This window comes from Eretmochelys imbricata, chromosome 15, assembly GCF_965152235.1.
Source record: "Eretmochelys imbricata isolate rEreImb1 chromosome 15, rEreImb1.hap1, whole genome shotgun sequence".
NCBI classification, from domain to species: Eukaryota; Metazoa; Chordata; order Testudines; family Cheloniidae; genus Eretmochelys; species Eretmochelys imbricata.
Window position 1 is genome coordinate 10,138,863 of NC_135586.1, and position 121,896 is coordinate 10,260,758.

General features: G+C 41.8%; 2 protein-coding genes across 8 annotated transcripts; one reads left to right on the top strand and one right to left on the bottom strand.

Moving 5' to 3' along the window:
* Nucleotides 1–6,001: 6,001 nt before the first annotated feature.
* On the top strand, nt 6,002–27,473 carry PRKAB1 (protein kinase AMP-activated non-catalytic subunit beta 1). 6 transcript variants are annotated; one of them, XR_013348124.1, is made up of 11 exons: nt 6,073–6,192; nt 11,717–11,893; nt 12,886–13,052; nt 14,736–14,829; nt 15,150–15,264; nt 16,548–16,681; nt 17,071–17,139; nt 17,220–17,320; nt 19,200–19,278; nt 25,333–25,382; nt 27,342–27,450. XR_013348124.1 is itself a non-coding variant. In XM_077835504.1 (9 exons), exons 2-8 carry the CDS (start codon nt 11,726–11,728, stop codon nt 17,295–17,297), a joined length of 825 nt encoding a protein of 274 aa, XP_077691630.1. In that variant the 5' UTR covers nt 6,073–6,192; nt 11,717–11,725; the 3' UTR covers nt 17,298–17,320; nt 19,200–25,598. The 6 variants fall into 6 exon arrangements, 3 of the variants coding, with proteins under 3 accessions (XP_077691631.1, XP_077691630.1, XP_077691629.1); XR_013348123.1 differs by having other exon boundaries at nt 19,200–25,382; nt 27,342–27,473; XR_013348125.1 differs by lacking the exon at nt 27,342–27,450 and having other exon boundaries at nt 25,333–25,598.
* Nucleotides 26,795–119,438, bottom strand: CIT (citron rho-interacting serine/threonine kinase). Of its 2 annotated transcripts, XM_077835501.1 has the most exons (47): nt 119,342–119,438; nt 118,071–118,212; nt 114,026–114,201; nt 111,212–111,313; nt 110,404–110,546; nt 109,295–109,388; nt 104,370–104,573; nt 103,758–103,911; nt 95,225–95,405; nt 87,494–87,599; nt 86,465–86,608; nt 84,851–84,970; nt 81,210–81,380; nt 80,882–80,935; nt 80,299–80,352; nt 78,662–78,802; nt 78,152–78,277; nt 73,694–73,789; nt 64,977–65,093; nt 64,367–64,476; nt 61,360–61,534; nt 59,252–59,449; nt 56,863–56,916; nt 48,522–48,719; nt 47,873–48,066; nt 47,213–47,348; nt 46,664–46,768; nt 45,602–45,742; nt 45,277–45,384; nt 44,317–44,479; nt 43,907–44,071; nt 41,886–42,023; nt 41,088–41,268; nt 40,778–40,869; nt 40,343–40,447; nt 39,107–39,276; nt 37,919–37,999; nt 37,564–37,699; nt 35,766–35,905; nt 34,626–34,718; nt 33,474–33,582; nt 33,198–33,326; nt 31,088–31,168; nt 30,371–30,449; nt 30,065–30,244; nt 27,830–28,133; nt 26,795–27,399 (listed from the first exon to the last, which is right to left on the bottom strand). In XM_077835501.1, exons 1-47 carry the CDS (start codon nt 119,435–119,437, stop codon nt 27,376–27,378), a joined length of 6,210 nt encoding a protein of 2,069 aa, XP_077691627.1. In that variant the 5' UTR covers nt 119,438; the 3' UTR covers nt 26,795–27,375. The 2 variants fall into 2 exon arrangements, with proteins under 2 accessions (XP_077691627.1, XP_077691628.1); XM_077835502.1 differs by lacking the exon at nt 78,152–78,277.
* Nucleotides 119,439–121,896: the final 2,458 nt, after the last annotated feature.

A 121,896-nucleotide genomic window follows, 5' to 3' on the forward strand; every position in this document is an offset into this window, starting at 1 on the left:
ATGGGGAATTAAAATCTGCAGCAGCATATATTCAGCCAATCCCCATGTGATGACACTGTGTCTGGGTGTCTCTGGAGTTCGTCTGTCCCCATGTTCTCACACCGTGTCTGTGTGTGACCCCTGGAGGCAGCCTGTCTCCCCCACATGCTCTCGCTAGGTCTGTGTGTGCCTGGGTCTGCAACTTCATCATGCCTATGTGTTCTGGAGGCCACGTGCACTCATGCTCTGTTCTGGATGAGAAAGGGAGGATGTCCGCCTCTGTCCCTGGAAACAGCCTGTACTTGTATGCTGTCGCAGTGTCTGTCTGTCAACAGCCTGTGTCTGTGTTATAGTGTATCTATATGGCTGTATGCAGCCTGTTCTAATCTGTTGATCTGGGGCCTGATTCTGCTTTTCTTTATAGCCAGTGACTTGAATGACTTACTCCAGTTTTGCACTAGTAAGAGGAGAATCAAGCCTGTTGGCTGTGATCCCTAAAGGTGCTTAGGCACCCATCCACCCTTGAGGCTCCACGGCCATTCTCAAAACTGCTGCTCAGCTGCCACCTATCCCCATGGGTGCTGTGTTTCCACCCATCAGCATTTGCAAAGTCCCCCAAGCGCTGGTGCCAACACATAGCTGATGACTTGCTGAGAGCCCTGGGCACCCCAAAGCAGGATTCTCAGGAACATGCCTGTCTCACCAGCGGAGCCTGGGCCTATGGGCATACACAGAGCACACCTAACACCTGTTACCTGCCTCTGCCCTCAATCAGGTGGGCCAGAGGCAGGCCACTGATGGCTGGAAGGGCAGCAGAGCACCAGCACAAAAGACAGCTAGGGGCACTGGGAAAGGTCAGGCGAGTGTGAGAGAGGTATGGAGTGCGAACAGGAGATGGTTTTGGCTGCTAGAGTGTGGGCTGTTTAAGCAGCTGACGTGGCTTAAGTGCCTGGTTCCAGAAGAAGAGCTGCAGCTGAGGCTCCCAAGTGAAGGGAGGTCCGTGTCTCTGGCCCAGCAGCCAGAAGCTTAGATGCCTAAATCCCTTCTCCCTGCCCTGTCCTCAGCATGTCCTTCCTGGCCAGCTCAGGTGGCTTCCCATTCAGCTGACCAGTTTCTGAAAATCCCTTTGTTAGGTGCCTAACTCTTCCCATGCACTGTATGGGGAGCGTGGATGCATAGCTCAGGGCTGAGGATTCCACTAACGGCAGGCCACTTAGGGTGCATCTACACAGCAATGAAACACCCACGGCTGGCCCAGGTCAGCTGACTCCGGCTACAGGGCTATAAAATTGCTGTGTAGACATTCAGGAGCCTGAGCTCTGGGACCCCAGGAGGGTACTTCTACACTGCAGCTGGGAGTGAGCCTCCCAGCCCAGGGAGACAGACTCATGCTAGCTTGGCTCGAGCTAGTGCGCTAAAAATATCAATGTGGACATTGCAGCTTGGGCAGCTGCTTGGGTCTCAAGCCCAGTTCATGGGAACCAACAAAGGATGTTTCTGAAACAAAATATGCTTCCAGAGACCCCAGCAGCTGCTGACTGAAACTGATATTCTTGTCAGTTTCACTACTGCTGTTCTAGCTGGGAGCCTAGGGCCATGGATTCCAGGGCTGCCTGGCTTCTGGCTCTGTCGCATCAAGCTTGAAAGCTGTGAGAGCCCCCTAGGTTTCTAGGCTCCTGCTCCATGGCAGGGAACCTGGCAGCTCTAGAAACCCTAACATGGAGGGGCTACCCCAAAGCTGTAGACTCATGAAGCCCAGGGTCTCTGGCAGTGGCCATTCGCAGGATGGGCTGCTCAGACCTGGCGGCCCTAGGTTTGCATTGGAACCCTTCCTGAGGCTCAACAGAAGTTTGTCAAACCGGAGAGATTTCTGAACAACATCTCAGAGTGATAAATTGGCAATTTCTGACCAAAACTCTGTCCAGAAATTCCAAGCCAGCTCTAATTATGACATCATTATTCTGGACAATAAACAAAATCCTTTCTAAAATTAATTTCTGAGTATGACGTTGCTTATCAGTTTTAATAGTAGGGCCATGTCCTGCTTGCTTTACTGACCTGAGTATTCCCCTTGGACTTCAAACAGGCTACAGATGGTAGTAAAGGGAGACAGATTTGCCCCTTTCTTTTTGTTAATGATATAATAAAAAACATGTACCATGTAGAACGCTTTATCTTGCAAATTTTTTACAAACATTACCTAACTGAACCTCATGCACCACTTATGAGATGATAAAGAGCTGAGTGAATAATACTTAATATGTAACTTACTCAATTAATTTTGCTTTTTGCAGCTTGTGGAATGTCTGTAAGCGGATTGTGGTTTTTCTCAAATGGATCTGTTGTTCAAAATTATTCAATGAATTTTTTCAGCCATTTCTTTCACCTTGCGGATTCCCATTTGAAATGCAAGCTATGTTGCTTAATTGTGATTGGTCACCTAGGTCACATGGTATTGTTTCTGTTCCCTGACTGGACAAGTATAACCGTTACAGTAGAGTTTCTGGTGGGATCACTCATGGAAAGTTATTTAAAATTAGTTTTCTGTAAGCATTTGAATGTCCAAGCCTAACATTTGCTTTCTATAAGCATTTGGGAAACTCTAGTTCATACATGTTAATGGACAGTGAACACAAAGGGACTTGAACACACCTGGAGCAAATTCATTTAAAAATCTGAATTTATATTTAAAAAAAGTTTGTGCAATATTCACCTATCTTTACTATGTATCATTATCTGAAAAGGACAGCCTAGGTATACTTAATACTGCCTCAGTGCAGGGGATGGACTACATGACCTCTCGGTCCCTTCTTGCCCTACATTTCTATGATTTACAACTATCCCTATTTTACAGATGGGAAAACTAAGGGTGAGAGAGATTAAAATGCTTCCTCAAGGCAATATAGGGAGTTGGTGTCAGAGCCAGGATTAGAACTCAGGACATTTTTATCTCACTTTCTCTCTGCTAGGTATTTGTGCAGCTCTCACTGCCATGGCCATTACACCAGATTGTCCTATCAAATTATAGAGAGCATATGAGTGGTCCATAACTAGACTTCTCTTTTCACTGTGTACTATGTGCGTGCTCCTGCCATTTACTGGTGGTTCGTGGGTGCTGAGCACCCCCTATTTTTTTCTTCGGTGGGTGCGTGAGCCCCGGAGCACTCACAGAGTCAGCAGCTATGCCTGCTACCAGCAGGCCCCTTTCTCTCTGACACGGGACTGCTTTACGGTCACACAGTCCAAGGCATGGAGGCTTTGAATATCTTTAAAGCAGGTATGTGGAATAGATAGGAAGTCTCACTCAGACCCAGCCAGAACACATACAACATAGTGATATCACCCAAATGATGCTCTAGCTATCTGAGGCTTGGACAAGCACAGGATCAAATGTTTAATATGCTGTGGATTCCAGAAAGAGGTGGTTTTATTTTTTTAACTTGACAGAGAACAGGGGAGTTAAGTTGGACTGTGAAGGAGAAGAAGAATCTAGAGTAGGGGAACCTGACTAGTTAAGGAACATAAAAAGTCACAGGGAAGCAGTAGCTAGGGTTAAGAAAAGCAAAGAAGAAAGTGTGATGTACTAAGTAGCCTACAATTTTTTGGTAATGTTTTTATGGGGTGTTACGGCTGCTCTAAGAAACCCTGGAGACACCTGTTCTCAGTTTATGCTCAGAACAGACAGCAATAATGCAGGTTTCTCCACCTGTCCTCACCAATGAGCATAATCTTGACCTGGAGGGACTGGGTGAGAGGGGCAATTTAGTATCCAGGGCCTGTTCAGCCCTTGGTCTCTCTGCTGAGACTGTCAATGAAGGGGAGTAATTAATGCCAGTTGTTGTGGTTGGGCCTGAGCTAGAAAATTCAGATCTGGATCCAAACTCTGGGAGTGTTTGAGTATGGGGTTTTGGCTCAAGTATATGCCTAGAAAAAAAAAACTAACGGAGCGCTGGCCCTGGCAAGCTTCCACCCAGCTCCTGTGTCAGTAGGCCACAGCCCTGACCTGGAGGAACCTGACAGGTCATGAACCCAAGAAAGTAAAATTAAATAAAGCTCTCTTTCATATCACATGTTAATGTCAGTACATCCATTGACTTGGGTTTCGAATGACTCGTGTTTGTGAAATGTGTGGGCAGCGCCTCTCAGCTGACTTTCTCTTTGCTATGGTGACACTTCTCTCCATGTGAACCACTTCAGAAATCTCTAAGGATGCCTTAGCCATGTCCCTGTTTCACTGGCCACACCCCTGCCACCAACAGCCAAGAAAAGGCTATAAAAGCTGCTATGTAGCTCTGCACCACTCAGGGTTCCCCCAATGCTGGGGTTAAGCCTTCCACAGCCACAGAAACTGGTTTTAAAGCAGCTCTGCACCAGCAGAGCAGCACAAAGCTGCCGTCGTGCCCTGGAGAACTAGCTTCATAGCTTTTTTGGCCCTATAGAAACTACACCTGATCTTGCTCCCAATTAACTGAGTGCAAGTTATGCCATTTCCCTCAATGAGGGCAGGATTAAGCCCTACAGCCTTTGCAAAATTACCTGCCCCCATTTGACTCAGCCCAGACATCTGCCCATTTGGAAAGTGAGACACACTTCTCACCAGGAACATTTTTAATTACACTTGGCATTTTGGATCTTCTTGCTAATTAAATGTTTTAAAGAAACATATGTGCAACCCTACAAATATAGGAACCTGTTATGCAAGAATTTTAACTAATTCCCATTCTGCTTTAAGCCGGGTCTAGCACTGAGAAAATGAATGTTAAGGCAAGTGTGCTGAGGCGAGGGAGTGCTGGACAGGGTTGGAATACCCCCAGCTCGCTTTTGCACCAGCACAGGAGGCTGGCACTGGGGGATGGGGGACAGAGTTATATGCTGTGCCCAGTGCCAGGCAAGTTCTTTCCATCACTGCTGTAGAGAGTGGGGCAAATAGGAAAAATCACAGAGCGGGCCCCAGAGACTGTATTTAAAAGGAAAGGGAGGCATTCTATTGCTGTAATAAGCTAGTCCATGAAAAAGCTCTGCCAGACCCTTTCAGCACTATTTCAGATAATCTCCTGCTTCCCACGTCTCCAGCCTTAACTGCTGTAAGAGAACTGGGCTCCAAACACGGGATGTATGGGACAAAATTATACTTTGGCACATGGGAGAATCCTGGATGTGGACATGCTGGTCAGGAAATGGGATGATGATTTATAATGCACGGACAGCACTGTTATGGCCGTGCATAAAACAGGCCAGTCACTGGTGTAATGTCAGCCAGGCCTCGTAACTCACGGGGAACGCATTCCCCATAGCTCTGAGCACAACCTGAAGTGCTCCCACTCATCTCTAGGGCTGCATTAACCCTGAAGCCTAGTGCTGGCAATTTAAATGGCAACCTTATCACATAGCATATCAGGGTTGGAAGGGACCTGAGGAGGTCAGCTAGCCCAACCCCCTGCTCAAAGCAGGACCCATCCCCAATTTTTGCCCCAGGTCCCTACGTGGCCCCCTCAAGGATTGAACTCCTGGGTTTAGCAGGCCAAAGCTCAACCCACCGAGCTATCCCTCCTCCGCTTGTTAGCGGCTGCCCTGCTGATCAGAGCAGAGGCAGAAGAAGGAGACACCTGGCTATGAAAAGCGGTGCCATGGGGTGGGGGCGGCGCAGAGTCTTGGAGAGCACCCCCCTCCCCCACGTATCCTCTTCCACCTGCCCCCCGGCTACCCCACGGCACGTTTGCAACGCGACGTGGGATCCGTTGCACGGTCAGCGGCTGCTGCGGAGCCGGGGGCCCCTGAGGCGCCCAGGAAGGGGCATCCCCTGAACGGCAGAGCCTGCGGACGGGTCGCTTGGCGCCGCCCCCGCCCCGGGCTGTGCACCGCCCACGGGGCTGACGATGGTCCCGCCCCCCGAGGGGCGGGGCAGAAACGCCTGAGCCCCGCCCCGGAGTCCTGCCGAGCGCGGCGCCGACAGCCGGAAGTGCCGGGACGAGGGGCGCAGACTGACCGGAAGTTCAGGGGAAGGCGGCGCTAGTGACCGGAAGCGCAGCTGCCGGGGGGCAGGTTCGAGGGTGACTCCGCGGACGCGGGGAACGGTCGGAGCGGAAGCCCGCCGCTGGGGGCAGGGAGAAGGGTGCGCAGGAGTCGCCGGAAGCGGAAGCAGCCCGGGCGGGAGGACGGACGGGGCAGGCGTTTCCGAAGGGGTTTCTGAGGAAGACTCGGGGGCGGCAGCCGGTGAGATGCGGGTGGCGGGTCCCGTCGCTCCAGCCCCTGCCCGCTGGGTATCGCCGTGAAGCGGGGGGTCTGTGCCCGGGGCGGAGGTGCCAAGCGGCCCGGCGACCTTGAGGCGATGGGTGGCGAGGCCCGGCCCCGCCCCGCCCCGCCCCGGGGGCCCGTGGAAAGCGGCAGGGAGCAGGCTGGGGGTGGGGCTGAGGGGAAGGAGGAGCGGCCTGGGCCCCCCGGCGGTGCCGTGACCCGCGTGCGGGGCGGGCTCCCCGCGCTGCCGGAGAGGAGCCGGCGCTCGGGGCTGAGTTCCGGGCGAACCCGGGCCCGGGGGCTCTTGGAGCCTGAGGACGCTGCCCCCTTTGTCCGCGCTAAGTCGGGGAGTATCCGCGCCCCACCTAGCGGGTTCGGGGGTCTCATTTCTGATAGACACGTGACCGCACCCACCAGCGCTGACACGAAATCACCGCGGTCGAGGGGGGCCATGGCGCGAGAGCGAGCTCCCCCCCCACCCTTGGGAGCCGCCCGTGCGGGGCCCGGTGGCGGCCCACGGCAAGGGAGCCTTTTGCGGCCGCTGCCAGTGCAGCATCGGTTCTGGAGCGAGGTGGCGGGTTTCTGCTGCTCTCTGTAGTACAGCAAAGAACGAGACTCCGGCCTCAAAAGGGATCGTGGCACCGGCGGGCTCTTTCTGTAGAGTAAAAAGTCACGAGTCAGTTTCACGCTGCCCCTTTAGTCTTCTGGGATAGACTCGTAGAAACGTAGGGTTGGACGGGACCCCTAGAGGTCATCTGGTCAAGCCTCCTATGTTGAAGCTGAGCCATGTATACCTAAGTCATTGCTGACCAGTGGTTTTCTAACCTGTTCTTAAAAACTGCAGTGAGAGGGATTCTACAGCCTCCCGTGGTAATGGATGCTAATACTTAACTATCCATATAGTTTGAATGGTTTTCCTCCTATCTAATCTGAGCCTCTTTGCTGTAGATTAAGGTGATCACTTCTTGATCTAGTTTAAGTGGACATGGAGAACAATTGATCACATCCTCTCGATAACAGCCCTAATATATTAGGTCTCCGTTGGTCTTTCCTCAAGACTGAATATACCCTGCTGTTGGCTTTTTTTGTTTTGTTTTGTTTTTGTTTTGTTTTTTTTAAGAAAAACCTTTTAGCCTTTCTTCATAGGTTAGGTTTTCTAAACAGTTTATCATTTTGTTGCTCTCTTCTGGATTCTCTCCAATTTGTCCACATCTATTTTAGACCGTGGCACCCAAACTGAACACAGTACTCCAGCTGAGCCCTCACCAGCACTCAGTAGAGCAGTACATTTGTGACCCATGTTATACATACAACACTCCTATTAATACATCCACTCAGCCTGGTAATAATTTCTGCCTATAATTAGTGTCTTTATTAAATTAGGTCACGTAGATTAGGTCACGTAACTTTTGTATTTTCGCAGTAATAAATGGGTTTAGTAATTCTGGACTCCAGGTGTTAATGTTATATTAATAAAGTGACATGTCTGTCTGAGCAAATGAGGGAACTCTTGATCTAGATCTCAAACTAGGGTCCGTGGACCCATGGGGGTCTGCAAGGATATTCCAGGGGGTCTGTGAGTCATGTCGGGGGATACTGGCCCCACTGATCGGCCCCCCCCGCCCAGTGCCTCCTGCATGCTGCGGAACAGCTGTTCAGGAGGGGCAGGAATGGGGTGTACTCGGGGCAGGGGTGTAGCCACGGGTGGGCCTGGGTGGCCCACGGCCCACCCACTTAGGATCCAGCCCCACTCCCCAGTGCTTGCCCCGCTCCACCCGCCCAGCTGGTGCTCCAGCCGGAGAATGGCGTTGGGGCACCAAGGCTTGCTCTGTTCTGCCCACCTGGCACTCCTGCCAGTGCAAGCGCTCGCACCCCTGCTAGAGCGCCGGTGGGGCAGATGGAGCAGGATAAGCCCCTGCCGCCTGACTGGAGCACCAGGCAGGTGGAACGGGGCAAGCCCCCGCATCCCGACCCCAGTCTCAGGCTGGAGCTCCGGGCGGAGTGGGTAGGGCCTGGGAGCGCCCATTTTTCTGGGACCCTGGATTGGCCCAGTGGCTACTCTGCCACTGGGAGGAGAGCGAGCAGGAGCCTAACGGCGGTAGAGAACTTAAAAAAACGTAGGGGAGCCGGCCCCGGCGTGGGATGGTGGGACCTGGAAGGGAGCCATGCACGCTTGAGAGCAGCGTCTCCTCCCGGAGCTGGGTGAGTACCCGGGGAGCCCCTGGCCAGAGGCTCCATCCATCTGCAGAGGATGGGGGGAGGTGGACCCCCTGTAATTGCCTGCCCACCTGAAGTTGGGGCCCACCCAAATATCGCATGCTGGCTACACCACTGGCTCAGGGGAGGGGTGGGGGAAGAGGAGGGGCAGGGGTGGAAAGAGGTGGGGAGGGGCCTTGGGGGAACGGGTGGAGTGGAGGCAGGGCCTGGGGCTGAGCAGGGGACTTGGGAGCTTCGGAAAAATTTTAAATCAAAATGGGGGTCGTCAGGTTGCTAAAGTTTGAGAACTGCTGAGACTATGGGATAATTAATGGACATTTTCCAGGTGTGTTCTGCTGGGGTCTCATCAGAGTTTGTTCCTTGAGCTTTAGAAAAAATAAAACTATGAAAACTTAACATACAGAAATGATTGGTTATTGTGAAATAAAAGAAAAAGTAATTGAAACTTGAAATAATGAGTTAATTACTTAGAAAGTTTGACAACACTCATGTTTTAAACAGATTAATAGTAATTATCAAGTATTTAATTTTCTTATACAACTTCAGTGTTTGTTTCTGTATATTGATAGTTTGTGTATGGGATAGATGGGACGGGAAGGGTTCCTATCAGTATTACAATTAGTAATTGGATTGGTGAGTTGGCAGACTTTGGAATTTTTATCTGAGATACTTGAGTCTGAATATTGTAACTTCTTGGGATTGCTAAAAAGGGAGATTGGAAGAAGTTCTTGAAACAGTGCATCAGTGAATTGTTGATGCGTATTACAAAGACTTTCAGTTATAAATTTTCATAAGAGAAAACTGATTCAATAAATAACTCTTAGTGACTCTTAAATTGGGGGTTAAATCTAGACTCTCATACTTGTTACCAGTGATAGAAAAGGCTGCGCTTGTGCAGTATGCTGTTAGACATTTAACTTTATCATTCCAATATATATCTGAATATTGATACAAATTTGGCTGGCGAGCAGAAATAGGAGGCTCCCTGTAATCCAGACTTAGGTGGGGCTTTGGACACACCCCTCTCATCAGTATCTCCCATTTACTACCATAGGCGGCTCTCTCCCTTGCCTTTCTCTTTCCATTCATGGTAAAGGGAGTAAAGGTGCCTAATCCAGGATTTGTGGATTTCAGTTATTTTCTTCGTGCCTCAAAGGTAGGCGTTGCAATGCTTAAGACCCTTTGTGGATCTGGGCCTTAAGCACTTAGGGGCCTTAGGGCATGGCTACACTTGCAGATGCAGAGCACTGGGAGTTAAATCAGCCTTCGGAGACCGCAGCAGGGAAAACCTGCCGAGTGTTTACACTCTTAGCTGGAAGCGCACTGGCGTGGCCACATTAGCAACTCTTGCAATGCCACAAAGAGCAGTGCATTGTGGTAGCTATCCCAGCGTTCAAGTGGCTGTAACATGCTTTTCAGATGCGGGGGGTGGAGTATGACGGAGTGTGTTGTGTGTATGTTGGGGGAGAGAGAGTGGGTTTTTGGGGTGCTGAGAGTTTGTCAGCATTCTGTCTTGTAAATTCAGACCCCACTCTCCATGCCTCTCTCTCTCACACTCACAGCAAGCAACATTCCACACCAATGGCTTGCTTTGTCCTGGAGCCGATAAGTATGCCGGCTGTCAGAAAGGGGATATCCGCATTCCTACAGCCAATTCCAAAACAATGACAGGAGTGACCACTTGACTTAAGGGGATTATGGGACATTTCCAGAGGCCGATCAAAGCACAGTAATGCAACACCTCGTTCACACTGGCACTGGGGCATTTCAGCCGAGATGCAACAAGCGTTATGCTTCTTGTGGAGGTGGATTACCAGGAGTGCTCCAGCTGCAGAGTCCAGGCTCTCTAAGTGCCTTGCCAGTGTGGATGGGTCGGGAGTTAGGGCCCCTGGGGCTGCTTTAATGCACTCTAACTTGCACATGTAGCCAAGCCCTTAGTCTTGCTGAAAGCCAATGGAACTGAGAAATGGAAGTCCCAGAAGCCCTTATGAAAATTTTACCCCAGATCTGGGGCTGGCTTGATGTTGGTGGGATCCATGAAACCCTGACCTGAGGTTTAATGGACTTGACACCTGTTACACTTGGAATGAGACTTTTTAAAAAACAATCCAAGTAATTAATAAAACTGAGTACACTGAGGAAGAAATTATCCTCTTCCCTCTTTTTCACAGTTACTCTGGGTAAATTCATCAGCCTGGTTTTGTTCGTTTTAATAATAAACCTTGATTCGACAAATGCACCAACTTCAAACATCTGTCTCCCTGAATCTCAAAAAGAGCTTATCGCCCCTATAAACTTTCTTATAGTAGGTAGATCTTTCTGAAAACTACTGCACTGGCTATATTTGAAGAACATTTTATTTAAGTAAAATTATTGATATTTTTATGGGTAGTTTTGGGCCCGGACAAGTTCTTATTGACATCAATATTTGTGTGGGGTTGGTTTTTTTTTTTTTTTTGCCATTGACTGTAGTTGTTGCCATTATATATGTGTATGCCTATATTGGCTGGCTTCTGCATAGAAAAAACATAAGTCTTCGTTAACAGATAATGAAAGAAATCTTCCTTTAGCTCAAGTTGTAGAGATGTTGTTTTTGGGGCTCCAGGACTAAGCACTCTGATATTAGCTCCTGGTCATCTTTTGAGTGGTACAATAGAGGACCTTATCTTATGATGAGTATCTCTGAAGGGCCTCAGGAGAGACTGTGCTTTTGTGACAACCACCTGCATGCTGTGATTTCAAGGTTGCCAGGATTTACTTCGCAACACAAAATAAACAGGGCTATATGCAAGCTTTCCTTATAGTTATCCCTTTTGCCTTAGGAGCAAGCTTGTTGTTTTACGTACAATATAGTATATTTTAAAGATGTTTGTAGGGTAGAGTAATTGAATGATTTTCTATGACTCTGTAAATCAGAAGACCAGGTTTTTATTCCTAATTCCTTGCTTAGTGTCCTATCCACTGGTCCGTGCTAAGGGTGTGGAGTTGGGTCAGGGGGTATCTGTATGTTCCATTCCTCCAGTGTCGCTTATAAAATACAAGTCAAGCTGTTATGGTCTACTGATTACTATGCTTTCTGTCAGTACTGTGTGTGCATGAAAGGAGTAGGAATATCTTTCTGCTATTTTTTATGGCTGCCTTTGTGTTACTGTGCATGTCTAATTTATCACTGTCTGTTTTGCTGTGGGTTTATTTCTGTGGTCTCTTCTAAAAGCAAAGTGGCAGAGCTCAAATTTCACTAATATGTGTGTGTCTCAGTGGATAAGACTATTTCTTTTCTTTTCAGGGCCTTAAAATGGGGAACACAAGCAGCGAGCGAGCTGGTATGGAGCGTCATGGGGGCCATAAGACGCCCCGAAGAGACAATTGTGGTGGAGCCATTAGTACAAAAGAAGGTGATAGACCAAAAATCTTGATGGATAGTCCTGAAGATGCAGACTTGTTCCATTCTGAGGAAATAAAGGTATCATAAGTTATGGCTCCTCTTCCGTCATAACCCCTGATACTGGCACCTTGTAGCTTAGACATTCTATCAACTGTATTTTTGGAAGTCATAAATTTAGCCAATTTTCTGTATAAACTCAGTTTTAGAAACTTGAAGCATTGCTGACTTTCTCTTTTTTTAAGGGAAGAAAACCTTATTTCTTTGTTCTTCTAACCTTTGAGCAGATTTCTGCAAATGAAATACATTTTTCACAAAAATTGTAGAAAAACGAATAAGATAATAGGCTCTAATCCCTTGCCCAGTGTTGTCTATTAATGCACCACTTTCCTTAGCTGTATCTTTTTAGCTCCTTTTATGCTTTTTTTAATCACCTGACTCAGTAACATTCCAGGTGATGATTCTTTCCACTTTAAAAGTTCTGTCAGAGTTCCCTAGTTAGTTTCTAATAGTCCTAATTTTGGTCTGTCCCCATTGTTGGGTGTAATAAGAATGTTTAGCTCACTGTCTTTCAACTTAATTGATCATATGTTGCGTTAAGCTGTACCCTGCAGACAGCAATAGCCTTCCTGTGGTCCAGTTGCAAGTTCTCTCTGGAAGGCATTTTGCAGGGTCTAACAAATGCCTTATAAAAGAAATTCCTTTTTAATTATTTTTTACTCCTCAGTTTAAATATATGCAGCTACTTTGTGTGCTTCTCCCACTCAATGGTAGTTACTTCTCTGGTTTAATTGTTTTGCATTCTGTTTTAATATCTTCTGCCAATTTGGAAGGCTACTAATCTTTCAACTCATGGGTTATTTACAAACTGACTTGCAAACTGTTGAGATACCAACTTCTGTCTCTGACAGTGACTACCTGCATTTGTTTCCAATTTGTGGGAATGTTGAAGAACACGCATAGGGTTGAGGATGCCTTTGGTCAAATGTTACCTTTCTCTAAGCTTACCTCTCCTTTCACAGGGCAAAGGAGCCAACGTAGAACTTCTGTTGAGTAAAGTTTTGTGCTTCTAGGCTCCACAAGAGAGAGAGGAATTTCTAGCTTGGCAGCAAGATCTGGAAGTGAGTGAAAAAGCCCCTGTTCAAGATCGGCCAACAGTCTTTCGCTGGACTGGGGGAGGGAAAGAGGTTTACCTATCAGGTTCCTTCAACAACTGGAGTAAACTTCCTCTTACAAGAAGGTAACAAACTGGTTAGGTTGCATCACTGGCATTCTATCTAAAGTTGGAAACAATTAGGGTCATGCTATTGTTATGCTTAGATTACTGCATACCTCTGTTAGCTTTGAGAGTTCTTGAAGAGAGAAGTTATAGAAATCTTAGCGTATCATGCTGAATGGTGGGACTCTTTGACTGCCAGAGGTGAAAACTGTGCCATGGAAATAGTTATTTGCTTGGCACTATGGAAAAGACACACACGCAGTCCATTCTATGCAGGGTTTACTGTCTAAAGGTAGATGTAGAAGATGGGACACACTGGGAAATCCACAAGTGGAGATAATTTAGTGTGTTTTTAGCTACATTGCCCCAAAGTGTTTTAGGGACTTCAGTAAAGAGGGTGATGGCTTGGTGGTTTTGAGAAGGGCATTCCATGCATAAGCAGCATGGGAGAAATTATGGAAACAGGAGTGGGGAAAAGGGGACCAATGGAGCATCAATACTAGGATAATTTTCAGACTGGACAGATTGAGCGGGGAATGTAGTGGGAAGCAAGGCCCAAGACACATGCCAGGATGGAATTATCAGGAGCTTTGGAGGGACAACAAGAAGTTTAAACATGATGCAGTGCTTCAAGGGGGAGGCAATGGAAGGATTCAAAGAACTGGATGCCAGATCAATAAGTGAGGGAGGTAGTTTTGTCATGGTGGTCTGCAGAGTTTCAGTGTAGTCTCAGATCACAATTTAGACCTCTCCTAGCAAAGGTACAAAGAAATAATAATGGCGAGTGGGGGAGAAAAGTAGGTTTGTCTCCTACAGAGATAATGTTTAGAAAAAAGGGACATCTGTCCCCCTTTAATTTGCAATTGGCAGTCACTATAGTGAATAAGTAAACTCTGTTACAAAGTCCCTTTTGAATAGACACTCATTCCAAACTCAAATAGCAAAAACAGCTTCTCTGGGAACTTTAATCTGCAGACTTTGCCCCCTTCCCTGGGAAGAAGTGAGGAATGGAGGACTCTTAGCGTTGCATGACCCATTGGCATGTGTTCACATGGCATGACTTCTATTTATCTGAGCTACTGTGAAGACCTCAAAACAGGCAGGAAGCTCAAAGCACAGGAATGACAGTCTGATCAAACTGCATCTACTCAAAGCAGTTTTTCTGGCAGTAGTTCAGTTACTGCCTTCATTTTCACAGTTCTTGTTCATTTGATGGGTGAGATTTGTGATGGAAGATACTGAAAGTCAAGGATCTATTGTAGTGAACTTACCTTGTATGTGAAGCTCTGGCTGATGGGCCCAAACTAACGTGCTCTTACATTGTATTGAGTAACGAAGATGCGAGAAGAATGGCTTTTCAAAAACATAACATTAACCCTTTGACACCAGGAGCCTGGATTTTCAGGTGATCGGTGTTAATGTAAAACATGCAGTTGTGCATATGAAGAGATGGGACTCAGCTGTCACTGAGGGGGTACTCATTAGCTTTAGCTGGTTTCTGTACATTTAGATTATTGCATTGGATTGCCTCAAGTGCTCTCTTAAAAGGGTCAATACCTTCAGGAACTCTCTGAAAGATTCTGTTTGAGATCTTTGCATTCTTTTTATCTTTATTTGCATTCTTTGTAATTATAGCGAGTCTGTAGATGGACAGATTTTTCAGAATAAAATGTTAATTGTTTGTGTATTTATCTGAAATCACAGCCACAATAACTTTGTAGCAATCCTGGATCTGCCAGAAGGAGAGCACCAGTACAAATTCTACGTGGATGGTCAGTGGACGCATGATCCTTCGGAGGTAACATTTTTATTCGATCCTGCAGGTTTACAAGATGATTCATGCACATGAATGAGAGAAATTAGTTGGCTTCCACGCTAACCTAAAAGAAAGGGCCTTTGCTAACAATAGCAATTGGTGGTTTGATCTGGTGAAATGTTCCTGGCCCCAGCTGGCCTGTACCAATCTGAGGCTAGTAATGCTGTCTGTCTGTTAAATAACCAGAGGCTAAACAAGAAGTAGGTGATGAGGACTGTGGGACATTGGTTTTTCAAGTCTGTAGAATATTAATAACCTGCATACCTTCTGAATTGTGACTTTTTGCCTCTGTTTCTTCCCAGCCAGTAGTAACCAGTCAGCTTGGTACGGTTAACAACATCATTCAGGTGAAGAAAACTGACTTTGAAGTATTTGATGCTTTAATGGTGGACTCCCAAAAATGCTCAGATATGTCTGGTATGAATCCATTTGTAATCTTATACCATGTGCTTGAAGTTACATAAATACCCTCTACGTTTAATTCCTGGTCTTGAGTTAAATCCCCAAAGTAGAAGAATCTCGCTTTTTATACCCAATCTGTTGGGGATATGTGCAGGGACCATGAAATGTAAAAGGAGAGAAGCTGGAATTAGTGAGGAGATTGAAGCAGAGTACAGGTCACTGATCAAACCCCATCTAGATTAGTAGTGAGTCCTTGCCATTTGAATGTGTGACATGAAATGGTGATTTCAGACCACTCCCCGGTGAATCAGTAGCTAACTCAAAACAGATACTGAGGTTGACCGCTTTGACAGCAGTTTGAAGGTCATGGAGACTCACCTGTCTCTGACCCCTTTTTTCAGGATTGTTGTGTACTTGTGGGGAATGCCATGGCAGCATTCTGGGTACCTGGAGGATTTTGTTTCTATTTGCAAGCTTGGCCCCTTTCATATACACTAAATAATTTCAGTAATATTTTGTCACCAAGAAGGGGATTTTATTCCACTGTTTGCCAGGACTGCCAAAAACTAGCATAAAAACAAATAATCTGTGGTAGCACTTAGTAATGAATGTGTGCTACAGAAATACTGGGCCGGGAAATCTCTTCCCCCCACTCCCCTCCCACTCCCTCAAAAAAAAAAAAAGGGGGGAGTGGGGAAGAGGGGAGAACAGGACCAACCCTTGAAGTTCTGACTGTTGACCCTACCCAGCTGGTCTCCCGTAGGCAGACTCTGGAGTCTTTAAAATCATCTCTTGGGCTTCTTGCTAAAGATCTTTGTGCTTGAGCTTCACAAAACTTCCCAAATTCTGTAACCAGCTTCTGAAATTTGGGTTCTCTTTGCATTCTGTCAGCTAGTACTGGTCCCATATTTGTGTGCTGTTGGAGTAGAATCTTGCTGATGAGCAGACCAGTGTCAAGATTAACCCGGTATTATGAACAGGAACTACATACTGAAATGATGTGACAAAACTTCCTACTGTGCTATGTAGCTGCAGCTTGCAAGAGCCCTGTCCTGAGTGATGGTTGTATTTTTTAGTTTGTTTCTGGCCCAGCAGGAAATGTGTCCCAGGAAACCAAAGATTTCATCTAGAGTGTACAGGAAGTGTGGCATCTTTATAGTTTCTGGAGGATTTACTCTATAGCGCAATTAGCTTCTGTCATACACAGGTTTCTGGATGTGAAATTACTACTGCAGCTTAAAGAAGATAAACTCTTTACAGGTACATTAAGGTTAAATATTTTACCATCTCCCTAACAGAGCTATCAAGTTCACCCCCAGGACCCTACCACCAGGATCCCTATGTTTGTAAGCCAGAGGAACGTTTCAAGACTCCACCTATTCTTCCACCACACCTGCTGCAGGTGATCCTGAATAAGGACACTGGCATTTCTGTGAGTGGACAACCTTCTTCTTTGGGTCAGGGTCAAGTATTTAAGAGGTTAAACGTGCACTGGAGCTGCTTTTAACAATCCCAAACCTTGGAAATGTCCCCTAGTGGGTGAGATCTTTATTACCGAAGTCCAAACTGATCCATCATCTTAACTGATTCTTTTTCAAAACCAAAACAGTTTCCCCACCCATAAATCCTAATCTATACCCTGCAAAATTATCAGAACTTCTGAGAACATAGCAAACCTGGTCCCGCCTTAAGTGATCTTTGATCGTATTGGAATTTTGACGGGGAGCCAATACAAAGATTTGTTGAGTGGTTGCCTGGGAAAGACAATATGCCATAATTTAGTCTTCCACTCTCTATCTCCTCCCTTTATATGCTTTTCAGTGTGATCCAGCTCTACTTCCTGAGCCCAATCACGTCATGCTGAACCACCTCTATGCGCTTTCTATCAAGGTAAGGGAGTCCTACCTTATCACAGCAGTTGCATTTAGTTAACCATTACATTGTGCTAATTTGTTTTCCATCTTTCCTAGGATGGAGTGATGGTGCTCAGTGCCACTCATCGTTACAAGAAAAAATATGTGACTACATTGCTGTACAAGCCAATATGATTAGTCCTGCGGTTAGTGAGCAGGTATCCTGGGGTGATGAAGTGCCAGAGGGAACAAATTCTTCGTTAAACCAAAACATATGCATGGCCTATGCTATTGTAAACAGACTCTGATTTCATATGGTTTTAAAGACTTCACATTTGTTTCATATTTGCCTTGTTCTTCCAGTGCCATCTGGAAGTTTTCAGACTCAGCCAGGACCAAAGAGATGACTGGTGGTGCTGCCATTTTTTCAGCTCAATAACAATTGCCTGGGATCTACCAGTGAAATCAGGGTGGGAAATATGGGGATAGTGACCACTCAAATATCGTTCATGAGTGATACAGGCTGTGGAAAATAATATTCTAAGAAGTGCAGGATCCTTGCTGACTGAGTGGCTGTTTTTATCATAAAGCTCAAACATTCAACTATATTACCACCAAGCTCCCCAAGAGCCCATTCCCTGGCTCGACTGACTACACGTGAAAAATGGCATTCTTTCTGTTCGCAGCTTTTTTGGGCAAAGCCAGAGATGCTGCCGCCACTCGCTATTTCTTTGTTTGTTTGTTTAATCAGTAGACGGGGGTTGAGTATGTTTTCCAACGTGAGTGTCGCTCTTGCATTGTTTCTCTTGGGAGAACTTCGAAATAACTTTTCCCGAGTGGAATTGCTGATAAAGAAAATTGTTCTTAATTGCAGGGTTTTGTGTAGATCATGTAATGCACCCTGCGATAATCTGTTCCTGTAACAGACTTGTAGCTCTCTTGCCAGTAAGGACTGATTTAAACTGAGCTGGGTTCCTATAAGGAAATTGACCAATTTAGCATAAGGACTTTAATTCTTCAGCATCAGCTTTTATCAAGTTGATGGTAAGGTGATTCCAAGTTACTTTAAAAACTGGATAGTAAATGAGATATTGAGGGGACAAGCTCATCTGCTACCATAAGCAGCTGCAGCCCCTGGGAAGTAGCACTGCACCCCCTTATGTCAAGGGCTGGATTGGCCCTGAATCTATATTTGCATTTGACTCTGCCAACTTAGGCTCATGTGGTCTCTGCAGCAAGGACTCCCAACCATTTCTATCCCTTCGAGCTTTATTTATATTTTGTAAATGAACGTAGTTCTTACAAAAGGTGCCAGGATGCCTTTCTTAGAGACTGATGATTTATTTGATCTCAAAACGAATGCAGTAGGAGCAACACAAAATTCCCTGCCACTGTGCCTCAGGCCTGACCTGCAGGGACCAACTTGGGGAATGTGTAGTGCCCGTCCGTTCCTGGGCATCTCTGAGTGCCAGTAAGAGTGCTGAGAGTGACCTCAGTCCGTGACCTACTATACAGGGGTGCATATTACAAAAACCACCAGGTAGCTAATCAGATGGTGACGTAGATCATTGGTGACCACGATTAGATGTGATACAGTCAATGATAAGACTCATTTCCAGTCTTCTGAACTGTTCAATTGTCTTGTTACAATATTTTGAGTAGTTCAGGGCACATTGCTCTTGGGTTTTCTTTGAAAACACTACAACTCAGTGTTTTGAAAACATGGAATTCTTGTCACTGGCTGACCTCTTCAGAAACAAGTTCAAATATAAAGCATTTTAAGGAAAAATGGATAATGCGTTTGTTTCCTGTCAGCCCCACTGACCAAGACATTACTGGGTTGGCTGGCTGCATAATGCTTGGCTAATTATGCAGTTTCTCTCCCTGGTTAAATTGGTAGCTACTTTACTTTTATAAAACCGAGTTTGGACGCACATCTTCTCATCACACACTTGTAGAGAACAATACATTTTAAGATTGGTGAAGGGGGAGTAAACCAAGCTGTTAATGAGCTTTGGCCATTGGCAAACCCAAGGATTTCATTTCTGGAAAACTGACTGCTCTCTACCCCCGTTTTTGTTTTGTTTTTTGTTTAAGGCTGTCACATTTCAAGCAGCTTGAGCAATCTCCATTTGTTGGCCTCCGTGATGCTGGGTATACTTGACTGCTCGGAAAGGTCTGTTTTAAGTTTGTTACGGTTAATAACAACTGTGAGAATGTCTGAGAGATGATTATACCTGGCACAGCACACCCTGTAATGTTTGTGAACATGGGCCAAAAGGAAGTCTAGGCATGGGGAGGGCTCTGAACAGCGAGAAGAAAGCATTAAGTGCAGTTCCAGCCGTGCAGATTAGCTTAGCTGGAATCTCAGCCACAGTGGTGCCTCAAAGTATATCCATTGCTTTCACCTCATCTGCCCACATCAGGGCAATGAAGGGCTGTCTCAAAAGTAAGAAAATTCCCACACCAAAAACTTGATGCTCACGGTCATGTGGTAAAGACAGCATAAACTTACATTACAACGCAGTCCCGCTTTGTTTAAAAAAAAAAAAAAAAAAAAGAGTACTTTGTCATTTGAAACACCTAAATCCCTTAGTGTGGAAATACTAAATTATTAGGGCTGTCAATTAATCGCGATTAACTCAAAAAAAAATTGTGATTAATTTTTTTAATTGCACTGTTAAACAATAGAATACCAATTGAAATTTATTAAATATTTTGGATCTTTTTCTACATTTTCAGATACATTGATTTTCAGTTCCAACACAGATTACAGAGTGTACACTGCTCACTTTATTATTTTTATTACAAATATTTGCACTGTAAATATAAGAGTATTTCCAGTTCACCTCGTACAAGTACCGTAGTGCAATCTCTTTATCGTGAAAGCGCAACTTACAAATGTAGATTTTTTTTTTGTTACATAACTGCACTCAAAAACAAAACATTTACGGGAGATGATGATGCCTGCTTCTTATTTACAGTTTCACCTGAAAGTGAGAACAGGTGTTCACAGAGCACTTTTGTAGCTGGCATTGCAAGGTATTTACATGCCAGATACGCTAAACATGCATATGCCCCTTCATGCTTCTGCCACCATTCCAGAGGACGTGCTTCCATGCTGTTAAAAAAAAAAAAAAAAAAAAAAAAAGTGTTAATTAAATTTGTGACTGAACTCCCTGGGGGAGAATTGTATGTCTCCTGCCCCACATTCTGCCATATATTTCATGTTATGGCAGTCTCAGATGATGACCCAGCACATGTTGTTCATTTTAAGAACACTTTCACTGCAGGTTTGTCAGAATGCAAAGAGGGTACCAATGTGAGATATCTAAAGATAGCTACAGCACTCGATAGAAGATTTAAGAATCCGAAATGCCTTCCAAAATCTGAGAGGGATGAAGTGCGGAGCATGCTTTCAGAAGTCTTAGAAGAGCAACACTCTGATGTGGAAACCTCAGAACCCGAACCACCAGAAAAGGAAATCAGCCTTCTGCTGGTGACATCTGACTGAGATGATGAAAACGAATATGCGTTGGTCTGCTTGGTGAGCTTGATAGAGTTGGTCTGCTTTGAATCATTATTGAGCAGAACCTCTCATCACCATGGATGCATGTCCTCTGGAATAGGGGTTGAAGCATGAAGTGGCATGTGAATCTTTAGCACATCTGGCACATAAATATCTTGCGATGCCAGATCCAGTGCTGCCAGGTGAACACCTGTTCTCACTTTCAGGTGACATTGTAAACAAAAAGCAAGGGCAGCATTATCTTCCACAAATGTAAACAAACTCGTTTGTCTGAGCAATTGGCTGAACAAGAAGTAGGACTGAGTGGATTTGTAGGCTTTAAAGTTTTACATTTCTTTTTTTGCAGGTTTTTTTACATACTTCTACAGTTGTAAATTCAACTTTCATGATAAAGAGACTGCACTACCGTACTTGAAATGGGGGAATTGAAAAATACTGTTTCTTTTGTTTTTTACAGGGCAAATATTTGTAATAAAAAATAAAGTGAGGACTGTACACGTTGTAACAGAAATCAGTATATTTATATAAATGGTATTAATTATTGTTTAACATCATGACTAATGCAATTAATTTTTAATTGCACAGTTAATTGTGATTAATTTTTTAATCACTTGACAGCCCTAACACTTGGCCACCATTTCCCATGTTACTGTTGGCTATAAGCCACGGAGTCTCACTGTTACACAGAACCCTCTAGTTATTTATTTAAATGATCACCAGAGACATCGGCATGGCCTGGTAATACAATAGTTTGCCAAGGTGTACTGCAGAGTAAAAAAGCTATATACTAATCATAAATATTAGCTAATAGAGTATACTGACATTGAAGCCACCGACGGTCAGTTACATGCACTATTTAAAGTTTGGCAATAGATAACAAATGTAATTTCAAAATAATGTGAGAGTAATGATCTAGATTAGGACATGTGTAGTAAGTGCACTAGCCACCTAGCATGCTAATTGACACTCGGATGTGGAAGGGGATGGAATATTTAGTGGGAGATCCAATCAGATTTGGTTTTAAAGCAAACCTGTAATAGCAGATTTCAAGAAGTGATTATTCTCTAATAGTGTTTGTGCAAGCAGTGAAATTGATACCTAGATGCATGTTTTGAATACATAAGGGTTAATTCATACGAGAATAAAAAGGAATCCTTGAAGTGACCCAACAGAAATATAAATTGTTCATGAGTGAAAGGTTCAGGGAATGGGACAGGAAGGAAGAGCTGTGCTCAAATAAGTCATTAGCTTAAGCTAAGCTTCATGTATTTTCCAATTATGTCCACACCTGGATCACTTCTTTCAAAACTTTCCAGCAGCATTGCAGAGGAAGATGAGCACAAATATTTGTTGAAGATGGAGGCTGTCAGCCAACCATTTATAAATAACAGGCTGCTGCAGCTTTCTTTATATTGCATCACAGGCTGGCCCACCATGGGGCTGCAGAGCTCTTTTTGCTGGGCTCCAGAAAATCGGCACATCGGGAGAGCTGGTGCAGCATAAGCCTTTTCCCCACAGGAATTGCCAAATAGAAAAAGCCTCGTGCTGTGTTTTGAACTCACTCTGTTCAGAGAGTTGAAGCTCATCATTGTTTGAGGCCCTGCAGGGCAGCGCTCACACTGCTGGGGAAGACAGGGAAATGTTTGAGCCCATTGTGCCAATGGCTGACCTGTTACATATTCTGCTTTTGGAGGATGACTGAACATGAAAGTGCCCCTGGCAGCAATGGAAGAATGTGCCAATGGCTCCCAGAGTCTGTCCCGCACCCCCAAAGCTTCAGTGCATAAAGTCTCTGCCTTATTTCCCATGGCATCCAGTAGAACCCCTGCATGACAAGCTGCACGCCCAAACACAAAGGTTAATCTGCCTTTGAATGGCGCCTGCAAATTTCTGGCACATGGCCAACATTTAGTCATGGGTGATAAACAAAAATTCATGGCCCTTGACCTGGCCATGACTTAATACCCACAATGACTAAATCTCTGTTCCCCACTGCTCTGGAGCTCCCGGTGTTGCTGCTCCAGCCACACTGGCTACTTGGGGGCTGCCCAAGCCGTGGCTGGTGCAGCTAGCCACAGGGCACCCAAGCAGCTGTGGGAGTTATGGAGGTTGCAGAATGTCACAGAAAACCACAACCTCTAACAGAATCGCAGCCTTAGTTATAGCGGCTCGCTGTGCTTTGAGGGAGCTCAGAAAGGAGGGAATCTGGACCCCTGCTGAGGCCACACTGGGCACTAAACAAACATGCAGTTCCTGGGTGACCATGTTTTTAGGTGCTTGCTTTTAAGGCAGGTGGCCATACATCCATGTCAAAAACAAAGCCAGCCAGGCTCAAGAGCTGGCTGAAATTTTTGCAGCACACCCATTTTATGATAGGGCCTCACCTCAAAACCCATAAATCTGTTTCGTGTAGTTATTTGACAGTGGTTTGTCATCTGTTTAGTGGTCACACACACTTTTTGGCTGGGGAGGGGTTACATAGCTAACTTTGGAATCTTGAAAAAAATTTGTCCCCTGTTGAACGTTTCTTTTGCCAAACAGCAGTGCGTGTGGTAAATCTGGTGGTTTTAATTCAAGCAGGCAAAGATTCGGTCGTAATACAGCTCATAGGAGTGCTCTCTCTTACAGGCAGCCGGCCTGCGTAATCGCTGTTGAACTAGCCTCACAACGTGCCTTCTTGCACCTGCATTGAGTCGTATGCCGCACACAGGGCCAGCCCTTTGTGTTTAATTGAATAGCAGCCTCGGCATCCAGCCATGCCTAGGAATTAAATAGACACTCAGCCCTCATCTTTATATGTGGGCCTAAGTGTAGTATATCCCCAGCTTTACACATGCAGAAAGATCCTTTAATTACTTCTCACCTTTCTCCGACAAATGATGGAGAACAGTTAACGGTCGTCACTGTGACTCCACTTTCCTGGGCTGAAGCAGAATGAATCGCTGCTCCCACTGCTCTGGGGTCTCCCGCTGGTGCTAAAGGCTAATCCCCAGTCAGTGTCACACCACACTACACAACGGCAATAGGGCCGTAGGCCACCTCGATCTCAGCCACTCCAGTTTCCTCAGCCGGAGCTGATAGCAGGTGTCAACCGTAATACCCAGGGCCATATTCCAGTCCCACTCTTGGGGCAGGGGCTGTTTCTCTGGAACACACATTCTCTGAACTGAAGCAGTGACATGCTCGATTGTCAGTTTTGACCTTTTGTGAAATAGCAGCAGGCCACGGGCCACAGGGCAACACTTTGTTAAACCGTAGCCAGCCCTATGGGTTGGATTCTTGCCAGAAGTGAACATGAGTCCAATTCATTGTATTGAGCTCACTTTCTATACCTCAATGAATTAAATCCCTCCACAAGGAAAATCTGGGTGCAAAGGGGGATAGCGTAGCTGCTACTTTCTATGCCCGCTTGGATTTGGTGTGTCTTGGCTGTTGCTGGAAGGCTAGAGTTGGAGGTAGGTGCAGTATTTCTCCTTCCTGTGAGTAAACCTGAAGAATTTTGCAATAGACACGATGCTTTTTCTCCAGTAAATTTCACCAGTGCCGCTACAGTCAAGGTGACAGTGAGAATTTGTGCAGTGTTCATGGTAGTCAAAAGGCTTAATAAATATTTTACTTCACCAGTTGCTGAACTATTTTAGTTTTGTTACAATTCTGATCATGCACCATAGGACTGAAACAATGAGTTTTAAATATGTATTCTTAAAATAGAAATAAAGGAACATTTAACAAGTTAGCATTTCATCAGATACATCAGAGAGCAGGCACAATAGATAAATCAAGCAGTTTGGCTTTATGCAGAACATTTCCATGGAAAATGTCGTGTAGACCAAAGTGGAATAGTAGCTATTAGTCGTTCTCGCACACGCCCACCAAGAAAACCCTTCCTAGGGAGGGTGGGGGTATTTATGTGCACAAAACAATGACAGAAATGAAATAAGTCACCGCAGGCAGCAGAGTGAATATTAAAAACTCTTCCTGTGAAAGAATTCTTCAGACCCGGTAAAAATTGTTTCGTTAAAAATAGTTGTATTTACATTTAAGTCTGATTGAGAGAGTTTTCCCACCAGCTGTAAGTTATTAAGATGTACAGTAACTTGGCAGATTGAGTACAATCTGAATTATATTTGTGTAGGCTTTTAAAAAATTGCAGCTCTCAGGCATTACAGCACCAGAATATTAAGATGGTGGGATGACTAACTCACTGGTCCCCTTCCTATTAAAATACCGCTGCAGTAGAGCAGCAGCAGCATGAGACTATGCTGTTGGCAATTAAAGGGGTTTATTCCGAGCTGAAATTGTGTGTCTGGATTATTTGCCAAGGGCCAGATTCTTCTCCCAGATATTCACGTGTATCTCTACCACCATCAATGGGTGTGTATCTAAGGGCTCACCACTACTAGCTAAAAATCTGGTCAAATCCACCTCTGTTTCCGTCCAAGTCAATATGCTTTAATTTTCTGATAGCACATATGCTACTCGTTCAGGGGAAGATGTCTGCTAAACGGCAGAGTATTCCGAAGGTGAGCTCTTTGGTAAGCTTACACTCCTATCAATTACGTAGCTCCAAATATTGGCTGATCTGTTAGAATGGCTTAGTGGTACCTTACATGGAAGGAAAAGGTCATTTCACCATGCTAGTTAATATAGTTAATTGTTTTATTTGGTTATTGTTCAACAACAAAGTTCAATATTTTCCAGGTGGAGCTTGATCTGTACCTCTGATTCCCTCCCTTGTCAATAATAAAAAGGTAATGAAGAAAAATCCTGTACTTTTAGATACCTAAAACCTCATTTATGCTAACAAGCTTTCGATTGCAATTTAATGTTACAATATTTCTTCATGGGATCTGGGAGGATTAAGCTGAGGCCCCTCCAATGTCTGAAGATGGCTGTCCACAACCACCATTAAAACAAAAAGCTAGTGTTGAAAAATGCACAGTTTACAATAAAAAAGTAGAAACTGATTCAATTCCCTTTTGTTACGAATATAAAGTTTCTTGTAAATATGTACAGTCCTTTGAGCTATTTCTATAGCAGGAAGCATTTCACAAACAAGACACAAGATATACACTTTCAGGACTTGACAAGCCCATTTCTCAGGTCATGAAGATCTTCCATGAGATGCAAAGATTTAAAGACTGATCTCTGTGACCTTTCAAAATACTGAGACCAAGAGACACATTTCAGCACGTTTCCTGCCAAATCATCTGGTCTAAAATAACCCAACAGACAAGAGAACAGAACACAATATCCATGAAACTCGCCAAAGGGCACTGACAAGGCATTCGGAGGTTTATGGGTGTCTTGGACAGGTTAGCACTGGCTGGCAAGGGACAAGCAGAAGATAAAAGGCTTGGCCAACGAGAAAACTGGATGCAGTTTTGCTCTTTTGCATTTATAGAGAACATGGTTGTTTACTCAGCATGTCGCTGAAGCAGACTGAATGGTCAAAACCTGCCTTGAAAATCATTTGCTCTCTGGCTCAGTTACAAGGGATAATGTTCATGGCATTGGAGAATATGAAGCAATAAATGGCTTGAGGTTAGAGGCAAAAGCAAAGGTGAGGTGTTCGGTAACCGCCAAAGCTGTTTATTGCAAGTATCCTCTAGTGCCGTGACTATTAGGTCTTACTGTACAACAAGATACAATCAGAACAGGAAAGAAGAACTTTGTTTTGAGAGATGACAATTCTGTGCACTTGCTTTCGCATGCTTTCCTTTGAAGTTCTTGGGGAACCGGGGGGCAACTTGTCAACCACTGTGAGGAGCGGCCTCTGTGGAAAATGACGACTATAAGGATTTTGATACAATTTTTGAATGGGATTGTGTTTAACACTGGGGCGTGTGAAGGTGAGGGCTAGTGATTGTAGTTCTCTTGTCATATAATAAGGATTGTAACTCTCTTCTGTGCCAAATTCTCCAGGAAATCATGGCGGTTATTTTGCAGCGTAATGTAAAGGCTTCAATTAATTTACAAGTGAGGTACAATACAATACTTAGCACAGCAACCTAAAAGGAGAGAGCAGCCAGAGTGATGGTGCAGCAGCATGCAGTGAATTGCCATGCAGAAAACCTGGGTCAAGAGTCTTGTACCCCAGTACGTCAGAGACAATGCACTTTGTTTTAGGGCATGGAGGATTGTGACCATCTAATCAGGGGATCTGCCCTCCTTATCATCCAGCTGAACAAAGCTGCACTGGGGCAATTTTACTGAGAACAAAAGAGAATGAGCTTTGAAAGTGGCGGGGGAACAAACGGATCCAGATTAATTCTCTAGAGCTCTGTAGATAATATCCAGTGATGCTGTCTATTGCAACCGAGTCACCATTGCCTTTCAGTTTACAAGGCCATGACAAATTCCAGCATCTTTTTCAAAACTATGATTTATTATCTGGTAAATGGTGCTAACCACATTAAGATTTGGGTTGGGATCTTCATCCCAATTTGATTTCCTTGATGAACTGTTAAGGACTAAAGCTAGAGTACAAAAAGTTTATGAACTGCTTGAAAGAGTAACAGTAGTACAAAGTGCAAAAAGTATGACTGCAGGAAGGTGCAGGGAAATAAACTGAGAGGCAGACAATCCTTGTTAGAGTCACGTGTCTCCTGACATGGAGCCCGTTCTGGCCCAAGAAGGTTGATTTGGCGACTGGGCAGCAGAAGCATAGAGTGCATACACTCAGTACATTTCCTTTGTTTTTCCTGCAGATCACGATGAGGAGTAAGTTTGTCTAGCTGAGACTTATACTGAAGATTGGTCCCAGACCTAGCAGGGAAATAAAATGACAAGTTATACAAGATGCAGTAAAACATTCCTGTTCTCCTATATGTAGTCCCAGGTCACATAAGCAGCACTGCTTCCAGCAGGAGGCGGAAGCAGAGTTTTACTGAGTATCATTTGACTCCTTGTCTAGGTGAAAAATGCTATGTGGCATGAATCTTCCCCCTACCAATGATGAAGGCCACCATCTTCCCATGGCATGAAAGTAGTGCTGCGGGGAAATATTCTCTTTGGAAGAGATTTTCACACAGCCCATGCATATCATATGTTTCGATGTACTGTGATGGCACACGTATTTTAAAGCGGGTTTAGGTTGAAGCCCCTCACCCACATAGGCTTCTCGCAGTACGAACAGCCACTCCCCACTGGGAGACTTTCCTGAGATGAGAAGACATTTGACAGAGCTCCAGCTTACCTTATTGACTTGTGAGAGTGGAGTTCTTGCACCTCCCACAGGCGTTCGCCCCCTGCTGGTCTCTTCAAACAATCTTCCAGGGGACCTTTCTCGGCGGGTGCTCAGAAGTCTGCCTGGAGATTTCTCTCTCTCCAGTGGTCGCCCAGGAGACTTGTCCCTGCGCAGCTCTGTCCTTCCCTCTCGGTACCGATGTGGTGTGCTTGGTTCTCGAGGGTGGCTTGGACCTTCTGGTGGTCCTGGGCTTGACGCTACCCGCTTGGTTATGTGCTCATTATATGTTGGGGGACCTCTCTTATTAGGGCTGCTGTCATTCAAAAACAATGGGCGCGGACAGCTGAGTGACAAAAACCTTAAAGTTACATTTTTATTAAAGCGGACATCTCTTCCCCCCAATCACTCCACAGTGTTCAAATGAAAGCGCATCCAGAGCTAAGTCAGCCTTACTCAACAATGCGAACCACTTCCATGTTCAGAAAAGCCACACTCCTAGGCTCCCAGCTGTGTGCTCTGTGGGTATAACAGCACCAACGTGCAAAGGGTTGTTACCACCCACCAAACCAGTCCTGGTTGGATGGACTGTTATTATTACAGAGATTACCAGCACTTCTTCTTTACCGTGGTGTCCTAGAGAGGCCTAAATGACTAGTCATGAAAGGAGAGAGAGAAGTGTTGCTTTAAATAGGCTACAGCCAGAAATCAAGTATGACGGAAGAGAGGGTTACCCTCCTTCTGAAGATAAATATAAGTATTTATGCAGAAATCTCTGCTTTAGGGGGGTCTCTACTAAATCAGACATTTCAGCTCCTGAAGGAATATTCAACACAGATCACGTCTATAGAACAGCTACGAAAACTACTTATTTTCCTAGGGAGAGAGCCAGAGACTTTTCCTGTATGAAAGTGCATTAAAAATTAATTTACACCTCATAGGATTTGTTCAAGAAGCACAAGTTACAAGACGTCTAGGTAAACATTCTGATTAAGAGGATAGGATGAAAGGTTACAAATTTGCCAAGCTTTAGATTTCGCTCTCACTTTATAGGTAACACTTTTCACTCTTCAACAGGGCACTATCAGTCACAATATTCGCTGCCCAATTCATCCCCGCTCTGCTTAACAGAAAAAGATCATGTCACTTATCTGAGTCTCCTACACAGTCATGTTCAGACATACAAGTGGCCTGAAATGGTCTTTAAAAGCCACAATTCCAACCCTTTAAATATTGTATTTTATTTTCATGGCAATAATGAATGTTAGCACTAGACTTTCAAGCTATGGCCACATCAGCAAGACATTAAAATATCATTTCTGGTCCAAATCCTGTTCTGTCAGTCCCAGCTGTTGTAGCTAAGGAATAATTAATTCCATGAGTAGGGACAAGCAATTTATTTCAAGAATATTTTATTCAAAAACATTTGATTTAGTGTATAGATGTTTAAACATCTAATTTTATTACTGTTCTAAAACAGAACATTGGTACAGGTTTTCTTAGTTACATTAAGAGAACAAAGCATCCAGATTACTTGTGGCAAAAACTCATCTCTGATTCATCCAGTACTAATCTAGGGATCAACTGTGGATCTCTGAACAACTGACTATAACCCATTTCTATGCAAAATATTCTTCAATGAGGAAGGCAGTCACCCTAGACTTCAACGCAGAAGGCCTTCCCATGGTCTTGACGGAAATCATCACAGCCTAATTATCTACTGGTTCTAAAGTAAATTCTTTTAATTCCAAAAAGTTCAGGACATTCCTGTTCTATGGGACTTTGGATATCTGAAAGTAGACTCAGTGGGATACATCTCTGTCTAGAACCATTAGGAAATGTACCTCCCTAGCAAGATTTGTTTTGGACACACAAGTTAAAATAATTTCAGAAAGAATCTCAATACAGATGCGTGCAGAGATTCATCACCACCTGGGGCCATCTCTTCTTTCACAACAGTATTATTAACATCACAAAACACTCCTGTTTTGTTTTGAAAGTATATGTGGAGGAAGTTATCCAGGTACGGCCACAGAGTTCAGGTTTCCAGAAGGGAAACACTGGAACTCTGGATTTTAAAAGAGCTGTTAAACCAGCAGGATTTCCTGATGCTTCTGAGAGAAGCTGAGTTTCTCCCACTAGAACAAAATGAGGTTGTCATGCAATAAGATTGGAGAAAGGGGTCTAGAACTAATGCTGCATACATAGCATGAGGAATGGCACTGAATGTAGAACAGTAACGCATACCTGCGTGTAGCGGAGGATCCTCTGTGGTGTTCATTGTTGGACTCCTTCACTAGATTTCCCTTACAGCAGATCACTCTTAATTTGTCCTGATAGGAGGAGGCCAGGTAAATTGCTCCAGATGAAATTGCTGGCCCTAGATACCGGGGATTTGGGATATCCAAGTGGGCTCGTGCAGGAGTGCTGAGTGAAGGGGAGAGAAAAAAAAATCTTTATAATCTGCTTGTTGTATGTTATTCTTGGAAAGCCTCCACCCCTGCAGCAAATCATAGTTCTTCTCTTCAAAGCGCTGAGCAGAGCATGACTTACCCTAGAGAAGCACGAGCCTGAATCTCAACCACTTCAAGGGAATTGAAATGAGTCACAAACAGGTAGGGTTCTCTGTAGGCTGCAGCAGAGAAAGAACACCATGCACAGATTCTACATTAGTAAAAATTAGTCAGGAAACTTGCGGGATGAAGATAACATTTTCTTGCCCTCCTGCAATCTGTAGGGAAGACTAAGGATGTGGGTTTTCTGTGCAGCGCTATATACTATATGGCTAAATGGGAAGAAACAAGCATAGAGAAGCCTTGTCTTGTGCCTGTCTGCTCCAATACCATTATATCAATCATAACATCACACAAAAGGGATTTAAAAATGGACTATTAACCGGAAAAAATCTGTTAGGAACTGCAAAAGCCCCTGTGGTTTCATTTTGATAAGCCAGACTCTTGACTATTTAGAGACATCCAAGCATCCATCATTAAAAATTCCAGTGGCCAATTTAGTCACTGTCAGGCTGGGAATATTAATCAAATACATCACTTTGATTTCATTTTCCTCTTATTCTTCATGCTTCAGAAAGGCTGCTACATCCATTTAGGTTTATAATTATTTGTAACCACTAGAAACCACTGAGTCTGAAGGGGGTCCTTCCCACTGGGCTGTTTCTGGAATGTGACAACCCCCAGAATGCTGAATATTTTGGAACACTGGAACTGGGTGGAACCAGTACAAAACTGGTAAACGTTGTTCAATACCTACCAAAAGCCAAAGGCAAGCGACTCCATTTCAGGTCCTCTGTCCTACTGCGCCTTCCATAGGAATCCACAAAGACACCAAACTCTGCAGAGAACAATCACCAGTGTCATTTGCTTGTGGCTGGATTTTTTTTTTTTAAAGGGAGGAAGGCAAGCAAAGGTGGGTTTTTACAACAGAAATAGGAGGGCCATCTTTTGCAGCTGGTGAGTTCTACAGTAGCCAGAATTAAGTTACCCTCATTGACATAATGCTTGCAAACACTGCTGGTTTAGGAATAATTTCAATAGTTCAGTTGTTGCAGTCCAAGTCCTCTTTATACCAAGTAAGGTAAAATTGTTATTCCTTACCCTTCTAGGAACTCAGCATCTCCAAATAGGAGAAACACAGAAATAGGAGTCATAAAAGTGTGTCTCCTCCCCAAGCAGACAGTTATAGTAAATACCGGAAGGATTACTACTGTTGGAATTAAAGGTGCTTTGTGAACTTCTAGGACATTGGATTAAAAGATCAACAAAAACAATTACATCAAAAAGTAGCTTGTAACCCTTTGTTTCTCCACTGAGATGAAAGGAGCAATCTTTCTATGGAATTCATTGCATCACATAAGGAATCCTCTAGTTTAAGTTAGAAAGCCAGGAATGTTTAATCAGAGTGATTAAACATCTATTTGCACTGAACATTCATTTAAAAGATCACATTGTATTCTCTTCATCACTGGCATAGAAATGAAAGTTATTTACCTATAATGAGTTCTTCAAAATGGATTCTAAGTTCGCACTCCTGGGATGCTCTGACGGATGCAGCTTGAACAGGTAGAATTCTAGCAAGTTCATGCAGTACCCTCCCTCTCCCCTCAGTGAACAAATGGTTCCAAGGCGAGGGTATAAAAGTGGGCGTGGCACTCATTTAGATCCAATACCACAGCGTCTGAAGAAGAATGTTTTTCCCCAGGGTAGGTTCCCTGAATACCCTCTGGTCAGATGGGTCTCTCTGGGGATTTGCTCTTTGCAAAGAGGCTGACAGACAGGGCTGGGGTGCTCATGCTCGCCAGAACAGCTGTAGCCTTTTGTTGTGGATCGACTCTGGAAACAGGGACTGGCACCTCAGTAGTTTCCTCTTCAGATGCGTCCCACTTCCAGATCCTTTCGTACGACATACTGAGGTGGATGGTTTGTCCTTCTTCCCTCCAGATTCACTCAGAGCCAACACTGGCCTCATACTTGTTCAAACCTTTTACTTGCCCAATTCCAGGTGGTTTTGCTGACAGTGCTTCTTGTAATAAAATCGTCTGAAGCCTGTTCTGTCTGCTCTTTTTCGCTCATGTTGTATAAGTCAAGCAAACCAGCATTTTGAAGGTGAGTGTCTCTCAACCAGAGATGCCAAGTATCCAGCATGAGTGCCAGATGCCACAAATATTGCCGGATGTGACACACGTCTTTTCAAACAGGGCTTTTTCTTTTTCAGTTCTGCCATTTCTGAACTGCAGACTTATAACTAACTTCACCTAATACTCAACTAGTTAACGATCTAACAAACTGCTAACGAAATCTAACTATAAAATTGTTAACTAGCTAATAAGCTATGGATCCAGGAGCACCCCAAAGCAGTTCCTCATGCATTCAGCTGCTTGCAGCTGGATATAATTTAGGCGGCTGGAGTGCCACGCCCCTTTTTATACTTTTGCCCTGGAATGTTCAATGTTCACTGAGGGGATTGGCCAGGGAGGTGCAGGAGTGCTCCAGTGACCATTGCTAGTTACAGTCCTACTGGTTCACGCTGCGCTGGTTGGACCATCACACGAGCGGGAATATGCAGAGGACGCTCAAAGAAAAACTGACTGACAGGCACAGAGATTTTAACATAACCCAGAAGGAATCTGACCAATGTATTTTAACAGATGGGATCAGTGTCTTGCCCTTTTAGGGTCTACATCCTTTATATTTTACAATGAACAATATGACCTACAGTCTAACATGCCATTTCCAGCAATAATGTTACCTATATGATCATGCACACCCAATGGCTAGCCTCCCATCAGTACAGTTCCCAGGTATCTTGTGACAAATGCTGTGCAGATGATCAAGCTAGTCCAGCAGCCACATGATACACTTACCATGGAAACAAAGCAGGTACTCCTCCCTCTGTCCTGTAGGGTTCACCTGTATGATACTGATTGGGAAGCTATTGGTGGAAGAAGCAAACACAGCAGAGGCTAAGGAGTGGTCATTCTTATCGAGAAACTCTGTAAAGGGGTAGAAAGGAACAGCAACGTCAGCACCAGCTTTTCTGTAAATTCATACCCCTTGTTCCCATTTAGGTAGTAGACAAGTATCTACCCCAAAGGGACATTCACAGAGCTGTTTAATGTACGACAGGAAAGGTCTCCTACCCTCCAGGGTATACTGCTTCATCTCAATTTCATAGAACTTGTTGGTTCCGATGATGATGCTGTAATTGGTCAAATGGACACAGCTACAGGGCTCTGAAGTTTCAATCTCCTGGAAGAGAAGGACAAGGCACATTGCATGAGCCTAGATGATCCTTATTCAACTTTTCTGTTCCATTAGCTCCCCTGTATTTGTTTAAACATTTCTCTTATTACATAGGATTCTGAGCGGCAATATTTCCCTCTATAAAAGGTGTTTAACAACTGCCGACTGCAAGCCTGCAGTCTCCAGCAGGTGGAACAGTTCTCTTGCTGGCAGAACTAGTATTAATTTTCCATGAGTTTCCTCCTGGAGGAGATTTTACTGGCTATTTAGGAGGCAGGTGCGCACGCTATGAGTCTGGTTGAACTCCAGCTACCATTAGAAGTGGTAGAACAGTTACAGCCAGATCCGCTTTTGCATCTGTAAAAAGCCAAAAGATTGTATTGGTTTCTTTCAGACAGACCAGGCAACTGTCAGCTACACCTCTGTCAGCTACAAATTAGACTAATACTCTAAATAGCATGCTGTGGTGTTCACTGTACGGCCCCATTATGGGAGTAGGGGGGGATGTAGGAGAGATTTGAGAAGCAGAGTCAGAATAAAGCAATGATCCTTAGTTATACACAGTGTTACATATTAATAGTCAACTAGGTTGAGGCACTATAAAACTGGGCACCTCCAGGCCTTAAAGGCAAGAGTTGCATGGGGGGGGGCTGATGGAGGGGGGCTGCCAATCAAATTTATTTTTTTAACATACTTTAAATGAGAGAATGAAGAATTTTTATTTTTAACAAAGTTGGTTAAAAAAAAAACCAGTTAGGTTCTCTCAAGACTCAAGTGGATTGGACACTTGCAATTAAACAGCCCCTTAGCCTGAGCCCGATTCAGCTGGCATAGGCTAGCCACAGGTTTTCAATTGCAGCGTAGACATACCCAAAATTGCCAGCAGCTCTGATTTTAACTGGAGCAGGTTACAATTTACTGTCACTTTAGCTAGCAAGCAAAATCTGTATGAGCAACATAGGTTTTAGGCACTTGCTCCTCAGCAGAGTGGAGTCTCGCACTGGATTGTTATGAACATGTGAACTACTGAGAGAAATCAATAAACTTGCCTTCCTGATGCAGAACTTGCTGAGGCTCTCATTATAGCGCAAAACCACCACTTTGTTGGGCATCGCTGCACAGATGCAGAGTCCGTTCTCAACCTACAGGGAGGGTTAAAAATATGGTTAGAGATAGCAATACGGACGTTCACACTAAAGCCGTGGAAAACATTTTGAACACGTGAAACAGTTCTTTGGTGAAAGGTACCCAGATGTTGGCAGAGATGAGTGGGTAATATTTGTAATAGGACAATGTGGCATAACTGCAGATTAGTGAAACAATGAAAAGCCTTTTCACACTCCTAAGGGACAGCACACATCCAGACTGCTTCTGTGATTTCTTTTGTAGTTGAAGCAAGTTAATTAAAAGAACAGGAAGCTTTTAATAGAATGATGTTTCTATTAAGAGCGATAATTAACCCAAATTAACCCAGGCAGGTTAGATCTTTAACCTCTTGAACCTGTATCTGAAACAATGCTTTGAAATGAATGATGTTCAACTTGTCAAAGATATGAGTAATCTGCATAAGCAGTTCCTGCTGAAAACTTCTGCAGTGGACAAGTGTTTCACACTGAAATTGGCAAACACTCTGAACATTGTTGAATAATGATACAACTGTATGAGCAAATTTACTACCTTGGTAAGAATCACCCTGTGTTCAAGAGCAAAGACAGAGGAATAAGAAATGTATTAATCATAGGAGTCTAAAAATGGAGAGCAAAAGTCTACAGCCAGAGAGACAAGGGGGAGGAAGTAATATTTTTTATTAGACCAACTTCTGTTGGTGAAAGACAATAGCTTTCAACTCATACAAAGCTCTTCTTCAGTCAGTTATGTTAGATTTATCTCACAGTATGCATCATATAACAGGTTAGCATATTCCACTGATTGGTTGTCTGTGCTTGTTTATATTTGTGAGAGACCCTTCAAGCTCCTTCCCCTCCCCACTCCTCCCCCTTTACTCATTTTATTTGGAGACAAATACAGAAAACCAAGGATGTAGCTCCTGGATGTGCTGATTATGACAAGAAATAAAGATGCTGATTTGATGAAGATTAAACCTGGCAATCCCTTCTACTGTCTCACTGTGCGTGTGATCAACAGATAAACTAAAGTACAGCCCAGGGCACAAAGGAGCTATATCCTACCTTGCCAGCAGCAAAAAGGTGACATCCCTTGACAGCCTCAAAGATGTTTGGTGAGATATCAGGCTGGGCTGGGAGGTGAGACTGGGCTAGAGATTGCTTCACTTTCTTTACATCAGCAAGACACAGAGCTCTCTCTTCTCCTAAGGACAGGAATGGTTACATTTTTTCCGTGTAAGATAGTCAAGCAAGGGCAGAATTTCACTCTTCACTGCAAGAGCCTATTCTGTTACATAAGCAGCAGCTTTTCATTATGGGTTGTTACTGTGGTAACAGCTACAGAACACTGTACATGTAAAAAATAATTCCATGTGAAAGAGGACTTTAAAAAAGGATTAATAAATACACCCTGGAGAACAAGCAGTGTCTCTTGGGATTGTTATAGTTGCTAGTTCTAGCTGAACAACAGTAGTACATGGCCCCCCATGAAGGCACTGCCTAGATTACCAGGAAGACCGCTCCTTTCCAAGGGAAAGGTGCTTTCTCATTTCTGCCCATACAAATCTGTAGTAGAGCCTCATGGGGCTACAGTTAAGGATCACTTTGACCCATGTTGGAACCCTGAGGTTTCAGAAATATCACCTTTCAAAATCACATTGGGTGTAACGTTTGTCTACAATTATTTTCTTTCCTACAAACTTGAAATACTGTTTAAAAAGCTAGGGCATCTTAACATTATACAGCAAATTTGTGAAGCTTTTTTGTTAATTCCCTCCAAACATTATACAGGAGGTTTCGATATTAAATTGTGCTATCTATCTAGTCCGTCTAGTCAAAGAGCAGGACGGAGAGCTAAGCACCATTGGGAAAGTATATTGTTCCAGTTAGCATGCAGACCTAGAGACATAAAAAGCAGAAGATGACAGCAGCCCTAGTTATATTACATGGGCTAGTGTTGTGGGACCCCCCTTTGGTAGAGCATTAGAGGGTCATGGTGCTGCACTGGTGCCCAATCTGGGGCCCTTCAGGGAGACTGTTAAAAACAAAGAAAATGGAGTGCAGTTGATTAAAAATTGAAAATGTATTCCGAGTTAGGCCTTGAAACTTTTAAATGGTGTTTGCATCAGCCCCACTACTTCAGGGAGGCAAAAAGGGACACACACACCACCCCCAATCATCACCTACCACTTCCCTGGCAGCCTCAAGAGCAACTCCATTGTGCAAGGGGGCAGGGTGGTCAGCAAATCTCTGCTACTGCATGGGAGGGGAAGGAAAAGAGAGCTGCTCTCACTGTTGCATTGCCTGCTTCCCTGCTAACCCGTGGGAATAATACAGAAACAGCAGGACAAGATCTTGACTGGCTCTGCCTGAGAGAGCTCCTAGCAAAGAACAGCTCCTCTCCCCGATACAGCCAGCCAGAGTAGTCCAGGAGAGGTGTGGGAATCAGCAAATGTTTATGGCTGACTTCAATGACAGACCTAAGTGTTCAGCACCTCTGATAACCAGAACACTTTTATTTAGGTGCTAAATATATAGATTAAGAAGCCTAACTTGTGAAACTCAGGTTTGAACATTTTGGCCTCTGTTATTCAATCCCCCATCTGTAAAAAACAGAGACCTCACTCCCTTTGTGCAGGGATATTGTGAGCATTACTTCATTCGTTAGTGTACATGAGAATCTGAGATTATTCTGTGATAAGCACCACAGAAAAGCTGTACATAAAAAGTAGAGAGAAACCCAGGGAAAGCAAGTTCCACTGACATTGTACTGTGGGAAGTTTCCCCTTAACCTTCACAAACTAGAACATTTATCATAACACTTCCATAAAAGTGAAAATTTGCCATCTTCCTACCATCATACCTGCTATCATGAGCAGTTTATCCAGATCCTTTATGAGGTGAATTTGGAAAACAGCACCAAGTCCTGGAATGTGTGTTAAAGAATTTTTCAACACATTCAGGGCATAGAGACCCTCCTCTGTACCAACGAGTACTACCTATAAAGACAAAAATTGAATAGTCAGCACTATATAAGAAGATCACAGCAATGCTCCAAGACTAACTTTCACTCACGCGTAACACCAGCCAATGGAAAATGGAATCCAAACCCAAGGTACAAAAGGAAACATGTTCCTATTTACAAGTCTGGATACGCATACTCCATTCATGCAAGGTATACAGTGATTAGGTTGAGTGTTGTCCATGATTGTCATCACCTGGTCACTGAAAGGCATTGTGCAATTTATATCCAGACGGTCTTCCCCCTCAAGCTTCAACAGAGAGTTTCCAAGCAGCTTCTGTAAGTGACAAAAAGAAAATACAGTGTGATTAAGTAGGCAAACACAAATCAAACACTTAGATAACACTTAGCACTGACTCACAGCAATTTTCCTTATTCCCCTCATCCAGAACAGCTAGCATGTACAATCATGTACATTATTGCCTCCAGACTCATGCTACACTGGTTGTAACTACCACTAAACAATGTATCGCTATCTGAACTGCAACCGTCTGCTTATGCACAGCATTCAGCAGTGGAAAAGCAAATTCTTCTGCAACACGAAATGTGTGTCAAAGCTGTAGGGACCCTATCTGCAAAGGGTTCATAAGCTGCCACTTAACAAGGCACAACTATTAGGGAAGTGAGGAAACAAGCATGCATGTCTCTCCCTTTGAGCCCAAGCAGAAAGGAGGCTCTAAAACAGTCACATCAGTCTATTAATAACACAGAAGTTAGCAGAAGGCTCATATGCTAGTTTATTACAGAGTGGGACCTCGCTTCAAGACACATACACATCCCAACACTTACTTGAACAGGGAACGTTTGTGAAGTGATACAACTTAAAAAATCCTGGTGTGTCTCAACACCCACAAATTGGTCAGAAAAACTAAACAGAAACTTTCAAAAGAGAGACTGCCGAACAGTGTAATATTTGGGAAGAAAATCAAGAGAGTTCTAATTAACATCCTGGACTACTCCTGCTAGTCAGATTTCCATTGTCTCAGTAGCCAAAATTTGAATATGTGATGCCAAAAAGCACAATCTCCCTGTATCAGGAAAGTTCTAGTAATGAAAAGGGCTGTTCTGAATGAAACAGCAGTGAGACCACTTAACTTGCCATTTTTGTCAGGAATAAACAGCTAACAAATCACAAAAGAGGGGAAAAAATAAGACTTTTTCTGAGATTTGCTATTTTTCAGATCTGAAAGGAGGTGTGATACCGTGAGGCATCAAAGTCGTAAACCATGGCTCATGGTATTCCTATTAAATGATATTAATGACAGAAATAATATTAACTAGTTTAACTTCCTTTCAAACTCAGCATGTCAGATACTAAGAAAGAAAATTTCAAAATTGTTCCCTCCAAGAATATTTTATTATTAGATAATCTATTTGTACTTACAGCATCAGCCTCAGCTTTTTCCCTGGAAACTCTCCCTCCTGCCACTATTGACTCCAAAGCAGTGACCCAGCGCTGCTTATCAGGGAAAGTAGGTGGTAGTAAGTAGAGTGTCCTACCAGGCCAGCATGTGGTGTGTGGATGAGACTCCACCTTTAGTATATATGGCACATCTAAGGTGTTACACAGAGAGAACAAAATCGGGATTAGCACTTGGAACAACTTCACTTGGCTTAAATTAGCATCCTTCATCTTTGCAGAGAGGATGTCACCATAACAGGATGTTTACTGCTACAATTTATACCATCAGTAAAGATGGGCTTTTCCATTCCAGGTGCCGCAAACTAGCTATTAAAGCTAAAATAAATAGATAGCAGATAGAAAGATGGAAACCATACACACAAAGCTAAGTAAAGATTAACTATCAGCCTTTATTCAGACAGGAAGAGAAGTGTCAGCTATAACAGAGAAGTTCCTTTTTCTATAAGTCCTATGACTGAAGCGATGCCTGATAGTTTTCTCTGCACTGCTACACAGTGTACAATTTCTAACAGCAAGTCACTGAGTAATCTCTTCCAGGTCTGTAACATTGGCTTATGCAACACAAGACGACAGTTTCCTTTTTTTAATTGTAATTCAATAACCTGTTTTAAGAAAAATAATGTTCCTACTTTTGATAGCTGAACAGTATAAAATATAGCCCTACAATATAAAAACCAAGAGATATATTATCTTTAAATCAGTTCAATTCCATATATACACACAATCAGTACAGTACAAATATTACTTCTTCTTAGAAAATAACTGATTCCATATGCCTCATATTATTTCTAGTTAATGGCTTACTGCTAGAACATGCACTTTGAAAATTCAGATTGGCAGAGGGCACTGAAGGAGGGAGTTTATATGAACTATGTTTAAACGTGCTTTATAATAACTTTATAAAGCCACTCTAAGGTTTACCTCTATTTGAATGAAAGAGTATCTCATTCACAGTTCAACCATCGGGAGAGAAGCAATCAACTTTGTGGGTCCAATGCTAGATGTCTGAACTATTCACAAGGCATACCTAATTGAAATAGAGGTAACCTCAGAAAGATTTATGATATTACAGAACAGCAGTTTAAAAGGTTAACTGCAGAATGAGATCTGTTCTACCACAGTTAACTGCTGGTGGATGCCAAGCCATATTCATGGATCAGTTGAAATCCATTCTACCTCAGATGCACTGATTCTCACCTGTCTTTGCTGTATTGGCAAGTTCAGTAGCTCCTACAGCCCCATGAACAGTTACATCTCCATCAGGAAGGCACAACTCAAACTCCTCCACAGGCCGCTGTCCAGCTTTCAGGAGTAGGGGAAGGGACAAGAAGAATGAATGAGAACAAGACACAAAGAAACAAGAAAGCAGTGAGAAAATAATGAAGAACTGGAGGAAGAAAGTAAGTAGCACATTGGATTTTTCATAGCTGGAGCACAAGGTTACTTCCAATATTTAAAGCATATAAGGTTAATAAAATCCTAAAGGGGGGGAAAAAACAATTCTGCCTTATTAGACACATCAGTTCAAATTAGCAATAGTTAATGTTAACGTATTCATTAGACCCTTCAATTCAGTGAATAATGTCAGAAAACAGAAAAGACAAGTCTTGTTTATTGATCGTGTGAAGTTACCTTCTCTTGCTTCCGCATCATAAATTAGCACTTTAGTTCCTTCCAGGACAATGAATTTCCTATCCCAGCCCTGCTGTCCACGCTTATTATTCCTGAAAACACAGCAAGCAAAATAGAACATCAGAATTTCCACCAAGATTCTGAATTGGAGTGGCAAGCAAATCCCTGGGGGGTAAATTTCATTGGTAACACAAGAGCGGAAAGGCAAATATCGAGAGAATTCAGAGAATTGCCTCACGATCTGCGATAATTTACAGCACGGCTCCATATGTGCCGCCACCTGCTCTGGCACAAAGACTCATGTTTATACCTTGGCACTTTCATCCACCCTTCCAGATGTAAACTGCTGCTTGGCTCCTTCAGCTGCAGTCCTGGAGAGTTCAACTTGTCCCGACAGAAAGCTTCAGAAAAGTGTGTGGCATATTCTGCAGGCAGTCCACACGTAGCCGGCAAGCATGTTGAGCACTTTGGGTGACACATCACTTGGCATTCTGAGAGAGTAAAACTTTATAAGGACATACACCAGAAAACATGGCCCAGTCCATTCAGCTTCCAACCAGTCACCCAGAGACCCCCCCTCTCCCATTCAATCTAGCCACCTGATGTTTTCAAATATGGAGTATACCCTCCAGTTACTCTTCAGGTCTTCATAATTGGACGCTGTCAATCTTTGTTTGCAAGGAGAAAGAACTGGATGGTGAAGTCTCTGACGGTGCAGACTATGTTATCAAATACTCTCATGGAGCAAGAAAAAAGTTGGAATTCTCCAGTTCTCACAGGCAGTGCTGGTCCAGAAAACAACATACTTTCCCTGATGAGGAGTTCCTGGTAGTCACACTCTATCCCAATTCCCAGCTGCTTTTAGCAAGGCAATATGGGCAAAATAACCATGTGGTAGCTAGGAGAGGGAATCAGTCACCTGCCTTCCCAAATAAAGAGAACAGTCTCTTTCCACTGACACCTAGAAAATGTAATCAAGGCTGCTGGTGGAGAAGCTCACCGTCTTCACTGAACAAGGACATGAGAATCTATTCTGAATGACTTGAAGTGTTAACCCTCCAGTCTAGCATTCAATTGCCCTCCATTCACTCACACGCCCTGCTCTTACCAAGACATTTAGATGCTTGACGTCCAAAGTGCACAGTATCCAGACACACTGCACATTTTGTTGCCCTCATATTTAGCCCCACATTGAAACGGTGAGGGATATTGTGATGCATTCTCTCTTTCAGACGCCGACTGAACTCTGGAAGGGGGAAAAACGTCATAGGGATAGACAAAAGGTATAACATGATCCAATGGCTGGAGGTTGAAGCTAAACAATTTTGGAAATTGGTGGAAATAGAGTGGACATTTTGAACAGTGAGGGTAATGAACCATTGGAACAACTTACCACAGTCATGGGGATTCTACATCACTCGCCGTTTTTAAATCAAGACTGGATTTTTTTCTAAGAGATATAGGAATTAATTTTGGGAAAGTTCTATGGCCTATGTTATAGAGGAGGTCAGACTGGATGGTCATAAAGGACCGCGCTGCCAACAAACAAGCCTTTCACCAAAGCTTCTCTCACTTTACCTATGCTAGATACTGAGCATGCTTTCCGCATACCGACTTCATACCACCGAAAACAGATTTCCCCAACTTTCAGTGCTGACCAACGAGCACATCTCAGCACCTGCCAGTACATTTGATTGGCAGTGAACAAATCTTACCTCTCATGTCAAATCCTTTCCCTGCTGCATATGTCTTCCCGCGCTACCCATACCCATCCCTTACCCATGATTGAGAACATCTCTCCTTATGTCTATGTAATCCATGCTTACAAAGCATGGCTCTCTTTCCACCTCCTGTGGAAACCTGTGAGTTTCTGAGTGTATGACAACCATTGGGCTAACAGACCTGGATTTTTCAGCTCAGGCAGTAGAGGCTTATGGTTTTAGATTAGAGCGTTCAATCCCCATTGTTATGACCCACCCAGGGACCATCCAGACACCTAATACCAATTCTCTCATATACAAGTGAGTATAACCCCTTAAATTTTCAATTGCATCCTTCTTGCTGATGAGCCTCGCCCCACACTTTCAACAGCATGCATCTCTTCCTTCATTCCTTACTAATAAGGATCCAACTTCTCCTCTCACCCAGTACCTACCCTTTCCATGCACAATTCATGTGTCTCCTCATGCCTATTGCCATTCCTTTCCTTTATAGCGATTTCTCGGCTCAGCTGAATGATGTTGCAGCTTAGACAAATAAAGATATGCCAACCATGGAGGAAACATTCATACATCCTTTTGATCAATGCAGAATTGTAGTTGAAAAAATAAAGTGTAGTCTGAAGAGCAAAAGCCTACAATGGCACTGTTTTGTGCTGATGTAGGGCAGCATATCCTCTGTATGATTCCCTATTTCACAAAGAACATTGTGACTTTGAAGCGGCACACAATGGAACAACAATAAGACTGGAATGGATTTTGTTTGCACTTTTCATTGTCAGTCTTTACTGAGATTTAAGACACACAGATGTTAGCAAAAAAACGTTTTTTCCCCCAGTATGTTTACTTTGTGCATTTCACAGCTCTTTGAGACTAGCCAGCTTCACTATTTCCCAGAGAATTTATTCTTTGCTGAGAAAGACCTACTAAACATCAACAAGGGAGCAGAAAACCCATTTTAAAAAAGTGTAATTTCAGACACACTATTTAAAGGATTCTCTATCAAAAACTAGATATCTTTTAATCAATCAATAAAAAAAACCTCAAGTGGACGGAAAGCCTTTAACTGAAGTTTTATAAAATAAGTAGTGTTGAAATGTCATTCAAGCAGAGATTTAGACTGTAGAACAAGAGCAAGAAGGGATGATCCAAGACTTCTATGATGACAGGAGTTTTTACAAAAATTCATCTCTCACAAAAATAGGTAACAGAACCCCTTTCCCTCATACAAACTAGGCTCCAATTCCCCTCACATTACTATCCAAGTCTGCTACCTAGAGCTCATCAATACTTGTGCACATGTCATTATACACACCTGCATAAAAAGAGAAAAGATGGTTTTGAAAATGGGGGGGGGGGGATGAGTATTCTGAATAGGAACAGGCAACTTCATATTCCCCTTGAGACTTACCCTCTGGTGTGGAGGACTCCTTTCTGCGACTTGAGGGTGGAGCAAGCAGGCTGATGGGAGTTGGCTGATGCTCTGGGGAGCGGACTATGGCAGACATGATGATCTGCTGTCTGGCTGTGGCCGGAGTGGATGGATGACCGTGGTCTGTTATTTTCCGATGGGCAGCTACAGAGACAAATACAACTTGTTAACTCATCCAGTAGGCGGCTAATTTCCAGCCGTGGGTTCTATGTAACCATTCAAGGGTTACAACGTGCAGAAAACATGTAGCCCTAATGCATCTTCAAAGCAGCAGACAAAGTAGGAATTAGACAGTAATTTTACTGTTACAGAGACGCACAATTTAAGGCAAGTTTTGGGGCCAAAATGTCTCTCTTCTCCAGATTCAACTTTTCTGTTACCCCCCCTACCTTCTTCTCGAGCAGATCTGAGTTCAATGCGTGTTTTCTGTAAAGCCTCCTCCAGCTCAGCAGAACGAGCCTTCTCCTTCTCCAATGCCACTTTCAGCTCATTGTATTGCAGGGGAACCTGTGTGGGTAAAGAAGGGTCCTCTTTCCGCCGACTAAACAGGCCCTAGCAACAGAAACACACAGACAACTCCTAACTCCTAGTAAGAGATGATTTAAACTAGGCAAAGGGAAAACTAACTAACTGCAGGCCAGAGGGCCTAGTGGTAATTATGATGTACAAAAGGATGGGCTTTTAATTGGAGTTGAAGAGAAAAAAGTGTTGAGAACTTTGCTTATTTGAATTTAAAAAAGCAATGTACATTGCTTGTATATCACCACCAATACCTTGTATTTCCTATAGCACCTAACAGAGGATCTCGATGTGTGTTAACACTAGTGAATTGAGCTTCAACACCCTTGACATAGATCAACATTATATCCATTTCACAAACTGGTATAGATTAAATTGCTTAATTCAGGGTCACACAGAGGTCTGTGGCGAAGCTGGGAATAGGACTCCTGACTACCTATCCTGTCCTTTAACTAAAAGTTCAACCCTTCCTGATTCTAATACATTCACATATACTTACCATTTTAAAAACTTGTTCGTACATTTTCATTAAAAAATGGGGAAGATTCATATTTCCCCAGCTGCTGCAGAGGCGTTTTTACTGGGCTGCAACTTGACTCATTGTGGAAACAGAAATACTGACAGGCCACAAGGAGGACAAGTTGCCTGATAAAGCTTTTTTCAGTCATTTATAATGTTCCTTAAACTGGAATGTGTTTGTGTTATGCAGTAAGGATAAAAATAAAAAAAATATTTCAAATACACAGTAAATAACTAAATCATGAAGACTTCAGTCATTTAACTCCATGGCTAGTTTCCTGAATTCTGCCTCCCAAACCTTTATAACCCACCTTTTTCTTTTTGGCTGGCTGGTCCATCTTCGCTTGCAGGAAGTCAATGAGTTTGGTTTGCTGAGAAATAGTGCCCTCCATTTTCACCTTTTCATGGGAATAGAGAACCTGTGAACCACACACAAAAAAAAGAAAATTAAACCTCAGCAATAGAGAAACAGCAGCATAACAATCAGAGATGTGATAGTATGGAAGACCAAGCAGGAAGTCAAACACTCAAGCACAGCTGACTTCATCCAGTAGTAGGAAATGGCACATAACAATGACAGGCCATGTACTGAAAACCTCTCATTTGATATTTGCTTTTTCCCTTACTGACCCTCACCTGAATGTTTTCCAGTTGGTACTCAAGGTCACTCCTTTCAGTCTTCAAAAGATCTGCTCGATCCAGAGCTTCTTGCAGGCCTTGAGTCAGGCGGAAGATGTGGTTTTTTTGCAGATCCATTTGCTGCTGCAACTTTGCTTGCTATTAGTGGGAAAACAGAGGCCAAAGGTTTTTTAAACAAGCTTTTAAATGTTAATGTTTCGTGCAGCACAAGCATCTTCCTAGAACTTAAAATTAAACATCCGTTTATTTTATAGCTCAAATATTAATTTCCCCTATTTATAAAATCCCAGAATCTTTCCTTCTTCCCAAAATGCCATATTATCATCTTCAATATCAGTGATTTGCATGAGTTCATAGCAATGCTGCCTTTTTAAATATATTTTTACACACACACACAAATAAAGAAGGCAGTAATTTGCTTTGTTTGGGTTTTGGAAATCCTATATCTGCTAGCTAAACTAGTGAGGGAGACAGCAACATCAAGAATTTCTGCATGCCAGTTTTCCAAGCCTTTCACACAGACACCAAAAGCTACCTCAACATTTCTCTGTAAGAAAGACTTTTCTTAGAAACAAGGGCAAGCATCTGCATATTTGGTTGATCTGGGAGATTAAATTTAATACAAAGTGCTCAGGTCTCTGCCCCCGACCTGTGGCAGAAGGAGCTAGGTGTGAATCACCTCTGCTTCTCTTCTTCTGGCACCTTAAAAACCTCAAGCCCTCTTTTTGCACAACCAACCAAAGCACACAGAGCCACCAAAACGCCAAGGCTATGATGAGGCAAAACCAAAACCACCGTAAATGCGATAGGTGATGAGTCATCTGGGATGACTCTGGGATAACCCTTCTGCGAAGTGAAAACTAACACACCATTTTGATTTACTTTCTATTCTCTACAGCAACATTAAGGAAGGATAGAGTAGCAACCTGGATCTTTGGCACTAACTCTGAATTTTCTAGCTTCATTTAAACCTAGTAGAACTATTTTTGTGGGTTTGCATTGTGGATCCTTCCATCGAAATTTTTATAACATGAAATCCCCTCACAGGGTAGCCCTTACCTCTTCCAGAAGCCTCTGTTTGAGCTCACGTTCTGTCTCAAGCTTCTGTTGTAAACTGCGTGCATTCATCTCCAGCATTGCATGCTTCTTCTCCAAGTCATTGAGCTAGGCAGTTGGCACAGACATATATATATATAAATAGTCATAGATGCTAACAAATATTATAAGACCCAAAGATCTTAAAATCCAAATTCACCAGTCAAACATAAAAGGCTAGAATGAAAAATATTACCTATTGCTTTTTTTAAAAACCCAGAAAACTGGGTTTTGGCTGTTGCTGCTCAAATGTGGATGTCACATCAGCTCTTAGAGATTTCATTAACACCCATGATGTCAGGATGTTTGTGTTAGATTTAACTGATGGGAAAGCTAGGCTCCTGGCCTTCAGAATTGCATCCTCAACAAGAGAGGCCTCAGCCTTTTTGTAAAATTTATCCCTCCAACTGAAAACGACTGTTCAGCTCAAAACAACATTTTTATCATGAACACCTGAGTTGACACATTTTTCTTTAGCGTATATATAGAAGATTAAGGTAAAAAGACACTGACCTTGTCAGAAAGACTCTCAGCTTTGAGTTTTTGCTCTTTCAGTGCTTGCTGAAGAGCAAGAATCTCCGCTTTGTGTTCTTTAACAGCTAGTTCTACCACCTGGCGGGATTCAGTAATACGCTGATCTGCTCGCACTCTGTATTAAAAATGGAAAAAATGTTGTTACCTGATGATTTCCTCTCTGGGACTGACCTCTTCCTAGGATGCTAGGACATCAGTAGACACTTTCAGAGTTTTGCCTCAAATTCACAGTGTTGGTTTATATAGCCAGTCATCTTATTGTGATGCTTCCACATTATACAATCCTGTTCTCAGCCCCTGCTGAAACTACTGCTTGGGAATTCAAAGTCACCAGAACAAGGAATGAGAATCAAAAATGAGTTTACCATATCATGGTACAGTCCAGATTTAGTTTGAAAGATAGTTTGCAAGTTACAGTTAGAAATACTATTTTCTGAATTCAGTGCCCTTGCACAGGAAAAAAAGGGAACAGATATCACTGGAGAGTCACGTGTATCAGTTTAAATAGCCATCTTCCAGATTTAGGCTCATATAAATAAATATTGGGTGCAGATTCATGTCTCACATTCTATATGTATATATTGAACTATATTCCACAGAGCACTTTTACACAAAGATTAATGAAGAGAAAAGCCATACCGGCTCTGTTTCTCTGTGTCCAACATTCTCTGTAACTCTCGCACCCGACATTCAAACTGGGACTTCTCATCCCCTAGAATGCTTCTCCATGCTTCCCACTGACGTTCCTTCTCTAGCAGTTCATCATTCAGGGCCTCCAAGTCCATCACCTGCTCTTCTAGCATTGTGCATGTTGTCTTCAAGGCCTCCATTGTCTAAAAATAAATCTTCCCATTAATTCTCACTTCCCACATCAAACATGCACTTTTTCAGTTACGGCTTCACCATTTCAATTACAGTACATGCAAATCCTCACCATCAACTGGTAAGTCACATCTCATTTATTTCTAGGCCTGCATCTTTATGTATTTAACCCTAGTTGCCTTTAATGTCAGCAATGCCTCATCATGGCTTTAGCCACAAGCAAAAATGAACAACTAGGAAGCACCATTCTTTGCCAATGTTGCAGTGAGCCACGAAGGGACATACTAAAGATCTCAATGCATTTTTACACTCCCTCCCAGAGCGATCATTGTAGGATCAAGTTGCTATAAAAGTTATAAACGCCCTCCATTATTTCTCCAAATCAGAAAGAATTTCTAGCTAGTCAGAGTCTTGCAAGTGGATAAGTGTCCTGAAGAGATTTCAAACAGAATTTCTAAACTCTCACTTGTTTCTGACTGGTGAGCTGCATCTCCCTCTCAGTGATCTCTCGACGGAGGTGGTCAACCTCACTTCGCAGCTGTACTATCTCATCATCGGCCCCAGAGGCCTCATCAAGCTGCTTTGACAGGAAGAAATTCTGATTGTTCAGTTCTGCATTGTCCTCACTCAGCTGGTTCAGCTGTTCTTCCAAGTCTGTAATCACCTAAAAAGAGCAAAAGAAGTTTGGGTTACATGTCAGTGAGTAGAGTTCTGTGAAAGAACGTTCTTCACTCCTACAGCCACACCTTGCCGAGCAAATAGACAGATCGTAGCATTTTTGTCCCATTCAAACATGATTTTAATTGCAGATCTTATGAATGGGCATGAGCTTAGCATGGGCAGTCTTTCTTGCTTCTTATAAAAAGCATCTTGAGATACTTTAATTCTGATTTAGCCTAAAAAGGTATAAATATGTTGCAATACAATTTATGATTAATTTGGTGGCACACCCTAGGGGTTAGAACATCAGCTTGAGAGCCAGGAGAGGAGTTCTGGTTCTCTTCCCAGGTCTTCCACTGACTTGCTGTGTCCCTTATGCAAGGCACTTCACCTTGATACCGCAGTTTCCCCATCTCTGAAATGAGGATAATACTTCTCAGAGGTTTTGTAAAATGTAATCTTTAAAATCATTAAATGAGAGGTGCTACAGGTGATACTATCTGGAAAGCTGCTGCCTAGAAATTGCTTAATTTACTGTAACTAAAATCATAAGTAGCCAAGTTATAACTTATGAAGGAACAGGTAGTATCAAGACAAGAGAGTTATGGATGGCAACATGACGAATATGACAACAGAAAAAGCTTGGCAGCACCACAGATTATAGTAGAAAATTCAGTATTACCATCAATGAAAAGCAAGGATTCAACCAGGTTGACAAAGCCTTGCCTTTATGAACCAGGATTGCCCATTTATTAAACTAGATTGACATCTCATTATGCAAAGTTTGGTTTTTAAAACTATCCCTAAGGTTTAAAAAATATTAATAAACATTGAGTATTTTCACACAACCCTCCAGTGTCTGTGAGTGGAAACCCGTATGAAAAACTCAAGGGGAGATTCTGCAACTACCTGTACTACAAGACCAATGCAATTGGGGGGAAGAGAAATACCTCATACATCTAAGCTGAAACCAGTTTAACAAAAAGAACCACAGATCATCACTTAGCACAGTCTGTGTTAAAATGCCCCAAATAGGTTCAAGAGGCATTTCAGCCCATATGTAAAATGCTAGTGTACGTCAAGGTAATAAAACACCTTATTAAAAGCAAAAATTAAGATTCCAGAATATCATCTGATTACATGTTTAGACTTATATGTTCTGGTTTCCCATGCAACAGTCAAGGACTTCAGTATCTGTAGTAGAGAGTACAGCTCCTTTTGGCTTTTCTGAGGGGAATGCAACCATTTCTTTTCGACTACAGGCTCTAAAGCATACTCATGGCAGCCTTTCACCATGATCCTAGATCTAAACCAACAGTACTTGCCTTTTAAACTGTTGGCAAAAAAGACAGACTTAAACTACTCCCTACAGGGTGAAAGGGGGGTTCTGTCAACCATTTGTTTAGGGCCAACTCATAAGGTGATTCATACCCTAAAATGCAACATCACTGTTTTCAGTAGTGTGGCCGTTACTGGAACACTTCTACTGCTCTACCGAAATTAAACATTCTGTCCTGGTATCACTTATATATCATACAAGTTATTTAGGTACCATGATTGCACCACGAGAATATGTCAGTCTCTACATTGTTCAAATGGACACCAACTTAGAAATAAAAAAATAAAAACACTTCTATCTGAAAATGTAATAACTGAGATTTCTGTTACGTTTCAGACCAGAGAAATATTTCTTCTATTTCCAGTTTGCTTTCTTTATACATTTGACAGCACCACCAGTCTTGTCAGTTTCATCACCTCCCTTATACAATCAGTCTCACTTACAGTTTGTAAAATACAGGAAAGAGCAAGTGTAAAACTGCAAAACTTGGCAGGACGACTCAGTGGTTGGCGTAGCACTTGAAACAACTTAATTCATTTTCATTCAAACTGACTAAATTTCAAGATGATAGCGTCGTCCCTTCAGGGCGAAATCTAACCTTCCATTATAAGCATGATTTTTCTCACTTCTCTCAACCTCACCAGAACTAAACCAATCTGCCTGAACTTGGTGATCTTACTCCAAAGCAGAACATTTCTAGAAAGTTTGAGGCAAATCAGACAAAGTACTTGAGAGATGAAGGGTTCAAAAATGGAAGAAATGAGGTGATCTCATTTCTTGAACATTATTTTGGCTCATCCTAACTCCAAAATGGCTTGGCCTACAAATTTCAAATGTATTTTAATCGGTTAGCTTTGGCAAGGAACGCTCTCTCAGACTAGGGTTTTTCTTTCCGCAGATGATATAGAGGAAGCGGAGTTTTGCTGACAGATTTAATTATTAAAATCAGCTTCCATGTACATTATGGGCCCAATACAGAGTTTATAAATTCTACATAGCCGAGAGAGTCACAATGGGAGCAGCAGCCTGAGGGCAACCACATGGGGCAGAGCCCAGATTTGGAATAGTAGATGAGAGACAGCGACACAGGAAGGTGGGAGCCAGTTGTGAGGGAGCTGTCTAGCCTGAAAACCAGGAAGAAGGAAATCATGCAGCAAGGGCAGTTTAGGTTGGACATTAGGAAAAACTTGCTGTCAAGGTGGTTAAGCACTGGAATACATTGTTCAGGGAAGTTGTGGAATCTACATCATTGGAGATTTTTAAGAGCGGGTTAGACAACACCTGTCAGGAATGGTCTAGATAATACTTAGTGCTGCTGTTAAGTGCAGGGGACTTGACTATATGACCTCTCGAGGTCCCTTCCAGTAGTACAATTCTATAATTCTACGTGAGGAGACACTGGAGGCACAGTCTGATAAAAAGGGAGGTCCAAGTCCATGAAAATTGCAACCTCCACTGAAGTCTTGTAACTGAGAAAATTCTTGAAGTGATTGTAAAATTAAGGAAATTCCCAGGCAAAAAACTATGTTACACTGGAATTAAATTTGCAAACAGCAATTAAGGGAAGCGCTCTTAAGAGTACATAGTAGTGTCCTTTAAAAACCCAAATGCAATAGAAAACTTCAACATTCAAAGTTAACATTTATCTATTTCATTAAGTAATAGTAGAAAGCATGAAAATGCACTTTCAGGACATCAAGGAAACTTAGCTGTGCCACTCTATCACCAGCCACAGAACACCTGGAAGCAAAGAAACAATTCTATCCTCAAACAATGCACATCATCACCACATCTGTAATTCTGAAAATTAAGACATGATTTAACTGGACCATGTTAATCTTGTTGAGACAGGCTGTACACTACTGCAGTATTTAAACTGAATGCCTCATTGTCTTTACATTGCTACAATGAACTGCACCTACCTTTATAATACCATACAGATTAGCCAGAAAATGACATCTCTTCTATGTAAGTGACCACATTCAGGACAATTCCCACCAAAACATACAATTTAAAATGCAAAGTGCTGCCGTGCTGTGATATTTCACATAGACTCGTAACTGCCATAAATTTCTTCAGGGATTGATCAAAAATTAGGTAGCTCAGATGTCAGGGGCTCAGGGTAGTGGTGTTTAGATTTACATATTTGACAGCCATACATAACTCAAGCCACGTTCTCCACAGTTCAACGCTACAGGCAAAGTATGCCAAGAAAGCAGATTTAGGATGTTCTTCACTGCAGACAGCAAACTTCTTCAAACCTCCAACAAGATGTCTCAGACATTCACAGATGCTCTAAACAGATGTGCAGGGAAGAGGTTTGATGCAGAAAGAAAGAATTAAGATTTTTCGGGTGACCTCAGCAGCACATCAATACAGCTACTTTTTGGGGGTGGAAAAGGTTTTAAGTGCAATCTTAACTTGGAATTTCCAGACTAATGTGTGTGGTTTTTCCCCTTAAAGTTCTGCTCTACTCATCTTTCTCCTTACAATCACCTTGTAGCTAGCAAGAAAGGGTACATGGAAGGAGAAGAAAGCATTCCCCCAAATCCTAGATTAATGGGGAGGCAAGACAAGCACCAGGATCACCATTACTCAGGCATACTTTAGGAGCAGAGGTTGTTTGCCCCACATCCTGGAAACTCACCTACTGCTTACCTTGGGGTTGGGATAATGCCATGGGTCTGAGGCAGTGTGACATGCCAGTGCCTGTGTTTCTCTCTGGCACATATTAAGCAAACTTTTTTTTCCCCTCTCTCTCTCTTTTTTTTTTTTTTTTTTTTTGGAGTGGGGGGCCCAGGGGATCATGCTTGATAACTCCCCTCTTTGCGTTATTTGTATAGAGTGTTCCTTGTGCTTATCCAATCCCTAGCAATTGGGCTGCCTCCCCCAACCACGAGCCTCATCCTCTACAGATGATGTCCGAGAAGGAGCCTTCTCCTTCGAGGCAGCAGCTCCTGGAGACTCTAAAAAGTCCTCCAAACATGTTCTTACAAAACTGTAAAGGTCCAACTTGGGCTACAACTGACCTTTATCCATAAGTTTCTACAAAATGAGGATTGGGTTACAACATAGCCAAGCAACTGACAGATTTTTTTATGCATTTAACTCAGTCATACCAAAGTTTTTGCCTGGGCATTAGCCTCATGTTACAGTCTATCATCTTTTGACAGGCAAGATTTCCTTGCTACAGAATGAAGGTTACTGTATATACACCAAAGAGGTAACTTCACTCAAGTGCATAGTCTCACTGAAGTCAGTTCAGAAACAGGACATCTGGTTGAAGTCAACAGGACTACACACGTGAGTAAAGTTACACATGTGCCTAAAGGGTTTGCACGATCTGTGTCTCAGAGTCCAATCCATTCACATGTGTTTACAGGATCAAGCCCTGATAAGGCTAAAGATAACAATAGGAGGTGATGACAAAAAAGTGTAGGTACCATTTTGAAGGTGCATCTGGTTTTATTGGATTATTCTCTGGATAAATGGAGACAATGCACCCAATTACTATATCAAGATCTTCCATTCTGCTTGCCAAAGTAATAAATAAGAATAGCTTGTAATTGAAAGAGCCTGAAGATTCAGATGTTGATTTATATGAAGAATGTACAGGATTTTATGAACTTCACAGTAATTTATATAAGGGGGTCTAATTTTTCTCTAAGTTTTCACAGATATTTTTACTGTCTCTTTACTGAAATATATATTTATGAAATGCTTACATTACTGCTGAGGCCAACGTAACTGTTTTTGTTGTCCAAAATTATTAAACCCATCAGTAAGCCATAATTAAGAGCAAGGTGGTAAAAATACAAACTTCCCTATTTAGTTAAACGCATTTTATTAGTAGAATCCTTCTTACGGTCTTGAAAATATTTGTTATGGAATATGATTTCAAAAGTCACGTTATGCATTTTTGATGTATTGAATCTTTGGAAGCACAGAATTAGACTTTCCCTCTCAGCAGACTTGCTGGGTAAGCTACGGATATGATAAGGTATGACAGAAGTAAAGCAATTTTCGCTGTAATTATGTTATTTCTTATAAGACTGAGAGCAAAGGCTAAGGGAATAGATGGGAGTAGAAAGAGATATACTGAAGTAAACTGATTAACTCAAGCCTGAATCTATCAGAGAGCAATTGAATATGTTGTCCATGCACACAGCAGGGGCACTTCCAGCAAGCACAAAAGGCCTGCAATACAGTCACACGACAACATTCTCTATGCATGAATCCCAAACCATAGTAAATTTTAAAGTACACAATCACAAGAGTCTGATAGTAACCTGACTTGGTTGGAGGCACATAAGTGGACTGAAGGCATAAATAAAGCAGAACATACATTAGAAGTGTAAGCTTGCTTTGTGTTCAGAAGCTCGGACCTCCAAAGAGTTAAACAACTAGGAGATATCAAAAAAAGTAGATTGTAAGTATCTTTACCTATCATTCTGTACAGCAACTTTTCACTCTACATTATCAAAATCATTCAGTCTTCAGTAATGCATTTTCTCTATAATTCATTTTATTTTCATACTTATATTGCTTTGAACTTGTAAATAATGTAAAACAAATGCAATGGCCATTATAAAGTTTGACACCACAGTGCTTCAAGGAAATTCACTCTTGATGTTCATTCTGAAGGAACATCCCTTATGAGTAGAACCACTAATCCTTACTAGGCTGACTAAAAAGGAATGTGTTTGAATTACAACCCTGATGGATCTTCTTGTTTTTAGTTCAGCACAAATTCTGAACCACTGCATAGGTGCTGGAATTAGGAGTGCTGCCGCACCCCCAGGTTTGAAGTGGTTTACAGTTTGGTTCAATGGCTCTCAGCACCCCCACCATAAAAATTGTTCCAGCACCCCTGAACCACTGTGACATAGCCTTGGATGTCTACTAAAAAGTTACGGCTGCATCATAACGGTCATTACTGCAGAACATGGAGTTGAAGCATCAGAAAGAGAAGAATGATAAGAATTCACTGATCTCTCCTTGGTCAATACAAGATTGTGCTGTCATTTCCTCAATTCTTATGAAGAAAAGAGGATAGGGCTGTTAGACATCTTATGACATGAAATGAGAGCTTACGTCTATGGACTATTGAGAGAAGTCTTGAGAACTATACTTTTCATTCTCTTGGGTTGAGAACTGAATGTGGTGGTGGAATTTCTCATTCATTCACTATTCATTCAGTTGCTGTTTGACTAATTTCTTATTGATGGCGATTGGCTGCTGCACGAACCATCCTTCTAAAGGACCTAAGATGAACATTACACTTGCAAATCTTTTAATGTGGCAACTCCGAAGTTCACACTGTTCTTGAAACCACCTGGCACGTTTGGCATCTCCTTGTGCCAGTCCTCACTGTTGGAGATTATTGCCCATTCTTACAAGTCATAGATCAGCCAAATAATGAATTTTGACTTCTTTAAGTTAGCTTACTGTGCAGAAGAGAGAATTTATGGGAATATCCACAGATTATATGATCTTTGAAGCTGGCCAAATTCAATCATCTGTATCAGTCACTTGCACAGAAAGCTGCTAATTCTGTGCTGACAGCAAGACAGAGAACAAGGGAATGAGAAAAGGAGTATCTAACACTGAAGTAGAAAAAGCAACTGTGGGAATAAGCACTGATAGATAGAAGTGCACATGTGGACCCTCTAGCTCCTTGACGGAGAGAACAGAAGGTATAGATAGTCTGAATTTCTTTTGGAAGAGGTTAAGCCACAGCAAATTAAGACTAGGCCTTACTTAATTACTCATTTCTTCAAATCAGTGTACACCGGAAACAGAGTAAAAAAATTTCCTGGCCCTGAGGAACAAGGACTACAGATTTGGGAGGTTACAAAAAAAAAGAAAATTCTGAAAGATGTTCTTGAAAAAAGGCATTTTCTTTCTGTCTTGGGTTTTCCTACAACACCTATGACTATGCAATCAAAGCATGGTGGAAAATTAACTTTGTGGAGAGGCCACTGAGTATGAAAGAGGAACACACATGACAGAGGTAAGGAGCAATTAGGTCCAGCTAATGGAGGAGGGATTAAAAAGACTGAAGAGACCTGCCTCCAATTATTACACACAAGGTGGTGGTCAGTGTTGACACTTCTAGAATTTGTGTGTCATTGAAAGATCAATGTCATCATGGTCCACATAGCACCATAAAGAAATAAGCAAAAAGAGTGGAGATCTGGGAAAACATTTAACAATAAGGAACACATAATCTAGGACATCTGTCCCGTATGAATGAAATGAATGAAAAAACATATCAAAAGATCTCTCAGGTAACAGAATGTGCAAGTTAAGAACCTAAATGAGTTCTCTTTGAACAAGAGATTATGTAACAATGTATTGTTCAGAAGCACAGGACTTCTTTTCCCTTCAGACAGAGTTAAAGCCCTCCTTAAAACCCAGATTGGCAAGATAGCGCCTTCACTCTGGCCTAGATCTATAATACAGCTCAGGATTTGGACAGGGAGACTTTTCCCTTCCCTTATAAAAGGAAAAAATCTATATCCCACAATTTTTGCAGCTGCTACACCATTCTTACTAGCTGCACTGCAATGAGATATTTGAATGGACTTCCTTCTCCAAAAAGATGAAGGACAGTTTCAATTTTAAATCAGAATAAAACCTCTAAATTGAGGCCTAAAAGAAATCAGATCCAATCAGGCTATCTCCTGCTAACTCCTTGAAGCCAGAAGCCAATGTCAGGAACAATTGTCATCAAGGAGTAAATGAGTTTGTTTCCTTCCTTATCCTTAATTTCAAAATAATTCAATGATCTGTATTTAATACTCACTGTGCAGCTATTACGAAGGGCTTCAAATTTACGCTGGATTTCATCTCTATGTGCCTAAAGGAGGTAAGAAGTTAATCATCAATTTTTCATACATTAGAATTAGAATCCAACAGCTGTTGCTAAATAAACTGCAGAACAATCTATCAGCAAGCAAAGTTTGGAAGACAGATGTTGCAGGCTATGAAAGCACTCTGTAGTGGCAAAGAATTGATTAAGTCACATCCTACTTAATCAAAGCACGCACATGCTCCCAATTCTGAGCTACTTTAGCAAAATGTACAACAAACTGGATGATGCAAAACATTCCATCTTAAGTGGTCTCCAAGGTAAGTGACCATTTAATGTTAAGTGTGTACCGTCTTCACTTAATATCTTAAGTATTTGAGTAGTTTGTTTTTACTTCCACATTTGGATTAATACTGCATGTAACATGTTTTTAATACTACATATATTTTAATGATCGCAAAGACAAGTCTACAATGAAGCACTACGTACGCTTCCGCAAACTGCTCTGCCAATCTACCTCTACCCTACCCCGAGGAACTCCTGTTTAGTCCTAAGACTCTCCCAAACTGTGACTAAACTAAATAATTATTTCTTTGGAAGACGGAATCCGAAGTATAAAAAGCTGCAAAGCATTTTTAAAGAGTGAAATAATGCATGCATCGTTTTACTTCCTTATTAACAAGCAAAGCATGATAAAGCAAAGTTCATGTTTCAGCCTCAGGGCCTCTCTCAAGATTCACTCAGACTGTCAAACTGATTGAAGTTGTGACTAATATCATATGCAAATTCAGGCCTTAACAGATGAAAGGCTAGTGCACTAGCACATCCGATCACCTTTCAAGACATTTTCCTTATAGCCAAGAGACTCAATAGGAAAAGTTGTTCAGCAGAAGTCCAATGTGATAACTAAAACGTTATCTTACCAGAACAGGCAATGCAAAAAAGACCCTCAAAACAAAATATCTCCCAATCCATTAAACTGGAGTCAAGTGACATGGAGGTGCCAGATTGGAATCTTATGACATCTGGTACAAAAGCACTACCATTTCACCAGAACAGCTGTGGTAATATCTGCCTGAGCAAGCACAGATCACACACATGCATCTGTTTCGTTGGTGTGGTAGGAAGACCTAGCAAACCATTTGTTCGCATGGCAGCTAACAACTCTGCCAAATTTTCAAATTTCAGTGGGACCATCTCATTTTTGAGCAAAAAGAACTGCTTTGTATTTGAGATGAACTGCTGCCGTGACCTATTCAGTTACTGTAAGTCATTCATGTTGCTGTTGCATTTTCCCAGCATCTATGACCCAGCATCTACCAGTTTAGAACAATTCTGAGTGAATGACCTCCCTTCTCACTCCTGGGATATCCAACAGCACCGGTGCACAAACACACACACACACACAAACACACACACACGCACACACCAGTCTTCAGCTGAACCCCAATCCCATCTGAATAGTGGTAATGGCAGGAATAAGGACTCAATGAGATTCCCTTTTATCAGATTCCATTGGGGAAACAGACTATTTCCAGTACTCTAAAATAACTGGATTTGAAGGTCATTGAAGACTGATACTTCGATGAGTGATAGCCGGCAGCTCAAGTAGGAGGTCAGTTATTTCTTTGCCTCCCACAGCATTAGCAAGCCTTTGCAAAGCAAACATTATTTAAAATCCAACAGTTTAAAAGCATCTTTTTGTACTCAAAGTAGCAACCAGCAGCATATAATTTAATGTTCCGTTCACTGGGCAGGGAAAATCTTTCCCCTACACCAACCGCTGCTGAAGTTTGTGTCATTCACACACCTCACAAGAGACTGCAAGATCTAAAAGTAGCAATTCTTTATGGAACAGCCTTTGGAATAAAATTAGAGAAGCAACAACAGTATTTGTCTGATTTTTTTAAAAGGATAGCAGAGTTGGCTAACTTATTATAGAGAAAATACCAGAACATTTGCAATCACATTCCTTTTGAAACAGCACTACTTTCAAAGGTCATACATGAATTTAGAATTAAAAAAAAACAGCACAAAGTCAAAGTCCTACAGTAGGAATAATTTAGTGTGGAGCTTTTAGCTTATCAAGTAAACTGATGATATTTTCACTAATAGCCAATCAGTTTTTGCACAAGTGGACAACAAACAACAAGCATATGTATGTTTTGAGAGACAAAGAACTCTGACATTTTAGCCATCCCTGTGCCTTCCTCAATCCAAGGCACATTTCATGTGTTGCACTGCAAAATTAAAAACATAAAAAATTTAAATTAGGACAACCTCAAAGCTAATAACTTAAGACACTTATTATGAAGCATGCATCAATGTTCTGTCAGATCTGCAGGTACAGTTCGTAATACCAATCCAGAAGTATAGGACTCACCGTGAGAGCCTGAATCTCCTCCTCTGCCTCAGCTGTAGTCTCCTCTAGTTCAGTTTTAGCCTCACGGAGCTGATTCTCTAGGGCTGATCGTGCAGCTTGAAGCCCTGAAATCTGAGATTCTCTTTCCTGGAGAGTCAGCTGCAATTCTGTTAATTGTCGTTTCAATTCCAGCTTTTGTTCTTCATGCTCTAAGCTAACCTGGAGAGAAACAACTGCAGCTGAATAGGAGTTACCAATAAGGAAATAGAGAGTACAGCTGCTATATTTGTTCATTTCAAACTAGAGACCTGCCCTAGAATTGCACTCTGGGATTGCATGGCAACACTCCAGTCTAATGTCAGATTTGGATGGATTGGTTAAAAATCAGACCTGAAGGTAACTATCCCTAGGATGCTGCTTCATCCATCACTTGAAAAACACTCATTGGGTTTGAAATGGTTCAAAAATAAAACTATATTGTGTTCTGAAATGAAAACTGGGATTTAAGAGTAATGCCAGCTATGTTGTAAATACGTATCAAATGTTGATATAGATAATTGTGACAATATGAAAGTTAAAGTATAATTTGTGTGATTATCTTCCATCGTTGCAAGTTAATATACTGCATTTGAGGCTCTGTAAGAAGAAACTATCAATATTACTTTGACTCTATAAGAAATGTCTTTATATACTGTTCAATTACTTTCATATTTAAACTTCCCTTCAGATTCTTGTTACAGACAGATCGATCTCCTACACTGATGCAACATCTTGGCAGATCCCATTTACCATGACAGAGTGGAGAAAATAGTTTAAAGAAAAAGTTCCAATTTAGCTTTCTGATGCCTGACTCCTCATGTTATTGCAAGTGAATCTGCCCATAATATTGCAGATGTGTGAAAAATAGGCCTGCCAGAAGACCTTGCACTGATGTCTAGCAATTTCTGGCTAATTAAAGGAATGACATTGGACATCCCAAATGTCTTAGCCAGAGTAGAGATTTTGGTTTTTATTGAGAATTAGAGGAGGGACAGCAAGGAAGGAAAAAGGATATTATCCAGGAAATCACAGAACTTGAAGGGAGCTCAATAGGTCATCTAGTCCAGTCCCCTGCACTCATGGCAGGACTAAGTATTATCTAGACCATCCCTGACAGGTGTTTGTCCAACGTGCTCTTAAAAATCCCCAATGATGAGATTCCACAGCCTCCCTAGGCAATTTATTCCAGTGCTTAACCACCCTGACAGGAAGTTTTTCTTAATGTCCAACCTAAACCTCCCTTGCTGCAATTTAAGCCCATTGCTTCTTGTCCTAGCTTCAGAGGTTAAGAAGAAAAATTTTTCTCCCTCCTCCTTAGAACAACCTTTTGTGTACTTGAAAACTGTTGTCTCCTCTTCTCTTCTCCAGACTAAACAAACCCCATTTTTTTTCAATCTTCCCTCATAGGTCATGTTTTCTAGACCTTTCATCATTTTTCAAAAAGAAAAGGAGGACTTGTGGCACCTTAGAGACTAACAAATTTATTTGAGCATAAGCTACAGCTCACGAAAGCTTACACTCAGATAAATTTGTTAGTCTCTAAGGTGCCACAAGTCCTCCTTTTCTTTTTGCGAATACAGACTAACACGGCTGTTACTCTGAAATTAATCATTTTTGTTACTCTTCTCTGGAACTAGGTGGAACTCTGGAAATAGGTGGTTCCAACCTATTTCTGCCTGTCTGCCCTTTTTATTTCAAAATAATATAAAAACCTGATTCTTCTAGTCTGCAACTAAAAATAAATGAATTATCCAGCTAAGTATATATACTGTGCCCATCACCATTACATCTGGGCACTATTAAAGGATGTTGTACAAAAGGATGAAAATAAATATAGTTCTAAGAAAGCAAGCTGATCTAGAAACTCAGACTCTACCACTATAACAAAAACCCAAAATAGTCATGCTCAACTCCTTCCAGCAAGCAATACATTTCCACTGTTACAGAAATGGAGCAAAAATTGGGTCATTCAGCTCAAGTCATGATCCTGCAGTGCTGAACAGTAAAACTACTTAATTTTAATTCTCACTGTACTCCTTGAAATGGGATACACCCAAGTACATCAGCCTGCAAAAGGATTAAATTTTCACCTCTCGCAGTCTAGTCTCTAACTCCAACAGACGGTTCTTGTCAGTATGGTCCTGAAGACTGATCTTCTCCAATTGCTCTTCTAGTTTTCGGTTCTGGGCCTCTAACTTCCCAGCCTGTGTTTCCAGGTAGAACTTCTGCTGTCTGAGCTCTGAGATCATCTCCTCCTGGGCTTTCCTGATAGGAAAATACATAACGAGAGAAGACATAATCAAGCTATATTTTGATCATGTAGTTTCATTGGTATAAAAGTTTCCTGGTAAGCAGAATGTGATCACATCAAAATTAGCTCTTCCTATTTTAAATTTCACAGCCCCTTTATGGAAAAAATAAGGTCTCTTATGTTGGCTTCCACACAGATTCCCACATCGGTGATTAAACCAAGTACGTGCTTCGAGTAGCTCAGATATCATGGTTTTGTAGGCTGTGCATCTGTTTGTACATGGAGAAAGATGAACACCAAACCTTGGAAACCTACAGGAATGTCTGATCTACAGCTCATTCTGAGCTGTCACCCTTTTCCTTGTCATTTGTTTTTCCGTTTGGAAAAAAAATGGTTCAATGAATGCTGGGAGCAGGAACTTCCATATGAAAGATCAGAGGAACTGCAACTGGCTTCCTTGCATACAGATTAGTTCTGGATTTTGGAAACTTGCTAGGAGCCCAATCTGGCCGACACTTTAGCAAACTTTTGCCCTAACTGAAACCCTGATGTATGCACTGAACACACAATTACTTATTCACAGAGCTTACAAATATTAATGAACTCATATGCAGAAAAATACGGTGAGATAGGTATTATTATCTCTCTCCCAGAGACAATACGTGGGATCACATAGCAGAGCTAGAAATAGAACCCAGGTCTTCTGAGTCACAGTCCTGTGCTTTGATAAGAACAAAATCATCCTTCCCCTTTTTTAACCTCCTTCAACTGATTACTGGCAGCCAGAACTATCCAAATAGCCTGGGCAACAGTAGAACAAATGACTCCACCTTCTTCAGAACCAATCATTCATTTTTTTAGTTTCTGATAGAACAAAGGCTAGTTGGATTCCACAGTTCCTTGAAGGCTCTAATTGCTAACTGTCCACATCAATAATGCTCAGTTTAGTAATAGCTTTTGTGAATTCAAATATGGTTCAATTATAGATTTACATGCCTTTCCACAGATCAGAGTAATGCAGTAGGGTTTGCTAGTTATATCTATAAGATCTACAGGCACTGGTCAGAAAGAACTCACTTCTCTTAATGACTAAGATGACTCACTCCAAACATGGGGCATGATTACTGACTTGCCAAAGCAATTTGTTTGCCACTCCCTCCCGACATATGAATATTTAACATAAGTCACAATGGGTACAACTCTTTTTTTTAGGCATCATTATATTTCTTCCTCCGCCTTTTGACTTTAGTCTGGTGTCCTCCTTCCAGAGGATGCATCTAGTCCAGCTTAATGGTGCTTTCAGTAGTAGACTTTCAAAGCTGTTTATGCAACCTCTTTTCAGAATTGCATTATTTGTAATTTTATTATTAAATTATTACAATGCCCATCCTTATAGCATCCAGCCACCAGTATATCTTATGATTTAATATCCATAAAAGTTCCAAAGTGTCTTGATTAAGTTTCTCCAACTCTTATATGTTGGCAAATGTCTCCATTTTTCATAGCCATAGAGCAAGGAAGAAATCATTACAGCATGGCAGACATGAAACTTTGGTCTCACATATGACAACCATGCTGGTTCCAAAGTTAATATTTCAGTTGGTAAAATACCCTTTTTGATTCTGGTAAACATTTCTTTAGTCAGCAAGAACAGCATTTCAAGAGAAGCGAAAGCTATTACCACACTGAGTTCAAGACCACTGAATGATGCTAGGTCTTACATATGCTTTTCCATGTATGACCTGGTAGATTACTTCTGTATTCTTCAGATTAACGATGTTATGGTTTTAGCAGCCTCTACAAACTTTTTGGATGATTAACTAGAGTGCATATAACAAGAGTATAATCATCTGCATAAAGCAACTCATATAACTTTAACAATTACTTTTGTGGAAGATTTCAGTCTGCTCAGGTTGAAGAGCTTGACAGAAGTTTGAAATGTAATAAAAATTCCTGGTTTTACATCTCTGTTGGTACAATCAATCACCGCTAAGAGTTCAGAGATTCTATGCCAAAACCCATCCTTGCTTGACTTCACAAATGGATCTAACCAACTGCTGTCCACTGAGATTATACCCAGCATTCCACTATGCAGCTGACAGTCTGCACATATTTCTCCAGACAGCCAAACTGTGATATGTCTAATATCTCACTGATAGGCACCAGGATCAGAAATAAGCAATCAGGATTAAAAAATCACTTCGATCTTAAGGATAGGGCCCCTCTACCTTTTTTTTTTTTTTAAACTGAAACAGGCAGAGATAACACCAATACCTCATATTTATAATCAACATTTAAAAACATGAAGGAAAATTCCTAAACCAATATTCACTTTTCTTAGATGTCTTGACAGCTGTTGGGAGCAGGATGGAAGCTTTTGTGAAGAAAGGATATTTAACATTTTCTTCTCATCTTTGAGTGTCAAATAATTATAATAAGGCTTTGAATTTCAATGAATAATGGCCACCAGAAGCAGATGTGATCAAGTCCTAAACACCAGAAGCAAAAGGAATACTAATTTTTATATATCTCCACAACTGGAACAGCATTGGAATTACTGCTTCTCCAGAACTGTTTCAGACATTTTAAAATGTTAGAATTTTTCTACAGAACCTATATATTTTGAAAAATTGCATGCAGCAAAAAAAGGGACAGCAACAGCCTCATGAAATGATCCAAAACAAATGCAACAATACGGACCAACAAAACTTAACAGATATGATAGGGGAAATATTGAGCAAACTATAGTTTCTTGTTAGAGAAATAATATGTTTGGAGAATAGGTCTTATTGAGCTCACACCGGGGCTTGTAAATGCAAGAATGCTATAGCAGTTCCTTTACTTACATGTTTCTCTGTGTAAAAAGGCTGCTATTTGCTGCCAGTTTATTAGCCTCAGACAATTCCACTATTCTCTGCTCCAGTGACCTTATCTTCGAATCCATGGCATTGATCATCTGAAACAGAGCAGTCTGCCTTTGAGATCATGGGATGAAAGTTAGTGACTACAGCAAGGGGGCATTTAAAAATCACTTCTAGAAACTTCATTCAGAAACAAGATATCGGACTGAGTGGACAAGACAACAAAGAAGCAACCACATATTCAGATGTTACATCTGTTACATCAATCTATAACTGCTTTCCAGTCTCTTCCAGACCAAGAGCAAGCAGCTCCCACGTGAACCATGTACTGGACTGCCAGGTAGTAACATACTAGGCATGGATGACTTTCTTGAAAGGGAATGTTCTTGGAGACATCATGAATTAAAAGGACAGCTATCAAAACAAAACAAAACAAAACAAAACAAAACACCACACGCACACCTCTCCCACCCCCAAGAAGCCTCCAGCAACAAGACCCAGCAGCAACAGATCTTTATTTTAGGAACATCCCTGGGTAAGAGACTTAAAATGGCTACTCTTAAAATGTTTCAGTTTCTGATTCAGTTACACCTACCGCCTTCTGCTCAGCCAGAATTTTGCATTTCTCATGTGCTTCTTCTTCATGTCTTCGCAGCATATTCTCAAGTGCTTCCTTATCGGCAAGATCTTTCTTCATCTGAGCATCCAGCACCTGAAGTAAACAAAACAAATTTCCTCACTTTGAACCTGTTTCATTAGTCAAAGGGCAGTCAGAAAGAAAGCCACCAGGGAAGGGTTACGTTCGATGAAGAGGCTTGACCACTTCCTAAGGAAAACTAGATGAGATGGCAGGAAATGCTGGGGACAGCAAGCTTTGAGAGGACTACTCAGGTGTAAGAAATGGTTGAGTTTAATGAGTAAAAGGAGTTATGGAAAGGCTATGGGCTGTTATTGTTTTTTAAACAGTCTTTCATTATTAGTGCTCATGAAATACGCCAGTTTGACATACATGGAAAATTAATTCCTCTATTCACAGAGGAAGTATGGCACAGAAAAGTAGCAATGTAAGCTCCTTTTCATTACCTCACTGATGTGCCTCAACATTGACCTGTAAGAACCACACGTAGGTATGAGAGAGTAATTCAGCCTCCATGACTACTTTAATCCTTTGCCTCTCTGCCAAGACATATAACAAGGGTACCAAGTAAGGTGGTAACCTGAGAGATACCAACACTTGTTCACTAGGAAGTGGACTGAAACAACTCCTTTTGGCTGTTGTAGATTTTTTTTTTAATTAATACTGCAGATATGTCCACAGCTTTGGATTTTAAATAAACTGAAATAATAAAATAAATTAGGGCTGTCGATTAATCGCGGTTAACTCATGCGATTAACTTGAAAAAATTAATCGTGATTAATCACACTGTTAAACAGAATACCAATTGAAAATTTTAAAATATATTTGGATGTTTTTCAACATTTTCAAATATATTGATTTCTATTACAACACAGAATACGAAGTGTACAGTGCTCACTTTATATTATTTTTGATTACAAATATTTGCACTCTAAAATGATAGCAAAAGAAATACTGTTTTTCAATTCATCTCAGGCAAGTACTGTAGTGCAATCTCTTTATCCTGAAAGTGTAACTTACAAATGTGGATTTTTTTTTATATATAACTGCACTCAAAAACAAAACAATGTAAAACTTTAGAGCCTACAAGTCCACTCAATCCTACTTCTTGTTCAGCCAAGTTTGTTTACATTTACGGGAGATAATGATGCATGCTGCTTATTTACGATGTTACCTGAAAGCGAGAACAGGCATTCGCATAGCACTTTTGCAGCCAGTGTTGCAAGGTATTTACGTGCCAGATATGATAAACATTCGTATGCCCCTTCATGCTTCTGCCACCATTCCAGAGGACATGCTTCCATGCTGATGATGCTTGTTAAAAAAACCAATGCGTTAATTAAATTTCTGACTGAACTCCTTGGGGACGAATTGCATGTCTCCTGTTCTGTTTTACCCGCATTCTTTCATATATTTCATGTTATAGCAGTCTCGGATGATGACCCAGCACATGTTCATTTTAAGAACACTTCCACAGCAGATTTGACAAAATGCAAAGAGGGTACCAAGGTGAAATTTCTAAAAATTGCTACAGCACTCGAACCAAGGTTTAAGAATCTGAAGTGCCATCCAAAATTTGAGAGGGACAAGGTGTGGAGCATACTTTCAGAAGTCTTAAAAGACCAACACTCAGATGCAGAAACTACAGAACCCGAACCACCAAAAAAGAAAATCAACCTTCTGCTGATGGCATCTGACTCATATGATGAAAATGAACATGCGTCCGTCCGCTCTGCTTTGGATCGTTATCAAGCAGAACCCGTCATCAGCATGGATGCATGTTCTCTGGAATGGTGGTTGAAGCATAAAGGGAAATATGAATCTTTAGCGCATCTGGCACATAAATATCTTGCAACGCCGGCTACAACAATGACATGTGAACGCCTTTTCTCACTTTCACATGACACTGTAAACAAGAAGTGGGCAGCATTATCTCCTGCAAACTGTAACCAAACTTGTTGTCTGAGCAATTTGCTGAAGTAGGACTGAGTGGACTTGTCAGCTCTAAAGTTTTACATCGTTTTATTTTTGAATGAAGGTTTTTTTTGTACATAATTCTATATTTGTAAGTTCAACTTTCATGATAAAGAGATTGCACTACAGTACTTCCAATAGCGGAATTGAAAAATACTATTTATTTTGTTATTTACAGAGCAAATATTTGTCATAAAAATATAAAGTATTTATTTGTATTCTGTGTTGTAATTGAAATAAATTTTTGAAAATGTAGAAAACATCCAAAAATATTTAAATAAATGGTATTCTATTAGTTTAACAGTACAATTATTTTTTTAAAATTGCTTGACAGCCCTAAACTAAATATGTAAAAGGAACTTAAGAGCTTTCATAGTACTATGAGTTTCAGTGACTACAGATCTGAATTCAAATCAGTAACGTAGCCATGAAAGGACTAGGAGGACTGGACTTGATGGACTACTGTTGCAGCAATGGTTGGACTCAAAGAACCAACTGATATTTTGATCCCGTTCTAATTCTTCTGTCCTGTCACAACTCCAGTGTTTCTCAGATATCTCCTCTTGGAAGAACCACCATTTCAAACTCACTCTCCCCCTCTCCAAAACTGAATTTGTCCCTCCGTCTAGTCCCTTCCCTACATCTTCCTTCCTAATCTTACTCCATTCACTAGCTCCACTGTTAACTCCACTATCTTTAGTGCCTCCCATGCTCATAATCTTCAACCTTTCTCTCTCTTCCTCTCCCAAGTCCAGGTTCTCATTATAGCTTTTCCTCCCATTACTATTATTTCTGCTCCAAATACATGCTTCCCACACCTCCTAAATCCCTTCACTGGCATCCCAACTCATTTACCAAAGCCCACATAATCTTGCCCCATTTATACCTTGGCTCATTTCCCTTCACTGCTCCCTCCCATTCTTTGCACTCTTTCCAATCCTTTCACCTTACCACTTCTTTGGTCTCCTTTCTAACATCCAACTCTTGGTTTCATGCCTTGAAAAGTATGCTTGTTCCAATTTGCCATGCACCCTCCACTACTCAGTGTTTTCTTTCAAGAAATTCCTCCTCTCTTTTTAACAGCATCATAGCCTCTCTCTCCGGGACAGTTATTTAAAGTCTAATCTTGTTCAGACTAAGCTCTTTGGGCCCGTGAACACGTCTTTACATTTGTAAATGCTGTGTAAATTTATAGTGCTAATTAAATTTAATAAATCATAATGACAAAGCCCTGTCTACACAAGGACTTTAGGTCGAATTTAGCAGCGTTAAATCGATGTAAACCTGCACCTGTCCACACGATGAAGCCCTTTTTTTCGACTTAAAGGGCTCTTAAAAATCGATTTCCTTACTCCACCCCTGACAAGAGGATTAGCGCTTAAATCGGCCTTGCCGGCTCGAATTTGGGGTATTGTGGACACAATTCGACGGTACTGGCCTCCGGAAGCTATCCCAGAGTGCTCCATTGTGACAGCTCTGGACAGCACTCTCAACTCAGATAGAGTGACCGCACTGGCCAGGTAGACAGGAAAAGAACCGCGAACTTTTGAATCTCATTTCCTGTTTGGCCAGCGTGGCAAGCTGCAGGTGACCATGCAGAGCTCATCAGCACAGGTGACCATGATGGAGTCCCAGAATCACAAAAGAGCTCCAGCATGGACTGAACGGGAGGTACGGGATCTGATCGCTGTATGGGGAGAGAAATCCGTGCTACCAGAACTCCGTTCCAGTTTTCGAAATGCCAAAACCTTTGTCAAAATCTTCCAGGGCATGAAGGACAGAGGCCATAACAGGGACCCGAAGCAGTGCCACGTGAAACTTAAGGAGCTGAGGCAAGCCTACCAGAAAACCAGAGAGGCGAACGGCCGCGCCGGGTCAGAGCCCCAAAACATGCCGCTTCTATGATGAGCTGCATGCCATTTTAGGTGGTTCAGCCACCACTACCCCAGCCGTGTTGTTTGACTCCTTCAATGGAGATAGAGGCAACACGGAAGCAAGTTTTGGGGACGAAGAAGATGATGATGATGATGATGAGGTTATAGATAGCTCACAGCAAGCAAGCGGAGAAACCGGTTTTCCCGACAGCCAGGAACTGTTTCTCACCCTGGACCTGGAGCCAGTACCCCCCGAACCCACCCAAGGCTGCCTTCTGGACCCAGCAGGCGGAGAAGGGACCTCCGGTGAGTGTACCTTTTAAAATACTATACATGGTTTAAAAGCAAGCATGTGAAAGGATTACTTTGCCCTGGCATTCGCGGCTCTCCTGGATGTACTCCCAAAGCCTTTGCAAAAGGTTTCTGGGGAGGGCAGCCTTATTGCATCCTTCATGGTAGGACACTTTACCACTCCAGGCCAGTAACATGTACTCGGGAATCATTGTACAACAAAACATTGCAGAGTATGTTTGCTGGCGTTCAAACAACATCCATTCTTTATCTCTCTGGGTTATCCTCAGGAGAGTGAGATATCATTCATGGTCACCTGGTTGAAATAGGGTGCTTTTCTTCAGGGGACACTCAGAGGTGCCCGTTCCTGCTGGGCTCTTTGCCTGTGGCTGAACAGAAATGTTCCCCGCTGTTAGCCACGGGGAGGGGGGAGGGTTGAGGGGGTAGCCATGCGGTGGGGGGAGGCAAAATGTGACCTTGTAACGAAAGCACATGTGCTATGTATGTAATGTTAACAACAAGGTTTACCCTGAAAGAGTGTAGCCACTGTTTTATAAAATGTGTCTTTTTAAATACCGCTGTCCCTTTTTTTTTCTGCACCAGCTGCATGTGTTTCAATGATCACAGGATCTTCTCCCTCCCAGAGGCTAGTGAAGATTAGAAAGAAAAAAAAAAACGCACTCGTGATGAAATGTTCTCTGAGCTCATGCTGTCCTCCCACACTGACAGAGCACAGACGAATGCGTGGAGGCAAATAATGTCAGAGTGCAGGAAAGCACAAAATGACCGGGAGGAGAGGTGGCGGGCTGAAGACAGGGCTGAAGCTCAAATGAGGCAGCAGCGTGATGAGAGGAGGCAGGATTCAATGCTGAGGCTGCTGGAGGATCAAACCAGTATGCTCCAGTGTATGGTTGAGCTGCAGCAAAGGCAGCTGGAGCACAGACTGCCACTACAGCCCCTGTGTAACCAACCGCCCTCCTCCCCAAGTTACATAACCTCCACACCCAGACTCCCAAGAACGCAGTGGGGGAGCCTCTGGCCAACCAGCCACTCCACCACAGAGGATTGCCCAAAAAACAGAAGGCTGGCATTCAATAAACTTTAAAGTTGTAAATTTTTAAAGTGCTGTGTGGCAAATTCCTTCCCTCCTCCACCACCCCTCCTGGAGTCATCCCCCTATTTGTGTGATGTATGAATAAAGAATGCATGAATGTGAAGCAACAATGACTTTATTGCCTCTGCAAGCGGTGATCAAAGGGAGGAGGGGAGGGTGATTAGCTTACAGGGAAGTAGAGTGAACCAAGGGGCGGGGGGTTTCATCAAGGAGAAACAAACAGAACTTTCACACCGTAGCCTGTCCAGTCATGAAACTGGTTTTCAAAGCTTCTCTGATGCGTACTGCGCCCTCCTGTGCTCTTCTAACCGCCCTGGTGTCTGGCTACGCGTAACCAGCAGCCAGGCGATTTGCCTCAACCTCCCACCCTGCCATAAACGTCTCCCCCTTACTCTCACAGATATTGTGGAGCGCACAGCAAGCAGTAATAACAGTGGGAATATTGGTTTTGCTGAGGTCTAAGGGAGTCAGTAAACTGCGCCAGCGCGCCTTTAAATGTCCAAATGCACATTCTACCACCATTCTGCACTTGCTCAGCCTGTAGTTGAACAGCTCCTGACTGCTGTCCAGGCTGCCTGTGTACGGCTTCACGAGCCATGGCATTAAGGGGTAGGCTGGGTCCCCAAGGATAACTTTAAGCATTTCAACATCCCCAACAGTTATTTTCTGGTCTGGGAATAAAGTCCCTTCCTGCAGCTTTTGAAACAGACCAGAGTTCCTGAAGATGCGAGCGTCATGTATCTTTCCCAGCCATCCCACGTTGATGTTGGTGAAACATCCCTTGCGATCTACCAGAGCTTGCAGCACTATCGAAAAGTACCCCTTGCGGTTTATGTACTCGCCGGCTTGGTGCTCCGGTGCCAAGATAGGGATATGGGTTCCATCTATGGCCCCACCACAGTTAGGGAATCCCATTGCAGCAAAGCCATCCACTATGACCTGCACATTTCCCAAGGTCACTACCCTTGATATCAGCAGATCTTTGATTGCATGGGCTACTTGCATCACAGCAGCCCCCACAGTAGATTTGCCCGCTCCAAATTGATTCCCAACTGACCGGTAGCTGTCGGGCGTTGCAAGCTTCCACAGGGCTATCGCCACTCGCTTCTCAACTGTGAGGGCTGCTCTCATCTTGGTATTCATGCGCTTCAGGGCAGGGGAAAGCGAGTCACAAAGTTCCATGAAAGTGCCCTTACACATGCGAAAGTTTCGCAGCCACTGGGAACCGTCCCAGACCTGCAACACTATGCGGTCCCACCAGTCTGTGCTTGTTTCCCGAGCCCAGAATCGGCGTTCCACAGCATGAACCTGCCCCATTAGCACCATGATGCATGCGTTGGCAGGGCCCATGCTTTCAGAGAAATCTGTGTCCATGTCCTGATCACTCACGTGACCGCGCTGACGTCGCCTCCTCGCCCGGTATCGCTCTGCCAGGTTCTGGTGCTGCATATACTGCTGGATAATGCGTGTGGTGGTTAATGTGCTCCTAATTGCCAAAGTGAGCTGAGCGGCCTCCATGCTTGCCTTGGTATGGCGTCCGCACAGAAAAAAGGCGCGGAACGATTGTCTGCCGTTGCTCTGACGGAGGGAGGGCGACTGACGACATGGCTTACAGGGTTGGCTTACAGGGAATTAAAATCAACAAAGGGGGTGGCTTTACATCAAGGAGTATTTCAGGCAGGACTTCAGGGAGGGTTCCAATAAGAAATGGTGCACCTAAGTTATTGTTCTTATTGGAACAAGCAGGTTGGTCTGGCCTCTGATTGATACATGGCTAGATTTACCTTGCTGCACCTTCTCTGTGAGTGACTGCAGTGTGACCTAGAGGAATGAGTCCCCTAGATGGGGGAGGGGAGAAGCAAATGAGTACAAAACAAATCTGGTCTATTTCTTGTTTTGATCCACTCCATCTATCTTTTACATCTTTGGCTGGCAGCAGACGGTGCAGAAGGACTGCAAACCATCCACATCTCATGGCTGCTCGGCAGAAGATGGTGCAGTAGGACTGCTAGCCATCCTCATCTCTTGCCTGCCTGGCAGAAGATGGTACAGTAGGACTGCTAGCCATCCGTATCGCCTGCCTGCTCACCATAAGATGGTTCAATAGGACTGACTGCAGGACTAAAGAGAATGACCTGGTCAAGTCACTTCTAATGTAGTCCCTGCACCCATGTCTGCCCAGGCGCTCCTGGCTGACGTGGCCAGGAGCACCTCGGTCATGATGATGACAGCCACCAATCTTACTGCACCATCTGCTGCCACAAGGCAAGGGGTTGCTGCTGCTGTGTAGCAATGCCGTACCGCGTCTGCCAGCACCCAGGAGACATACGGTGACTGTTATCTGAGCGGGCTCCATGCTTGCTGTGGTATGGTGTCTGCACAGGTAACTCAAGAAAAAAGGCGCGAAACGATTGTCTGCTGCTGCTTTCACAGAGGGACGGAGGGAACGGAGGCCTGACAATATGTACCCAGAACCACCCGCGACAATGTTTTAGCCACATCAGGCATTGGGATCTCAACTCAGAATTCCAATGGGCAGCGGAGACTGCAGGAACTGTGGGATAGCTACCCACAGTGCAACGCTCCGGAAGTCGACTCTAGCCTCGGTACTGTGGAAGCACTCCGCCGAGTTAATGCACTTAATGCACTTAGAGCATTTTCTGTGGGGACACACACACTCGAATATATAAAAACGATTTCTAAAAAACCGACTTCTATAAATTCGACCTAATTTCGTAGTGTAGGCATACCTAAAGAGTGGGAAAAGATCACACTTGGAAGGCACAGAGATCCTTAAAGAATACTTTTGCTGAATGACAAACTGTAGGTTTTTTTAGATAAATTCTGAAGTCTATTACATAATCCTGTCTCTCTCTCTATGGTTTTCCTAATTTTAGGTGGTGTCTATAATCATGTTTTCAACTGTTTGTTATAAATCTTAAAATATCCTAGAGAAGAGAAAAAAATTCAGAGTGGGTGGATCCCTGGACTCACTGGCGGATGTTACAGCTCCAAGGAGATGGAATTTCAAAAGTGCTTTTGTGTTTACTAAATGTAAAGCTTCTACGGCTGCTCATGTTAATGCTCTTCAGATCAAAGCAAGATCATCAGAAATAATTAAAAACCTTTTTGAAAGACTGATTTCCCACAAGCACCTGTTCTAAAGGAATGGTCTGTTAACAGTTAGATTCATCTAGCTCTCACAAAGCCTACATGGATAACGCAACCTCACACAAAAGGTGAGAGCGTGATGGGAACGGGTTAGACAGGCAGAATTATTCAGTTTTCATTCAACTCTCAGAAGTGGTGAAGAAGGAAGCACAGGACAAGGGATCAGAGTCCAAAACCAGCTGTTTGGGGACTATCCAGAGCCCAATGCACCTCTAAAAGAGAGTATGAAGGTAATGAAAAGGGATATTTACTTTGATTTTTTCATCATAGAACTGCTCTTTCTGTTTCAGCTGCAATTCCAGATGCTGTGCTGACAGCTGAGCCTCACGATGCTTCTCCTCCAGCTCCTGAACACAGCAAAGATTTATGTCAGACAGATACAGAAATATAATACATGGAATTTATAAATACATATACAGGACATGTACAAAACACTCATTCTCTTTGGTTTTAAGGTTTTCTAAAATATATCTCTGAGGCCTGGGATCTCAGCTGCATGAGATACCATTATGAAAGTACATATCACAAGCATTAAACCTTATAAACAGACAGATAGATACATCAGTTGTCCTATTTTAGGGTTAGGTAGTATAATAAAAAGGGTAAAGAGATGTTTAAAAAAGAAGTAGCTTCCACCTCCACCAAGAGCTGCCTCCTGAGCCAGTACTGCCCCTTCCAACCTGCTTCCAAAAAAAAATTAAGGTATTCCCCAAAATGAAGCCAGAATGGTTTGTGATAATGAGCAGTTATGAACAGCTCATAGATGTGTGATGGGATTCTGAAACCCTAGACAAAAAAACCCCAATCATTTTGCAGTTAACTTTAAATTCCTTTGCATCAGATTGGCTGGTGAAGGTTTCAAATATATGCCTGGATATCTCATAACAAGGGAAAGACATGTGGTAGAGTGATTTGAATACAGGACAGGGAATTCCTGAGAGTTAGTCTCATTTCTGATAATGTCCCTCCCTCTCTTTCTAGCCTTGGGCAAATCACTTAGAACATAAGAGCAGTCATACTGGGTCAGACCAAAGGTCCATCTAACCCAGTATCCTGTCTTCCGACAGTGGCCAATGCCAGGTGCCCCAGAGGGAATGAACAGAACAGGTAATCAAGTGATCCATCCACTTAGACCTTGATTCTGCACTGAGGATCATGCAGGTAAACCTCTGGGTCAGTGTAGTTCTCAGTGCAGTGGTGCCTTAGTTTCTATGCTTCAGATTCTCCATTGTAGAGAGGGGATAATCCTTTCTGTCCTCCCTACATGGTTGTTGCCAGGATGGATGAAAAGTGCTTTATAAGTTTTACATTAGGTGCAAAAAAATATTTTTATCCTCAGTGGCTCACAAGGGTGAAGGAACATAAGTCACACAAAATACAGCCCTGAATAAGTTAAATACTCCTGTCTCTCACAGGTAAACCAGTTTGGCAGAGGGGGGCATTTTTGTTCTTTGAAGTTGGTCTTTAAGGTAGAGCTAGAGAGTCTCCTTTCTTGAGGCTTGCTCTCAATAGTTGAGACTTCAGAGAACGTTCTTCTCCTTCATAGCCAGGTTTGCCATTCCAACAGTTTCTGCAGCACAGGAGGCAGATCCAGACCTGTCAAGCCTTGGAAAGTGGGTTGATTGCCACTTAGCCAAGCTCCAGTTTTGTGATCCCTTCAGGTCTCCTGCCTGCCTTCCTATCTACACAGCACAGGACAATTCCCTGACATTTCTCTAGTTGACACACACACATTTTCTATCCCCTGATCTTCCTTTTCGCTTATCTCAGGAAACCACCTTGGGAGCACACAAAGGTTCCTTTGATCCAGTCACAGCATCAACCCTCCACCACACGGGCTACAAAAATGGAATGAAAGCCAGCCAAAAAGCAGTCATCTAGAAGGAGACTGCAGCATTTTGTACCCTGGAAGGGGCACTATTGTTTTCTTCAGTTGGAAAATGGCTTCTAGTACCAAGAACCCAATTCAGCTTTCACACGGACCCACACAGTATAGGTCCAAATAGTGAATCACACAACCAGGTCAGCAGCAGCTTCAGAGTTACCACCACATGGCTGCTCATGCTAGAGTAGAAGCTCTGCCAACTCCTGAAGTGGCCCTCTGCAGTGTGGACATAGAAATGTAGTCTCTTATTTCAGATAATCTTCTCCAGCAATTCATATTCAGCTCCCTCCACCCAACCCCTGCCTTTTATTCACTCTAGCCACTGAGAACAGCCATCTATCCTCCCAAACAGCAAAGAATAAAATGCCCTTTATTTTTTATGATTCAGAACTTGGCATTTCCTTCCTGTGGCTCTCCTCATCTATAGACAGGCCAGCAGGGCTCATCAAGTACAACTGGAAGAGTTCATTCCTTCGCAGAAAGACATCATCCATTTCTTCTGAAGGCTCACCACCTGACTCCCTTCCTCTCTTCCCTCAAAGAGAAGAAGAAGAAACAGAGGCCATACCTGTTCCTACATCTCCACCCATTCTCTTCTCCCCATCACTACCAAGAACAGTTCATCAGAGTCCCTGTAAAAAATGCCCAACACCAGCTGCTTCATGGGATTAAGGAGTCTTCAGACAGAGGTATGTATATCTGACTCAGCCCACCACCCCACATACTCTGCCACCGTAGCAGAAATCACAGAAAAGGTCCTCTTCGCTACAGGGACATGCCAACAGAACAAAAGTCCAAATCTGACCTATCTTCAGACTTTTGCCAGTTGTCTGGTCACCAGGAGAAAAATAAGGCATTTATGGTTAAAGAAAAAAAAAAGAAAAAAATCCACTTCCTCAGAAAAGTCCAGATCTCACCAAATTGTAGAGAAAAAACTCTAGATACCATAAAAAGAAACCTTCTAACTGCAATCAGAAAAAGACAACTTTATTTTCTCTTTTGCCCTCCAAAGAGGGCTAATTCTCCAAGTCAGAACTGGCGGGACCTAAGGAAGAGACCCCTGAAGCCCCAGACCTGCTTGTCTTAGTGTTATATAAGGGCATTATGGTCCCCAACATTCTATGTAAACTTGGAGAAAACTGCAGCTCCAAAACAAGGCCCCTGGAACAGTGAAATGATATTTCTGCATTCCCTTCCGTTTTTTATGAAGAATAATAAAACAAACAAAAATGCCCAAATACACGCAAGAGGCTTATGCAACAAGTCACAATATATTACATGGTCTGTGAATACAAAGCTGGCTTTGTACCCGTGCAAGCAGCGGTCTTTCACTTATCACGCCCCGATATCGAAAGACAGAACAATGCCAAGAGACTTCTTCTACCTTCTTTATGGTGCCTCAAGGGTTCTGATCTTGAAATCTATTTATGCAGCTATTTCTCAGAACAATTATGGATCACCTATCAACCTCAGGTAAGGCTATTTATACATTCCCATTGGGCCTTCACACAGGGTATGTCTCCGGTTCTCCTACAGTCAGGACTACGACCACCTGTCCAAGGGTGTTTAACATATTAGTTTTCCTGGTAGTAACCCCAAGAGAAAAAGCATAGGGGAGGGGCAGAGAATCCATATCTATCCCTTTTCTATATTACAGGCTCATCAGATCTCCATTCAAGCTAAAAGCAACAAACACCACCAAATATGTGACCTTTTTCCTTCAACACCACATTTTTAATTAGCCCTCCTTCAGAGCAGCACTGCTGGAACGATAAACTTAGCTATTAAGGGGAGGCTAAATATGTGCTATCCTGATCTCTCGTCTTCAAAAATGAGTCAGGGTTGCTATTCCACCCCTCCTTTGGTAGGGGATCATTTTTAATTTTCAACATATCTTTTGGGTCTCCTTCAGGCACTGTAGAAAGGTAATTTAATGAAAGATAGATAGTTGATACACATATCTTTCCTGGTAGTTGAGTTTAACATATATTTTGTCTCTGGAAGCAGTCTCACTGGGGGGTGGGAAGTGTTCCCAAGGGCACAGTAAACCAGTTCCCTGTGACTGACAGGTCTGGGTCCTATATCCTATGCTTCAGAAGGAAACCCACTGTTTGAATGGGTATTGGTAGAAGAGAACTCATCAGAGCAGCACACATTTATTTATCTGCCTCATCACAAGACAATGGTTTCTTCCCCCAGGGAGGTATAAGTACCAGCAGTACCCTCTGTTTGGTTCACTTTAGACTAAATTAACCAAAAAGACTTAACAGATCTAACAATGAGAAAAACAAGAAATTGCCAACTATAGTGGGGAAGGTATGTGGGTGAGAATGGATCTCTGACAAAAATTTAAGAGAAAAACAGTTTTGATGATTAATTTTGTTCTTCTGCAAAATGTAAGCATTTGGGATAGATTAGAAGTCAGACTAAATTGCAAGGGATTTCAAAGTTAAATACTGAAGATGTCATTGTTACACAACCCAGCACTGACCATTAAGAAGGTTATGCTTTTGAAATAGACATTAGGAAATGAATTGCATACTAGTGAGTTAATACAACTGAGTTGGAAAATTTCCTACTGGGGCAACTGGGATTTTTAAACAGTCATTTGGTAAGAGATCATAAATGCTTCGGACTTAGTTTATAACTAACACTGCAGGCAGCAGAATTTGTGCACTGAAGTTATTTCCAACATAAAATTTAGATAACATCCAATTCCCTTATTCAACAACCCCCACCCAATTTTATGTAGTTCTGTGTCCTTTCTTCCCACTCCACTGTGGCATACTCTTTCCCTTTATCTTTCATTTTCATCCCTGCTCACCAAAATTTTGTCTGCCATCTGTTGAATCTGCTGAGATTTAGTCTGAATATCTTCCTTTAGTCGGTTTTCTCTGCGTTCCACAGTCTCTAATCTCTTCACTTGATTCTCCAGAGAATGGCGCCGTTCCTGCAGAGCAATTATGAACTGCCATTTAAACTAAACAAGTTTTGATGATCAAACAGCAGTAAGCAGGCACTAGGAAAAGTCAGCTGAAGCCATCAGTATGTGGTCCTCTTCTACATCCAAAATCATCCCCACTCCCAAAGACTTACCCTAGTCACATGTTCATGTTGAATCCAGATGAAAAACAACACCGAAAAGCCTCCCAGTAAGTATTCTTCAGAGAAATACATTTATAAAAGAATGAATAATCATCTGCTATTTTCTAATCTCTCGCCTCTGACAAGCTGTTACAGGGATCCTGGCCATTCACTGTGCCATAAGGAGCAGTTTCTAAGCCCAGTGACATCCTATTGACTAGTCCAGTGCAGCCAGAAATTCTCTGCTCACCTCTGCTTCAAGCAGTTTCTTTTTCATGCCTTCATTAGAGTCTTCCCGATTCTGCAATTTCTCCAACTCTTTCTCTGCTCTCTCCTTTGCCTGACGGATATTCTGAAGAAGTTCAGTTGCCTCAGAGCTGGCTTTCACAGCCTAAACCAAGAGGGGGAAAAAATATCAGTAAATGTTAGTACAAAGTCACACACACAAAAAGTTTTCACAGTAACAGATGCAAGTACAGTATGATGGCAACCTCAGATGTTCAGCATTCTGAATAAAACATTTATAAAAGCCTGGCCTGGCAGCCTAGAATTAGCACAACATCCAACCGTGTGAAGGAATATTTCATTTAGTCTCCTGAGGGCTGTAATATTTTGGTCTAATTCTGGTTGACGTCTAGTGTTAGGCTGGCTGGTTGGTGTTTAGTGGCCTGTGATGATGGTCAGACTAGATGATATGGTAGTCCCTTCTGGCCTTAAACTCTATGAATCCAAGTTCAAACCTCTACTCCAAACTGCACTTCTGCTGTTGCAAATGTTGGAAAAAGTACAAGGGAAGGAGAACTACAGGTCTGTCTTGTTGTACCAGTAACTTCTACTGCTCTACTTGCACTGGAGTTCAAGCCTAGTCCACAAACTCAGCCTAATCCCTTGAGACAAGATTTATAGATATATTTCTGTACAAGTGCTGAGAGAACATTGTGTTGAGCCACATCAATTCTTGAAAAGAATGAAATAGTAATGGTGAAAACTGGTGGCCTGCTTGAAGGACTGAGATGAAAGTGACACCCTCATGCTGTTTTGACCTCAAAAGGGTGTTCACACTACAGAGTCATTATCCTTAAGGAAGCCCCATTTCTGGAAAGCCAAAACAGCCAGCAGACTAGTTGCGTGGAGGGGTTTGAGATGCTTGCAGACGGATATGAAGCGGCTAGCTCTCTCCTCTCCCCGAAAAGAACCACCATTAGCAATGTATTAGCTGGTATAGTGTTTTCTCACATGTAGCCCTTTTGGGTGCACTGGAATTTCAGTGCCCATTAAAGTGAGACTGATAGCGCTGATTGCAGCAAAGTAGGTACTGTGTATACTTCCTCCAGATGCTAATGTATCCTAATCCTGTCATGAACCCTTATCATAGAATCATAGGGCTGGAAGGGGCCTCAATGGGTCAGTCTAGTCCAGTCCCCTGCATTCTACTGTTTGACCTATCGACAGAGTAGAAATTGCTAATTGAGAAGTGATTTTATGATTAATACCAAAGTATGCTGGGAGAGTAAGCCAAGACCAAAATACATTTCACTAGAACTAGCAAGACATGAACCCAGGTCTCCAGAAATAAAAGGTTAGGATAGTGTGTTAGATGCTGTACGCCCATGCTGGCCTTTTAAATTAGAATTTCTATGCACTATTCCTGTTGTGACTCAGCTTCATTTGTAAAAATAAACACTGTTAACACATTTCAAGGGCAGAAAGCATATTGAGAATTCTGATTTCAGATACCAGCTCCCACCCCCACTTTCTCCCTCTGACATCCCCTCTTGCCATGACTAATTCTATTTTTGACTATGAAACACAGTGCACATCTCCCCTGCATTAGGGTTTTACTGGAAAGCCTTGTGAAAAATTCACCAACCCCATCCCTGACTTTACCTTTGCCAGCTTGTCCTGCAGTTCCTGGATTTTGGTTTGCTGCTCTGTATTGATCTACAGTTAAACGCAAGGGAGAAAAAATGAATGCCCGCCGTACTTGTGATTTATTTATTTTAGTCTTGCTTCCCAGAATCTTTGTTTCTCCCTATAATTCCAACCTGCCAAATGATCCAATGCATTCCTGCTCCTGATTTCCTCTCGACCATTTGCCATATTTCTGTCACTAAATAAATCACTTTGACAAAGCATGCAGAACTAAAATTTATTTTTCAGAATAATCGTATTTTCTACGTGCCATTCTTCATTCATAATGATACATACAGGGTTTTTCTTTTAACTCACCTCCAGCACAGATTGCACACAATAGCTTTGTCTTGGCATAGCTACTCTATAAGTTCAGTTGACAACAGACTGACCAAGCCCAGCTTTAAATCAAATCACACAGAACAGTCAGTCCCACAAAGAAAGAGGATGGAAGTCTGTTCATGCCACTGACTATCCATGGATGTTCTGGGTTTCTGACAGTGATAATATACTTGGACAGAATCAGGCAGTAAACTCCACTGACACTAAGGAAGCATACCTTCTCCAGTTTGGAATACAGCTCTCCTACTTCAGTTTTCCCATGGTCTTTAGCCTGTAATTTAAAAATATAAAATGTATAATTCTGAAGAAAAGTTTTAGGATCTTGGACTTCACCCAGAATCATAACCTCAGGCAGTTTAAATGTAAACAGCTTTACAGGGAATAAATGAAATTGTTCCAACTATACTGGTAATACAAAATGGCTTCCAACTGCACAACCCATACCAAGTTTCCAAGGACTTGAATGCAACTCATTTATAAATCCCAGCCAACACAAACTAGAAACTAGGAGTGTAACAACACCTCTCCCAGGGAGCCTTCACTACCTTCTGTAGTTTGTTGTGACATTCAGTAGCTTTACGTTTGAATTCTTCAGCTGCCAATCGTGACTCTCTCAACTCCGATTCATAGAGATCACTACGTCTACGAGCTGAAATAAGATCCTCTTCTAACTGATTCATCATCAACCTCATCTCTTCCACCTGGGCTTGATACTCCTGTGCAATGAAAAGGGATGTTACATTTTGGAAAGCAAAGAGGAAAGACAGAGAGTGGCAAACAGTATGATAGTACCTATACGGAATAGGCAGAAAGCAGACAAAGTATGTAACGAGAGGACAAAAACATAAAATAAGAGGGTGAGAGCCAGGCAGAATACAATATCCATTCCTTTCTGGCTTGTGTCTTTCATGACAAAGAGCCAATAAGTCATTTCCAAGCCATTACCTCAGAGAAGATATGAAATGTAACCAAAAAAACTATTTTGAGGGGATTCCACTGCAGAAACACATCCATAGTTTTTGAAACAAATGGTAAAGTACTTACATGTTATTTCTCTCCCTGAAGGTTAGTGGTCTATATAGACATATGCTTCTGAGTTTTGTGCCTCTGTCAAACACCCAGATATATTCTCTCCGAGTTATTCAGCCTGACAACATGAGAATTACTACAAACCTGGGTGGTCGGGGTGGGTGAAAAGGAGAAAAAAAAAATATGTGTTGTGGCCTCCAACCATCAGTTTACTGGTTTCTTTTGATAGCTCAGGAAATAAACATATTAACCCTAAGTAAAGTCCTCTATCATTCTTGATGGGAGTAGCGGTAATCTAGTATCAAATGCTACCTTTGGAGGATAACCCTCGAGGAGTCACATTTTCCCCCGAAAGGCCAATATTCTACGTAATTCACGCCTCTATTAAACTACAATAAAGGATTTGGAATAAAAATTCTGGAGAAGTGCAACGCCTAAAAATCAAAGAACAAAAAGAACATTTGGACTGATTGTTCCAATTAGGCAAGCATCCAAGATGAGAAGTGGTGTAGATAGATCCTGAGGTGACCAATGAAGTCTTCAGTAGAGGCATTGATTGTTATTACATAGTAAGCATTTGTATAGTCCTTTAAATATACAAGGGCTTACAAGAAAACAAATCTTGTCTCTTTCCTAAAGAGCTTGCTTTTATATCTATCTATCTGGTGGGTGGGGAGCATGCACACCCAGGAGTATGCTAGGCAAGTACACAACACAGACAAAGGAATGGGAGAAAGGACATAACAGATCCTGCTTTCCATGTTATTTTCTTAGAGTCCATATATACACATTATTAGTCATTTCTCCCTACCAAACCTTGCCCATTCACCCACTGCTTTTACTTTCTCCTGTGTTCAAATTCATATTTATCAGTTAATTCTCTGCTCTCTCCACTTCCTGCCACATATGGCTGGAGGTTGCCACTAGCAGCCGTCTGCCTTAGAGTGACTCTCTGGTTCATAATACCAACAGTGGACTTAGCTGGCCCATCTTCCCACCAAGTCCAACTGTTGCAGTCCAACTATTTTCTCCCTGGATGGGGCTGGAGCTTTTATACCATAGGTGACGTAAACATCCATTGATGTGAAAGGATATTTTGCACTAATGTATTTGTGCAAAGAAAGATGCAGAATGCTTGGAAGAAGTGTGTTCTGCTCAGAGATCACAATTTGGACCAGCACTTCCAAGAATGCTCAATTTCTAGAGCAACAATCACTTGACAAAGGAATTATAAACAAGGCCTCACATGGCATTGAGAAAGTTAATGAATTTGGGGGGCAGTTAAATAAAATTTCAGTTTTTCTTGCTTCTTGATACTATCCAGGCTGTATCTTTAAGCACATCATGTACTAAGGTCAGAAGAACATGTCACACAACTCAAACACACACACACACACACACACAACACTTCCACTTGCACATCTTAACCTAAGGCATCCAACATTGGGCACCTGAACACAGAAAAGCTGAAGCGAAAACTAACCAGAGATTAAAAACTGTTATATAAAAATATACTATATAGTCAAATAATGTTTAGAATCCAAGTCTGAAATAATAATGCTCTCTTATACACTGTACCCAAATTGATGTTGAATTTATGACATTACCCTGAAATATCAATACTTGAACTTTATTCTCCTTGTGGGATTTGCCATTGTTGGTATCTTAAATATCACCACCTCAACAGGATTCTCCCCAAGGATGGCTTTTCTTAGGGTTTTCCCCGCAGGATCTCCATCCTCTCTCTCAGACCCTAATTTCATTTTCCTGAAAGAAATGCTCCAAGCCCTCTTATTTGCCAAGACTGACCAGCTTATATGAATGAGCAGCAACTACACATTCTAGCACCTGAGCTTAAGATAACTCAGAGGAACCCTGTAGTAGGTTCTTTTAGACAATTTCCTCTGGTGACCTAAACAGCACCTTAACATTCTCATGAATCTTAGCCATAACCTATGTTAAAAGATATGGAGTTCAAATTGTGTTGGGATGCAAGTTTTATTAAAATTCTTATTTTTCCTCTCTGACAAATAAGTTTGTATATTTTCAAAACCTAATCATCATCCCAAAACATTCTATATATAACAAATATTTAAAACAACTCTACTAAAGCAGCAACAGCTCTCAAAGTAGCTAGCCTTAGAACACTGTCATTTTCCAAAACAACCAGCAAAACGAATATTTAAGCTGTATATATGGTTCTGCCACATCTTGAGGGTTTTATCTGCACTTCATTAAATTTTGCATAAGGTAAGTCTCCAGACAAGAGCTATTACCAAGGGTTCTGTGCATACAGGTCTCACACACAAAAACATTAGTCAGTTAATATTTGTAAAGTGCTTTAAAGATGAAAAGCAGTAGATGATTGTCAACTATTGTTTGAACTCCACGGAAATTTCAATTTCTTTTTTCTCAATATAATGTGTTTCCATTACACCATAGAATATAATGGGTTCTGTGTGGTAGACTATTTTTAATCTTAAAATTACCCAACATTATTTGTTGTATTTTTCATTTAAGCTCTCTTTCTCCACCCCCAGTAAAACAAAGTTCACACTTTTCTGAAGGAAAAAAATTATCTGAACAAACATCTTCTCTTCAAAAAAATCTAAGTTAGAAAAAGAACAGTTCAGCGACAAAGGCAGTATTTTGAAAAACAGCCATATTCAAAGCTGAGTAGACATTGAAAATGGTTAAAATAAAACAAGATATGGGTTAATGTGGTTTCCCCCCAATTCAGAATTCCCATGTGAGGATTCATGAGCTCTAGTTGAGAGCAATATTAATCCTTGCTAACTTGTGTAACGTGATTGCTTAAAATGGATTTTTCCAACATGTCAGTTTCACAAAATATTGCAACTCTCTTCTAATTTGTTTTTTTAGGCAAAGATTTCATTTGATCAGCTTGATGGACTGCAAAAAAATGTAGGAAGGCTCGAGACCATGCATGTTTGCAAACAGACACATGTCCAAGTTTGTTCTTAGTTACTTTAAGAAACTCTTCCCTCCTGCCGCCCCCGACACACACACACACACACACACACACACGCAGCCTTGGCATCCCACCAATATAAAAACACATTCCTGGCATTAGAACCGGGCAATACAAGCAGTGAGTTCTACTGTCAGCTATTCTGCTCCCAAGAAGCAGTTGTACCTGTTCTTTGATCTCCTGCAGTTTTCGGCTCTGCTCTCTGATATCATGAAGAAGCTGTAGCGCCTTGTCATCCTCCTGAGACACCTCCAACCGCGCCTGTTCCAGACTTCGCTTTAAGCTCTGCAGAAAGCAAAACGTTCAATGCATAGACCCTTTGCATGCTCCTCTATAAGAAACATCCTCAGTCAAAGGAACACAAAGCTTCTCCTCAAATACGGTGAGACAACATAAATTAAGACACCAATTACGGAAACTTGCAAATTCACTGCTACTGAACTTCAATTTTTCCAGCTAGAGAAAAGCAATACACTTACAAATACAATCTACTGCGCAGAGATCTTAGTTCAAACCCTACTCTTGTAGACCAGGTGTGGAGTCAAAGAACACGCACAGTGAGTGAGACTTCTTAGCGACATTAATTATCCATCTTTTACCACTAGCACTCATCTGATGCTATATTACTACCATGACTTGCTATTTTTCTCCCCATTATTGAACTCAGTTATGTCCTTTACTCTTTTTTAAACTTTAAAGAGAAAAGGGCAGACTATTATTTCAAGGTTTGGGCAAAACCTTTGCTTACAAACTTCAAAATTAGACAAATGGTCCTGTCACCTATTTAATGTGTATATCATTTTTCATCCAGAAGGATCCAAAACTTTTTAAATGTTGTTTATACAATAGAAAATAGTATATCCAGATGGTTCAACCCAGCTTCAGATGCACCTCCTGCTGTGCACTATTGCATTGAAAGCCCCCCCATTTATCAAATAAATTCATGTTTCCCATTCCATTTAGATAAATAAAGTTACACTCTATAGGAAATGCTTCACACTCCACTGAAAAGCAGCCACTGATAGAGTGTTGTCTTGGCATGCTACATAGACAACGTTTTGGGTTTTGGTAAGAGAGGGGAAGGAGGACAGAAAAATACCAAATCCAATGGAAAATATAAACACTATTTAAGTGGGCAGAGTGTAAACACCCTCACTGAAATTTTGCCAAGACAACAGGGCAGACATCTCTACTCCTGTAAAAATGACAAAGGATCTTAAATACATATCTTTAAGGGCCTCGTTTTTATATCCCATCTAAAAAGCAGCAGTTGCCACAGACACATTGCTATCACTACACTTGGGAATAGGAGCAGTACAAAGTCAGAATGTCACATTATTGAGTCAACACCACCATATCCTGAAACATCTTTGTTGTCCTTTGAGGTTTTCCATTAGGTATTGAATAGGCCCCACCCTGCTTTCATTCTGAAGTCTATCAAGATCAGAACCCAAAAGCGGTACAGTATTGCTACTAGGACAAGAAGAGAACCAGAGTGTAGTTCCCTGTGAGCAAGACAACAGTTGTAGCTCCTCTACCATTACTACTGAATGATGTTGTAAGCACAAAGGCCAAGGAATAAAGTTTGAACAAACCCATATCTAACAGGCCTTCAATACTCTACAAACTGCTCCGATTTCAATAGACAACTATTCCTCTTCCACATTATCTTCTTTCTTTATTGTATATGCACCACCGAGACCATCATGGAACAGAAAGCTAAAGACCTAAAACAGAAATTGCACCTTCAGAGGCAAAAGGACTAGGGTAAAGGCTCACACTGCATTCTGTGATATAGGTTGCCAGGTCCTGCTCCAGGAGGGATCGCTGGGTCTCAGAGGCTTTCAGTTCCACCTCCTTTTGGCTAAGTACAGCCTCCACCTCTGACACCCTCCGGTGCAATCGCGTCATTTCCTGCTCCATCTGCAACAAACATTGAAAGGTTTAAAAGCATTGCCAAAGCTCTGTCAGTTGCTAATTTCAACACACCACATGTGATGAATTTCAGTCTCTAAGAGACTCCTAGTTATAATTCTCCAGATGCTATTTAAATTCCAATACCATTGTCTCTGCTCCTGGGAATGCACAGTTCTTCACAAGGACAGGTAGTAAGTCTAAGTCACCCCATTCATTCAAGCTGCTTGTTCATATTCAGTCATTCTTCGAACCCCAGTTAGCAAAGAAGCCACAATCATTTTTCACTTGGTTTTGCAGAGATGGGTCACTTTAGCTTTATCCCAAATCCATGTTGGACCAGAGGATGGGTCTCCCCCATCTCTTTGCAGGAAAAAATGGTCAAATCCAGCACAATGCAGGGAGACAAATAATTGCACTCTCATAAAAGTCTCGAGCAACACTTGAGTTTTTATAGACTCCAATGAGTTCTCTTTACTCAGAAACAGCAACTGTTAAAAGATGTTCACCATAATCAATGAAATGGTAACAGTTACACAAGTAGAAGCAGAAGGACTAGGAAGAGAGACTTTGTATCACTCAGAACAGAAATGCAGCAACTCTGCAACCGATGAAGAGTAAATGGCTCATGCTGGAAGAAGCAGTCATCTGTGTCATGGTGAGTAAAGGGCTATTTAAAATCCAGAGCCTCCTCTTGTTAAGTTTAACATATCTACAACAAAGGCATGGCCTAAATTCATCTTCTTCTGTACTGATCAGGAAGCCACCTCGCTGAAGGAAAAGAACTTTGCCCACCACAGATCTGGACGGTCAGCAGCATCTGAGAGATCCCTTGGCATACACTGGTTGTAGATTCCTGGAGCAATGAGGGAGGCCACTCACATAAATAAATACCTTGTGACACTTGTCCTGGGTGTCCTGCAGCTCTTTGCTCTTTAGAAGGAGTTTCTTTTCCATGGAGCTGATCTTAGCTGGAGAGTCCAACACCGAGACAACAGACCTAAAAGAACAAAGCCAAATAATACATAAATATAGACAAAACAGTACAGGACTCTCCACTTAAACAACTTTGGTCAGATCATTGGGTAGTTATCCTGGGCTAAACTAGGAGGAAAGATGAGGCAAACTTTACGGAGTAACAGCTACTAGATTAGGTCAATCAACATTGTGTGTCATTAGTAACCACCATGTCAGCTCCTCTACTGGTTACAAGATTAGTACTTTCATTTACACAATAAGTTTTAAATTCATAACATCAGACAATGTGACACAGAAAGCATTTCCAGGTGCTTCTTACACATATCTGCAGGCATTACAAAGCCAAATGTCAAATTGGTTTTAACCACTCAAGAAGTTAAATAATTCACTGAAAATTCACTGCCTGTTATATTTTGTTACTGTTAAACAGGTTTCAAAAACAAAAGCAGACAGTACTAGAAAAGCAACTGAAAACCCAAATGTGCCAAACTCTGAACCACAGTGAGCTGAAGCACCTGCTCGTTAACTTGTTCTATGCTATCCCAGTCCAGCTCTCTACACCCCTTCTCTATTTCATCCACACGGACACGATTAGCCCCATGTCTAGATCTCAAAGTTCCACCAATAAGCTGGGTCTCCTGAGAAAAATCTACTTAACTGTAGCATTCATTGAAATTTGACTCCAGGAAATTGAGGAACGTATTTACATTTTTTTAGTCACTCTCTCTGATGTGGCTCTTTACCCTCTTAAAGTTAACCATTCGTGTCTCAACCCCAAAGGGGACCGCAAGCCTCTTGTAGGGGGGGGTCATGGTATTGCCACCTTTACTTCTGCGCTGCTTTCAGAGCTGGGCAGCTGGAAAGTGGCGGCTATTTGCTGCACTCCCAGCTCTGGAGGCATTGGTGCCGCCAGCAGCAGTGAAGAAGTAAAGGGGGCAATACCATGACCAATGGTACAACCAATACCATGACCCTTACTTCTGCACTGCTGCTGGCGACAGTGCTGCCTTCAGACTCAGACACCCAGCTCTGAAGGCAGTGCCGCTGCCAGCAGCAGCACAGAAGTAATGGTGGCATGATAAGGGGGGAGTGTCATCACTTTTTTGGGGGGTGGTCATCAAAGCCTGAAATATTTACAAAGGGAGTCCCAGCAAAAAAAAAAAAGTTTGAGAACCCTTGGCTTAAACTGATTGTAGAAAAGCCTTAGAAGGGACTATTTGTGATTTGGAGCATATGTTCGTGTTTTGTACTCTTAAACCAGATGTTTTAACTATTACCTGCTTAAATATGCATCTCAAATTATTAAAAAAAAAAAATTAAAAAACAAAAATCACATTCCACAGAAACAATTCCCTGTAGCAAAATGCGATTCCAACTAGGTAGTTAAGCAGTTAATAAGGGAACCAGTTTTAACAGAAGAAGCCTAGAGCTCATTGTTAGTTGAGATTTTAAAAGTACAATGAAGATGCTAATAAAAGAACATGCAGTCTGCCCACACATTGCTTGCCGGCTTCTCCTGGCCACAGCTTTGGTATGCAGCCAGTTATCCCCATGGAGAGAAATGAGCTTCGAGCAGCCCTTTGCACATAGCTACACACCCACACACAACAGCACTGTCTCTTCTTACACCAAGGAAAGTTTGATTTTACCACCACCATTTTCTGAGAATATGTACTCCCAAGTCCAGACAGACACAGAGGGTATTAGTCACATACATGAAAAGAAATGGACTTTATAAAACTGTTCTGCAGCAGCATGTATGGAACAACAGATTTTAATGAGTGCCACCTTCTAAAGCCATTTGGAATGCAATCCTGAAATTAACCTAAGTATAGCAGAGCCCACCACTCCCAACCTGCGTAGAAATGTCTAATATAATTAAATCATTTAAAAAAAAAACCTAACAAAGAAACAAGCCTGTTAGAAGAATGAAACCCACATATCAAATGACAAGATATAATGAGGATTTATTAGAAGAATAAATCTTAGAAGTGAACGCACTGGTTAAACACTCAAATTGGTTAACTTGTCTAATCAACCCTGTCCCCCAGATTATCACCTTTAAAAGTCAATATACCAAAACATCGCTATACTCCTCCAGAGAAAAATACTTATTAAATCCCATCACAGGCAGGCGTACAAACAAGGCTAAAAATGGATAGGTGAGAAAAAACAGTCCTAGAAATAAAAATTAAAAGATCACACTAGCTAAAAAAGATGCAAAGGAATCTGCTTCAAAATTCTTATAAATATAAAAATAACTGCAAATGTGTAATGATAATTTGGACAAGTTTTTTATATTAAAATGTTAACTTTTGAGATCTCTAAATTGTCTCAGCAAAAGCCATTTTTTAAAAATAATCATAGTTCCACAACATTTATCATCGCCCGTTAGTTTTCTGCTCATACTACAGGCACTGCTCAGCAGATTCTAGCTAGTTCTGATAGAGAAGAGGACACTTGCACCACTGGTTCATTATAAACGTTCCTGTTTCATCCTGGTGTGTGTTTTTTGTTTTTTAAGGAACATGCTCATAATACTGTACACACCATTTTGCAATTCAAACATTTTGCCTGGAGAGCCAACTAAACCATCTAGCTGCACTGCAACACAGGGAACAACAGGTATGGGATCCAGGGAGAAAGCACACCACGCAGCAATGGAGTGGTGGGATGGAAAGGGGTGTATTGCTACTCTTAAATGTCCCGCAGCCAAAGTTTGGAATGTCATTAATTGGCTCTGGAGATCGCTGCTCCTCAGGTGTGATGTGTGGGACTTAGGAAGAAATAGACTGCAATCTATCTCTCCCATTCAAAATAAAAAAGATCCCTTAAGAAATATATGTGCTGACTGTGACAATTTTTTTCTTACTACAAAAATCAGTACATCTCAACCCCAAAGCAAGCTGGCCACCATATACTGGATTTGCATTAGGCATACAAGAGTTTAGCTGTGTCCACTTCAGCTAATTCCTCCTTTCATGCAAACGCTACTAAGACTGCTTCATAAGTACCCCTACCACCCTTTTAAGTATCAAGAAAGAGTAATCAAGAGAAATGGGATGCTTAAAATCTAACAGAAGCCTTATCACGGAGATCCAAACTCCCAAAGGATTTTATGACAAGATGTGAGATGTGTTCTGTAGTGTCATTGTTACATACCCCCTCATTCAGAGTTATCTCAGAAGTTAAACACATTCAATCTGACAGCAAAAGCCACCATGCAAACATATCACTCAACTGGTACCATTTCAGAATATTTAATTAAATTAACCATTAAACCAAGGGTCACTTTTCTCAGCACAACAGTGTCTGCAATTTCCTCTAAGGCGTGAAGAAACAAACAACAACAAAAGGGAATCAACTGTTGTAAATAAAAAACAGGAATGAAGGGGAATAGAAAAAACTCAAGTCTTGGTCAAATCTACAATAGAAAACGCTAACCACACTAGCTGTGCTAATCTATTTTCAAGAGGAAAATTATCTCCTTGAGTTATCATTTAAATGAATTGGCTTAATGCTGATTACCTAATAGTTCATAGATGATAGAGCCACAGCCTCTCCCAGAAGGACTGTAGGGAATGGTGCAGATGTGCTGGATGTCAGAGGGCTCCTCCTATCCTAATCTTTCCAAGTAAGAATTGCTACAGAAAAAGCAAGAGGTTAACCAAAAGGGAATGGCAAGTTCACAGCTCACCCTCTATCATACACTGTATCGTTCCTACCTTTTTATCCCAATCTCATAAGCCTCCAACTCACCTGTGCCTCTTCCTTCTCATAGCTGTTGGTACCATCTGTCCTGTACATATCCATACTCCCCCTTCCAATCCTTCATGCTTAAGGCTAAGATTGTGTCACAGGCATTTTTAGTAAAAAATAATGGACAGGACGCAGGCAATAAACAATACATCACGGAAGCCCAAGTCCTGCTATGCACAGGCTGAAGCTGAAGAAGTCATAGAGATCAATTAAAATCACAGAATCTATGACCAAATCATATCCTTACTCATGCTCTATTCTCTAACTTCATTTCCATCTCTGCCCTTCCACTCCTCCAGCCTTTCCATTTTCTGCTCCCTCTCAAATGCCTCCTCCATCCTAAAACACAGCAAAAACCAAACAATGATACCATCAAGATGTGAATGCAGTGAACTGAAACAGCAGAATATTATTGAAACCTTGTTCTCCCTTTCCTCCCTTCACAAGGGCTGGAACAGAAACCGACCAGCTGTTAGATTAAACCTACCAGCCAGAGAGGTCAATACAAAAAATAACAGGGGAAGAAATCCTCACCAGCAAAGTATCAGGTAAAATACTGGTGACAAGGTCAGCCCCTCTCCCAACATCAGCTACTGGGGAGGGGGAAGGTGCTTAGATATCTACCTGCACCAAACATGAGAATTCCACATTTTGTATCAGCCTTACCTCTAGCTAGTAAGAGTCTGATAAATGTGAAGAACCAGTCCTCTTCACACTTCTCCAGAGTCTCTTATTGGCTTAAGGAGGGTAAGAGTTGGGGCAAAAGAGAATGAAGAGAGGTCTGCTCTACCCCCTCTTCCATCCTTTTTCGAGAGTCCTCCTTACCCATGAATCATGCAAATGCCTATCTACACTGTTGCTTCTCAAGGCTTTGCCAGCCAGTGGCAGCAATGTGAAAGTAACATGATTCTTGACAGTTTGGCTATGGCCCACTAGATTCTGACTGAACATAGGACTGGAAGGGACCTCCTGGGTCATCAAGCCCAGTCCCTGCTACTGCATATAATCCCATTCATAAACTTATCACGCTCCATATTAAAACTAGCTATACTGTTTGCTCCCATTACTCCTATTGGAAAGGTGTGCCAGAATCTCTCCTCTGATGTTTAGAAACTTTCTTCTAAATTGCCAGCCTAAATTTATCCATGGCGAGTTTATACACATTTGTTCTTGTGTCCTTTTGGTTAAATAGTTCTACTCCCTGCCTGGCATTTACCTCCCAATGTATTTACAGAGAGCAAACATATCCCCTCTCAGCCTCCATTTTGCTAGTCTAAAACCAGCTCTCCATTCTCCTAACTGTCCTAGCAGTCCTTCTACGTACCCATTCCCATTTAAATTCATCTGTCTTGAATGTGAGTGACCAGATCGGTGCACAATATTGCAGATGAGGCCTTACCAGTGCCTGGTACAATGGAATTAATACTTCCCCGTGTCTACTGGAAATACCTCACCTGAGACATCCCAGACGTAGTGAAAGCAACAGGGACCTTGTTAAACACAATCTACTGCTGCTGCACAAAACCGGGAGCAGCAATAAAGGCACTGGCACTATCAGTCTGCAAAGACAGGAAACCAGCCCGGCATCACTTAGCAACCATGAGCATCATAATTCATTTTTAAATGAAAGTTTAAGCTCTGAATTGATGAGTTAGTACCTCACATTTGCTAGAGAAAGCTAGTAGTAAGGGGGGCGCAAGTACACAAATGATTCCTTCAGCCTTACCCTCTGTTGGTTGTTCTCATTCACTGCCTCCTGTCTAAAATTAGATTGTTAAGATTCCTAGGGCAGGTAATAGGTCTGATTCGTTCAGTAAAGTACCTAGCACATAGTGGACACTTTATAAATTATAAAGAAGAAATCCTCCTCATCCCCCAACCTGGCAGTGGCACTGAGATCATTAGTTACTGCACTAGGTCAACACGAGTTTAAATACTGATGTATCCTCATCTCCCTACATTTCTTGCAATCTTTAGCAGCTGCTCCTCAAAACAAAATGCAGTTCTTTACTCCCAAAAGGTAAATCCAGGAATGAGTTTATGAAAATCTAGTTCTAAAATAAAGTTCAGCCTATAAAATAAGCAGAATCTTCTTATAATTCCTTTCTTCCAAAAGGAATCTAATATATGACCAATTTTGTGCATCAACATACAGGAAACCAGGCTGCATCAGGCAGTTCTACACAACTTTACCCATAATTCCCCCAATGCATATTAATCTTGACCCTCTTTTGCGGTATCCTCGCTATTCTACTACTAGAACCCAAACAAAATTTCAACCATTATCCTTAACAGTTATATGCACCACCTCCCACTAATCAGTTCCAACATAGCTTTGACAATCCATACCTATATCAATCTGCAACACCCCCATTATGATCAGCCTCTAACCAATATCAGCCAGATATGCCAGTGCACCTGAGACTTAACCATAAACCCTCTCCACACTTCCAGTACCACCCCAATACATACAGAGTTGTACAGAGTTCTAGCAATACACCTAGACCAAGTTCTGGGTCTCTACTGACAGTTACACAAATGGCATTCTGGTTTTGTTATGTGGAGAACAGTCCACTAGGGAGTAGGATGACACCATAAGTCATTTCACTTATAATTCAAGGTAGATTTTAACCCCAAGTATCCACAGTTGAAATTTACCAACTCCAAAACTACTTCCACTGACATATCACTAAAAGCCAACATCTCATCTTTCAACCATTATTATATCCTCCTCCTTCTCCCTCCCAACCATGAAGGCAACACCTGTGAGGAGGGACAGTCACTAAAGACAGTCGGAGTCTCCCCTTGTGATCACCGACCTACACATCATATAACCTTGACTCAAAATATAGGCAACAGCCAAGAATGCCACCAAATTTGGTTCCACACTTCTCTCTCAAGCAACTTACTCAGCACCAAAAGCAACTATCACAGCCAATATGACAAAGACATGAAACCTGGTTCAAGTCCCTGACAGGGACTAACAATCAGCGATGAAAGAAAACAGTTGAAACTAAAAGATAGTACCTTAGCATGTTGAATCACCAAGCCAGCCAAAGGAATTGCATTTCTGAGTGGCCTTCTGATACTGGAATAAGGATTCCTCAATTTGATGTGCTGCACTAATTCTTTTCTCATTAGCTCTAACACCAGGAACCAAGGACTCACCAGGTCAAAGAGGTTGACACCATGCCATTTACACTCTTCCTTTTCCTGTCTCAGTTGTCTCTCTGAAATCCTAATTCCTTCCCAAATGAAGACCAATTTTTATGTTCCTCACCCCCTGCACTGTCTGTGGCTCTCTGACCCCATAACACGTCCACAATACAGCAATGCCCAATCTCAGTGTTTAACTTGACCGAGCAGTACGCACTGCCAGCTCAGTGAAGTTCTATCTCTGATTCACTGACCCATCAACACACACTTCTGGATTAGTGGAGCTCCATCTCTGTGGATCACTGATTCAGCCTCACATCCACCCCTAGTTCTGTGACAACCAGTCTCTGCATCTCTGACCTAGCGGAACATACCCCCAACTTCAGCCTCTGAACTCCATAGGATTTTCCTTCTTCCAGAGACCTGTAAAAACAGAAATCAAACTGCCCACTCCTCTCCAGGGAACAGCAAACACAACTAATCCAAAGTAACCAAATCACAATTTTAGCAATGTCAGTTTCAGAACCAGCCTTATTTTCCACACAAAACCAGAGAACAATATTAAATATACAAAACCACAGCAGCAACAGATCGAGCCTAAAGCGGTCAGCTTCCATAAAGCAGAGAGCAGGCCAGTTAAAAACAGCTTTCCCCCTCCCCCATCCCCTCCCCAGTACAAGCCTTGATTTTCTTGTACTGATCCTGTTCACTTTGACAGTAATTCCCACTTACTCTGATCTGAGGATCCCCAGAGCCTTGATGAAGGAAAACCCCACAAACGGCAAATCTTCACCCGAGAAGCCGGCTGGGTTCAACTGCCGCGGAGAGGATAAAACCCGCGAATTCTTCTCTGGTTCATCAAAATTTGAGGTGTCATCATCAGACCTGAGGGTAGGAACGAAGGGGGGAGGAGCTGGGGGAAAAGACAAGGAGAAAAGACAAATTTCAGCTACAGTTTGCTCTGCAACGGTCCCATTCATTCAATGCTTGCAATGGCACTGCAGCTCCTGCTTTTAATCTTGCTAACACAAGCAGACTGAGCTGCTGCTCTCAAATCGTATTACAGCAACAAGAGATTAACCCTTCAGCTACCAACATGGCTACCATTCTGCAGGCACAATGTCTCCCATGCTGGTTAAACTGGTATTTTGAGTCAAAGGCACCAGGCTAAGAAAAGCTTTGGTCTAATATTTACAGGTTCTTAGTCCCTGATTTTTCTAGAAAAACAAAGATGTCTCTAAACCACCCAATTAGTGGAGTAAACTACTTCATGAGAATAGAGTTAGCTACCTTGCTAGCCAGCTAAGGACTAATTTCTGCCTATCACCTCTACCAGCAGCCTCCCCAGTCCAGATTTCTGGTTCTTGTTACTATCAGTAAACATATCTCGTTCCTGGAAGATTTCAACATGCTGCAGCTACTAAACCCCAATAGTTCTTGGAGGAGGGAGAAAAAGAAATAAAGATTTGCTTCCCCAAGACAGCTTGCTTAGGATTTGGAACTCTTGGTGGGACACCACTGCAGTCTGGCTCCGATACAATCAGCTTTGAATACAGGTATCAATGGCAGGAATTATAATCTATTTCTTACTCAAATTTTTAAATCAAAATCTCTTAACTTCTTAACCAGTTGCTTAATTTCAGCCCATCTTCTAACATTTGCTGCAGTTTAATTAATGCAACGAAACAAAAGGATGTTATTCTAAATGATGTGCAGCACCCCAGGTCCCTGCTGGTTTGGCTGCATGTGAGAAAAGAATGAATGTAAAAGCTTGCTGTGCAATTCCTACCTCATAAAAGCATGTTTCCTCCCAAGATTTTTTTTTTTTTTAATTTCATCATTCAGGTCCTCACTCCCTGCAAATCTACTAAACTCTTTTTTGATCTATGAAGCAGACAGCTCTTCAGTCCACAACTAGAATACAGCCCATTGTTACAAACTGATGGAAGTGTTGTGTGCTAAAACCGTTACCATGGATCCAGTATAGATCTCCTGTAGCTGAAGGGCTGATGAGAATTGAAGAACCAGGAACAAACATTACAGCCCCTGCAGTGCAGGCTCCCTGCTCCTCACTCTGTGCATGCTCTGAGTTTAACCCTACCTGCCTGCATTCGTGACAGATGCTGATTCTTATCTGACTGACACAAGCAGAATGAGTCACTGCTGGAGCTTGCTAGCTCCCTCTAGGTTGCCAAATCCTTTCACAGCTCAATTTTTAACTCTTAATTTTCTACACTAAATTTGTGTATAAGCTAACAGCAGACCAACACCAATCTACCACACCACCAGCATTCATTGGCAAAAATCTGCCTGTTTAAATCAGTAAATTGCAACAGTACATACATGCATGCTCTATTAGTGGCTCTCCAGGGAGCCATGCTGACACAGCTTCCAAATAGGGGAAAGGAAGGAAGCTCCACCAGGCTGGCAAGATACTGCTCACATACCATAGCTTCAAGTACATTGGAGTAGGATGAATGAAAAACTCAAAGATAAAAATATGCATTAATAAAGAAATTATATTACCTCTCAAACAGTCTCTGGAGCATTCAAATCTTCTTTGTCAATATCAAACAAATAGATTTATTGGTTTAAAAAAATTGCAAAGGTTTAATAGGATGGGAACTGTATTACAGAGTAAATTCTCTTAATATGACATCCAGTTATAGCTCTTCTGTCCAGTGCTCTCACTCACACAAACACAGGAGCAATAGATAATAATACAACTTCACTAGCTATAACATTTTTCATACAAATGGCATCCCAAAATGCTTTGCAAAGTTAAGAGTTAAAGAGGGCAGAGGGAAAGAAATACAGGTAATACAATACATTTCATTTTCAGCATCCAGAACTAAAAGGCCTTTGGGCACCCTTTAAAAGGTTTATTCTCCACACCCCCATCTAAGATTTAAAAAGAGATTGGATTGATGAGACAGAGTAATATAGGAAGGAGAAGACTATCTAGTTGATATGGTAAAGTCTAGAACCCCTCTTGTAAGAGTAGCCAAAAACATACCTTGACAGAAAAGGAAGCGGTATATTATAACTCTATATATGACCATATCATTTAATATTTAACAGATTTGTTCAAGTTAGAAATACAGAGTGAGCTAGAATGTCACCTTTCATCAGAAAGTAGTGGGAATCTACGCAGGAACCATCCTCAGGCAACTACAATTAAAGGCAAGAAACTTTCCTCTCAAAAAAGTCCCCACTCAGACTACTGCTGCTAACGGAAGCAAGGAGGAACAAGATACACCACAATACCCAATAGCAACATCTTCATATGGTTGAAGAGGGCTAAAGATGGAAAGTAAATAGGACTTTTAGAAAGAGAAAGCTAATTTTAATATCACATCATTTTCTACTGCAATTTCTTCTGATGTTTAATAAAAGCTCTGCACAAAGGAGAGACACAGAGAAAGCTAGCTGAAAGGGAAGAAACCTGAATTTGCCCTTTGCTCTGCATCTCCTGAAGAGGCATTAGTGTGAGAAGAACTATTACCAACCTAACACAGTTGAGAAGCACTTCTTTCTAACCTTGCTACAATGTTAATATCAAGGGGAAAAAAACAGTCATTCAACAAACACACCTCTGGCTGCAAGTGGATCAGAACTGCTGACAGTGACAGAGAGGAAAAATGAATTTCTTCGGAGGTAGGTTTCAGACCACTTTGGATGAGAACAAACTCACAAGAGTGAGAAGGGACACAACTGGAAAGAGATATGCTAGATCCGCTTTGCTTGGTTGGTTTTGCTAATTACTTGGTAATGTCTTTAGATTCCTTTATTCCTGAGATTAAGGCATTCCCCTGCTTGTCTCTTGAAACTGCCTGTAAAATAATTGGTGCAGCTTATAAAACAGGCTGAGAAAAGGGAGCAATTTGGTTGGTTAACAAGGGTTTAAATGCATGTCTATGAAAGGGTCCTTGGGTAACCAGAACTGGCCAATTATTTCTTGTTTAAAACCAGAGAATTCTCATTCCTCTATAATTATGGTATCCTAAAAATAACAAGATGAAGACTAGCAAATACAAAGGTGTAAGCCTGCTCATATCAAGGCTATTCTCAAGTGTTTCTTTAAAAAGAAGAACCGCTTAAAAGAGGTCATAGAAAGACTCTGGGAACTGAATAGCAAATACATGCCATTGTATCTGGCAAGACTAAAGATTTGTTCAGGAGATTCACACTTTCTCCCTCTCCAGGTTTATTCAAAAGGAGACAAAACTATGCTACAAACAGGATATTCTAATCCTGATACTTCAATCTTATAAAAACTGATTGACACATGGATCATTTTCTGCCTGTGATATGCCGCAAGTGACCACATGTGCTGTTTATTATTTAAATGCCTTCTAGAGAACTGCACATTACATAAGAATCAATTGCTTACTCAGATACCCCTCTTATGGAGGAAGGATATAACCCTCATCCATCTGTTCCCTAAGAATGACTTCTGGAGGTAAGGGGGTGTCATATGTTGATAAATTTAAAAAATAGCACTGCAGTAATTACCCAGTTTATCATCATCTTTATGATCACACTAAATGAAAAACAGTTTTTGAACTGTGTTAGTATGTGTATTTATGTCTAGTTCAAGGAATAATACAATCAGCTCCATCATTTCAAATTATTTCCATGTAACTTTAGAGATTAGATACTGCATTTCCCTGGGATTCCACTCTTCTAGGCCAACCCTTACTGGACTAGGGAATTTGAAGGAACTACAGAATAGAAATGTATCTTGTCTTGTTCTGTGATACAATCTATTCTTCCTGGTGTCAAAATGTATACTGCCTTTCCAATGGCAAGTAGATTAAGCATTAGTATCTTGTGCTTTCAGTAATATTTATGGAAAACCCAACAAAGGACAGCATCAGCTCTGAATTATATCTTTAAGAATATTTGATCTAGAACAGACTAACTGCAAAATACACAATAGGCCTATCCCAGCTATAAACAATATTCACTAATTGTACAAGAAGCTGACCCCCTTGTAACTTCACCCGACCTAAAAAAATAAAAATATTTTAGGACAATGGTCAATTTTTTCTGGAAAGTTGTCAATAAGGCATTTGGGAGATATGAGGGCTCAAAAATGAGATGATCTCAATTCTGGAGTATTTGAAGTGAGCTTTAAAAGCCTTACAAGTTTGACAAGTTCCTGACATTCAGCTATCCAGATTTAATTTGTGGGAAACATTCCCACAATGTATGTCTTGCAGACTAGACTATCATATTGTAAGGATGCATGATTTGATGTCACTTATGCTGGTAAATTGTTCCTGAGACCCCCCCATTTCTCAAAAAATTACATTACATAAATACCTCAATATCATGCAAACTCCATGCAAAGAGAAACAGGAAGATATTGGTCTTTTCAAGTAGTTTTCACATTTCCTCTCTCGCCATATTCTCCCTGGTTCTGTTTCCTCCTGTCCACTAACCTTTTCTACAACTCACTTTCTTCTTGCTATTGTTAAACATTTTATCCTGCTTATTAAACTATCATCTTTTATCAGAAGGGTACTTCTGAAACTCCCAGGTAATTGCTTCAGTTTCCTCTGCTTTTCAATTTCCCATATTCAAATGCTACTCCAGCCCTTATGGAATCCTCTGATATGAGCATTCTTTCCCTTTCTCTGCTAAGAGGGGTACGTAGCCAAAACATCTGGCTTGCTGTATGAAAGAGCAATAATGGGGGGCGGGGGATATCTCTCTATGTATTTGGCTACATTGTCCACTGCCATTAAGAACAAGAGTGTTCTTCCCAAAGCCATGAGATCATTCCTTGGGCCAGGTCAGAGAAAAACAAATGCTTCAGCACCAAAGGCTGACTTGAATTTCTCCTGTGTCATGACACTATCTCAGGCATCACAGATTAGGAAGAATGAATACAGTGGATTTTCTTTTTTATGAAGACATTTCTCCAGAGGTAGTCTCCAGCTCTCTATTACACACCTTCCTTTGCACTAAGATGTAAAGTTCCTTCCTTTCTTCTCAGATACCTTTGGATTAATTTCATACAGGTGAATATTCTGCCCTGGCCTTCAAGACCTTCTGTTAGTTGCTGGGCTGTTAGTTACTTCTGTGACTGCTGCCATTTTCCTTTGTACTTTGCCAAAGAGCAACTACAGGACAATCCTCAAAGGAAATACTGTCCTTGCCCTATGTGTTTTGTATTTAGATTAGGGTAAAAAGCCTCCTGACCACTTCTCAACTGTACTTCATGAGATTAAGTTTGTAATTTTAGATTCAAATTAAATGGCTAATGTAATTTACTGACTTTTAAAAAACAATGAAACATGAAACTACAGTTATGAAAAGCTTATTGGATAGTTTGCAATCTTCTGTCCAGTAAGCAAGCAGTACATCATACCCAGTTTCCTCCGTTTCTCTTAGTCTGGGTTCTTTTAACATACTTTAAAGAGCAATGTTCTGAATTTTCCAGTCTAAACCCTGATTATTATTTAACTGACAGATAAGTATAATTATTCTGGCTACCAATATAATTTTTACTCTACATAAAATACTAAATACACAATCCAAATCTTTTGCAGTACATTATGTCAAGTAAATCAACATGCAATCTTTAGGAAAGTGAATGTTCTGTAGCAATAAACTTCAGTAAACAGCAGAAGTAAATAAATACAGGGCAGAGAGCCTACATTATGTTTTGCTAGTATGCTCTTAGTAAGGTGCAAACTAACAACGAAAAGCTGTTTCAAACACCTACTGGAGCAGATTCAGGTGGTTGACCTGGGGACTTACTTAGAGCTGCATTCTACTTCTACATTTAGGAGCCAACTTCAGATTCCTGCTGCCTGAGCCCATGGAGGTTGGAAGCTTTATATAAGTGACTATCTCAGGGGAAGAGAAGATAGGGTTTAAATGCAAAACTAATAATTGTTTTATAAGTTCCCATAACAACAAAAAGTGAAAGGATGTTCTTGGTCAGTATTAACAGCACAAATTCTAAGCTGAAAGGGGTAGAGTTAGGCTGATTATCTAGGCGCTTAGATAGCCCCAGTTACAACAGTGATGGATTTCAGAGTAGCAGCTGTGTTAGTCTGTATTCGCAAAAGAAAAGGAGTACTTGTGGCACCTTAGAAACTAACAAATTTATTCGAGCATAAGCTTTCGTGAGCTACGGCTCACTTCATGAAGCTTATGCTCAAATAAATTTGTTAGTCTCTAAGGTGCCACAAGAACTCCTTTTCTTAATAGTGATGGAGTACTTCCCAAATACTTAACAAGTAACACACTATCTCTTTCTTCCCTCTCATCCTGAAAGAGAAATAACTTGATTGATTTATAGATGCGTATCTGCGTGTGTGCATATAGAACTTATTTAGTGAAAGACACATCAAAGGAACAAGTTTTACATTTTATTCTGAAAGCAGTTAGGTCCATGATCATCAACTCATGGGAGCAAGCTCCATCGGCTATATCTAGCTCCTGTGAAAGTTCCACTTCCTGCTCTCACAAGTATCACACTTCCGGTTGACAGTTTCATTGCTCCAGTTGAACACAGCAGTCATGAGAAGTCATGCTGATAGAGAGAGCAGCAATCTTTCTAGAAGCTAACTCCTGACGGCTCTGAATAATAAGACAGACATTGACCTGAACAAACTTAGTTAATGGGGAACAAGTACAGAGAGCAAAGCACCAGGGTGATGTATTCAGTCTGTTGCTAAAAGCAGAAGTACTGCTGTGTTTTGTACCAATTACAGCTTTTTCATGGGGTATGGCTTCATTCCTACATATGAGTCATTATAATTTAGCCTGTAGATCAACACTGTATTGATCTCACCATGGCTAGGTCTGAATCTAACAGACTAGGGCACAATCTTCTGGCCAGTTACAGATGGAAATAGACTGGGAGGTTTTGGGGTTTTTTTGTTTTGGTTTTTCTTTTTGCTCGCTTGGCTATTTGGACATACAAAAGAACCCCAAGAATGCCTACCAACTGAATAGTCAGTCAGCATCATTGTTCTCCTGTGAAATGGCAAGGCAATACCAACTAACTTAGACAGTTTCCAGAATGCCAGGCAAGCAGATTGCCAAGATGGCACTGGAATGGATTCCAACTCACCGTTTTCCACAACATCCAAGATACCGATGAAAAGTTTAAGTTCTAAACTCAACCAATATAGGAACTTTGAGAACAAAAACTGGTGAAGTAGTAGAGATGGCTCAAGAGAAAGATGAAGAGTGAGCTGAAATCTACACCAGACATGCTGAAATAATAAGAAACTTCCCAATCAAAACTCAGTGATATTATAAAGGTAACAACCAACAGTTCTGATAGAATAGCTGTTCTAAAAGTTTAGGCTTCTTGAAGCTGAAAAGAGGGAGAGTGTCAATATTCAACCCGAGAATCCCCAAAGAGGACAAATAGTCATCTGAGGCTGGCGATCTAAGCCTAATAGTAATCTTAGAATCTAGACTACTCTCATGATGCTTAATAATCAGAGTAGCCAATCTGTTGGGCTCTGTACCAAATGTAAGGAAGACATGGTCCTTGCCCCAAGGATCTCACAGTTTAAATAACTGAATAGTATTCTAAAAATCAGAGGTTCAAGGACCACTGGTGAATGGAGTACTTGGCTTCATATGTGGTGCTGGTGCCTCAGTATTTCCAGCAGCTAAATTGCATTACTTTTCCTTGTAAACAATGGTTGCAATATTAGGAAAGTATTTGCCACACAGGTGGTTATTCTATCACCGGGGAGAAGGTGGCCTGCAAAATTGTGAACAGGAGTGTCCACAAGAAAATCTCTAATTAGATGTGGTCCACACTATGAAAAAGTTTGGGAATCCCTGTTCTACTTTAGTTTCTAGTAGCATAAACTCCATTCCTATAGCATCCCTGACATAGGTCACTACAAACAGAAGATAAAAGGAGCATGATTCACATCTAACAAATTGAATCATGAAGTGGTAAGAGGAGAGAAGATTAAGAAACTACAAAACAAAAACAAAATAAAGGTGTAGGCAGACTAGAGTGGGGAAGAGTTGCAGGAATACACTTGTATTTTATATAATTTTTTACTTACATTTTCACCTGTGAGATTATAACATACAGTATATTAACACATCCTAGCCATAAAACATTCCTCAAAACATTTCTGCTGCTATAGTGCAGTACCGCTTCTTTTTTTTAAAAAATGATTAACCAGTTCAAACGCTCAGCAAATACTCATTTTACTCATACCCACATATTATCAAGGACCTATTTTTAATATAATATTGTTCTGCTTACTATTATGGATGTTATTCCAGTCAATTTTAGAGAAGAATGGATGGCAGCAGAGACCCTCATAATCTAGTCTCTCCTTCGGCCCACATAACAGACTCTGGACCAGATCAAGAAATTCATTACTGACTTTCACATCTTCTGGGAACTTCAGGAACCTCTGCATTTGAAATAAAAATATTTCTTTGCTCAGTAGGAAAACAGAATCTGAAGCTTTTAGGTTCAAATCTTCATTAACCTGAGATATGCCAAAAACTTTAAGGTTCAAGATGGGAATGAAAGTTTTTTGCTAATAGATACTGTGTGCCAATTTCATGGTACATCAAAGAAGATCTTACCAATACTACAGCAGGACACAGAGAAATCTTTCTTAACTGATGAATTGCACAGACTTATTTTTAGACAATTCTTATAATAATTAGTGAAGTAACCTGAGATAGTCAAATGACTGACATACATTCAGGGAGAATATGGCAAACATTTTCAATACATGTTTCAGAGAACACTTGGAATGTGACAAAACAACCAACGTCTAGAACCCCCTTTTTCCAGCTGTAGAAAAAAGTAGTTTTTAGTTCTAGCCTTCTTTATTCTGAAATATAGGAAAGGCCTCTCTACCTGGAAGTTCATGATGTTATTAAAGGTTTTTGTTGAGGTCCCTTCAGTGAAAGGAGATTTTCCATAAATCATATCATAAGCAATGATTCCCAAAGACCACCAGTCACACTCTGGGCCATGTGAAGCTTTACCATCCCCGTTCAAAACAGTTAGCATCTCTGGTGCCATGTAGTCTGGGGTGCCAACAGGCAGCGGGGCATTCACCTGGAAATAAAGACATTACATGTGAAGTTACAGTCTGGCCCTTGATTATTTTCCTGGCACTGAAATTAATTTTTCATCGTGCTTATAAAGAACAGAGGCATCTGGTTTTCCACCACTGTTTACAAGTAAACTTATAAGTAGGAGCTTTCCCAGAAAAGAATCAGAGAGCAAGATAACTAATATAGAGTTAGTTACAGTGTTAGGGAAACTGAAAATTAATAACTTCCAATAAAACTATTCACCCCATGGAATGAGTTAACATAGATTAAAAGAGCTAATTGTTTCTACAAACCACATACAACTGAAGTAACCAAGACTTAGAATGTTGCATTCTAAAGAGCATGCACTAACCTCTGATGTTTTAAGTGGTACGCACAGTGCCAGTGATGCAACTTTCACTGACATTAATGGGAGTGTATAGCTAAATTCTCATACACAAGTGAAATTTAGGGATCAACATTTCTCAGCATGACTTCCTGACCCTACACTTCATCCATCATTCTCCCCTACCATTCCATTCTGCGTATGCCACCAGCAAACTAAAATTGACTGGAATCCTGGTCTCTGAAGTGCTCTGACCAGGTTCTTCAGGAATCAGAATTAGTCATTTTCACACTGCTCCTGGCATAAGGATGAAACAAAACAGCAGGGGAGAACGACGCAATAGCCAGAAGGTTGAAGAAATAGAAGACATGAAAAAAAGGAGAAAACAGTTAACATAAAAGGTAATAAAGTATGGGGGCTCTGAGAAAAGAAAGATTTGGAAGATACAAAAGTGCAGTATACAAGATAATATAGTATAATACAGTATACTGTCTACATGATAAAGACGGGCTCTTTATATAAATTCAAAATATACACAACAAAAGCAGGCTCTAGACTAGAAATATATATTCTATTTATAAATACAGCTTCTAAATATTTTAATTTAAAATTCTCACTTCTTAAAACGTATGCAGTATTTTAAATTTAGAAACAGCCTGTAAAGACAGCTAAACCTAAATAAGTTTTTTTTCACTTAGAAAGCAATGTGTTCAGAATCTAACCCCAGAATACTGCAATATGACTACTTTTAAAACTGGAGTATCAACAGAGTTCAAGATATGCCACCTTCATGCACACTTTGAATACATTTAGCCCTGATTCAGCAAGACTTATAAGTACATAAGAACAGCCATACTGGGTCAGACCAAAGGTCCATCTAGCCCAGTATCCTGTCTTCCGACAGTGGCCAATGCCAGGTGCCCCAGAGGGAATGAACAGAACAGGTAACCATCAAGTTATCCATCCCATCGCCCATTCCCAACTTCTGGCAAACAGAGGCTAGGGACACCATCCCTGTCCATCTTGGCTACTAGCCATTGATGGACCTATCCTCCATGAACTTATCTAGTTCTTTTTTGAACACTGTTATAGTCTTGGCCTTCACAACATCCTCTGGCAAGGACTTCCACAGGTTGACTGTGCATTGTGTGAAAAAAATACTTCCTTTTGTGTTTTAAATCTGCTGCCTATTAAATTTCATTTGGTGACCCCTAGTTACTGTGTTATGAGGAGTAAATAACACTTCCTTATTTACTTTCTCCACACCAGTCACAATTTTATAAACCTCTATCATATCCCCCAAGTCGTCTCTTTTCCAAGCTGAAAAGTCCCAGTCTTATTAACCTCTCCTCATATGGCAGCTGTTCCATACCCCTAATCATTTTTGTTGTCTTTTCTGAACATTTTCCAATTCCAATATATCTTTTTTGAGATGGGGCGACCACATCTGCACGCAGTATTCAAGATGTGGGCATACCATGGATTTATATAGAGGCAACATGATATTGTGTCTTATTATCTATCCCTTTCTTAATGATTCCCAACATTCGATTCGGTTTTTTGACTGACGCTGAGTAGATGTTTTCAGAGAACTATCCACAGTGACTCCAAGATCTCTTTCTTGAGTGGTAACAGCTAATTTAGACCTCATCATTTTATATGTATAGTTCGGATTATGTTTTCCAGTGTGCATTACTTTGCATTTATCAACACTGAATTTCATCTGCCATTTTGTTGTCCAGTCACCCAGTTTTGAGAGATTCTTTTGTAGCTCTTTGCAGTCTGCCTGGGACTTAACTATGTTGAATAGTATTGTATCATCTGCAAATTTGGCCACCTCACTGTTTACCCTTTTTTCCAGATCTTTTATGAATATGTTGAATAGGACTGGGCCCAGTACAGACTCCTGGGGGACACCACTATTTACCTCTCTCCATTCTGAAAACTGAACATTTATTCCTATCCTTTGTTTCCTATCTTTTAACCAGTTACCAATCCATAAGAGGACCTTCACTGTTATCCCATGACAGCTTACCTTGCTTAAGAGAGCTGGTGAGGGACCTTGTCAAAGGCCTTCTGAACATATAAGTATACTATATCCACTGGATCCCCCTTGTCCACATGCTTGTGGACCCCCTCAAAGAATTCTAGTAGATTGGTGAGGCATGATTTCCCATTACAAAAACCATGTTGACTCTTCTCCAACAAATTTTGTTCATCTATATGTCTGATCATTTTGTTCTTTACTATAGTTACAATCAGTTTGCCCGGTACTGAAGTCAGGCTCACCGACCTGTAATTGCTGGGGTCACCTCTGGAGCCCTTTTTAAAAATTGGCATCACATTAGCTATCCTCAAGTCATTTGGTACAGAAGCTAATTTAAATGAGAGGTTACAGACTATAGCTAGTAGTTCTGCAATTTCACATCTGAGTTCCTTCAGAACTCTTGGGTGAATACTCTCTGGTCCTGGTGACTTATTACTGTTTAGTTTATCGATTTTATCCAAAACCTCCTCTAATGACACCTCAATCTGGGACAGTTCCTCAAATGTGTCACCTAAAAAGAATGGCTCAGGATTGGGAATCTCCCTCACATCCTCAGCCGTGAAAACCGATGCAAAGAACTTATTTAGTTTCTCTGCGATGGCCTTATCGTCCTTGAGTGCTCTTTTAGCATCTCAATCGGCCAGTGGCCCCACTGGTTGATTAGCAGGCTTCCTGCTTCTGATGTGCTTAAAAAAAATTTTGCTATTACTTTTTGAGTCTTTGGCTAGCTGTTCTTCAAATTCTTTTTTGACCTTCCTAATTATATTTTTACACTTCATTTGCCAGAGTTTATGCTCCTTTCTATTTTCCTCAATAGGATTTAACTTCCACTTTTTAAAGGGCGCCCTTTTGCCTCTTACTGCTTCTTTTACTTTGTTGTTTAGCCACTGTGGCACTTTTTTGGTTCTCTATGTTTTTTAATTTGGGGTATACATTTAAGTTGAGCCCCTATTATGTGTCTTTAAAAAGTTTCCATGCAGCTTGCAGGAATTTCACTTTTTGCACTGTACCTTTTAATTTCTGTTTACCTAACTTCATTTTTGTGATGTCCGCCTTTTTGAAATTAAATGCTACAGTGGTGGGCTGCTGTGGTGTTTTCCCCACCACAGGGATGTTAAATGTAATTATATTACGGTCACTATTACCAAGCAGTCCAGCTATATTCACTTCTTGGACCAGATCCTGTGCTCCATTTAGGACTAAAGAATTGCCTCTCCTCTTGTGGGTTCCCGGACTAGCTGGTCCAAGAAGCAGTCATTTAAGGTGTCAAGAAACTTTCTCTCTGCATCCTGTCCTGAGGTGACATGTACCTAGTGAATACGGGGATAGTTGAAATCCCCCATTATTATTGCGTTTTTTATTTTAATAGCCTCTCTAATCTCCCTAAGCATTTCACAGTCACTATCACCATCTCAGTCGGATGGTCAGTAATATATCCCTACTGCTATATTCTTGTTGTTAGAGCACTGAATTACTATCTATAGAAATTCTATGATACAGTTTGGTTGATTTAAGATTTTTACTTAATTTGACTTCATTTTTACTACATAAATAGTTCCAATGAAATCCATTAGACTACACAAGTGCTTAAGTTCTCCACATGTTTAAGTATGTTGATGAGTCAGGGCATTTCTGAGAAAAAGCCCTTAGACCCTTTCATGTGATTTTTTTATCCTAGTTTTCTGAAAAGTATGCCTACAAGTAGTACTGTCCACTCAAATGTTTTAGAGGGAACTTTTGTGATAACAATGCAAAATACCTTTTAGAGAAAAATAAAGAGCATAAGAACATAAGAATGGCCACACTGGGTCAGACCAAAGGTCCATCCAGCCCAGTATCCTGTCTACTGACAATGGCCAATGCCTGGTGCCCCAGAGGGAGTGAACCTATCAGGTAATGATCAAGTGATCTCTCTCCTGCCATCCATCTCCACACTCTGACAAACAGAGGCTAGGGACACAATTCCTTACCCATCCAGGCTAATAGCCATTAATGGACTTAACCTCCATGAATTTATCCAGGAAAATCAATAGTTACAGACATCTTTTAAAGTATGAATTCACATTGTAACACAGCCTTAGTACCATGAGAAGGGAAGCACTGTAAAAGATTTGTCCTTTCCTTACCCACAACTAAAAACCTGTATAAGCTAATCTGTTTACAGATCTACCTACAGCTATGGAAGATACTTAGCACTTTTCGTCTTTGAAGTATTATCATTAATACTCCATATTAGCTGGGAAAGACAAAAGAATAAAGTATCAACAGTCAGGAACGGACATGAAATTGGTTTTCAATTTTGACTGAATGATCCAAACAAGACAGACACAGTTTATATACACTTTATTACCGTTTTGTTCGCTGTCATTTTGGCAGCTGATCCGAAGTCTACAAGTTTAATATGTCCTAGTCGGTCAATGAGAACATTCTCTGGTTTGATATCTCTGTAAGTAAGCACAACACAGTCAATAATCTCTCTATGCCAGTCAGTAGCTGTTCCTTGCTGTCACTTCTACATAACATCTCCTTACTACTCAATCTGTGTCTCCTCAACTGCATGCTGTTCTTCATAACCCTACATAGGGATTCTGTGGGGTCCAGACTTCCAGTTGTTGCTCCACTCACAACTTTGGTTTTAGGCAGTCAGCTACTGAGCTTTCCCCACTGGAGAGTGGAGGAACCAACAATTAATAACAAATGTATTTCTTCCACCAAAAAGGAAAGAGAAGAGAGGAGCTGGTGTTGCATTGCTATTTCATGACACATCAATGTGCTGAACTTAAATGGCAATGCAACATCATATGGTTCTCAACCCAAATCCTTAGAACCAACTTATTTTGTCGTTCTTCCAAACTCCATTCAAAGCCAAGTAGTCTTCCAGCTGTTAAAAGTCTGCGTGCTGCTGCCCTACATGCAGCAGCTGTTGGTTGGGACATATGTGTGGTCTGTCCATATGACTGAATACTTGGGGTGAGTATCAGATTGTAATGACATCCATGGATCCATGGTGATAGGTTCCTTAGAAATTCTTGCAATACATACATGCACCCAAGTACTCTAACATACTATATTGGCTTTGTTTTTCCACAGCACTCATCTCACCTCACCTCAATAATCTTTAACAGTTCAAATAGTTTATTTTATTATTTGGTGCCAAAAACATCCAAACTCAATTGCTGTAAAATGTCTTCATATTTCTATGGTACAAAACAATGTAACTGAGCTTTCAATCATATGTAGCCATCCTTTCATATTGGTTTCACGGTTTACATCAAACGTAATGCCTTCAGCAACAACTGCAGCGGGAGTATAATTCGTTTTCTAACTTTTTTCCTAACATGTACGAAAGACAGACCTTGAAATAGATGTCACATGAGATTTAGAGTTCACCACTCCAATACTCATTCCAGAATTATACTGATAAAATCATAAGTGTATTTCAAAGAGATGCCCACCTACCGGTGTACATAGCCCATCTGATGGACACTGTGAATGGCCAAAACCAGCTCTGCTAAATAAAACTGCACCATACTTTCATCTAGTTGGTCTTCATATCGGTTTAAGAGTGACAATAAGTCTCCTCCAGGTTGATACTCCATAACCTGAATGAAATTTAAGAGACATGGTTGTAGTTCAGATACACAAAAAGACATCTGATTAAGCCCTTAAATACTACATAGGCCAGATAATCTTATAGTTAGGCTTGTATTTTATCAGTAAATGTAGATAAACATCAATTTCACCATACATGCACAAATCAGTTGAAAAATATATCCATTGATAACAGAAATTTACAGATAGGCCAAGAAAGAAAAACATTGCTTATTAGAGTTTAAGGCTAAAATTTTGACATACAATGTTGACAGCTTCTTGTTTTAACATGTATAAATCTTTAACTTTTTGAATCTCAGTGTCTGTCATTAAATAATTATTGTATGACTCTGCATAATTTCCCACAACTGCAAAAATATAAATCAATAAAAATCTTTAAAAAAAAAAGGAAAAAAGCTTAGGACCCATAATTTTGCACAACTCTGAAAAGTTAAATTGATAAAAATAGAAAAAATGCTTAAAATAAAAAAAGCCAATACTATCCATTGAAATTATAAAAAAAAATAAAAATAAAAAATTCTGCCAAGCCTACTTATGGTGTAGGAAAATTTACAGAAGGAAAGGTAAAACTTCCAGCCACCACAATGCTGTTTAATACAAACATAGAAAAGTTCAACCTTAAACACCACAGAAGAGAAAAAAAATCTACACTTACCAAGTAGAGATTTTTTTTGTCCTGAAATGCATAGTGTAACTGTGGGATCCAGGTACCGCTACTCCGAGATAATATACTCCGTTCTTCCTTGAAAAATGACACCTACAAAAAGAAAATGGATTAGTTTTAATCCTAATAAAAAGTAGCAGAATGCATTAGAATTCCCTAGCTCCAGAGGAGCATCTATCATTGCCATAAGCTTATAACGTGCCATTTATTCAAAAGTTACTTACAAACCATCATCTGCCACTAACCAGCTGTGTGATCTAGGAAAGTCATTTCACCTCTCTGTACCTCTATTTCCCTTCCCACACTTCATTGCCTTGTTTGTTTAGATAGGAAACTCTCCAGGGTAACACCATCTCTCATTACGCGTTTGCATAATATTTAATATAATGGAGCCCCAATCTCATTTGGCACTTGTCACGGAGCCACTGGGCAATGCTCTGGAACTACTCCATATGAAGCCAGTCAGGACTCTGGGGGAGCTTCTTCTCTGTGAGCAGACTGTCTCCAGGGCAAAAAGCTTACACAGCTTTGACCTTCCTGGGTCTGACCTTGGAGCATTCAGCATCCCCTTCTCATACCGTGCACTTCCCACAGCAACTCCGCACAGGCGGGACTCCTGGGGAAGCCAGAGGGCCCTGCACCCCCAACTCCGCAGTCAGACGTGACTCTCAGCCAGCCAGTAAAAAAAAGACACTATGGTGCTAATAAGCGATGGCCACATAAACACCACCCTATACCGGAAACCCACTGACCGCTATTCCTACCTACATGCCTCCAGCTTTCATCCAGACCACACCACACGATCCATTGTCTACAGCCAAGCTCTACGATACAACCGCATTTGCTCCAACCCCTCAGACAGAGACAAACACCTATGAGATCTCTATCAAGCATTCTTACAACTACAATACCCACCTGCTGAAGTGAAGAAACAGATGGACAGAGCCAGAAGAGTACCCAGAAGTCACCTACTACAGGAGGCCCAACAAAGAAAATAACAGAACGCCACTAGCTATCACCTTCAGCCCCCAACTAAAACCTCTCCAACGCATCATCAAGGATCTACAACCTATCCTGAAGGACGACCCATCACTCACACAGATCTTGGGAGACAGGCCAGTCCTTGCTTACAGACAGCCCCCCAACCTAAAGCAAATACTCACCAGCAACCACACACCACACAACAAAAACACTAACCCAGGAACCTATCCTTGCAACAAAGCCCGTTGCCAACCGTGTCCACATATCTATTCAGGGGACACCATCATAGGGCCTAATCACATCAGCCACACTATCAGAGGCTCGTTCACCTGCACATCTACCAATGTAATATATGCCATCATGTGCCAACAATGCCCCTCTGCCATGTACATTGGTCAAACTGGACAGTCTCTGCGTAAAAGAATAAATGGACACAAATCAGTCATCAAGAATTATAACATTCAAAAACCAGTCGGAGAACACTTCAATCTCTCTGGTCACTCAGAGACCTAAAAGTGACAATTCTTCAACAAAAAAACTTCAAAAACAGACTCCAAGGAGAGACTGCTGAATTGGAATTAATTTAGGCCTGAATAGAGACTGGGAGTGGATGGGTCTTTACACAAAGTAAAACTATTCCCCCATGTTTATTCCCCTCCCCCCCTACTGTTCCTCAGATGTTCTTGTCAACTGTGGAAATGGCCCACCTTGATTATCACTACAAAAGGTTCCCCCCACCCCCACCCGCTCTCCTGCTGGTATTAGCTCATCTTAAGTGATCACTCTCCTTACAGTGTGTATGGTAACACCCATTGTTTCATTTTCTCTGTGTATATAAATCTCCCCACTGTATTTTCCACTGAATGCATCCGATGAAGTGAGCTGTAGCTCACGAAAGCTTATGCTCAAATAAATTTGTTAGTCTCTAAGGTGCCACAAGTCCTCCTTTTCTTTTTTTAAATAACAGGAACATGGTCTAAAACAGAGCTTGTAGGTACAGAGACCAGGACCCCTCAGTCAGGTCCATCTTGGGGGGCAGAGAGGCCAGAGCCCCCCTGGCCCTCCCTCCATTTCCCCAGCCAACTCCAAACTGAAACTCTCCAGCTCCTCCTCTTGCCTTTGTCCCTTTCCTGGGCCAGGAGGCCACCTGATCTCTTTGTTCTCCAACACCTTCAGTTGGCACCTTTTCAGAGGAGGGGCCCAGGCCATCAGTTGCCAGGAGACAGGGCGTCGGCCATTCTCTGTGCAGACACCATCACACTGGCCCTCTAGGGCTCTGCAACAATCACACACCCTTATCCCACCACCTAGATACTTAAGAACTGCATAGGGGAAACTGAGGCACCCACACAGTATTCAGATAAAACATTAAGAACATTCCCACTTTGTCACAGCACTTTTAGGCACTTCCATAATAAAAATAGTAAATAATACCACCACCACCAATTGAGGAAAAACAAAATCAGACAAGAACAAGAACCCATGCTAGCACAATTAGGAATGAGCATCCTATGACCAATTCTGCAATAAATACATAGTGAAACATTAAATTACAATGCTACCTTAAATGGAATTCATTCAATAAGATTTCCATCAATCTAGCTAATCCCAAATCAACCCAAACACCATGAGGTGGATTTATTGTTGAAATATTAGTGTAATTCTTTATTATATCATTTAACTCCAAGTTAGAACCATCTTTCCCATCAGAGTTTTTAATCAAAGTTTAATAATAGAGGAAAGAAAATGCTCACGGCCACTAGGTCATCTTTTGCAGGTCTACTGACATAATTAAAAGAATATACCATAAATTAATATACATACATGTTCTCGTGCCAACAAGGACTCCTTGCTCATCACCTTCATAGCGTAGACATCACCAGTCACCTTCTCTCTCACCACCTGTACTTCTGCAAAGTGACCACTTCCCACCAGACTTTTTACTTCAAAATCCTTCACACTGGGCAGCAGTTCTCGTAACTCAGCTACAGTCTCTGAATCTGCACAAAAGGAAAGTTATTTTACATTAGACACGTAACATTTTGTGATGATTACAGTTTTAGCAAAGGAAGAAATATTCCTTTAGTTCCAAGCCCTCAATAAGTATTAAATCACTTTATAATTTGCTTGTTTACCTACATCAAGCATAATTAATTATTAAAAAATACTAATGCAAAGTTATGACTGAGATTTTAGAGTCAGGAAATTCAAAGATAGTTTGCACAGCAACCATAACTCAGCCCCTTTCATAGCATCAGAGAAATCAGAAATAAAGGAGACCTATTAGACCATCTCAACCATTCTCTGCCAATACAAAATTAGCCTCTATACTGTGTTAGAATACTTTGTCCAGTCTAGTTTTAGAAGTCAAATGGCAGGGTTTTCACCACTTCCTCACAACTTCCCTTGAGAGAGACTATTCTATAATCTAATAGAAATTACTAGCAATTTTTTCTTGATATTCAGCCTAAATTTTCCTTTGCTCAGTTTATCCCACTCTTCCTTGTTCTACTTCCTGGGATCATGATAATCATAGAATCATAGAATATCAGGGTTGGAAGGGACCCCTGAAGGTCATCTAGTCCAACCCCCTGCTCGAAGCAGGACCAATTCCCAGTTAAATCATCCCAGCCAGGGCTTTGTCAAGCCTGACCTTAAAAACTTCCAAGAAAGGAGATTCCACCACCTCCCTAGGCAACGCATTCCAGTGTTTCACCACCCTCTTAGTGAAAAAGTTTTTCCTAATATCCAATCTAAACCTCCCCCACTGCAACTTGAGACCATTACTCCTCGTTCTGTCATCTGCTACCATTGAGAACAGTCTAGAGCCATCCTCTTTGGAACCCCCTTTCAGGTAGTTGAAAGCAGCTATCAAATCCCCCCTCATTCTTCTCTTCTGCAGGCTAAACAATCCCAGCTCCCTCAGCCTCTCCTCATAAGTCATGTGTTCTAGACCCCTAATCATTTTTGTTGCCCTTCGCTGGACTCTCTCCAATTTATCCACATCCTTCTTGTAGTGTGGGGCCCAAAACTGGACACAGTACTCCAGATGAGGCCTCACCAATGTCGAATAGAGGGGGACGATCACGTCCCTCGATCTGCTCGCTATGCCCCTACTTATACATCCCAAAATGCCATTGGCCTTCTTGGCAACAAGGGCACACTGCTGACTCATATCCAGCTTCTCGTCCACTGTCACCCCTAGGTCCTTTTCCGCAGAACTGCTGCCTAGCCATTCGGTCCCTAGTCTGTAGCGGTGCATTGGATTCTTCCGTCCTAAGTGCAGGACCCTGCACTTATCCTTATTGAACCTCATCAGATTTCTTTTGGCCCAATCCTCCAATTTGTCTAGGTCCTTCTGTATCCTATCCCTCCCCTCCAGCGTATCTACCACTCCTCCCAGTTTAGTATCGTCCGCAAATTTGCTGAGAGTGCAATCCACACCATCCTCCAGATCATTTATGAAGATATTGAACAAAACCGGCCCCAGGACCGACCCCTGGGGCACTCCACTTGACACCGGCTGCCAACTAGACATGGAGCCATTGATCACTACCCGTTGAGCCCGACAATCTAGCCAGCTTTCTACCCACCTTATAGTGCATTCATCCAGCCCATACTTCCTTAACTTGCTGACAAGAATACTGTGGGAGACCGTGTCAAAAGCTTTGCTAAAGTCAAGAAACAATACATCCACTGCTTTCCCTTCATCCACAGAACCAGTAATCTCATCATAGAAGGCGATTAGATTAGTCAGGCATGACCTTCCCTTGGTGAATCCATGCTGGCTGTTCCTGATCACTTTCCTCTCATGCAAGTACTTCAGGATTGATTCTTTGAGGACCTGCTCCATGATTTTTCCGGGGACTGAGGTGAGGCTGACTGGCCTGTAGTTCCCAGGATCCTCCTTCTTCCCTTTTTTAAAGATTGGCACTACATTAGCCTTTTTCCAGTCATCCGGGACTTCCCCGGTTCGCCACGAGTTTTCAAAGATAATGGCCAATGGCTCTGCAATTACAGCCGCCAATTCCTTCAGCACTCTCGGATGCAACTCGTCCGGCCCCATGGACTTGTGCACGTCCAGCTTTTCTAAATAGTCCCTAACCACCTCTATCTCCACAGAGGGCTGGCCATCTCTTCCCCATTTTGTGATGCCCAGCGCAGCAGTCTGGGAGCTGACCTTGTTAGTGAAAACAGAGGCAAAAAAAACATTGAGTACATTAGCTTTTTCCACATCCTCTGTCACTAGGTTGCCTCCCTCATTCAGTAAGGGGCCCACACTTTCCTTGGCTTTCTTCTTGTTGCCAACATACCTGAAGAAACCCTTCTTGTTACTCTTGACATCTCTCGCTAGCTGCAGCTCCAGGTGCGATTTGGCCCTCCTGATTTCATTCCTACATGCCCGAGCTATATTTTTATACTCTTCCCTGGTCATATGTCCAACCTTCCACTTCTTGTAAGCTTCTTTTTTATGTTTAAGATCCGCTAGGATTTCACCGTTAAGCCAAGCTGGTCGCCTGCCATATTTACTATTCTTTCGACTCATTGGGATGGTTTGTCCCTGTAACCTCAACAGGGATTCCTTGAAATACAGCCAGCTCTCCTGGACTCCTTTCCCCTTCAAGTTAGTCCCCCAGGGGATCCTGGCCATCCGTTCCCTGAGGGAGTCGAAGTCTGCTTTCCTGAAGTCCAGGGTCCGTATCCTGCTGCTTACCTTTCTTCCCTGCGTCAGGATCCTGAACTCAACCAACTCATGGTCACTGCCTCCCAGGTTCCCATCCACTTTTGCTTCCCCTACTAATTCTACCCGGTTTGTGAGCAGCAGGTCAAGAAAAGCGCCCCCCCTAGTTGGCTCCTCTAGCACTTGCGCCAGGAAATTGTCCCCTACGCTTTCCAAAAACTTCCTGGATTGTCTATGCACCGCAGTATTGCTCTCCCAGCAGATATCAGGAAAATTAAAGTCACCCATGAGAATCAGGGCATGCGATCTAGTAGCTTCCGTGAGCTGCCGGAAGAAAGCCTCATCTACCTCATCCCCCTGGTCCGGTGGTCTATAGCAGACTCCCACCACTACATCACTCTTGTTGCACACACTTCTATTCAATTCCCCTCTTTCCATTATTTTAGTCTTCAAACGCTAGTAGTTTCATTCTATATGTAATAATTGGAAGTCAGATGGAACTATTATAGATAGTCTTATAAACTCTGGTTAACTGACCATTGTGCAATTAGATCTTAGCAAAAATGCTAGTTGATTGTAATGCAGTTTTCTTTAGAATCTCAGCATATCACTAGTAAAATGGGTTTACTCTGACTGAAAAAATTCTTAGGTGCTGACCTACTGCTTACAGGATATAACCGCCAACCTGCTCACACACACAAAACACCATACATAATACATGGTATCTAAAATATTACACCAGGCTAAAATAATTAAATATTTATCTTCCTTCTTAAATCAGCCCTTCCAAGCCTTTAATTATTCTCATATTCTCCAAATTCCTTCCAATTTGTTCACATCTGTCAATGGTTTATAGCCAGAACAATTCTGTATGCAGTACTCTGAGGGGCTTAGAATAGAAGTGCCTCCTGAACCATAACTATATCATAACTACAAAATCACATAAGAAAGGATGCACTTTAAATCCTTCAGCTGACTGTGCAGGTGGACCTTTGCATATGTACAGAGCTCCAATAAGTTCAGGGGAGTTCCACATAAATGCAGGAGTTGTCCATACAAAGTCAGTTACAGGATCAAATCAAAGACAGCAATATTAATGCTTTATGCATTTAAGTTTGTTATTTAAATGCCCATACTTTTAACTACTATCCATCAAATTAGTTCTAGAATTATTCTCAGAAAACTTACACTTTTTTACAAAGTTGCCTACATGTTTAATTTTCATTAAAGAAGGATTGCTGCATTCTTCAAAAAGAACGAATAGGGAATCAAGGATGCCTTCCCGGGAGAGAGGAGACATCTGCTGTTGAGTCACAAAGGGCGGCTTCCCCTGAAAAAAAGCAACAGCAGATGGAGACTCAGACAATAATGAAAAGCCTCAAATCAATAACATATGTATAGGAACAGATTATATATTATCCATAACCAAAAAAATCACTGCTTCAGAAATTAAACAAATAATATTTTAGAGGTTTGTTTTAAATACATCAGATAGTTGTGTGCATCACTAATCACTATTACAAATGTTTTACTTTTTTCCTTGAAGAAAACTCAAAGAAGGCAGCTAAAAGGCCAAATCACATCATCTGTGTTCTTTTTCTAGGTCCTCTGAATGCTTCTGATTTAAGTTGTCCTATTTTTATACTTGCCCATGGATTTTGCCATGTGCTTCAGGAATATCTAGGCCAGCAGTTCTCAAACTGTGGGTTGGGACCCCAAAGTGGGTCACGACCTCATTTTAATGGGGTCGCCAGTGCTGGCATTAAACTTGCTAGGGCCCAGGACTGAAGCCAAAGCCCAAGGGCTTCAGCCATGGGTGGCAGGGCTCAGGTTACCGGCCCCCTGCCTGAGCTGAAGCCCTTGGGCTTTGGCCCCCACTACCTGGGGAGGTGGGGCTTGGACAGGCTCAGGCTTCAGTCCCCACTCCTGGGGTCCTGAAGTAATTTTTGTTGTCAGAAGTAGGTCACAGTGCAATGAAGTTTGAGAACCCCTGATCTAGGCAATCACCATACCAACTCTTACTTGAAGGAAATGCTGTTTGAATCCTGGACACTAATTGAAAAAAAGATGCTCAAAGTGCAGCTAATTAGTTAAATGATGCTTATGATCACCCTCATCTTCAAGTGAAAGTGAGAAGGCTGCAAAGACTACTGGTCCCAGCATGCAGTGTTCCATTTTCATCTCAGGAGAGTCCACTCAGCATCAGATGCTCTATCTTAATCTGAAATCTGTAGTATGTGAGCAACAGCTCCATATTAAAAGATGGTCAGCTGCAATCATCTATACTTTATGCAAATTAGGTGCAGACTTTGAGCTTCTAGCAAGATGCCTTTCTATCACTCTCCAAAAAATCAGTTGGACAAAGCTTGGTTGCCCACAGAACACAAGACATTTTTATACAGTGAACACAGATGCAAACAAGATGCAGTTCATCAGGTCTGATGCCAGCTTCCCTATACCTGAAAGAGCAGGTTCAGCCGAGAAGCACGGCTAGCTATGGGCTCCATCGAGGCTGGCTCCGTCGGACTCCGCACGGCATATTTAAACTTCAACATCTTCAAGGTTTACCCCAGAAATATACATCCTAAAAAGAAAGTTGGAAGGGCTGTCAAGTGGAGATATTTTGAATAAGGGGAAATTTTAAAAGAAATCTTGGATAGTTTAAACCAAAAACATTTTTTTAGAGAAACAAATATTAAAAACTAATTCGGAAGACAGACTTCCTGGAGTCCACTAGGGACCTCATTATTGCTAATATATTTCATGTGGAAGGCTCTGAGCTACTATAGCTACGGGTAACAGTGCAGAGCCCTACGTAGCGCAGGGTGAATAATTGTTCTTTCAGTTCAGTGGAGTGACCTGAACCAATAATATTTTCTTTTTTCTTGTCTACATAAAAATCTGAAAGTTTCATTTCGGGTTGGACCCAAAACTAAACATTTTTTGTGGGAAGAGGAGCTAGTTAAATCCAGCTAATTGTATAAATGAAATGTCATTTAAAAAAAATCAAAATGTCTCATTTCCAAAGTGTCAAAAAAGAAACATTTCAACTTTTTTGGAAATTATTCCCTCATTTTTGACTGAAACTATTTGCTAATTTTGACCTGAATTCGTGAACAGGTTCACTCAGTCCAGAATTGCATTTTTTGGTGAATAAACCATTTGCCAAAACAAATTCACCCAGCACTAACTCCAAGATGCATAAGGTCAACAGAAATGTTTGTGATTTTGTCAAGTTTCAGTTAAAAGAATGTTGTTAATCCACCTCCCCATGGAGGTTAAGGGCATGGCTACACTTGCAGATGTAGAGCGCTTTGAGTTAAACCAGCCTTCATAGAGCGCAGTAGGGAAAGCACTGCAGTCTGTCCACACTGACAGCTTCAAGCACACTAGCATGGCCACATTTGTGGCACTTGCAGCAGCACTGAGTGCAGTGCATTATGGGCAGCTATCCCAGCATGCAAGTGACTGCAACGTGCTTTTCAATGGGAGAGGAGGGAGGGAGCGTGACAGGGAGTGTGTTGTGTGTATGTGCGGGGAGAGAGAGTGGGTTTTTCGGGGGCCGAGAGCATGTCAGCGTGCTGTCTTGTAAGTTCAGACAGCAGCAGACCCCCCCTCACACAGCATTCCACATTAATGGTTGCTTTGTCTCAGGGCAGATAAGCATGCCGGCTGTCAGAAACGGAGCTTTCAAAGGGCATATCCACATTCCTACAGTGATTCAAAAACAATGACAAGAGTAGCCACTTGACTTAAGGGGATTATGGGATGTTTCTGAAAGCTGATCAGAGCACAGTAATGCAACACCTCGTCCACACTGGCGCCGCGGCACTCCAGCAGGGGTGCAGCAAACGTTATTCCACTCACCGAGGTGGAGTACCAGCAGTGCTGTAGCCGCAGAGTCAGAGCGCTCTACGTGCCTTGCCGGTGTGGATGGGTAGTGAGCTAGTGAGCCCGGGGCTCCTTTATTGTGCTGTAACATGCAAGTGTAGCCAAGCTCTAGGTCGACCTAACTACATCACACAGGATGCAAAATTTTTCACAACCCTGAGTGATGTAACTAGGTCGATCTAATTTTTAGGCATGAACCATGCCTTATATGCTTTAGAGGAGAAATAGCAAGAGAGATCATACAAAGTGCTGCCAGTGTCTTTATCTTGCCAAACACGCAAAATAAAGACATTGAGAAAAGGGAATCCCTCTCATCCACAGTTAATCTAAAGGTCACTTGTAACTATAGGAAGAATTATGGCTTCAAACACAAGCAGAATCTGTAAACTCACGCCGTGCCTTTAATCACGAGGGGAGATTTTCAAAGCTGTTTAGGAAAGTTAGATGCACAACTCCCACTAAACTTATGGGAACTGTGGATCTAAATCCTTGAGACAACTTAGAAAGTCCCACCTCACACCAGTGACAGAAGCAAGGAAACTTGTTGGGTAACAGTGCAGTAGAACCTCAGTTACAAACACCTGGGGAATGGAGGTTGTTCATAACTCTGAAATGCTGGTAACTCTGAACAAAAAGTGATGGCTGTTCTTTCAAAAGTTTACAGCTGCCAACATTGACTTAATACAGCTTTGAAACTCTACTATTCAAAAGAAAAATGCTACTTTTTTTTTTTTTTTGGTAGTTTACATTTAACACAGTACACTACTGTATTTGCTTTTTTCTTTTGTCTCTGCTGCTGCCTGATTGTGTACTTCCAGTTCCAACTGAGGTGTGTGGTTTACTACTCAGTTGTAACTCTGGTGTCCATAACTTTGAGGTTTTACTGTACCTGCTTTATAACCAAGCAGTACACCTGGCAGCTAGCCTAGTGCACTCAAATCATAGGGAAAAGACACCTCACTGCAACATTTCATAACCAAATGGTTTAAGGGCCATCCATCCCACCTAGTAAGGGGAGCCCTAGTATAGCTGTCACTACCAAGCAGCCTTCTCCCAAAGAACAGGCTGAGGGCTGCCCCTGACTCCCTCCCTCCAAGAGAGGGGACTTAAGAGGCTTGATCTT

What these genes read in the sequence shown, in the direction of transcription:
- CIT (XM_077835501.1), bottom strand. Translation starts at nt 119,437, where the DNA reads ATGTTGAAGTTTAAATATGCCGTGCGGAGTCCGACGGAGCCAGCCTCG. An exon ending in AGAAACTGCTTGAAGCAGAG is followed by an intron (nt 78,278 to 78,661) that starts GTGAGCAGAGAA and finishes ATTGCTCTGCAG; the next exon opens with GAACGGCGCCATTCTCTGGA. An exon ending in AGGAGATTCAGGCTCTCACG is followed by an intron (nt 56,917 to 59,251) that starts GTGAGTCCTATA and finishes TACCTCCTTTAG; the next exon opens with GCACATAGAGATGAAATCCA.
- PRKAB1 (XM_077835505.1), top strand. Translation starts at nt 11,726, where the DNA reads ATGGGGAACACAAGCAGCGAGCGAGCTGGTATGGAGCGTCATGGGGGC. An exon ending in GGACGCATGATCCTTCGGAG is followed by an intron (nt 14,830 to 15,149) that starts GTAACATTTTTA and finishes GTTTCTTCCCAG; the next exon opens with CCAGTAGTAACCAGTCAGCT. An exon ending in AAAATGCTCAGATATGTCTG is followed by an intron (nt 15,265 to 16,547) that starts GTATGAATCCAT and finishes TCTCCCTAACAG; the next exon opens with AGCTATCAAGTTCACCCCCA.